This window comes from Mustela nigripes, chromosome 10 (genome assembly GCF_022355385.1).
Source record: "Mustela nigripes isolate SB6536 chromosome 10, MUSNIG.SB6536, whole genome shotgun sequence".
Lineage (NCBI taxonomy): Eukaryota > Metazoa > Chordata > Mammalia > Carnivora > Mustelidae > Mustela > Mustela nigripes.
The window spans coordinates 12,414,203-12,558,381 of NC_081566.1; the positions used below are offsets into that span (position 1 = coordinate 12,414,203).

Here is a 144,179-nt window from a genome sequence, read left to right on the forward strand (position 1 = left end):
GCTGATGCGGGGTTCGATCCCCAGGACCCTGAGATCATGACCTGAGCTGAAGGCAGAGGCTTTAACCCCCTGAGCCACCCAGGCGCCCCTGGATGACTGATATTTATTATTTCTTGTGCCTCTAAGAGTTAAGAACAAGGTTATACAAGTCCTGAGAGGTAAAAATTTATTGATTTATATATCAGCATGTTATGATATGGTCACACCTGCTCATACAGCTGACTTTTTCTTATAGCCAAAAGAGGAATTTTTTTTCCTTTTAAAAATACATATTTTTTTCCAGCAGGAAGAAACATTTTAAAAACAAGCATTTTCATATTAAGTGGAGATTTAAAACAATGGCTTTTTTTCCCCAAACTCATGAGAAAGAGGGCTGGTCAGTGAGAGATCTCTGAGAGCTTCAAATATGCCGTCTTCTGCCCTCGATTTGTTCTTCATCTTGGACAGAAACAACTTCTAGAGGGGAAAAATTAGAACCTCAACTCAAAACAACAGCCTGAATCCAAACAGAAGAAGAGGTAGACTGAACTGTAACATTTTAACTTATTTGGTAGATTTAATACATTTAAATTTTTTTAGTGGGATCAAACATATTCTACAAACAATGATCTAAACAATAAATGTTTTAAATGCTCAAAACAAAATCTCAGAGAGGCTCATATCACAGTCTACTTCGTTTTGAGACCCGAAAGCACAGAATCAGCTTTAGAAATAGGCAAGCTTCCCATGCACTTCAGGAAAAGTTTGCTTTTGTCAAATTCTTCAAATCAAAATCGTGCTGTTTAAGACCAATGTGAATGCTTTCCTACCTTCTGAAGCCCCTGGAAGGGTCTGTGGCAGGAATTTCCTGAGAGCAGTGAGTAGCTTAACTGTGAGAAATTTATTCAGTATTAACAGTGAAACCAACAGAAAAGACAGGACAGTGGTATGCTGGAGATCGCTCTGACTGGCTCCTAACCCTAGAGCCAATGGTTAAATTTTATAATTTTGCCAGCAGTTGTTAAACAGCTGTTACTAAAATTATATAAGCTTGTAATTAGTGCTAAAGCTCAAAGTGGTTCACTTTAATGAGTAAAATTTGTACGAGGGTAAGAAATAGTTTAGCAGTAGATCACATATTGGGTTGAGCAACAATAAATTTGAGAGATAGGTGAATTAGGATGTTATTCCATTTTTCACATCACAGGTTGGTGACAAGAATTTAGCAAACTCAACTAAAGCATCCTGGGAGAATCACTTGGCCATACAGAACTTACAATTAAGTATATTTTATTATTATCTATTAATTGTGTTCTATATTCTTGTATCAGGAAAATTTATAGCCATCTTATGTGCATTTGCACACATCATTTTTTTTTCCCCCAGGAGAACGGCCTGTTCAACATTTACCAGTATACCACCAGGATAGCAGTATCTCCACCATACCAAGGGGGAGAGTAGGGAAGGAGTGGAGGAAAGAGTTTAAAACCAAAGAAGGAAGTACACTGTTTTTTTTTCATTTGGTTTTCAATTTGCCCTCAGCATCCAGCTGCCACGGTGTGCTCCCAAGTACATGTCCACAGATGTTCATGCGGAAATACCTCCAGAAACACACAAATACCCCGTCCCCACCACTAAGAAGTAAAAGCACTTTACTTGAAAAAAATCAACTTTATTTTTTCTAAGTTAAAAAAAAATAGAACCAGCTATTCATTTTTTTGTTGTTGTTGCGAGAAAATGCTTCTTTTGGTGTTCACATCTCAATTTCTGAAAAGGTGATCCGGTTACTAAAATAACCCGTATGCATTCATAAACCAGATCCGCGTGTGACCAGCCCTTTACAAAAATTAAAGACAGTTGCCACAGCCTTTACATTCATTCTGAGCATACATTTCAACATGCAGATAACAAAGAAAGAGAAACAGGTCAACAAGCTGAAGTAAACATATGGCATCAGGAAAACGAAAAACCCATCTGTATAAAATAAATACAACTTTGTAATAACTGTAAGGAAAATGAAAGCACTTAAATGCAACAATGGCAGGTCCGTGTGTAACTGTTTCATTACCCAGTCATGAGATAAGTTACTGTAAAATGCAGACCCCTCATGTGTAAAGAGCTTGTGCACCGGTCCTGTGTTCAACAGTTCTACACAATAAAAATAAAGCCATTCAAAATATGTGTGTCTACTTTGCAACTAGAATACACTTAAAATTTTTTGCTCTTTCAATTGTTTTAAAAAATATTAAATGTAAAAATCCTCCAATGGAAATTTTGCAGAAAAACCCCAATTTTATCTTCCATATGGCTACAGTGCCCCCTCCCCCAGCAGTTCAGCAACCCTCAGCTTATTTCCAGGGTCCAGTTCCTAATTGTTGAGGATCAATGCAAAATGATTGCAATAAAGCACCAACCAGTGATTGCTCCAGAGAGCACCCGGCCCCTCTGTGATCTAGAAATGTCCAATGTTGGTGGTTTTGGTCCCAAACACATTAGTCTCCATCCCCTCATATCATAAACCAGTGTACCTTCTGCTTTGGACTTGGCCTTTCACGTGAACAGACATAAGGTTCCCAGTATTACATGGCAAAAAAGGAAGACTAACCATTTTTAGTCATCCTTGTGGAACAGAGCAGACCCCCTCATGATGGTAACTCTGGAGTGAAATCCTGTGTCATGAAGAAAATAACTCACTCTTCCTATGCGGCAGTGCAAATAACACTTCCTTATATCGAAAGAATCCAGTAAGACTGTCCATGATTAAAGACTGCTATCTCTGATTATGACCAGGTCCCACTAGTTCACAAGAGTCTTCAGGGAAGTGATTGTCAAAATGTCACTAAAGACAAACCCACAAGGGGTAACACGAACAAAGAATGAAGAGGCATTCTTAACATCAGTCCCCACGAGAGTCACATGAGGACGATGCTCTGAGGCCTGTGTTGGGTGACTTCACATCTCATTTCCATTAAAGGCTTGAGCATCACTGCAAAACCGCCAACTCTTGATTATTCAGGGATTCCTTTTCTAGTCCATGGATTATTTAGGCTTTTGTGTTCCCTCTTTCTGAAGCTGTCTTCCCAAATCTTTCACTACTCATTAACACAGTCATAAATACATAAGCAAGAGAAACTAATGAACAATTAAAATCATTGTTTTAAAAATCAGCAAGCATCTCTAGAAGAACAAAAAAGCCTGATTAAAAAAAACCCCTCAAACTCATAAATACACATTACATTTTTGGCGAACTATGATGTATCACTGGATGAATTACCCAGCAATCCCTAGTTCCTTCACTGTGGGGAAGTCATGTTTGATTGTAAGATTAAAATCTACTTAATAATATGACAGAACTGAACTCAGAGCCCTCTTTTTGTAAAAAGCTATTTAGATTCTCAGCTAACTTTGCCCACCTGAAACGTCATTTTCCATTCTGTCATTTTTCTTTATCTTCCACTGGTGTATAGGTTTCTCCATCGTATGTCTGTATGTATCATATCTGTGTATTTCAACAGCAACGACAGTTTCTCACATGAAGAGTGAACCGCCGGTGTGGTCATTTTCGTATGTGCTGCACCTGCCCTCGGCCCATGGCCCACCAGGTAGGTGCTCTATCACTGTGACGTGTTCGGAAGAGGATCCAGAAGGGAGTTCTCACGCCCCTCTGCTGGGACGAAGCCGTGCTGAGACTACAAGCTACTGGTATGACACTAGCACGGTTTCAGTCTCTCCCCCCTTAATAAAATGTGTATTCCCTAAACCTCCTTTCATCTCACAAATTTGGAATTTTTATTCACTTCTACACAGTGGCATATTGCTGCTTCCCTGATTTGCCACAGAACCCTCTCTCCACATTCCCTAGTGCAAGCTGCTGCCCTCCACTTACTGGTAAGGAGAGCGCGATCGATGCTCTCGGATGAACAAAAAAGAGAGAACACGCTTATTAACAATTGGAGGGGGATACATAGATCATGACACATCTATTACAACTCACAAAAAATGAACTCACATATCTATTGGTATCTGTCACTCTACAGACTGTTGACATGACTCTGCGCTTGAAAAGTAAAGCGTTTTAACACCATAGCTGGTTTAATGTGTACAGTATATATTAACAATAGCATGTTCCTTTGGAGGACAGCGCTGGCAAAAGTGGCCCTGACCTGCGTTTACGCATGCGTGTATGCCTCTCTCGCCCTGACAGAACTGGCCACCCCTTGCTGTGGCTTGCTTTAGCGATAAGGAAAAAGGCCTATCTAGCTAGGACTGTGTGTGCCATACTTGACAGTGAGCACATTATTCCCCAGATATCTGACTAACCTCTCAAATGAACAATTTCAATTCAGCCTGGATTCTAGCAGCGTTTGCTGGACCTCAAACAGAAGCATCGTTAAGGCTTCCTATCACCGTCCATGCCTCTGACGCAAGATCAGTTTCACCTACTCACTGTCCCTGTAAAACAGTAAAATGCTTAGGTTTCCAAAAAAAAAAAGAAAAGAAAAATTGCATCTTGTAACAACCCCTACCAAAGCACATACAATAACTGTCTTCTGCATTTTACCAGTAGTAGCATAATATGCAATGAGGTATTTCATTAACACATTATTCTCTTTCATATATGCATGGAATTAACCCAAAGATGAAGCTGCTGTGGGCTTGTATTTGGTGTTGCTTTACCTTTCCCACATAACTGGGAGAAAATTCACATCTTTTCAATCTTTTCAGTTTTTTTTTTTTTTTTTTTTTTGGTTTATTTAAAAATAGAAAACATTAGCCTCTATTTTTCTTTTCTGGCCTACTTCTCCAAATTGCCATTTGTAGGATTAGTGACAACGGGGCATCTATAACGCTCATATCACAGGAAACTGCCACTGACTTCCTAGGATCTTCAAAGCCTACAATCCCAAACCAAACACCAACTCTGTCTCAATGCTGGGAGTGCGGGTGAGGGTCTGAGGCCATCCCAGCACTTTCTGAGAAGAGTCTGGTTCAACTGTGAGGTAAATCATAGTGGAGGGGAAAAAAGTGTTCTCTAGAAATAGAAACTTGACTTTATCCTCTTTAAAGCGATTGTAAAGAGATTGGGAAGCCTTTTGTGCAGGTCTGTCTGATGGTTACACCACCCTGATGTGGGCAGCAACTTGAGGTGATGACAGAACACAGATTTGGGGGTACCATGTGAGAACTTATCACCATTTTAAGCCTATGTCTGGCTCTAACTCTTATTTACTCTTATTTTTCTAATAAAACCCCTATCTCACTTTAAACTGATCATTTTAAACTGATCATAATGTTTCACATTAATCTGTTCCAGCCCCCCCAAATACAGTTGGTGCTAACAAGCCGAAGTGGGCAGAACACAGCCTCTAAGCCGACGGAAGGCTCCTGTGGGCGCTCCGTGCGGGGGGCGCCCCGGTACCCACGCAGAGAGAGAGAGCCTCTCAAGAATCCCGTTCACTGATTATGCTGACATTTGTTTTCAGGCTATATTACTAATCCTTTGCTATATATGCATCTGATAAAAGTGCATTTGGTAAAAGACAATTATCAGTCTATGATATGCCTCTATATGAAAAGAGAAATCAAGTGACCCCCCTCATTTAAGGGAAAGTACTAGCGCATGTAAACACGATGTTGGATTGAGCTAGCCTTTTTAGGAACACATTCTAGTACCGGAACGTGTCCAGTGGACACTGCTTCTCCCCCACGGGCGTGCTGTGCCGGACACCGGAGTGTCACTGTGAACCGCAGGGGAACAGTTCTTGAGGGTGCTGCCCAGCTCCCCTCTAGGCTCCTAGACACACAGCCAGAGTTGGTGGAAATGAGGGCGCTCTACAGCTCTGCCCTGATAGAGACGACTAGCTAAGAGGAAAAAATACAACTCTCTTGAGCTGGAACTAGGTCATCAAGGATGTCTGGTGGCAACGGAGTTTCTCTCAGACGGTCTTCTACAATGAGTTTATGATTTCCTCTTCTCCAAATGTGGTGTTTGCTAAAGTGTGTGGTAGAGTGTATCTTTTTAAAACGTGAAAGGTCCTTAAAACATATTAGCAGGTCATTATATTACTGATCCTCATTTTAGTAGAGTTTTAAAATATCCCAAAGGGGGATAAATATTAATCCATCCATTGAATTTCCTTTGCTTATTTTTTTTATATTGTGATTTGCACATGTAAAATAATGCACACTTATGAAAGTCTGAACTCCTATGGTGACCTTGACAAGTCCAAGTCAATTCCTAGAATAGGCAATGGTAAAAATACTGGATGATGTTATACCACATGTAGCCTGACAAAAATGCGAAAGACTGTATGAGAAATATCCACATATTGCTGAGGGTCATCTCCCGGGAAACAGCTTCCTTATGGCCCTTGGGAGGTGGAAAAGCTCCTAAAAGACAAGACAGAAATATTCATTTACTTACTGTGGTAGTAAGATCTCCTGGAACAAAAGTCGAATATTAGTTCACTTAGAATTGTTGTTGTTGGTTTTTTAAATCATCGTCTGTGACTTCTCATTGTTCCTGAAGAGAGATCTCATTTGAAATACAATTTTCGAACTGCTGAGCCCTTTCCTACCTCTGAACATTTGCATTTATTCTTCCTGCCTAAGATGCCTTTCCTCATCTCAGGGAAAGGCAACCACATCTGCATTCTTTCAGTATCAGAAAAAATACCATCGGTGCCATCCCCCCAAGTCAGTCACAGTCTTCTCCACCGTTTATTTCCTTCTTAGCATTTTCCATGATCTGTAATGATCCAGGTCTATCTATTCTTTTTTCTACAGACTTGTTTACTCTCTGTCTCCTTCTGGAATTTAAGCTGCATGAGAGTAGCCACTCTGGCTGCCTTGCTTCCACTGTAACCTTAGAGAGTTCTACAGTGGCTAGGACACAAGATGTGTGAAATTGAATATATATATACATGTATATATACATGTATATATGAATACATGAATATATATATACATATGAATATATATACATGAATATATATATTCATATGTATATATATATAGATAGATAGATTTTATTTATTTGACAGCAGGAGAGAGAGAGCACAAGCAAGGGGACCAGTAGAGGGAAAGAGAGAAGCAGACTGAAGACTGAGCAGGGAGCCCGATGCGGGGCTCAATTCCAGGGTCTAAAGGCAGACACTTAACCAACTGAGCCACTCAAGTGCTCTGAAATTGATTTTAAATAATTTCTGAAATGACATAATTGACACCAATTCCTCCATTTACAAGTTAAATGTTTCTGCCACAAAAAAAAGCCGTGGTAAATCGTTGGTATTCTTTTCGAAAGGGAATATTATTTATGAAATATTATCTTAGTAATTAAAAGGAGAAAGACAAAGTAAACAGATATCTTCAAATTCTTTTCTAGAAGGGAAAGCTAGACCGCTTCAGGGCAATATTACTAAGGTCATCGTGATAACACTTCAGCATTTCAAATGGTCTTTGTCCTTGCTGGTAATCCCTTTGAGTAAGCGGATTCAGGCCGGGATTTGCTTCTCACAAGCAATTTACAGAGAACACTTTCAAGTTTCAAGGTCTATTATACAATAGCTTTCTTAAAAAGAGACTTCCATTATTGTTGCTACAATTTAGGCTAAATATCATAAAGCAAGAGGCAAAGACTGAGAAAGAAGAAAGATCTTGTTGACTCTGAATCACCACATGCCTTCTTACACATCTATCCTATTTTATCTTCAAAGAGATTTTGAGAGTAAGACCAAGGACTGAACATGGCGGAGAGGGGCATCTTGTTGAAGGAGTCTTCCTAAGAATTCTAGAGACAAGCACAGCACCCAGCCCCTGTCATATGAGTATGCACTAGCCCACAGCTCTGGGGTCAAAACCTTGGGATCCAGAAGGAATACTGTTGTGGGTAATGTGAAACAATCCTAAACACAAAAACAGAAGCATTAAAGGTAATTAACAGTATCAGCCTTTGTGCACCATTAGGCCTTCCACAGTTTGATTTAACGTGAACATTAATTCTGAACCAAAAAAATCGAAGTGGGGAGAAAACAGCACTTTCTGTTAATCTAAAATCTCACAGCTATCATCTGACCTAAAACAACTTTCTCTTCCCCTTTTTCTTTTCCTAATGTAGGTTCCAGAGAATAAGCCTACAACATATGTAGTTATTTGTGAAAGTACTTTGGTAATGCCTGGCATTCTGCCAGCGCTGATTTCCTTCTTTCCTAACTTCCTCTCTTCCTCCCTCCCCCTCCCCCCTTCCTATGGCTGTTTCAACGCATCGCAGTTTTCACATAAGGTAGAGAATATTAAGTATAGGTAAGGGAACTTCCAGTAAATTGACTTTTTTCTCTCAAGAAGAAAAGTATAAGGTCATATCCGTGAAAATGTAAAAAGTAAGCCTTATCCCTATATGTAAAGAAAAGAATAAGCATGTAAAAACGCAGTTCAAAATGATCTCAAAGGGTATTTTTTAGATGACGGTCTTATAAACAATCACATACAATGCCAAACCACAAATGTTATTTGCTATTTCATAAAACAGCCCGTGTAATTGTACACGTACGACTGTAGTCTTCTACATACTGTGTACTGTCTTGAATTCGTTCCACTTGTACATTTTACTCATCATGTGATCTTGAACACTGGCTGCTGAAGTAAAGGCCTGAATAAATTTTACATTAACACTGTCCTAATGAATATTCTAAGCTGGAATTCTTAAATATAGAAATAGTTTGATTCCTTTAGGGTATCTGAAGAATGAAAAAATGGTTATCTCCCCTAAAGTATATCTTTGGAATAATCAACTTCAGAAATATACATAATAGGATACTGTGTACCTGTTTCATAAAAATGTGATAAGAGTTCTTCTTTTTCAATAAAACGTTGATAGAGCCAATCAGCAAGGCCATCCGTCTCCAGGGGTACATCTTTAATTGGAAAGATCCTATGAAGATTTAGAAAAGAAGCGAAAACTACTTTTAATTCAGAAATCAAAATCATTCAGAAGCACAACTTACCTTTGGTGACTGAAATGCTGAAGAAAGTTATGGAATCACCTGTGGCTTTGGCAAGGGTTCATTTCTACAGCTTCTCAGGGAATCTCTCTCTTTTTTTAAAGATTTTATTTATTTATTTGACAGAGAGAGAGAGTGCACAAGCAAGGGGAGCAGCAGGCAGAGGCAGAGGGAGAAGCAGGCTCCCCACTGAGCAAAGAGCTTGACGCGGAATTCAATTCCAGAACCCTGGCATCATGACCTGAAACGAAGGCAGCCACCCAACCAACTGAGCCACCCAGGCGTCCCTCAGGGCATCTTGGTTTTTAAAAAATTGTTGACTATACAACAGAGTCCATTCATTCATTCAAACATTTGCCAGCCTATTGTACGTTAGGTCCAGTGCCAGATGATGAGAAAATACTAATAAACTGTCCTATAGCTACAAATAATTACTGAGAAATAACTCTTCCCATGCTTATGGGTTTAAGAAGAAATGGTGTTCAGAATAGATGAGATTTTAAACTGTAGTTACTGGGGTGCATGAGTGGCTCAGTCCACTGGGCGTCTTGGTGTCAGGTGGGGTCAGATCTCCCAGTGCAGAGAGCGAGCCCCGCTGGGGTAGTGCTCTATTCAGCAGGGAGTCTGCTTCCCTACTTGGCGCAGGTACCCACACACTCTCTTTCTCTCAATTAAATAAATAAATCTTTAAAAAATAAAACAAAACAAAATAAAATAATAAAATAAAATAGAATAAAATAAAATGCGGCTACTGTAGGACATTAAGCATAGTCAGAGGCATGGCCGAATAATGCATTTTAGCAATGCTCTTTTGGAGGAAATGTCTGTGAACCAGACAGAATCTGCCTAAATTGGTGTCTGAATTGTATCAGAGGCAGAGGTTTCCTGAGCCGGGCCACCTCTTACGGGAGTACGAATGTGCAGATTCTGTGAATGGGTCCCGAATCACCAGGAAACGGGCCGGGATGATTAGGGATACCCATCTGCGAGACTCAAGGGCAGAAAAGGGCAGCTCGAGTACATACTATGTAGTTGCTGATGCTGAAGTTTCTTGTTTGTTTTCCAGTTTTGTGGGGGAGTTCATTTTAATCAACGGTATAAAGAGGCACAGTTTTAAAAGCCTGCAAAAGGTTTGTTGAAAAAATAGTGGTCCCCATCCCACTGCCGTTGTTTCTCTCTCCCCAGAAGAACTGATTTTTACCTCTTTGAACCAAGGATTTTTATATCTATATGTTTCCTCTTCAGTTTTAGGGCCAGCCTACTGACCTCCCACTATGGTAGAGGAGGAGTAAGCACCTTCTTCCCTCTCCCACCACACATTCATTCACATCCGTCCCATCTCCCCGATGCAGCTGTAGGGTAACTGCAATGAGCAGAGTAGTAGACCTTCACATTACTATAATCACGTACATATATTCAAAGCTAAGCCATGTAGTCAATCAACGCTACTCTTCCTTTCCTGTCTAGTTTTTGTTCTCCCTAACTTTAGCAGTTACATCATTTTCTCTGTATAGAGAACTAATTCAACCATAAGCTCTTGTCCATCTAGAGTCAATTCTCTAGAGCATGTCTGCCAACTTTTTCTTAAAGGGCCAGAGAGAAAGCATTTGGACTCAGCAGACTTTATGGTACCTGTCGCAACTATTCAACTCCGCTTCGGTAGTGTGAACGCAGCCGTAGACCAGGTGCAAGTACATGGGTACAGTTATGTCCAGGTAACACTGTATTTAAAAACCAGGCAGTGAGCCAGACTGACCAGTGCTCTAGATCTTCTCTCAAGGCGTTTGTGTGCATCAGACATTCTTTCATTTTTATCTTCCGGAATACATTTCACCTATGCTATGGGTTTGTTGCCTGTAGTTTTTCATCCTGCCGAGGCCCCTTACTCTGTCTTGGTGATTCTCCTAAAATACATTTAATGTTTCCTACATCCCATGTCTTCCTTTTTCTTCTGATGGAGCATGTCCTCCAGTGGTTTCTGGAGATAAAGGGTTCTCTTGAAATCTTGCATTTCTGCCGATGTCTTTTTTCTGTCCTCACACCTGGCTGACAATTGGACCAGATAGAGGATTCAGGGGTGCAGTTCACTTTCTTCCATCTCTGTCTTTGTGTCTTCCTTTCTAGGGGTTTCTTACTTAATTTCTAATCTTTTCTTTTTTCTACTGAGTTTTTGCTTCTTTTCTCATATTGTTAATTTCTAAGAGCTCTTCGAATGTTCCTTTTTCATAGTTTTACTGTTATTGTTTTTGCTATAATAGTACAATATTGTTGTTTTATTGTTACAGTATCTTATCTCTATGAGAGCTAGAATAGAAACTTTAAAACATGCAGGAAAGTACAGAGAGGAGGGTTAAGGAACTAGCCGGATTTCTGGCAGCTGTGCTTTTCCTATACCATTCCAACAAGTCACTTTCTTCTGTTTGTTTTTGTGTCCATCTTTCACAGCAGAGGCCGATCAGATGACCAAGTTACCCAGTGAGTCTTTTGTCGCTGACGCACATTTACGGACAGGGATTACACAGCAGACTGACGGCTCTCAGCGCTGAGTGTAGTTTGTTGACCGGAGCTGCACAGAGGATTATCCGGTTGGGCCATTTAAGTCAGCCTTTCCTTGTGAACTTGCCGTTGCCACAGAAGAAGATCCTCTAGCATCCTGCCCAGAGAGTGAAGGCCTAGTTGTTGGCTTTCTGGCAGCAGATGGAGAGAGCAGGCCTGGGATCTCAGCACCTGGTGCCATGACATCACTTAACCATGCCATTTTCATTGTGGGACCTTTGCCTCAGCTGTGCAAGGTATCTGTGCGACCACAGAGCCTCTGGTTCCCTCTCCAAGTAAGCCTCCAGTTCCCGCCACAGCAGGGAACGAAGAATCGCCCAGCTGTGGGATGGAGGGTAGGAGTGCTAGGGATCTGAGTTCCTCAATGGATTTCAACCAGACCCAAGTGTAACAACCCTTTCAACCTTATTTCCACGGGCACTGATCCTGCCAGTTTTTCAGTTCTGTGGCGTAAGGTTGGCTCCTGGCCATCCCTGCCCCCCGCCGCCAGCTTAGGGTTCTGACTGCTCATCTGTTTCCCGACTTCCGACTTTTGTTACTATTGCTTTTCCTACTTTCCTCATCCTCGTGGGTTTACACTTTAAAGAAACCTCTTCAGTGTCATTCTACTGGAGTTCTGGAAGGGCATGCAAGTTGACATGACTCTGAGCCACCATGTTCTTTAGGAAGCTGTCCTGTTATTTCTGAAAAGTCCAAGATGATTTTCGATCTTGGGCCAGTGTCTACTACTTGGCATTCTACAAAGGGGCCTATATTACTCTTTCAAGTTTAGGCAAAATGTGTGTCAGTCACTCAGTAAGGATTTGAAGATTATAATGAGGCATACCCATCATAAAAACATTCAACAGCTTCTACAGTTTATCGGAAGAACACAATGTCCAGACGAATCAAGTAGTACAAAGGATTCCAAATGACCAGGATGTCTATGCTCAGACTCCTTCAAAGGCTTCTTAAAAACTACTCATGTAGCATGGTCATTTGCATAAAAATAATCATAAGGAATATTATTTATGAATTGCATTATAATCAGATCCCTTCCTCTTGTTATTTAAACACTTAAATATCACATTTGGGATATTTTAACACCCCAATATAAGTATCCATGGGCAGGAAAAAGAAGAGAAGAAATGAAGGAAAATTATGGTATGGAAAAAAACTATTAAAAGTCAATTTCAGGAAATCACAGTTTTGATTAAAAATTTTGCTTTCAAGGGGCGCCTGGGTGGCTCAGTGGATTAAAGCCTCTGCCTTTGGCTCTGGTCATGATCCCAGGTTCCTGGAATCGAGCCCCACACTGGACTCTCTGCTCAGTGGGAAGCCTGCTTCCTTCTCTCTCTCTGCCTACTTGTGATCTCTGTCTGTCAAATATATAAAATCTTTAAAAAAATTTTTTTTTGCTTTCAAAAATTTGAAAAGGATGAAAGGTAACCAAACTATAGTTTCATTTACACAGAAGTAAGTTTCCCAATCTTAGTCACCTTTCTATTCCCCTAACTATAACACTATATTGCTCTATGGCAGTAATACAGAAATGTTCTGGTTTATTAAATATTTTAATGGGGTAGGAGATCCTAAGGTCCAGAAACTTCATGTTTCAGCTTGCTACTATAAGATCTCCTACCAGAATGAGATTTTCTTTTGCTTTGAAAGAGCTAACCACAGAAAGAGGAATTAAAGAACATCACAACTTTTTTTTTTTTTTAAGATTTTTATTCATCTATTTGGCAGATGGAGATCATAAGTAGTCAGAGAGGCAGGCAGAGAGAGAGAGGAGGAAGCAGGTTCCCTGCTGAGCAGAGAGCCCGATGCAGGGCTGGATCCTAGGACCCTGGGATCATGACCTGTGCTGAAGGCAGAGGCTTTAACCCACTGAGCCACCCAGGCGCCCCCATCACAACTTTTAAAGAGAAAAAATACTCGAAATGCTTACACTACATAAAATCATCCCATAGGCTAGTATTTCTTAGCCCCTTTAATGCCTATACTCCTAGGTAATTGGAAGATCTCTTTCAACTCAAAACGTTTACCTCTGCACTCTCTCCTGTTCTCATGCCTCACTACAGTGAGAGTGGGGCTCCATGGCTGACATTCCCTTCCACAAACAGTAGGGGCTTTGTTTTGGGTTTTGCCTTTTTTTTTTTTTTTTTTTTAAGATTTTATTTATTTGTTTGACAGAGAGGTAGAGAGAGAGAGCACAAGTAAGCAGAGCAGCAGGCAGAGGGAGAGGGAGGAAGCCCGATGCGGGACTGGATCCCAGGATCCTGGAATCATGACTTGAGTCGAAGGCAGCTGCTTAACCAACTGAGCCACCCAGGCACCCCTTGGGTTTGTTTGTTTGTTTGTTTTTAATGTGTGGAGAGTTTTAGGCATAATTAAAATAATCCCAGAATGTAGTGCGGCATAATGACTAAGAGTGCAGACTCTGGGACAGACTGCCCGAGGCTGAATTCTGCCTCTACAGTATTTGCAGACTACGTGACTTGGGGAAAATGGTTTAACCTTTGTACAACTCAGTTCCATCATCTGTAAAATGGGGTTAATAACAGTATTTACCTTACAAAGTTGTTATATGTGTATACTAGTGGGCAGAGGCTGGTGGCGTAACTTGGCATACATTGGCAGGATGGTGGGGGTTAAATGATAAATACTTTGTGCTTTAAAGTCTTCTGGGTTCAGCAACAGCGGTAGTGACTGGACTGGACCTACAGCTGTCATAAGGGTCTGACGATCCATGACTATTTGTGCACAGCATAATACTCTACTCAGACAGTCTGTGTGCTGTGTGTACTTCTGTACCAGTGGGGCTACAATGAAGCCAGCCTCAAGCCAGTCATGTGAAAAGATCAATGTGGTTACCAAGGACTGTAAAGGTGAATTCCTGACAGAGATTCTCAAGAGTCTTAATATTAATACTGATCTAATCAGAAGAGCAGAGACACAGAGACACAATTTCAAATAAGCCAGCCCGAGGCTATTTAAACAAGTTTGTCTTTCCATTCCTTCAAAGGGTACCTTCTACTCTTTGAATTTTAAGGAGCCCTCAAATTAGAAATAATATTCCAAGAATTTTATTTTCTCCTCTTTTTCCTCTCCCCATTTTAACTAAGAATGCAGATCCCTCGGGGGGGGGGGGGGGAGTTACAGAGGCTATGCAAGCTCCTAAGGCTTTTTCCACAGACTACTTCCCCCACAGTGGACTTGGAATCTACAGAATTTAGCCATTAGGCAAACATCTATCTATCTTTCTTTCTTTTTTAAATGTTTTATTTATCCATTTGAGAGAGACTGTCACATTGCCTGATCAGAACAATACTGAAAAGAAGTGGTAGTAAGAACTCCCTTGTCCCTCATTTCTCATCTTTCAGGGGGAAACATTCAATAGTTCACCAATAAGTACGATATTTACTATAGGTTTTTTTGTGCCTGCCATTACTATTAATGTAATTAAAGAACTCCCCTTCTATTCCTAGTTTGCTAAGGATTTTCTTCGTTATCATGAATGGGAGTTAACACTATCAATTTTTTTTTACACCTATTGACATGCTTATGTAATTTCTTTTTTTATTCTGATAATGTGATGAATTAAATTGACTGATTTTTAATGTTAAGTGAAACTTTAATTCGAGGAATATATACTCTCAGTACATAATCTGATGTATTTTTTATATATCACTGGGTTAATCTGGCATTTATGATCATGTAAGATATTTGGTGTAAATTTTCCTTCTTATAATATCCTTGGTTCAGGTTTTGAGATCAAAGTTATGCTGGTCTCATAAAACAGATCAGAAACATCCCTTCTTTTCCATCCTCTGAAAGAATTGTACATAATGTCCTTTATTGTTCTTTTAATGACTATAGAATCTGTAGCAATGTCCCCTTTTTCATTCCTGATATTGGCAGCATTGGCCTTCTTTTATTCTTCATCAGGTTTGCCAGGAGTTGATCGATTTTAATAGTGTTTTTAAAAAAACAATTTCTTGGTGTTATTCTTTCTTCTGTATGTTTTCAATTTTAATAATTTCTCCTTCATGATTCTCTGCTTTTTATTTACTATCTTTGTATTTAATTTGCTTTTTTTTTCTAACTTCTTGAGATAGACATTTTGATCACTCATTTTCAGTTTTTTTCTTTTCTCATAGTAGCTTTTTAAGGCTACAAATTTTCCTCTAAACACAGTTTTTTTATAGATTATATTTTCCTTATCATTCTGTAAAAAAATTTTTTCTAATTTCACTGTAATCTTGTAATACACAGTAAACATGAAATTCCTCTTACTCCCTAATGATGGACAGTTTCTCATCTTTTGTTATTCTAAACAATGTGGCTATGAATAACATTAGGCAAATGTCCACTCATATGGTTACAAGAATATCTACAGGGTAAAATTCCAAATATAAAACTGCTAAATCAATATTAAATACATTAGTAACTTTGAAAAATACTATCAAATTGTCTTAAGGATTATACCAATTTACATTCCCACTAGCAATTTATGAGAATGCCTCTCATGGAAAGATTTTTTAAGATTTATTCATTTTGCACAGGTGAGCACAAGCACCTGATGGAGACAGAGGGAGAGAGAATCTCAAGCAGACTCACCGCTCAGTGCGGAATCCACATGGGGCTCCATCCCATGACCCTGAGATCACAACCTGAACCAAAATCTAAAATCCAAACCCCAACAGAGTGAGCCACCCAGGCCTCCCTCATGGAAAGTCTTTGAACTGGAGAATAATAGAGTCAGATGCTCTGCTTTAGAGGAGAGCTAGCAGTACTTCACAATTGGGATATGCAGATCTGGGGACATATTCTTGGGGATCCATCTATGAGTTCTCTTTAAGTATACAGAGATCTTGTGTTTTCATCTCAATATTAATCTTAATAAAATTATTCTAAATTATACAGATAAACATTTTTAAATAGATAATTTTTAAAAATTTATTTATAAGATTTTATTTATTTGACAGAGAGAGAGGGTACAAGCAGAGGGAGCTGCAGCGAGAGGGAGAAGCAGGCTCCCTGTGCAGGGAGCCCGACATGGGGCTCAAACCCAGCACCCTGGGATCATGACCTGAGCCAAAAGCAGCCGCTCAACTGGGTAAGCCACCCAGATGTCCCAATTTTTAAATTAAAAAAAAAATTTTTAAGTAGGCTCCACACTGGGCATGGAGCCCAATGTGGGGCTTAAGGTTATGACCCTGAGATCAAGACCTGAGCTGAGATCAAGAGCCAGAGGTGTCCCCAGATAAACATCTTTTAACTAAGTACCACCATGTGCCTTCAGTACCTGTGTGTATAGTCACTTTGGCACAATGCAGTACTACTGTAAAAGGCCAAAAAGGCCACACTGGAGGGCAAAAATCTATTCTTTTACCTCTTAAAATCTGAGATTTAGCTGCAGCTCTCCCTCTGACTTATGAGAGCCATTAAAATAAGAGGTGAGTTATGTTTTTTCCTAATTGCAGAGTAGTTCACAAGTAACAATTATAAATTCTGGACAAAACACAAAAAGTAATTAGTGGAAAGCACTGGGGAGTGACTAAAAACAAGGAGATACTGGAGGAGAGTCAACACTGGGAAGACAGGAATGGCACTGGGTGCGTTTTTCCATTTTTTCCAGCTTTTTACCTGAGGATAATTCCCAGTAAGCGCCACACAGGGAGGCCTAAAATTTACATGGGAATATGCAGTCTTACTGGCTGAAGAACGAAAGGGCAGATATCAGGACGACCACAGCAGTTGAAATGACAGGAATCCCAGAGAGAAGCACACACAAAAGGGGAGTCATGACTCATGAACGATGTATGTACGGGGCGGACCCCAAGCAGAAGGCCTCACAATCCATAGCCCGCACAGTTCCAGGCACAAGAGAGCTGTGCCCACACTATGCAGGAAGCTTAACTATTCAGGAAATTTAATCATTTCTTTCTGTTTCCTCCAAATTAGATGTCCTTAAATAGTTGGATTTTTCAGGGAAGTCCATTACACTTCATCTTGATACTAGAGGAATGTTTTAAGATTTAAAACTTAAGTTTAAAAATTGGATTTTACTTTTTAAATGAATGGCATTACAAGTTACTGACTTTTTACTTTTAATTTAATACTATCTTAAAACAGCTTTGCAATATAGGTAGCGCTCTTTGCTCATTTCTACCACACTGAATAGCAGTCAAATGGTTTGGGGGAATTATTGCATTACTTTTTAACTTATATACTCTCCATAAATTTAAAATCAGGCCTACTCAATCTAAGGATATGTTAGCAAGAGCCATAGGGCTGGAGGACATTTGAATTATCTTTATAAGGAGAAAAGGGACTAAAAATATGGCTGAGTTACACAGAAAAGGTTGGGTTTAAGAACCCTGAACTCTTGAAAGGACATGGTGAGGCGTGCGAAATATATATTGCTTTAAGTAGGGGTTGGTGTGGGAACACGGCTGTGCTTTAACAGAAAGCCTCCCCTACCATCTGCCTAGAATAGCTTGGATACTCTCTTGCCTTAGGAAACAGCCAGGAGGGCAGAGCAAATGCTCCCTCAAGACCAATCTACTTTTATTACTCTGTTTGATCACTGTGGGATTAAAATATTAAAACAACTAATCCCCTAATATGGTGAAGTATCAAATGCATTCAATACCAGTCCTCTTGGAAGCAAATAAAAGGAGTTCTTGTGGGATGTAAAAAAACAAACAAACAAACAAATAAATAATGGAAATAAATCTACCCAATACTGGTGGCTATCTGAATGAGAAACTAGCTTCTCATTTTTAAGAAACAAAAATTCGAATTATCAGTAATCCAGAATGTGCTCTTAAAGGCAGAGTATTCTACTCAAATCCACTGAATCAGATTCAAGAGCACTAGATGAATTACACTTGCAAAAAAATGATATAAATAATGCTTAGCAGCTGGCACCTCTACATATTTGAGTTAGAACATTTGAATTTTCATGCTACCAAGGATCCAAGATGGGAGCTGACAAACAACACAGCTAAACACTCAGTTCACTTAGGCCAACAACAACTAAAGGAATTGAGAGCACTAAGGGAAATTTTGAGATGAACAGTTTCTGCTTCTAAAAGTCTAATAATCTAGCAGAGGGAAAAAGAAAAGTAAACAAATACTGTAAAACCAGAATACGATAAATGTTACACCAGGAGTTTAAAGAACTTCCAACTTCCTTGTAAGTTTAAAGGAAGGGGTGTATGTGTCTACTTATATAGCACAGGATACATGGAAATGGCAACATCTGAGCCTAAAAGAATAAGCAGGATTTTAAAAAGTCTTTTTAAATAAAGTAACAAATACATATAGTTTTTAAGATTCAGAGTACTACATGGTTGACAATGAAAAATAAACTTCTTTCCTTCCTCAGACACCTGTTTCCCAGATACGGTTTTCTTCAATTTTCTTTCACTATTTACCTCCATCGTAGTTATAAACATGCTACTACCCCTACTTTTAGATTACCCAGTTTCAAATATATTCATTGACTTGCTGTTATGGAAGATAAGGATTTGGGTCTCTTACTCCTTTGTTCTCTTTTCCTTCAATTTCCTCCTCCTACAGTTAATATTTCCTTCTCAGGGCCAACTCTGTCCTTTGTAACTATGCTTATTAGTTTCATGTTCTATTTATTTTCTTACATGTCTGTTCCTTCTATCAGACTGTGCTGATAGAAGTGTGTAAATCCCTGCCTAATCCTTCATGGGAACTCAAGTTTGTGGAACGGAATTAAATGAAAGTAATCTGCCAGCCTAAAACTTAGGAGGTGCCATCTGTAGACAGCCATCAGTACCCCGGGAACAGTACCCCCGGAACAACCACTAGGGTTGGTGTGATAAGAATAACTCGGAAATGCAGAAGCTACTTGTCACCAAATATAGATTTATGGACAAGAACAGATATTGTCAAATTTAACATATCAGAATATCTCCCGGCATTCAAGTCCCAGAAGTTCTGGTTTGAGCCATTGTCTTGAGGTAAGCTGCTCAAGGCTTCATCCTCAACATACCAAGATGTAGAATTTATAGCTTCCCCCTGGATCCACTAACAAGGCTTAAAAAGAAGCCCACTTGGTTATCTGAAAATAGAATTCACCAACTCAGATACATAAGCTTTTACCCACTTCAGCACAGGGACAAATCAAGGCTCTGAGGCAGCAAACTCAGGGTCACAGAGAATTTCCAGTGCCTTGAACGCTGATGTTCGGGAGAAAGACGGGAGAAGGCCAAGTAGCACGTTGACCACTGCTTCCTCTCACAGTCAGTAAGTTCAGCCTGGGACCTCTTCCCCTTGAGCCCCGCTCCTTGTGATGGTGGAAACTGTAGTAAACCAACATGCCACGTGAGGATAAAAACAGTGAGGGGGCACTGTTCAGACCTCAAATTTATTTACTACATCTATCTTTGTGTTCTGTCTTTTGAGACATAGTAAGGTGCTTAACAGATAAATGCTTGCTCAAGGGACTGAACTGTCAACTAAGCAAAACACGACACTGGTATGTTTGCTTAGAAGAATCACTAATACACCCTCCCTGAGTCTAATGACTTTTAGACATTTTTTGTTAAGACTATTTTGGGGAGGGGGAGTTAGTTTAAGGTTCACAGCAAAACCCAGGAGAAAGCACACAGAATTCTCCCTATCTCCCTAATGACTTTGGAAAACTTTTTGAGATGATTTCATGCTCAAGAAAAGTTGTAAAAATAGAACAAAGAATTCACATATATGCTTCACCCAGGTTCCCAAAATATCACTTTTCCCCATATTTGCTTTATGCTACCATCCTCTTTCTCCACATATGCATATGTATCTTTCTGATATATATACATATGATTTTTCAACTTTTGCGAGGAAGTTACGGAGAATGTCCTATAAGTACTTCCACGTGTATTTTCTAAATACAAGGACAGTCTCTAAGATAACCATAGTCGAATGATCAAAATCAGGAAATTAACAAGGATGCAGTACTATTATCTAACCTGTAATCTATACATTCATTCAAATCTGCCAATTATTCCACTAATGTTTGTTAAAAAAAAAAAAAGAAAAGAAAGAAAGAAGGGGTGCCTGGGGTGGCTCAGTGGGTTAAAGCCTCTGCCTTCAGCTCAGGTCATGATCTCAGGGTCCTGGGATTGAGCCCCGAATCAGGCTCTCTGCTCAGCAGGGAGCCTGCTCCGCCTCCCCGCCCCCACCTGCTCTCTGCCTACTTGTGATCTCTGTCTGTCAAATAAATAAATAAATAAAATCTTAAAAAAAAAAAAGATTTCATGCTTTGGGAAGCAGAATATAGCAGTACAATAAATAATGATTGAAGATGGAACAAATATTAATAAAGGGAATATTTAATAATATACTTCAGGTAAAAGGTAATGAGGTGAGCTTGGCTGTGGCATTTTGATAAAAAAAAAAAAAAAGTAGAGAAAGAAACGTTGCAGAAGTATCCTTCACAGGAATTGGCAGCTGATTTTGAGACAGAGAATTAAATTTAAAAGTCGAAGAGTCAAAGGAACTCCAAAATTTTCATTCTAGGTGAGTGCAGAATGATGTTAACATAAATCCCACTGGACAGGCAGGAGAAACAAGTTGCATGAAGGAAAATGAGTTCAGTTTTAGAAACACTAGGCTTGCAGAAGCAACAGGTTATCCTGGTGGAGGAAAGGAAGTGATGCAAGGGTCTGGAACTTGGGAGAAGGCCAGGGAACTAGAATGGCATCTGTAGAGAAGCTGTTTCTGTTTACTCTCCTACTATGAACTCAACCTCCACAGACAAAAGAGGGCTAAAAACAGTATCCTGGAGAAGTTGTATTTAAGCAATCTGTCATGGGGCAGGAAAGAGAGAGAGAGAGTATATGTGTGTGTGTATAAATCTTGTATTAATGAAAAGTTAGACAAAAAGATGTAGCTAGCCCTGCCACTTCTCAGATTTAATTCAATGACTACAAGTAACTAAAAGATAGTGCTCATCAGAGTTATGCTTAACTATTATTCAATTAACAGTAAAGCGCTAAGAATTTTTTTATTTGGGGGACATACTACTTCTAACAACACTAAATTTAGAAAATAAAGAGTAGTTTTTGCATACCACTGGCAGTCACTGTGATTGACCTTGAAGAGACCCAAAAGTGAAAAGGACATTGGGAACCCCACCGCGCCAGGGAGATTGGGAGAGAGCCCTTCATTTCCATAGCTTATCATAGTTCTCCAAATCCTATTACGTCCAGATTCATGTACTGAAAATAACTTAGTAAATCAGATTTGTAGGTTGTGGTCTTCGTTCTTGACTATGCTAATAGTACAAAATTTCTTCCACATATAACTTTTAATAAAATTTGGAAAGAAATGAGTTATGTCGGGGCACCTGGGTGGCTCAGTTAGTGCGTGTCCGATTGTTGATTTCGGCTCAGGTCATGATCTCAGGGTTCTTGGATCGAGCCCCGTGTCAGGCTCTGCGCTCAATGAGGAGTCTGCCTGTCCCTCTCCCTCTCTCTCTGCTCCTCCCCCCGCTCGTTCTCCTTCCCTCTTTCTGTATATATATAATATTCATATATATTTATATATAAATATATATTTACTATTTATATATATTATATATAAAAATACATATGTATATGTATACATATAGATATATGTATACATATGTATATATGTATATATATGTATAAAAATACATATGTATATATACATATAGATATATGTATACATATACATATGTATTTTTATATATAATATATATAAATAATAAATATATATATAAAATAGATAAATAATCTTTTTTAAAAAAAGAAATGAAGTATGTCTTATAAGCAGAGGATGATTTTATCTCACTAGATATGATGGTTCCCCTCTTTCAAATTTCACCTTCATTACAGAAACACAGAATTCAACCCACAACTCAGTAAAACTGCAATTAAGACCACTTAGTCAATGCCTCCAGCATCCTAACTGGTGCCAAACTAAAACATTTTCTTTTCTTAAAGGGAAATTTAAAAGTTCACTTTTAAATTATGGATAAAATTGCTGGTGCGGAAAAAAAGAACTTGTGGGTGGTGAACATTCATAAAAACAGCCAAGCACCACTAAAAACTTGAAGATTAAATTTAATATGTAACTTCCCATTTTTCAATTAGAAGCTCTCAATGGTGACTGATGACTAAAATGTCCAGGGAAAAGCTAGGATACAGAAGCAAAGCAACAGAGCACAAGAGGTGATGAGAAAAGCAGACAGGAAGAAGATAATTATTAGAAACAGCACAAGGAGGGGTAAAATGAGCAATGATTCTAAGCAAGGACAGAGAAACGACCTAGTGTAAGAGAAAGGAAAGTCAGGACACTGTTTTCTTCTGCTAGGAGAAAAGAAAGCCACTTCTCGCTCAGGAGGGAATCTTAGTACCTCTCAGGTGGTAATTCTGGGCTGGGACAGAGGGTGGTAAGGGTCTGAGCATGTGTCACTACTGCCTAAGCACGTGTCACTCACATGTGAACTACTCCAGTTATTCAGTTACCGGGAAAAGGTGACCTGAAATCTGGTTTCTGTTAAGTTAAATAACTGATTTTCACCATAAATTAATTTTATTCTACTTTATTTCAACTTTTACACCAAAAAAGTACAGAAATTTAAGTCTCTTTAATGTTTGGCCTTAAATCACGGATAAGGCACTAGAATATGAAAATCTAAACTATATGATTTGAGCACTTCAATATGCTGGACTTAAAGGGGTAAAATCTATTTCATGTCTATAAAATGGTATTTATCTTAAATGTGAATTTATTAAATTCTTAAAGCTACCTGATGAAAATGCTTTTGTTGCAATTATGCAAAGGATTATTAGACCAAAATTCTAAATTCTGAAGGCGATTTCTTTCTTCGATTAATTTTTAATTTGAAGAATTAATATAATCATGTTGTTACAAAAAAAGAAAAAGAAAGAGAAAAAGACCTCAAATAGTATAATGAGATCCCTCCTCCGCCAGAGGCATTCACTGTCAACAGCTAAACAGCAACTCCCCGGCAGTCACTGCCCTGTAGAGAACCAATGGTCCCAAACCACTTCATTTATTGAATAGTCTGTGTCCCACTGATACGGGATACTTACTTAATCATACACAAGTCCCCAAAGAAGTTTGGATTTTCGAATCTTTCCTTTGATCTGATCCTGCCCTCATACTACACTGTTTTAATTATAGTAAGCCTTGACATCTGGTAGGAAGAATTCCTCTGTTTCTTTCATCTTCAAACTATCTTCTCTGTATTCAGTTATCTTTACTCTCTCAAAGGAATTTTAAAACCATTTTATCAAGTTTCCAGAAAAACCCTCCTGTATGTAATGTAATTGCAATCGTGTTATATTTATAGATTAATTTGGGAGAACGGACATCTTGCTAATTTTGAGTCCTCCCCTGTATGAGCACAGTCTCTCTTTCACATTTATTCAGGTCTTTCATGTTTGTCAGTGAAGCTTTATATTTTTTTCTTCATACAAGTCTGACACATTTTTTGTTAAATTTTACTGTGAGGTATTTTACAGTCTTCTTGCTTCTGAGAATAGTCTCTTTTTAAAAAAAAAATTATATTTCTATTTATTGCCAGGCTAAGGGATACCACTGATTTTTCTATAGTGATTTTATATCAAGCACTGGATATAATACACAACTGATGAATCATCGAACTCCAAATCTGAAACTCATGATGTACTCTATGTTGGACAATTTAATTTAAATTAAAAAAAAAAAAAGATTGCTGAACTCTGTAAACAGATGGTCAACTAGGTAGACTATTGTGATGGTTATATGCCAACTTGACTGGGCCAAGGAATGCCCAGATAGCTGGGAAACATTATTTCTAGGTATGCCTAGCAGAGATTAACATTGCAATTAGTAGACTGAGAGGACTGCTCCCACCAATGCAGGTGGGTGTCATACAATCTGTTCAGTGCCTGAACAGAACAAAAACTGGAAGAAGGGTGACTCTTCTGTCTCCACTGGAGCTAAGACATCCATCTTCTCCTGACCTAGGGACAATAGTACTCCTGCTTCTTGGGTTTTCAGACTCCGACAGGGACTAGATAGGTATCATCTCCCCCTTCCCTCCCTTTTGCAGACCATGGGACTCGGACTGAGTTGACCATTGGCTTTCCTGGTTCTTCAGCTTGTAGATCACAAACTATGGGAATTCTCGGCCTCCATAATCACAAAAGCCAGTTCCTAAATTGAATTTCCTCTTACAGATCACTCTGTATAACCTATCAGCTCTATTTCTCTGAAGAGAACCCTGACTAAAACAACCAACAGTCATCTCAGTGGATGACCCATAGTTCATTTTCAATTAAGTTTAGAACATCACCAAGCCTTTATAGCGTGGGACACGGGGAAAAGCCCTTTCTAATGGCTCACAAAATAATATAAGACTATGAACCCCCCCAAAAAAACCAAAACAAAAAAATAATGGACCTCCTTATAGGATCATTAGGAGGGTTTTCAGGCAAAACTGATGCTCATTATGTGTTCAGTGCCAGAAGAGGCCCCAATTCAAAATTGAAATTCCTGACATTATTGTTCATGGTTAAAGGGATGAATAAGGAAGTACCATTTTTTTCCCCTCAAAGCATAGGATATATTTATTTTGAAATTTATTTTACTTTATTTATTTATTTTTAAAGTAGGCTCCACGCTGGGTGCAAAGCCTGAGGTGGGGCTTGAACTCGGAACTCTTGAGATCAAGACCTGAGCAGAGATCAAGAGTTATCAGAGGGATGAGGGAAAAACTCAATGCCTAACTGACTGAGCCATCCAGGTGCCCCTGTTTTGAAAATTTTAACTAAAAATCCAGCATTCAAAAGCTACTTCTGACAGACAACCAGACATTATATGCCTCCTGAGAAGTAAGCATCACCATTTATGGTGTTTCTTGTCAAGCAAATTCAAACTTCAATATGATAAAGTTTTAGTATCTACCTACCGATTAACAGGAAATAGAAGGGGCAGAGGAATACACAGGATAAAATTGACAAAATCAAATTGTAGCAAACTCTACATGGCAAATGATCTGGTATCCTTAAAAAACAAACTCCAAAGAAAAGAAAAAGAGGAGGGAATCAGTAAATAAGAAGAAATTTAAGAGATATACTGACTAATTGCAATCTAACTGAATTCAAACTGTTTTTAACAAATCATTTAAGAGATAATTCAGAAAATTTGGTTACTGTTTAGATATTTGATGGCATTAATGAACTATTATTAATATTTTTAGGTATGATAATATGTAATTTTTAGCCAAAGAATTCTTATATTTTAGAGAATATATAATGAATTATTTACAAATGAAATGATATGATATCTGAGACTTCCTTTAAAATAGTCCAGCAGGATCTGGCAAATAGCACAGGGAAAACAACATTGCCCATCAGAGTAAAATAGGTACATGAGGCTGAATTTACAGGTTTGATATTTTCCATAATAAAAGTTTAAGAGGGAAAAACTATTTCTGAAATTATAGTCTAAAATGTATAAAAACTTGTGACTTTTAAATTTTGTTTATTGTGAATTTTAAAATTTTGTTGTTTTAGGAAGTAAGAAAAAAACAAAAAGGAAAACCAAAATGACATAATAATCATAAATACATTAGGTTTATGCATAAAATTACTAAAATATTATATTGGGTTTTTTAAAAGTTTTTATTTATTTATTTGATGGAGAGAGAGATCACAAGTAGTCAGAGAGGCAGGCAGAGAGAGAAAAGAGGGAAGCAGGCTCCCCACTGAGCAGAGAGCCTGATGCAGGGCTCGATCCTGGGACCCTGAGACCATGACCTGAGCCAAAGGCAGAGGCTTAACCCACGGAGCCACCCAGGCACCCCTTAAAATATTATATTGTTTTTAAGTGTTGGTAATTTTTCTCAAAAATAAGTTTGCCCTCATCCCTCTGACAATCACTCTTCCCATTCAGATGTCATTTTAATAATACTCATCAGAAGTATTATGTTAATACTAACATCAGAAGTAACAGGTTAAAAATATCTACTATAAAGGAATCTAAAACACAGGGTGGAGGAAGCTATATGTAAGAACTAATATATTCAGCATGGTGTCATTAAAAGTCAAAAATAAAACCTGACAAGTCTATGGCTAATGAGGAAATGGGTCATTAAATGTATACACTAAGTAGGAATTAGAAAGTCACTAAAAATGTAAAGACTTTGTAATGATATATATATATATTTTTAAAGATTTTATTTATTTATTTGACAGAGAGAGATCACAAGTAGACGGAGAGGCAGGCAGAGAGAGAGAGGGAAGCAGGCTCCCTGCTGAGCAGAGAGCCCGATGCGGGACTCGATCCCAGGACCCTGAGATCATGACCTGAGCCAAAGGCAGCGGCTTAACCCACTGAGCCACCCAGGCGCCCCTGTAATAATATTTTAAAATACTTATAAAATTTGTAATCTTAACACCTAGTACATAAATAGTATGGGGACAATGTTCATTAAAATGCTATATGGGAAGGGCGCCTGGGTGGCTCAGTTGGTTAAGCATCTGCCTTTGGCTCAGGTCATGATCCCAGGGTCCTGGGATTCAGGCCCTTGGGCTCCCTGCTCAGTGGGGAGCTTGCTTCTCCTCTCCCTCTGCTGGTCCCCCTCCTTGTGCTCTCTCGCTTTTTCTGTCAAATAAATAAAATATTTTTTTAAAAAAGTTATATGGGAAAAGTAGAATACAAATGAACTTTTATACATACTGTAGCTACATTAAAAACATATATAAGAACAAATATTAAAAGGAAATATTAAGGAATTTAAAGTGAGCATGCTCTATGAAATATTTTCCATGGTCGCATACTTCTATTTTTGAAAATAAACTTAGTACTTTACAAAGTATGTAACAGAGGAGATCTAATAATGTTAAAGTAATGTAACCTTTTAACCCCTCAAATCTAAAATATTATCACTTCAACATGTCATCAAGAATTATTGATGGGCGCCTGGGTGGCTCAGTGGGTTAAGCCGCTGCCTTTGGCTCAGGTCATGATCTCAGAGTCCTGGGATCGAGTCCCACATCGGGCTCTCTGCTCAGCAGGGTGCCTGCTTCCTCCTCTCTCTCTGCCTGCCTCTCTGCCTACTTGTGATCTCTCTCTGTCAAATAAATAAATAAAATCTTAAAAAAAAAAAAAGAATTATTGAGATATTTTACAGTCCTTTTTCCTACTAGTTGTTGAATCCAGTGTGTGTTTTACATTTACAAAACATCTGGAAGCAGACTAGACACATCTCAGGAGCTCAATGGCTACATGGCCAGAGGCTGCTCTCACTGGAAAGTGCATGTTTAGACTGCATAAACTCTAGCCTTCACACATTCGTTAAGTACTGAATTTCTGCTATATGCCAGCATTGCTTTGGGAGTTGTCAACAAGACGAAGTATCTTCTCCCAAGGAGGTTATGTTCTAGAGGGGGACGACAGACATCAGTGAGTGAACCAGTAAGATTTCTAACAGTGACTGAATACCTAGATAAAGACGCTAGCTTCGCCTTAATGTTATGTTTTACAGGAATGTATCTTACTATCAGGTTACAGGATTATCACTCATTTCATAAATATGAAACCCGAGGACTAAATAATGATACAACAGGGTGCCTGGGTGGCTCAGTGGGTTAAGTCTCTGCCTTCGGCTCAGGTCGTGATCTCGGGGTCCTGGGATCGAGACCCGCATCGGGCTCTCTGCTTGGCAGGGAGCCAGCTTCCTCCTCCTCTCTCTCTGTCTGCCTCTCTGCCTACTTGTGATCTCTGTCAAATAAATAAAATCTTTTAAAAAATAATAATAAATAAATAAATAATGATATAACATTTCAAATGTATCACATTTGCAAAAGTTAAAGGTGATGACTTTGACATATTGGAAGAGATGATCTCTTATATACTGCTAATGAGATTGTAATCTGATGTAACCACTGGGAGAACCAGGAAAGGTGAAAATGCACGCACCCTAAGATCTAGCACTTTCACACTGGGCACACACATTCCCTACTTTAACGCTCACTTTACTAGCATATGCTTAGTGAAAGAGGTATAAAAATATTCACTGTGACACTGTTTATTATAAAAGCAAAAATACTGCGAAAACAGGTATCCAACAATAGGAGAAAGGATTGATGATGTGTGACAATCATCAGAACAGTTAAATAGTGATAGTAGTTCAAATGAATGAAAGGGAAACATAAAGATAAAAAAACTAGAAAATAATGCAGAGAGGAAAAGTACATGTTGTAAAATGGTAAATCACCTATGATTACCTACATTAAAAAAAACACATATAGAATATTATATATTATAAGTGTATCTGTGTAATAAAAATATTAGGACAGGAAGGCTACACACCAAGTTATGATACTTCAATGGTTGGGAAAGAAGGGGATGGAATTGGGAGGGGACATAATGGCAACTTAACTTCACAAGAAATGTTTTCTTTCATTAATAAAAAATCCTAAAGCAAATATTTTAAAATGTCAACATTTGTCCATTCTTGCTAGTGAGCACTTTTTTTTTTTTTTAAGATTTTATTTTTAAGTTATCTCTACACCCAATGTGGGGCGGGAACTCACGACCCTAAAAATCAAGAGTCGCATGCTCTACTGACTGAGCCAGCCAGGCACCTCTAGTGAGCCTATTTTCTTTAAAATTATTAGTTAAAAAAATCCTTTGCTGAATGAGTTCCCTCCCTCCAAAACTGAAAGTAAGTTCTTGCTCAAAGTCCCTAGTGGAATGCCTTCTCCAAAATCACCAAAATTCCAATCAAATAAGACATGAAAGCAACACGTCTGACCTTAGTAATCTATCTATGCTACTACCTACACTCAAGGTTAGATCGTTCTTTAAGATTTTATTTTATTTTTTTTATTTTTAATATTTTATTTATTTATTTGACAGACAGAGATCACAAGTCAAGTAGGCAGAGAGGCAGGCAGAGGGAGAAGGAGAAGCAGGTTCCCTGATAAGCAGAGAGCCCCATGTGGGGCTTGATCCCCGAACCCTGAGATCATGACCTGAGCTGAAGGCAGAGGCTTACCCCACTGAGCCACCCAGGTGCCCCATTTAAGATTTTAAAAATAAAAATATAAGCTACTTCTGCCCAAGAAGACCATTTTTTTCGAACTCACTGTCCTACTCTGGAGTAAAGCAGACATTTATATTAAGGGCACTGATTACTTTTGCTTTTATCCTCATAAACATTCCATCCCTGTAGTTAAAATCTAATCATGTTTAATTTTCCTATTAAGTCCTTAACAGCAGCACGTCATGCCCATTACTTCTTTAATAGGAAGAAGCTATCTTCCAGTGTGACAGTAATAATATAAAAGGGAAAGTGGGAGGAAAGAGTTGTCCCCTCAAATGTTTCTTATAATTAAGACTTAGTTCCTCTTTACAAACAAGCATTGCTTTTGAAAAAAATCAATAGTGTGGTTGTATGCCTACTAATAAAACATATTCCCCTAGTTAAACAATACATAATATCGGGAAATAAGGAATAAGAAAGGCCATCTTTTAAACTAATTAAGTGGCCCAAGATTAATCTGCAGGGAATGGTAAATTACTAACATTGGATTTATCAATAATCCATACACACTTTATATATCTTCCTAATGGTATTTTGTATTAGTAAGGTGCTTTGTGGTTTTTAAAAACATTTTATCAACGTATCATCTGATGCTCAAACAATGCATTCACTGAAGCAGGCGCAACCTCTAGCCAGGAAGATCCTCAGATGGGCTGCCTATGCGGCTCCATATGTGCTGGGTTTAATTAGCAAAATGGTCTAGGTACTGAATCACCACTTACTCCAAGTTTTCTAAGGAATAAGCTCCAAACACCTGCCTCAAAAGTTTGACTTTTGACAGATAACAATGCTATCTATCTGTAAGGTACAATCTAGTATACACCACATCACAAATGTTTACTTTCTCCTTTATGTGGTATTTTAGAAAAGTACTTTACAGCATATGGTAACATTTATATTTGCAGTTTTAGGGTTTGTCTCTTCCAGAAATCCTATACAACATATAACATCCTAAAATGAACATACAAACCCAAGAAGTAAGAAGTGAATGGACAATTTCCCAATGCTATTGGGGGAAAAAAAAGAGTTTGTTTTAGAACACTTCAAGTAAGCTTTTGGATTCTTGTGCTTTTTTCCTAAGCATCAGTATAGAAACTTAAAATCTGGATGAATATTCTGCTATACCTTCTGGTAATCTAGTCTTTTCTTACTTAAATAAAGACAAAATGTTTTCTAAGCATTTAGTTTTACTAACATATCATAAGTGGATTCACTCTACAGGGAAAAAAATTTTTTTTATTTATTTAAGTAATCTGCACCCAATGTGGGGCTTTAACTCATCACCCAAGATAAAAAATCACATGTATCTCAGATGCCAGTCAGGGCACCAGCCAGGTGCCCCCCAAAATGCCTTTTTTTGCTCAGAAATCTCCATACACCTGTCACAGTATGTTCCGATGAGGTACAGAACAGGGAGTGGAGATTACCTGACAGCCTTGACAATAATTTCCAAGAAGAGAAATGTATTAAAGAAATAAAAAATGGCCCAACTACAGATTAATGTTAAGTAATGTTGAATGATCACAACTGTATTGTTTTCCAAGTACATTCTGATGGTCAAGAATGTAACGGTGTTCTGAGAGTACCCGAGCCACCCAGAGGCACAGATGTGTCCCACGGGAAAGGACAGTTACTGCCCTCCGTGAAATTTACCTAGAATATGGTAGAAGTACTTCACATATACAGAAACATATTACAGATTTAGTACTTATGAATTGCTAAATTTTTCCTTAACCTGTTTCTATTTCCAATGTGCAGCTTCCCTTAGAATTATGTTTCATTTAATTATTACCACCACCAAATTTGCTTTGGTTTGATCTAAAATGGTCATTCAAGTGGTACTCGTGTTCCAGGATTTATATATATTTGGTATTTTCATAACCTTCTACTAACTGCATTATTTCTTTTAAAATACATATAGTGCTCTAAGTGGGATCTGATAAATGCTGAGCAGAAGAGTAATTAATTTTTGACTTTCACATGTACACTCCTCTAGCTTATGCTGAAAAAAACTAGCAACAGTACCAACTTGCCCAGCTACACCATAATCACCAGATAATCATTTCAATTAAATTTTCTAAGACTGAGAGAGCGCTTTATTAAAAAAAAAGTCAGCTGGGGCTAAGAAGAAACAAATACTTTCTGCATAATATGAAACAAAATTGCATCATATGGCTTAATAGAAAGGTTCTGGGTAAATTATGCTTAATTGCAGGAAAAAAAATTAATTAATAATCATTAAAATCTGCCTATGGATGAAGATAAGGCAACATTAAGCAAAACTACTATTTTTCAGTGAACTTGACAGTCTCCTGAGCACTTTTCCTTTCTCTCTGGGCACCCATTCCCCACTTGAACCAGTCAGTGCTGTTCAGTTTTTCTTACCAGCCTCCCCACATTGAAAGAAAAAGAGGGGCGCCTCCTGGGTGGCTCAGTGAATTAAAGCCTCTGCCTTTGGCTCAGGTCATGATCCCAGGGTTCTGGGATCATGCCCTATGTCGGGCTCTCTGCTCAGCGGGGAGGCCTGCTTCCTCTCTCTCTCTGCCTGCCTCTCTGCCTACTTGTGATCTCTGCCTGTCAAATAAATAAAAATAAAAATAAAATAAATAAAAATAAAAGAGAAAGAGATTTGACCTCATTTATATTATTCATATTCATGTATATATGATTTCCAATGTTGCATTTTAAATCTCTTATTCTAATCAGAAACATCTCATCCTTGTTTAAAGTTTTAAAAATATAACCAAACAACTGGAGAGTTTGAACAAAAAAAGCAATCTCTCTGAGAACGGGAAATAAAAAAAAAAATGGGTGAGGAGTACCATGTTTGTTTAAATTTATTTTAATTTCAATGGTGCTATTCCTACCAGGAAAAATCTAAGATAAGCAATAAACAGTTTATTTTGGGATTGAAAACTGGAGGTAGGGGGAAGCACGCCCCAAAGCCCAACTAAACCAAACAACAATCCTTTCTTTCCTATCTTCCAGGGTGTCCAGATGGCCTAGAACAGTACAGGAGGGGACGGAGTCAAAGTGTGGGTAGTAGAAATTTATCCCTGCGAGCTGCCACGGTCACGGCCCACATCCCTTCTCACAAACTTCTTGCAAACCCTCAAAACGATCCTGATACCAAGACCCCTCTTTCTCTCCAGCCCCTTTCATTTCCCCTCCCTTTTCCATCTGAACACAAGTCCTTTCCTTTTCCAAAAAAACTCTTCTTATTAAATTTCCGTGAAGAAGAGTTTATCTCTTTACCTGTCCCAAGTCTCCTAGGAAGTGTGTGTGTATGTGAGTATGTATATATAAATAAATAAGTGGGCATAATGTGTACTATCATTAAAATTTTAGGATGTGATTCTACATCATGATTTAATCTTTGCTAATCTAATATTTTAGAATTTTCTTCATTATTTCTATGTCTAATAATAAAGTTTCTATAATCAAACATATTTCTCAAATGCTTCAATTTGATCAGTAGAAGTATTTTTCTGTATCAAACTAACCATTCCACATCTTTTATCTACTATTTGGTTTTGATCTCTAAATCAGGAGTCCTTATTCTTTTTTTAAATCCTTAATCTATTTTGAGACTAGATCAAAAGCTGTGAAACTTCTCTGCAGAGAACTGCAGACGTATACAAAATTTTGCACAGAGACTGGGTTAAAAAATTCTCTGAGTTCAGATGGCAGTTGCACTCATGGTGAGCATAACAGAAGCTGAATCACTGTGCTGTACACCTGAAGCTAATGGGACACTGTGTGTCCACTATACTCAAATTAAAACAAAATTTAAATTAAAGTAACACCTAATTTTGAAGGCAAAAAAATATTCTTAGGTCCATCCAGGTTAAGAACCCCTGCTTCAAGTGAATTTAAAGACCTTGAACTTACTCCTGTTAAAATAATTTTGTGAAAAGTGGACATTTCTTCAATTTCTTAGATCCCTTATGATTCCATGCATTTTTTTCATCTATAAACTAAAATTGTTTTCTTTTTATTGGTTAAATAAGAAAGCAGGGTCAACTATAATAAAATGCCTATCTTGTTAATGTTCCTTTTGGGTGTGCTGTGCTAGGTAAAGTTATGTATACCCCATGCAAATACAATCTACACGTGTCTTAAACATATACCCCAGAGTTGTATGTTTTGGGCCTGGGCCCCAGAATTGAGTTTCATTTATAGATTGCAATTTAAAACTTTACTGAAGGCTAGATAATTTTCATGGATATGAAAATGAAACTCTTCGTGGAAAAATTCTTGCAGGGCCTAGCATACTGCTTTTTCCACAGGAAGTGCTACGTAAGTAAAATGGACAACATACATGGAATGGAGTCCGGGCGGTCACCAAGAATTACTTTCTTACCTTACATATGACCTTCACAATCTGGCAATGTAAGTCACACAGCGGAATCAACTGTAATTTGATAGTTATCTCTTTCATATCAAAACCCCAAATTTTAACATTTAAGTCTTAAAACTTTAGTTTCAGATTTTTCCAACTCTGTACTTCTATTTGTAAAATTATGATCGTTTACACATATGAAAACATGCACCTATTTACTTTTAATGAGTACGTAATTTGAGTAGTTTTCCTCTTGAGTTGAGGGCTTTTGTGGCAATTGTGATCCTGTAAGGGACCAACTGCTCACTTTGTTTTGTTTTTTTAAGTTAACATAAAATGTAATATTTGTTTCAAGGTACAGGTCTGGGATTCCTCAGTCTTCCACAACACCCACTTTGTAACTAGTTGCCAAGGGTTGAGATCTTTGACCAGGAAATTAAGATAAATGCCTCATAGAGCGACCAAGTCTATTCAGGCTTCATCAGTATGGCACTTTGTTATAAACATCTTTTTAAAAAGCAACCTACATTAAAAAAGTCTCAAGAAGCTGGTACAGAATATTCAGTAAATATGTTTGCTGTTGTTTATGCAAATGCCATATTAAAATGTTAAATATTAAAACATTAAAATTTTAAAGTGTAAGCATAACTAAATTCTCAATTTAATCATTTAGAAAATCTTAGGAAACTGCATGATTTAAATACAAATTCCATTTCTATTAATAAAAATCTACTTAGCCCAAATGAGTATATATGTATGTATATATTATATATATGTGTAAAATACATATACATATATGCCTGATGTTTGCCTTTAGTACTTCTGTTCAGAGTGTCAAGCAATCAAGTAATGACAGTGCCTCCAGAATGCCGTTTTTATTTAGAGACTTTTATCACTCAGTGAAAATAACTACTTCAAATGATATTTTCATATTAAGAAGTCAGCATAAGAATGGTTTTGAGCCAACTATTTTCACGATTGATTAAAAATTTAATATTAAACCACTGTCCTGAGGTAGTACTTTATGTTGGGTATATACTGAGTTACTAACACAGAATTCTTACCTGTAATGTACATGTGTGATGGTTGGTTTCCTGTACCCGAGGATCCAGGTCTGAATATCTATAGGTTCAGCTTTGGGATAAGCTATAGTTGTATCTATTATCCATTGGAGGCCTTTCGATTTGCTACCTGAGGACACAGCAAAAAACAAGTTAAAATTGGATCAATTTTTTTTTTTAAAGATTTTATTTCTTTATTTCATAGGCAGAGATCACAAGGAGGCAGAGAGGCCAGCAGAGAGAGAGGAAGGGAAGCAGGCTCCCTGCTCAGCAGAGAGCCCGATGCTGGGCTTGATCCCAGGACCCTGGGATTATGACCTGAGCTGAAGGCAGAGGCTTAACACACTGAGCCACCCAGGCACCCCAAAATTGGATCAATTTTTATACCATTTATAAAATATAGTATAAACAAAGCATACTGATGTATCTTCTGCTTTATGAAAACAGGATGAACTCTGGTGTTACTGTTTCATTGATACATTTAGGATGGTATCAAGTATTTCCTTATATGAAATGGCTGAATCTCAAACAAATAAGCAAATAACAAAGCACTATTATTTATTGGACATGCACCATTCAAGCATTCAATACAACAGTGCACTGTCAAGGTCTAAGTTATATTTTATCGCTCATAAAACCTAGCCTATGAAAAAGTCAGAAGCTAAAGTATCACATTACAAAAGTAAAAAAAAAAAAAACAACAAAAACAGTTCTCAAAATAAATCCATTCGCCAAATACAATACAATATAATATAAACACCAAGATTTGTGATACCTGGAAGACATTAATAAATGCTGGAATAAGGCCCCAAATTAAGCATTTTATTGACATAGGATTGTCAGTTGCTATTCTTATTTAACACAGACAAACAAAAAAACCCCTCCCACTTTAGCAAGAGTTCTATGCAAATAAAGCAGTAAAACCATCCACTCTTTGGTAGGTAAGGCAGGTAACTGCAATTATCAAGAGGCTGTGGGGAAGTTCTGTTTACTTTGGTTATTGGCCTCCTGCTTCTATTCCCAGCATGGAGTACAAAGTTGAACAAGAATTGAGAGGGAATCCTCACAGAGAATGCTGAGAGCCCGACTTGGGTGATAGTCTGTCCTTTGTCTGAAGTATTTAAGAGATCTCTAAAAAAATAAAACCTGTTCTAAAATGTAAGTCTAAATGTGCATTAAGAATCAATGATATTTTACTTTACTTCACTAAAAAGTGACCTTAAGCTTTAAAAAACTTTAGAAATATTCTAAAGGGGAAAGATACCACAGAAATAGGTTTAAAAAAATGTTTAAATAACCTACTGCTAAAGGAACAAAGTAAAGTAAATGTGTAAAGAAACACATTTAACGGTACGCCTGGGTGGCTCAGTTGGTTAAGTGGCTGCCTTCGGCTCAGGTCATGATCCCAGCGTCCTGGGATCTTGTCCCACATCGGGCTCCTTGCTTGGCAGGGAGCCTGCTTCTCCCTCTGCCTCTGCCTGCCACTCTGTCTGCCTGTGCTCACTCTCGCTTCTCTCTCTATGACAAATAAATAAATAAAATATTTTTTTTAAAAAAAAGAAACATTTAACAAGCTATCAGTGATATACATATGCTGAAACGTTTAGGAGTAAAGTATACTGATGTCTGCAACTTATTTGATTACACTAAAAAACAAACAAGATGGACTAATGGATTGATAGAAGGGCAGAAAAAGACAGAATAAAGCAAATATAGTAAAATTTTAATTATAGAATCTAGTTGGTCAGCTAGTGGATATTAACTATAAAATTCTTTCAATTTTTTACATATGCTTGAAAATTTTTATAATAAAATTATTGGGAAAAATCACCAGAGTTAAGTTGAGTATCTATTAAATCATATAATAAACAAAAAAATACTATCCCTTTTAATCAGACACAACTTTGATACATATATGAATCCTATACATATATGTGTGTGTGTGTGCGCGTGTATATTTATTTATTTTTTTTTAAAGTAGGTTCCCCTCCCAGCGTGGAGCCCAATGTGGGGCCCAGCGTGGGCCCCAAACTCATGACCCTGAAATCAAGACCAGAGCCAAGATCAAGTCAAATGCTCAACCTACTGAGCCCCCTGGGCGCCCCAGTATATGGGTCATATATTAAAAGAGACAAGGCACGTTCTGTACTTATATGGAACAGAACACTAAATAGTAAATATCAACACTAGAGAAAATAAAATACAAAATACCAAAACACCGAGAAGAAAATGATAAAAGACAAGTGAAACTACTTTTGGGATATATAACTTTCTAGAACTTCTTATAATTTTTCCTAAGCAGCTACAGTAAAAATTCTAACCAAGTTAAGATAAACAAGAAGCTACTCTGCTTTCATTATAAAAAGAAATTATTTCTCTCTAAGAGAAAAAACACGTCTTCATGATTGTGTGATCAATATGACAATAGCCCCTACCCTTGAGATCTAGAACACCACAGGGTATTACTCACTGGGCAGAACTATTTAAAAAGCAGCAGTCTTTATTAGTGTGACTAATCCTATTTGGAAGACCTTTGCCTTCAAGCTTTGGCTTGGCTGACATTGCCACCATGTCTGTCTGAAGCTATTCTGAACTTTCCTTTTCTATTAAAAGACTCTTTCAATTTGTCTTTTTAATAGATGATGAAAGATTAAGAGAGCTGACTGCCAAGCAGCTGCTTAAAAAAAAAAAAAAAATGAAAGGAAAACTCAGTGGAGTCTTAGGACAGGCATTCTCTCTCTGTCTGGTCCTAACCATCATTAAAAACATATATTTCTGAGGGCCAATCCTTTTCATTTTTACTTTAGCTAAAGAATATATATATATTTTTTTTAATAGCAAAATACTACTAAAGGAAACAGGCTTAGTGAGTTTCTTTCAGTTTTTCAATTTATCATTTATTACCCAATTTTATAGTCTCTCTGATAAACTTGTTCAAAACAGTCTTTGTGCTGTTGGTGCAAATTCTGCAAACCTTCCCAGTTCACCAGGCTATCTCCAAAACAGTTGCATCTTTGACTATGGTTTGCTTTTTCTCGCCATAAAAGTAATACATACTCATTGTTAAAAAAAACAGAAGTATTCAGAAATGGGGGGAGATCATCCATAATGTTACAACTCAGAGAAGCAACCACTGCTGACATTTGGGATCTTTCCTTTCACTCATTTCCCACTGCTTATTGCTGACATATTTGAACTCACAATGGTTTCACAAGAGTTGTGTGTTCCAGGGGCGCCTGGGTGGCTCAGTGGGTTAAAGCCTCTGCCTTTGGCTCAGGTCTTGATCCCAGAGTTCTGGGATCAAGCCCCCGAGTCGGGCTGGGATCAAGCTCAGCGGGGAGCCTGCTTCCTCCTCTTTCTCTCTCTGCCTGCCTCTCTGTCTACTTGTGATCTCTCTGTCAAATAAATAAATAAAATCTTAAAAAAAAAAAAAAAAAAGAAAGAAAAAGAGTTGTGTGTTCCTTCCACTCCATTAACATGATAGAGAATAAGCACTCTCCAAGCCATAAAAACTCTCTACAAACATCATTTGTAATGGCTGTATTGTAGTGTGTTGGATGGATATTTGATAACATGCCCGCCTGTTCTTCCTTCTGGCTATTCCAAATTTTTGCTGTTAAAAATAATGCTGTGGGGGCACATGGGTGGCTCAGTGGGTTAAGCCTCTGCCTCGGCTCAGGTCATGATCTCAGGGTCCTGGGATCGAGCCCCACATTGGGCTCTCTGCTTGGCAGCGAGCCTGCTTCCTCCTCTCTCTCTGCCTGCCTCTCTGCCTACTTGTGATCTCTGTCTGTCAAATAAATAAATAAAATCTTACAAAAAAAATGCGGGGCGCCTGGGTGGCTCAGTGGGTTAAACCTCCTCCTTTGGCTCAGGTCATGATCTCAGGGTCCTGGGATGGAGCCCCGCATTGGGCTCTCTGCTCAGCGGGGAGTCTGCTTCCCCCCACCCCCTGTCTGCCTCTCTATCTGTGATCTGTCAAATAAATAAATAAAATCTTTAAAAAAAAAACTTTCTAAATTCGATAAATGAAAAAAAAATACATTATTACAATTTGCATTTGCAAATCTATGATTAGCTTTTCAAATTAGGGATTTCTATTCCTGTACCATTAACCTAGCAATTCCACTTCTAGGAATCTATACTCCCAACTACACTTTCACAAATATAGGAAGATATTTACAGCTTACTGCAGCAGTGGGAATGGCCAGCAGTAAGGGTGGGTGGGGGTAAAGAAAGACACCTTTGTCTTTGTGCATTTTGCATTACTTCAATAAATTATTGTAAGCATGAACTAACTTCTGTAAATAGAAACACTAAAAAATTAAATTTGCACCTTCTCCCTGGGTATTATTTGTTTGACAAAAATTACAATTATAAAAAGAACAATTATGTTATCTCCTGGAACTCCAGATAATTCCTGAATCCCAACAAAAGAGTGCTAAAAGCCATCATACCTAATTCTTTAGCATCTCCTCCTGCTGGACTTCCATTTTCCTGTCGTGCTACAAGCGCACTCAAGATAATGTTTGTTGCCCCAATCCTTGGCAGAGTGACATGTGTAAGAAATGGCAAGTTATTTTTTTTGGCAAACGCTTGACTTGTTTCTCGCCTCTTCCTGAGGAAGCCCCCTTCTGGAAACAAAACAATCCATTTTCGGTCTCTGCTCCTGTAATTCTTTTCTAGGTGCTTTTTGAGAAGCAGCAGCTGCTGGTCACGATGAGATTTTCCCTAAGAAGGCAGACACACATACAATAAGTATAGGCACATTTGAAATTAAAATGCCACAAAATTAAATAGAAATAACAGCTTTTAAAGTAAAATCCCATTCACAGATCAGAAGAACGATTTCCCCCCACTCACTTCCCCCTTTGACTGCAGCGGTAAAAAGAAGTGATTAGCGCTTACAGACAAGAGCAAGACAATTGCTCTAATTACCTCTGAGAGTTCACTCATTCATCAGCTCAGTGACTGTTTACTGAGAGCGTGTAACTTGGCAGGCACCGTCCTACACTGGAGACAGAGAAGTAAGAGACCCTCGTGGAGGTTACTCGAGTAGAAAAGATAGAAAACTAAAAAGTGAAAATTTGGATGGTGATGTGTTAGTAAGAACACGAGTAAGAGGATAGAGAAGGTCAGAGAGAACAGCCCCAAGGAGGTGAACTGGGAGCAATGAGCTGGTAATGCGAAGGAACCAGTCAAGTGGAGAAGAGAGGCAGAGTTCTCCAAGGGACAAGAACAAAAAGAAGAAAGGCCCGGAGATGGGAACAAGCGCTACGTATTCAAAGAGCAGTACCAAGGCCAGTGTGGCTGATTTGTGATGAGTGAGGGAGACAGTGGTAGAAGAGGAAATTGCAGAGAGACGTGGGGGACAGAGAGGAAGGACCTTGACCTTGGTAAGTAGTCTGGGATGAGAAGTCAGTGGGTGGTTCTGAACAAGGGAGGGTCATGATCTTATTTACATTTAAAAAAATCTGATGGCTCCAGTGACAGAAAGACTCCAGCAGATAAGCCGGCAGACTATTGCAGCAGTCCAGGCAAGGGGGTGTGATGAGATCTGACTATGGTGTATTGATGAGAAGTGGATACATTCAGGAAAGTCTGAAAGTAGAGCAAACAGGGCATTCTAATGGACAGGACCTTAGTGTGAAGGAGAGAGAAGAAAGAAGATGACTTGGAGACTGAAACAGGAATCCAGAAAAATTTGTAGGAAAGCCCCAAACCCACAAATATTACAAAGGTTCTTCCTTTCAGTAGAGTTGATTCATTAATAATTTTCCAGCCAACACAAATATAGAAGGCCCCGAAATAATCTGTATGCATTTAGTCTTTAAATTACTCCAGTGCAAAGCAAGTAAGACATTTATTTTACTGAATTGAACTGATCATGATTAAGCTTTATTTATTAAGTTCCCAAGACTGCATGTAAAACATTTTTATATTCTTGGAAATATCTAGTAGTAAAGTCCAAGAGACTTTCTTTAAAAATGGTAGTTTCTCTCTCTCCCCCAACAATGTTACAGATTTTTATTACTATCTTATTGGGCTCGGAAGGGGAGGAAGGGTTGCTCTTTAGAAACAAACTTGCAATATTTCTGGTAATTTTGAAATACAGTCTTTAAGTATGTAAAACTTTACATTGCAATAAAAAGGAAAATGTTTTGGAGTACATTATTTTCTACGCTTAGGAGTACTTTATTTTCTACGCTTATCTCCTCAAAGTACACCGATCACTTAGTACAACTTAGTGATGCCTCAGGGTCATCAAAGAGGGTCAACTGTTAAAACTGTGATAATTTTCTCATACTCTCCTGATGAAAACGGCTCTGCTTTTCCTTAGAAGGCTAAGCTTCAATGGCTGCTTCTACTTATTCCCCTCCTGTGATGCTCTAATGTATTATGCTAATTTCTTTGTTATGTTGTTCTAATCACTGTTCGTTCATTTTTGTCTCAAACTTGTAGCCAATCCCCATTCCCACTTCCTCCTGAGGTCCCCATGCAATGTCTTCCTGCTCAGAAGAATCAAGAGTGTTTCCTAGAAACTAGATCATGGGCACAGCATGTGGAAAAGAAAATGTTCTGTACGTAAGTATCTGGAGTAAAGTATATATGTTTTGTGACACCTACAGTCATCTCAGAAGTTTCTCTACACACTTCCAGCTTATTTCTGAACTTGTGGTCTCCGATGAGACTTAACCAAATTCAACAGTTATTCAGTAAGTACTTAAATGGGCAAGGCTGAAGCTGCTACATATATAAATACCAGATAAATGTGGCACTGCCATACGTAAAAACTCTTGCATATCATATTTCAGTTTTTGAGAAAATCAAGCCTGTGATATCAGTGGCATACCAGGGAAATACCGTAATGTAGTGCTGACTTGATAAGAGTGTGTGATTCTTTCTCTTACAGTAACTAAACTTGTCCCCAATGCCTGGGACCCATTCTCAATCTACATTCCTCTATCAAACTCATAATTATTTTTTCTCTAAAGGTTTTCTGAGTTCATAAAAATCTGATGGATTCACTTTTCCTACTATGAATCCCCCAAATATGTTCTTCTATCTGCCCACCTATCCACCTACCTGCCAGCAATTTAGGTACCTTCTCTATCATGCGATAGTGGCTTGTTAGCAAAAATAATGGTGAAAATATAGATGACGAGGGGGGCACCTGAGTGGCTCAGTGAGTTAAAGCCTCTGCCTTCAGCTCAGGTCATGATCTCAGGGTCCTGGGATCGAGCCCCACATCGGGCTCTCTGCTCAGCAGGGAGCCTGCTTCCCTCCCTCTCTCTGCCTGCTTCTCTGCCTACTTGTGATCTCTCTCTGTCAAATAAATAAATAAAATCTTAAAAAAAAAAAAAGAAAATATAGATGAATAATACACTCCAAGTGTATTACTTCATTTAAACCCCACCCTATGACAGCAGTGCCTCTTGTTGTGTTAGGGTATGGTGTTCTCTGTCTAATTGAGAGGTGGTTGACTCGGTACCCTAACAGTTGTCATCTGAAAAATGAGGAAACTTTGAAAGTTTAAACAAGTTGCCTTGTTCATATGGCTAAGAAGCAGAAGAGTTGAGAATGGGGCAACGGTTTGATAAACATTACTAAACATTGTACTGTTGAGATGTGAGAAGGAGGGTAGAGGTCAGAACATCTGCAATGTCACCATTTTACTGCTTGAGCATACTCAAATTCACATCAAAAGAAATGTTAAAGGGAACAAAGATTCAGGGGAAGAGCTCCCTGAGATACTAGAGCTTGCTCTATGTATTGTAACTGGTTTTGGCCTATGTTTACAATAAAGGATCAGCGTGATCGGGCTATCACTGTGAAAAAGGAAAACTCATTACTCACCTGTCTTATAAAGAAGTCTCCGTGAATTAGAGAAACAATTCCAAAGTTTGTGTACTTAAAAATATGATCCATCAACCACATCATTTGAGCAACAACCTAAAATATTTAAAAGCAAGAAATAATTACATGGTAAGTATTAGAAACCTGCTGTAGTCTAGCCAGGGCTTTAAGTTTTAAATATAGTCATCTAAGCGTCCTCTTAATTAACCTATATATTTTAAATCCAGTGTTTATTTCTATAATTAAAGCACAAAGTCTCCCTGAAAAATTACTGATCTTGAGTCCAAGTTTGAAATCTCAGGTCTCAGGTAATACATATTACTGTGTAACAAATAAAGCTGAATTGACTTCTTAAATCTGGACTTAATGATTACAGATTTGTTCTACCCTAAACAAAATCTCTGGTGATTCTTATATAACTTGTAAAATTATTTTGAAACAATAAAATGAAGTTATTGAATGAGGGCTCTAAATTTAATTAATAAAGCTTTATAAAATGTGACTTTACCTTAATGGCTAAAATATTAAAAATTATAAATTATAATCATATAAATGTAAAATTTTAAATTTTATAAAAGTTCAAAAATGTCCAAAATAAAAGAACATTCAAGTTTGCTTCATAGAATGATTTATATATACGATTATGTTAAGAAGATTTGTTAGTTTATGCAAGGCCGTATTCTTTACCAGCATAATAATATTCACAGTGCCTCGGTTCTTAAACACAGAAATAGTATCCCTTTTTGATAAGAGTCAGTACTCGTATTAAGAGCAAAAGACTTGGGACGCCTGGATGGCTCAGTCAGTTAGGCCGCTGCCTTCAGCTCAGGTCATGATCCCAGAGTCCTTGGATGGAGTCCCGCATTGGGCTCCTTGCTCTGCAGGGAGCCTCCTTCTCTCTCCGCCTCTGCCTGCTTGCGTGATCTCTCTCTCTCTCTCTCTGACAAATAAATAAATAAAATCTTTTTAAAAAAAAGAGCAAAAGACTTTATTTCAAACAAATTTCAAAATTAAATGTAAAGTGTAAACTGGGATCTAATTAATAAAGTGGGTAATTGTTCCTCCCTGCTGAGGAAATGGCATTCCTTGTTATAATCCTTAAATAAATGCATTAATAGCTACGGCCTCAATCAAAAGAATGCAACAGAGCTCCTTTGGTTTCTATGGGAATAACGTATGTAAACTTCATCTCGAAGCACCAAATTATATGAATTTACATATGAGGAAAAAAATGAGCACTGACATCGCTGGTGCTTTTGCAAAAACATGATAAAAGCTGACAAATAATATAACATTAATGCTTCTGCCTTAATTTTTCAGCATCACTAAATAGTTCAACTACACAACTCCTTCCCCCTGAGCTCTACTATGTTAAATCACTTTTTAAAAAATAAAGATATGTGCCCAGTGAAGAAGTGATTCCCCAAGGCAATTAATACAGAATAAAATGATTGCCATCATCTCGTTTTTTTCAGTCTTGTTTTGCTTTGTAATGATGACTACTCTGTTTAAGTAAATTGATATTTGAATTAAATGGAATTTGCTGAAAAGTGTCCCAAAGAACAAAATAAAAAGCAAGCTGTTTTAACCTATAAAATACTTGAGCTTTATACACAGTAGGAAGTTTAGCGACTATTTATTGATTTCTGGGTTTAAAATACCAACACTAAAGCCACGAGCTTTTATGTTTCACCTTACATTTACAGTGGATTTAACTCTTCAGTTAGAAGGGCCACCTAAAACAATTCATTTCAATAAGACAGCCAAGCTACCTTCTGAGATTTGTATGGGTAATTCTATCTTAGCTTATTTTAGGGGAAATGTTACAAGTCAAAAAATGTTTATTATATGTCTAATAAAGTTCTTTTGACAGAAATAAAAATTCTTAGTTTTATCATAATTTGTCATAAAAGGACATGACTGAATTCAGAGGTACTTATTTTTAAAAGGTACCAGCACATTTGGAAAATACAATTAATCCTTTGTTTCATATTCCTCAAAAGAGGGTCAGTAAACACCAGCTGTCTGAAGCAACCCTGAGCATTTCATAGATCTGTCACTCGGAGCTCTGTTAGGTAATTCCAAGAAACAGAATTGGCCCACATCAATTATTCTTTATCTGGAAGCATGGATTTTCTACATATCAAAACATCTAGAGACGATTACATGAAGGATTATGTTCTTTATATCCTTCGGAAAGTATAGTTAAGTCAATGGTTCTCCTGTTCAGAAATCTGTAAGGACAATTTGGGTTGTCATGACGACTAGGGAGGGCTACCAGCATTTAGTGGATAGCAGACAGGTATGGAAAACAGCCAGCAATGCCCCGGACAGTTCGGGACAAGAGTGCTGTCCTCCCAACGGGCCAACGGACCCCCACTAACAGGAAAGGCTCCTACAGGAAGTCTCCTGAATTCCAAAAGCTATGTTACACTCACATAGCCATTAAACTGGTATTTTTTTAATTGACCCACAATTTAGCATTAGCCTTCTTTCTTTGAATGTACCCACAGAGTATGTAGTAAGTCAAGTGAACATTTTTACTGGTAAATATAAATTAATATTGCCCTATACATATTAGGCAGGAGGGAGAGATTATGGTGCTTCCAGCTTTATATTTCTCAATTATTCTTTTATGAAAGGAGATTTAAAAAATTCTTCAAGATTCCAAGTTACTCACTAATAACAGATTATAAGAAGTGTTTAGTATAACTTATCTGAAAATAAAAACAAAATTACTCTGAACTGAAAAATTAACCTAAGTCAAACTAACAGAAATCTTTTTACAAAAGCAAACAAACAAGACAAATTTTCTTTTATCCACATAATTGGTGAATTTCAGATTACCTAATATTCTAGTTAATATAGTTATCATCCATGCCAAACTTGGGTGAGAATGATTAAGCTGGACATATTTATACTGACCACTGTAATCATTCTTTGAAATTCAAAAACCAATTAAGGACACTATAAACCTTCAGAAATTTCACTATGAATGTAATACTGTATCATTAAGAATAAAAATGTTAATTGGGGATTCTCTTTGATGAAAACCAAATAAACTAGTCTTTACAAAATTTTAACATCACAAGTAATAAATTTTTTTTAAAGATTTTTATTTATTTATTTGACAGAGATTACAAGTCAGCAGAGAGGCAGGCAGAGAGAGAGAGAGAGGAGGAAGCAGGCTCCCCGCTGAGCAGAGAGCCTGATGCGGGGCTTGATCCTAGGACCCTGGGTCCTAGGCAGTGAGCCGAAGACAGTGGCTTTAACCCACTGAGCCACCCAGGTGCCCTGCACGTAATGAATATTAATATAAGAGCAAATATATTTATACAGTGATATCCTTTTAACAATTCAATATTCTGAATATAAGAAAGGACAGAATTTATTCCACATTCCAGCAAGATTATGACTCTGCTTTTCAGACGGACATGAAAAACAGATTTTACAATAATCAAACATTTTCCTTTACTCTTACCTCATTTTCTGACCCCACACCAGGACCTACTGAATCAAAATCTCTAGGACGTAAATATATCAGTCTTAGTCTTGCCTTGGTGTTCTGGCCGAGACTGTTTCACTAAAGAAGGCCTTCTTGCTTCACAACTCTAACCAGGCCAAGTTTATGTCCTCTCTCCTCTACAAAGTTTTCAATACCTGTCATACATGGGGAGCTCATCCTCCACTAAACACCTTTCACTTTGCAATTAAGTATCGTTCACTATACTTTACCTCCCCCTACACTGGACTATTGGCTCCTTTTAGAGGACAAAGTCTTAAAGGACTGATGTTCAATCCTTATAGTTACTGACCATGAGTATGAAGCACTTAATAAACATCTATTGGTTTCATTGCTATTAGGATAAATATGAATTCCACTAATTTATACACTTTCTACTTATTTAGTTTTCTATGAATACAACCTCTTTATCTTCTAAGCTGATAATTCTTTTAATGCTAAAGACTGAATTTATTTTAAACCCACCCCTTTGATAGATGTATTTAGTGATCAACAAAAGTCATGTGAAACCAACGGTTCATACATAGCCTAACAACACCTAACAAAACTGGCCTGGTATCTTTCCTTTCAATTTGCTTGGTAAAGGAAATCCAAAATGTTTACCTATTTTTCTTCTGGATAAAGATCAGCTAATTCACTGACCAACTAGACTCTTCTATCTTAAACAATACTGCTTTTTGTGCCTGTATTTTTCAAACCAGTGACCCACTATTTCACCTCAAGACAGCTCCCAATCTGAACATCTTAACTCTGTTTTACCTCAGTTACTTTTTCAAAAGCATCTCTCTGGAGATAGCATTCACATTATCTTCCAGTTACTTTTTTGAAAGACCACATTCCTGTCCTGGAGCTGGAATTAGAATTATATACATACATCTTTTTTCTTTTCATTTTTCTCCATTTTTTCTTTAAATTTTCTCAATTTTGGAAAAGCATAGATATTCAAATTTACGTTCCAAACAATAGTAAGATACTCAAACAGATTCTGTATCAACCTCCCCCTCCTGCGTCTATGCCTGCCTTCAGGGTGCTTACCAGGCCTTTGTCCTGGAGGCACATCATCAGAGTGCAAACATCCCCTGTTGCCTGATGATTCACCAACATCACTGCTTCATCTTGTGAAACGGCTTTAATATCGTCCCCCCATTCCATCACTGGAAGAACAACAAAGCTGTCACTTTAAAGATTTTTACATTACTAGAAACCTTATATTAGCCAAACTGGTACATATCAATGATGAGAATCACTTACCTAAAACTTTGAACTAAGTTTACTTCCTGTAAATATGAGGCCGTTGATATAATATTGTATAAGGCCCCCAAACATCCATTAAAATGTAAAAATGCTCATCCTTTGATCTGGAAGTTTTATTTCTTAGAAATTAACCCGCAGAAACATTTGTCCCAATAGGCAAAGACAGATGTATAAAGGATGTTTACTGGAACTTAAATGTTCACCAACAGGAGAGTTAATAAGAAAGTTATGATATCATGGAAGAGTATGAATCCACTGAAAGAATAGAGGGTATCTCTATACACTAACCCAAAAAGGACTTCTTATCAAGAAAATAAAGCAAATCACAAAACAATATATATAGCCTGATTCCACCTTTTTAATGAAGGAATAAACTTTATTATTTAATACAGTAAAAAAAAAGTCTAGGGGAATGAATTCTAAACTACTGATATTGATCACAATTAGAACAAGCTTTCCAGAGCCCCTCAAATTCTACTTTATAATAAAATGGGAAAACATTCCAAATATATGCAAGTATTTTCATTTTCAAATAAGGAAACTAATGAAGATGTTACACTTATTAAGAACCTCCAGACAAAAAGTCATCGTACCAGAACCTATTATGTACACTCTAAGGAAAACACTGGTATCTCCATGTAGTTATATCTCATTTAACAGTAAATGCACTTCACAGAAAAAAGATAACTGAGCAGCAGTTTTGAGCATCAGGATTCTACAAGTCAAAGCATCGAGGGTTCCTCAAACGTCTGACATGAATTATGAGAGGCTGATTGTACGTTAATGTTCACTCCTCTCACACACAGCTAAAGGGAAAAAAGCCATCCCACCTGCCTGTAATAGTTCTGGATGCAAGAGGCATGGGGAGTTTGTGGAGCTCCCCTGCTCTGCCTCCCCCAGCCTCCGTCCTTTTCCAGCCATCCTTCACTGTCACCCCAACACAACAGAGCTCCTCATAAGAGTTCATATGAGAAAAGGGGTCTGCTAATTGCTTCTTTCTGTTAAAACCCATTTAAGCAAGGCATCCATTCATTGATTTTAAAGACTTTAAAATTTGTATTAAGGAAATTTTCAGCAGGGCTAAACACAGTATTAAGTTGTGGGACCTCTTTGGAAAGTGAGGTATTCTAATCATTACCAACACTCAAATGTTATTACCAATGCTCAAATAGCTTACATAGTATAGGAAATTTTTTATTTTAGTTTCTTTTAAATGAATGTAGCATAAAAGTACACTAAAGGGATGTCAAATAATCCTTGAGGAATAGAGGCAGAACCATGGGAGAGAACCCAGCCCGGCCCCTTGAAAAATGCAGCAGCACCAACTTTCCTTCCAGTGGCCTTTCCTTCCCCAAGCTCCAATTCAGCTCAGCTGACAAGTTAACTACTGAAACATATTTAAACAGCTGCTGTATCATACATTGCTGTGGGGAGTATGAATTGGTACAACAGTTTGGGAAGTCAATTTGGCAATATATATCAAAACTGAGAAATGCAGAAATCTTTTTATCCAGAAATTCTACTTCTAGGAATTCAACTTACAGATACACTTATTTATGCGCAGACTGACACATATGCAAAACTGGTTACTGTAGCCTTATTTGTGAGAGCAAAGAGGAAGGGGTGCCTAGGTGGTGCAGCTGGTTAAGCAACTGACTCCTGGTTCTGGCTCAGATCGTGATCTCATGAGCCCCACGTCAGGCTCTACACCCAGCTTGGAGTTTGCTTAAGATTCTCTGTCCGTTGCATTCTGCCCTTCCCTCCCTCTCATGCTCTCTCTCCAAAATAAATAAATAAATAAATATTTTTTTAAAAAGGAAAACAACTCAAAAGGAAGACTAGCTCAAATTCATAGAAACTGAAAACCAATGGTGGTTTCTAGGAGGGGGACTATTCAATTTGTAGAGCGTTTCAGTTTTGCAAGATGAAAAAGTTCTGGAGATTGGTTATATAATAATGAGAATGTACTTAATGCTGAACCATACACTTAAAAATGGTTAAGAGGAGGGACACCTGGGTGGCTTGGTCACTTGACCGATTGACTTTGGTTTCAGCTCACGTCATAATCTCATGGGATGTGGGAACAAGCCCCCCAACCCCTGTGGGTCTCTAGGCTGCTGTGGAGTCTGCTCAAGATTCTCTCTCTCCTTCTTCCTTTGCCCCTGCCCCTGCTCATGTGTGCTCTCTCACTCTCAAATCAATTTTTAAAAAATCTTTAAAAAAATGGTTAAGATGATAAATTTTGTGTTATGTATATTTCACCACAATTAAAATTTAAAAAGAAGACTAATTAAAGTATATCTATGTAAAGGAATACTATGTAATCATATAATTTATATACTAACATGGAACAATATGCTATAAGTAACAAGAGCAAAATTCACAACACTGTACCAATTGGGCTTTTAAAAGGATGGGGTAGGGGCACCTGGGTGACTCAGCAGGTTAAGCATCCAACCCTTGATTTCCGCTCAGATCAATATCTCAGGGTCATGAGAGCTTGATTTTGGCTCAGAGCAAGATCTCAGGGTCATGAAATCAAGACCCACTTCAGGCTTGTGCTGGGCGCTAGGTGTGGAGCCTGCTTAAGATTCTCTCCCTCTGAGGGTGCCTGGGTGGCCAAGTTGATTAAGCAGCTGCCTTTGGTTCAGGTCATGATCCCAGGGTCCTGAGATTGAGCCATGAGTTGAGATTCCCTGCTCAGCATGGAGTCTGCTTCTCCCTACACCCCTTCCCTCATGCATGCTCTCTCTCTCTAATAAATAAAATCTAAAAAAAAAAAATTCTCTCCCTTCCTCTCCCTCTGACACCCTGCTCACACCACCTGCTCACCAACCTGGCCTCAAAAAATGAAATATAATAAAGTAAAAAGAATGGAGGGAGATATATTTCTCAACAGAAGTTCCCCCATCATGCTTCTGTTGATAATCCATACATGCAGACACACACTATTCTTTTATTAATTCATTCCTCATTCAATAAGTCAGCTCCAGGCACTACTAGGTGTTGTGGATATAAAATGAAAAAGTCAGTTGCATTTCTATACAATAAAAATGAGAAAGAAGAAAGAAAAATTAAGGAGTCAATTCCATTTACAACTGCACCAAAAACTATATGATACCTAGGAATAAACCTAACCAAAGAGGCAAAGAATCTGTACTCAGAAAACTATAAAGTACTCATGAAGGAAATTGAGGAAGACAAAGAGAAATGGGAAAATATTCCATGTTCCTGGACTGCAAGAACAAATATTAAAATATCTGTGCTACCGAGAGCAATCTACACATTCAGTGCAATCCCTATCAAAATACCATCAATTTTTTTTTCCCACAGAGCTGGAACAAATAACCCTAAAATTTGTATGGAACCAGAAAAGACCCCAACAGCCAGAGGAATGTTTAAAAAAGAAAACCGAAGCTGGTGGCATCACGATTCCAGAGTTCAAGCTCTATTACAAAGCTGTAATCAACAAGACAGTATGGTACTGGCACAAAAACAGACATGTAGCTCAAATGGAACAGAATAGAGAACCAGAAACAGACCTTCAACTCTATGGTCAACTAATCTTCGACAAAGCAGGAAAGAATGTCCAATGGAAAAAACACAGTCTCTTCAACAAATGGTGTTGGGAAAATTGGACAGCAGAAGAATGAAACTGGACCATTTCCTTATACCACACACAAAAATAGACTCAGAATGGACGAAAGACCTAAATGTGAGATAGGAATCCATCAAAATCCTCAAAGAGAACAGAGGCAGCAACCTCTGTGACTTCAGCCACAGCAACTTCTTCCTAGACCTATCTCCAAAGGCCAGGGAAACAAGGGCAAAAGTGAACTAGTGGGGCTTTATCAAGATAAAAAGCTTTTGCACAGCAAAGGAAACAGTCAATAAAACCAAAAGACAATCCACAGAATGGGAGAAGATATTTGCAAATGTCTTATCAGATAAAGGGCTAGTACCCAAAAATCTACAAAGAACTTAACAAACTCAACACCCAGGAACAAATAATCCAATCAAGAAATGGGCAGAAGATGGGGCGCCTGGGTGGCTCAGTGGGTTAAGAAATGGGCAGAAGACATGGGCAGACATGCCTCCAAAGAAGACATATCAATGGCCAATAGACACATAAAAATATGCTTACCACCACTCCGCATCAGGGAAATACAAATCAAAACTACAATGAGACACTACCTCACACCAGTCAGAAGAGCTAACATTAACAAGTCAGGAAACAACAGATGTTGGCGAGGATGCAGAGAAAGGGGAACCCTCCAACACTGTTGGTGGGAATGCTAGCTGGTGCAGCCACTCTGGAAAATAGCATGGAGGTTCCTCAAGAAGTTAAAAATAGAGCTACCCTACGACCCAGCAACTGCACTACTGGGTATTTACCCCAAAGACGCAGATGTAGAGATCCAAAGGGCACCTGAACCCCAATGTTTATAGCAGCAATGTCCACAATAGCCAAACTACGGAAAGAGCCCAGATGTCCACAGACAAATGAATGGATAAAGAAAATGTGGTATATATATATATAATGGAATATTACTCAGCCACCACAACAAATGAAATCTTGCAATTTGCAACAACATGGATGGAACTAGAGGTATTATGCTAAGCAAAATAAATTAATCAGAGAAAGACAATTATCATAGGATCTCACTCATATGTAGAATTTAAGAAACAAACAAAGGAGGATAGGAGAAGAGAGGAAAAAATAAAATAACACGAAATCAGAGAGGGAGACAAACCGTAAGAGACTCTTAATCATAGGAAACTAAGGGTTGTTGGGGGGATAGCATAACTGGGAGATGGACACTAAGGAGGGCACATAATGTAATGACCACAGGGTGTTATACAAGACTGATGAATCACTGATCTCTACTTCTGAAACTAATACTATATGTTAATTAACTTAATTTTAATTTTAAAAAAGGGAAATAAAGGCAAACAATAAAATATAATAAAAAGAACAAAAATATTATTCTAATAGTAGTTAAAACATTTGAGAGAAGTCTAGCTTGGTTCTATAAACACTGAGCTACTAAGAGTAATGTGGAAAGTCTCTGGCTCCATATCTATATAAACAGAGGTTTCATAACCAAATATTCCTTTAATGTAAAGTCTGCCACATGAATGGAAAATGCTAGATACCTAGGCCTATGCAGTGGGAAAGCATGTAAGTGTATTTAACTGCAAATAAGTTGTTGTTGTTGTTTTACATAAAACATATCCTACCTGTTTGCTTTACATAAAGTAGATAAATCTAGTGTGTTAGCTTCAGTCTCTTAAATTGAATTTAGAACCCTTTGATGTGGCTTAAATAGCTTCCTCCCCGCCTCCCCAAATTTACATCCATCTAAAATCTGTAAATGGGACCTTATTTGAAAACAGGGTCTCTGCAGAGATAATCAATATAAGATGAGCTCTTACTGGATTAGGGTGAGCCCTACATCTAAGTCCAATATCACAGGTGTCCTTTAGGAAGAGGGAAATGTGAACTTTTGAGATACACAGGGAGAATGCCATGGGAGAACAGAACAGGGGGCTGGAGTGACAGATCTACAAGCCAAGGCCCGAGGACAACCACCAGAAACAGCCAGAGGCAAGGAAGGATCCTCCCCTAGAGCTTTCAGAGAGAGCATGGATGGCCACCACCACACCTTGATTTTAGATTTCAAACCTCCAGAACTATGAGAGAACAAACTTCTCTTATTTAAAGGCACCCTGTTTGTGGTACTCTGTTATATCAGAGCAGCCCCCTGAAACACATATACTGTACCCACCCCAACTTTCCCCATCCCTTTTCTCTCTTTCCTGTTCTATTCCCCCCCAAATTATAGGTTTTTTTTCTGATAGAATATAGTAAAAGAATGGTACTGTACTTTAAACATCTAGAATATTTTAATAGACATCCAATATTATATATTATAAATGGCCCTTAATGTTCATTTCTCTAATCCTTTCAGGGTACAATCATTAAGAGTTATCCAATACTCTTATCTCTCAGCCATAACTTCACCAAAATTTATTTTCAAACTAAGTGTCAATTTACTAAGACTCACATAGCATACTGAATCAAACAAGTGAAGGTAGCTCAATCAAATTTTTATTAAAAAATTATCCTGATGTTGTAATAAAGTCATGCTGAATTTTGTAAAATCTCAATTTTATTCAATAAATTTAGTTTCCAATATTTGTGCTATTCTTTTATCATATATATGATATATATCTCATATATATATATATATCTTATCATTACATTCTTCAAAGATCACTGTTAGAAAGTCACATGACCAACAAAACCAAGATAAAAATGCTTATAGAGAAAAAGCATTTATCTTATGTATGAAGTAGCTATGTTCCTCAGTTTATACCTTGCTTTTCCAGAACCTCTATGTATAATAATGGAGCCAGTATCTTAACCAAGGAATAGAATTATTTGCATGTTAAAGAACAGAAGCTCTGGATGCCTGCCAGTTCTTACACTGTACTGGATTGGAAGAACAAAAATATTTTAACACGCTGTTCTATGAAATGAGTTTTCAAAAAAGAACTAGGTCAGGTCCACTATTTCCAAAGAGAATGAAGGACAGCTGAATAAAATCTGGAAGAAAACCTCTAGTTGTAACTGAATTTTTAAAATTCTTTTTAAAAACTAAAGCCAAAGAGTCTCTCTCTCTCTCTCTCTCTCTCACACACACACACACACACACACACATTCTCTCTCTTTCTTTCTAACATATCGTCAATATCATCAATAAATCTCCCCCAAATGTTATATACTAGTATTGATCAAGATAGTTCACAGCTCAAAGAGAAAATAAAAACAATATGAATCCATCTGAAATTCCTTAAAAACAGTGATGCTAAGGCCATTATACTGATTTACAAAACAGAATTAATGTGAGGAAGGAAGGCTGCTTAATATATAACCATAAGAGCTCACCTTACTAAGTTTAAAAAAAAATTATGCCTGAAAATTCATGCCACAAACTGTTTTACCATTCAGTGCTTCATTTTTCTTATTTATGAAATATTGATATTATTAATGCTACTCAAATATAAAGTGAAAATGAATGTTATATAATTGATAGAATCACAGAAGTTCTGGGTAACTGGATTACATGACAGCTGAAGTCACTTTTGGAATCACTATTAGGCAAAAGAGTCATTATTTCTACTGTGTCATGTAAGGCAGGTATTCTAAGATGAATAATCAGGATTAAAGAGTAACCCCTCCCACCAGAAAGAGGTGAAAGAATTTCACATACCTCAAGAACTATGGCTATTCATAGCCTACACTGGAGGCAGACTGGGTTCATCCAAAGTTAGGGGACAACAGAGCAAATGAGGCAAGTCAGAAAGGAACTGAGGGTATGTACTAAAGATGGCTGTGAGAAAGCAGGTACTGATTAATGGAGGGGACACTGGCTGGTGAGGAAGAACCCGCAACATGGAGATTAACTAAAAGAAATGAGAGAGAGGGCTCCTCTAGTAGAGATACTCAATCCATAACCGACTTCCACTCTTACCCATCCTATTCAAGCTCCCAGAAGCAGGGACCAGATATTTAGGAAAAGCTTCCTATACCACTTCCAGGCATTTATCTGAAGAAAAGAAAAATACTAACTGGAAAAGATATGTGCACCTCCATGTTCACTGCAGCAGTACTGACATCAGCCAAGATAGGGAAACAACCTGTGGTCATCAATGAATGAATGGATAAAGAAAACATACACACACACATACACATACACATAGAGGAATATTATTCAGCCATAAAAAAGAGGGAAGTCTTGCCATTTGTAACAACATAGACAGACCTTGAGGTGTTTATGCTAAGTAAAAATATGTCAGAGAAAGACAAATACTGTATGATCTTTTTTTAAAAAAGGGTTTATTTACTTATTTCAGAGAGAGAGAGAGAGTATGAGAGGGGAGAGGGTCAGAGGTAGAAGCAGACTCCCTACTGAGTAGGTAGCCCAATGCAGGACTCAATCCTGGGACTCCAGGATCATGACCTGAGCTGAAGTTAGTTGCTTAACCAACTGAGCCACCCAGACGCCCTGTATGATCTTTTTTTTTTTTTTTAAAGATTTTATTTATTTATTTGACAGACAGAGGTCATAAGTAGGCAGAGAGGCAGACAGAGAGAGAGGGGGAAGCAGGCTTCCTGCTGAGCAGAGAGAGCAGAGAGCAGAGAGATCGAGGGGGCTCGATCCCAGGACCCTGAGACCATGAGCCGAGCCGAAGGCAGAGGCTTAACCCACTGAGCCGCCCAGGTGCCCCTGATCTTTTTTTAATGTGGTATCTTTTTTAAAAGCAAGTAAACACCCAGGTCACAGACACAGAAAGCAGACTGGTGGTTGCCAAAGGGTTGTGGGAGTGGGGAGAGGGAATGGGTGAACTGTTTTTGTTTTTTAGTTTAAATAAACTGTTAATTTTTTTTTTTTTAAGCACAGACATGTGTTATTACCAAATACCCCAAAAAAGCCCTTAATGTGAAAGACAGAAACAGGAAAATAAAGGACCTGGAGGGAACAAACACATGAAAAAGAAAACTTCGAAAGAGATCAGCATTAATACACTGATGTAAGAGATGATGATGATGATGGTGATATAACCCTGGGATAATAACAAGATGCTTTAAAAAAAAAAAAAAAGGAACATTTAGGGAAGAAAAAGGACTGTTGCAAATCATTATGTTAGCAAAAATAAAAATCTTAATAGAAAGATTGAGAGATAAAGTTGGGGAAATCTGGAAAGTACATAAAAAGATAAAGGAGAGAAAAGATTTGAATGTGAGGGGGCCATTCCACAAAGTCTAACATTCAAATAATAGAAATTCCGGGAAAAAAGAACAAAGGAAAAGAAATCAAATAATTAACATCTAAAGATATCAAATTTCCAGACTGACAGGAAACATCCAGCAACCAGTGGAGAGTGGATGAAAATACCCACACCAAGGCATACATACTCAAAGTTTCAGAACAATGCAGCCAAAGGGAAGATGCTACAAATGTTCAGGAAGAAAAAAATGGGAAACAAAGGTGAGGAATCAGATTGGCTTGGGAAACAGCTACAGAAGGTTAAAGGATAGCACAGTTAAACAGTTTCAAAATCCTGAAGAGGAACTATTTCCAACCTGGAATTCTCTAACCACACTATCCATCATATATTTTCAGGTGTGCAACATCTCAAAAAACAAACCTCTTGTTTGCAGGAAGCTGGGCATGTACTTGCCAAATAAGGGGATAAACCAAGAAAGAGAAAACTATGATGTAAGAAACTGGGAATGCAAATCCGGAGACAGGCAAAAGGCATTCTCAGATGACTGGAAAGGGAGGTCCCAGGATGTTAGTTGCATTCTAGACTTACTGGGTAGTCAGTCCAAATTGGAGTAAGTTAGGGGTTTCCCAGAGAGACTGCCCAAAAAGATGAAACTGACAGCATCTGAATGACTTGAGAACTCTAAAACTGACAAGAAGTTTGGAGTTGAATTAGTGATCATTTCATAGAAAAGTAAGTAAAGAAGGGGCGCCTGAGTGGCTCAGTCTTCAAGCATCTGTCTTCTGTTCAGGTCATGATCCCAGGGTCCTGGAATCGAGCCCTACTTTGGGCTCCCTGCTTGGTGGGAAGCCTGCTTCTCCCTCTCCCACTTCCCCTGCTTGTGTTCCCTCTCTCACTGTCTCTCTCTCTCTCTCTCTGTCAAATAAATAAATAAAATATTTTTTAAAAAAAGAAAAGTAAGCAAAGGAAAAATAGAACAAAGAACAAAAATTACTAATTCTAAGGGAAACATCGTGTAGGAAAGTGAAAGTATACACAGTTTTAGTATACGGCTCAGTAGTAAACAGATTACATATTCATAATTAAAGAACATCTCTGAATATTAATATCATAAAAATTAAAATAAAATTCAAATACAACCTAGAAAAATTACCTTTTAAGGTATTACTTAAAAACATGATGAAGAAGTAATTCTAGTGAATTAAAATAATACTAAACAACACATAGAAGAAAGTCACCCAAAATTCCACTGTCCAGAGATAAGAAGACACTATTAAAAATTTTGTAGTATATTTTCCAATGATTTTTCTATGTGTATAAATGTATATAAATTTAATATAAATATGAATATAAATATAAAAGCAAAAAAGGAATGATACTTAACATTATGTTATACCATTTGAAATTTAATATATCATATAAAATTGCTATCATCAAATATGCTTCCACCTTATTTTTAATGCTATATAATAATTTATTACATGTAAGTCCTATAGCTTAGTTAAATCCCTGATGCTGGGTACTGCTATTTATTATAGAAAGTGCTAGATAAATAAGCATACAGAGCAAAGAGCTATGGGGTTTCTGATCTAAAAACTATGGTAACTTTTTTAAAACAAAGAGTAAAAATGCTTCTATTTACAAATGTTAAGTTACCAAAACAAGTAAGTTAAAGCACAAAAATGTATTTTAGCAAGTAATAGAACTGCTGTATATCTTGATTGTGATGCTGGTTATATAACTGCATATGTCAAAAACTCACAGGCTATAAACTATTAGAGGTAAATTTTACTGTTGCAAATTACACCATGATAAAACTGACTGAAAAACACATGCAGAGATTTTGAAGACATGACTTTTTAATATGTTCTTTGAATCAGTGAATAAACTCACTGAAATCTAAAACCTTTGATGGATGTAAGTAAGTTCCAAATGGGTAACAGAGTTCCAAAGAATCAAAACAGCAGAAACCAATGAAATCGATAAAATAGAAAACAGAGAAAGATAATCAATGAAACCAAAAGAAGCTCTTTAAGAAAGTCAATATAGGGGCGCCTGGGTGGCTCAGTGGGTTAAAGCCTCTGTCTTCCGGCTCAGGTCATGATCCCAGGGTCCTGGGATCGAGCCCCACATCAGGCTCTCTGCTCAGTGGAGAGCCTGCTTCCTCCCTCCCCTGCCTGTCTCTCTGCCTACTTGTGATCTCTGCCTGTCAAATAAATAAATAAAAATCTTAAAAAAAAAAAGTCAATATAATTTATAAACCTCTAGCAAAACTAACCAAAAAAAAAACAAACAAAAAACCCACCCAAAATTATCAATGTCACGAATGAAAGAAAGGACATCACTATGCATACCACAAAGATTTAAAAAATTAAAGGTATATTATGAGCAACTTTACAAACATAAATTTGACAATTTGAGTGAAAGGACCAATTCCTTGAAAACCACAAACTAACAGACTCATCAAAGATTAAATAAATAACCTGAAATAGTATATCTCAAGAAATTGATTATAGTAAAAAATTTCCAAAAGTAATTCCTCCAGCCCAGATGGTATTATTGGCATATTCTACTAAACATTTAGAAAAAGAACATCAATTTTAAACAATCTCTTCTAGAAGATAGAAGAGAATACTTCTTTTATTTTATGAGACCAGCATTACTCTGATATCAAAGCCAGAAAAAAACAAATGAGAATTACAGATTAAAATCCTCAACAAATATTAGCAAGTGGAATCCAATAGTATACACCACAACCAAGTAAGATTTATCACAGGAATGCAAGGTTGGTTCAAAATTAGATCAATGTAATCCACCATGTTAACAGTCTAAATAAGAAAAACCGTGCGATCAGATTGCTATGGTCTGAACAGCTATGTCCCCCTAAAATCTGTATGTTAAAATCCTAACCCTCAAAGGTGATGCTAATAGTCAGTGGGGCCTTTGGGAAGTAATTAGGTCATGAGGGTGTGGCTGTCATGAGTGGGATTAGTGTTCTCATAAGAGATCCCCTAGAGTTCCCCAGCCCATTCCACCATGTGAGGGCACAGTGAGAAGGCCACGAAAGATGGAGAGAGCCTTCACTAGAAGTTGACCACGCTGTCCCCTTGATTTTAGACCTCCCATTCTTTGGAACTGTAAGCAAGAAATTTCTGCTGTTCATAAGCCACCCAACCTATATTTTATTATAGCAGCCTGAATGGACCAAGACATATGAATTGGTGCACAAAAACATTAACAAATGTCAATATCCATTCATAATAAAAACTCCTAGTAAACTAAGAATAGAAAGGAATTTCTTCAATATAACAAAGTGTTTCTACACAAAACCCATAGCTCACATATTATTTAGTAGTAATTATATATTAATGCTTCCTCCATAAGATTCAGAACTGGTCAAGAATATCAAATTTCCTCTCTCTTATTTCACAATATTCCAGACGTCCTAGCCAGTTCAATAATGCAAGGGAAAAGAAGTCATACAGGTTGGAAAGGGAGATAAAACTGTTCATATTCCAATGGCATGACTGTCTATGTAGAATATCCCAACTAATCTACAAAAAGATCTCATTGAAGGGTACATGCACCCTGATTTTTATAGCAGCATTAGCAACAATAGCCAAACTATGGAAAGAGCCCAAATGTCCATCAACTGGTGAATGGATAAAGGAGATGTGGTATATATATATACACAACGGAATGTTACTCAGCCATCAAAGAGAATGAAATTTTGCCATCCAATGATGTGGATGGAACTACAGTGTATTATGCTAAGTGAAATAAGTCGGAGAAAGACAAATACCATATGATTTCACTCATATGTGGAATTCAAGAAACAAAACAGATGAACATATGAGAAGGGGGGGAAAAAAAGAAAGAGGGAAGCAAAGCCTAAGAGACTCTTAACTATTGAGAACAGACTGAAGGTTGATGGAAGGAGGTAGGTGGCCAATGGGCTAAATGGGTGATGAGTATTAAGGAGGGTACTTGCTATGATGAGTACTAGGTATTATATCTAAGTGATGAACCACTAAATTCTACTCCTAAAACTAATAGTACACTATATGTTAACTAACTAAGATTTAAATAAAAATTTGAAACAAAACAAAAAAACCTCTCATTATTAATATGAGTTTAATAAAGTTGCAGGATATAGAGTCAACACACAAAATGTCAATCTTTTTTTATACTAGCAATGAACAAGAGGAAATAAAAAAATTTTAAATCCCATTTACAATAGTTAAAAAAATATACTCAGGTATCAATGTAAAATAAAACACATAGATATGATCTATGCTAAAAACTATGAAACAGTAGGGGAGCCTGGACGGCTCAGTGGGTTAAGCCTCTGCCTTCAGCTTTGGTCATGATCTCAGGGTCCTGGGATCAAGCCCTGCATTGGGCTCTCTGTTCAGTAGGGAACCTGCTTCCCCATCTCGCTCTGTCTGCCTCTCTGCCTACCTGTGATCTCTCTCTCTCTCTGTCAAATAAGTAAATAAAATAAAAAATAAATACAAACTATAAAATAGTGATGAAAGAGATCACAGAAGGCCAAAATGAAATGAATATCATGTTTGTGGATTCAAAGATTCAACATAGTAAAGAGCTAATCCTCCCACAAAATAATCTACGAATATAATGTAATTCCAATCAAAATTCCAGTAGGAATTTCTCAGATACAGATAATAGGATTCTAAAATTTATAAAGGACCAACAAATTAGAATAGCCAAAATAACTTTGAAAAAGAATAAAGTTGGAGGAATCACACTACCCGATTTTAAACCCACTATAAAGCTACAGTAATCAAGGGGCACCTGGGTGGCTCAGTGGGTTAAGCCTCTCTGCCTTCAGCTCAGGTCATGATCCCAGGGTTCTGGGATCCAGCCCCAAATCGGGCTCACTGCTCAGCAGGGAGCCTGCTTCCTCCTCTCTCTCTCTCTGCCTGCCTCTCTGCCTACTTGTGATCTTTGTCAAATAAATAAAATCTTAAAAGAAAAAAAAGCTACAGTGATCAAAATGGTGTCTGAAGGACAGACATAAAGATCAACAGAGGAGAAAAGAGAGGCTAGAAATAGACCAAACAAATATGGCTATGTGATTTTTGAAAAAGGTGCTAAGTCAATCTCATGAAGGAAAAAAAAACAGTCTTTTCAACAAACAAAATTACAAAAATATGAAATCTCAACCCATACCTTATACAACTAATTCAAAATGGATCAGACAGCTAAATGTAAAACTTAGAACTACAAAACTTCTAAGAAGAAAACTTAGGAGAACACCTGTGACCGGAGGCTAAGCAAAGTGTTCTAGACATGATATAATATAAAAAGCACAATCCATAAAAGAAAAAAAAATCAGTAAACTGGATTTCATCAAAACTTAACCTTTTTGTCCAGCAAGAGATACTGTTAAGGGGATAAAAAAGACTGGGAGAAAATATATACAATCACATAGCCAACAAAGAATTTGTATCTTTGTATCCAGAATATATAAAAAACTTTGAAAACTTAGCAGTAAAACAATAAGCCACCCAATTAAAAACTAGGCAAAAAAAATTGGATTCTTCACCAAAGAGCATATAAGGATGGCAAACGACTATGAAAAGATGTTCAACCATCATTAGTGATTAGGGAAATACAAGTTAAAACCAGGATGAGCAACCAGTAAACACTTATTAGAATGACTAAAATTAAAAATACTGATAATACTGAGTTTTAGCAAGAAAAAAAAAAAAAACTGGAACTTGGAGATACTGCTGATGGGAATGTAGAAAGGTACAGCCATTCTGGAAACAGTCTGGCAGTTTCCCATAAAGTTAAAAATACACTTACCATATGACACAGGAAAATGGGTATTTACCTGGAGCAAGGATCAGCAAACTTACAGTAAATACTTGAAGCTTTGTAGGCCACATATGTCTCTATTACATATTCTTCTTTTGTTATTGGTTTTTACAAAGGTTTACAAATGTAAAAGCCACCCTTGGCTCACAGAGCCTTACAGAAACAAAAGTAAAATGTGGCCCATGGGGCATAGTTCGTTTACTCCTATTCTAGACAAAGGGGAACTTATATAACACAGAAACCTGTACATGAATATTAATACTGGATTTATTCATAATTGATAAAAACTGGAAACAACCCAAATGTCCTTTAATAGCTGAATGGATATAGACTGTGGTATGTCCATTCAATGGAATACTACTCAGTAACAAAGAAGAATATTCTAATGATGTATGCAACAACTTGGGTGACTTTCATAAGCATGCTGAAAGAAAGAGGTCCATCTCAAAAGATTCCATTTATATGACATTCTCAGAAAGACAAAGTTATAGTGAAAGAGAGCAGATCAGGGGTTGCCTGGGGGCTAGAGGCAGAGGGTGAAATGTGATAACCAAGAAGAGTGATTACTGCAGCACAGCAGAACTACAAATGATTTTTGCTCTGGTTTTTCTCCTTTCTTTTTCTTTTTTTTTTGTTTTTGTTTTTGTTTTTTTTTTGTTTTTTGTTTGTTTGTTTTTCCACTTTCTTTTTATTGTTCTGTTTCTCCAAGTTTTCGGCATTGACTTCCTACTTTTGTAATTCAGTGAGTTCCCCCCACCAACCCCACAACAAAGTAATAATGAAAGGTTTTACTAAGGTACTACATTCTTATTTGTTTCTTAAATGTCCATTTTCTCACATTTAACAACAACCTCTCCCCCAAAGTAGCCTGGTCCAAATTTATTTTGTTAAACCACTGAGAACTGAAGTAGCTAAGACTTACCTCCTAAGCTTCTTTTGCTAGTATGTTCCAATAAAAGTACTTCACTCTTTGCAAAGTCCTCGATTTGCTCAGTTTTGTTTTTTTCAACCTTTTAAATAACTTCTTTCAGTTACCTACAGAACACTATACTAAATTCAGAGATCAGAATTTTAATCAAAGCTACTTTAATTTGATTCCATTGGGACAGTTTAAGCTATAGAATTCAGTACTACGTGCCTCAGGTTCCTGAAATGAGTAATTGGAAGAAGGGAAATTCTAACTTCTAAAGATTCCACCAAATTGCCAGGAAATCAGTGTGCAATGTAGGTACTTCTTTGCTTTGCTACTAGAGCTCTAAATAGCTTTAGAATCTGACCATTAAAAATGGTAGGGGTTTTGATTTTAATGAAGTTTAGAATTAGAAAGGAATTTAGAGATATCTGAACCCAAATCCCTCCCTTCACAGATATTTCAAATCAAATGCAAGAAACAGAACTCTTAGGCTGCTTCTTGCCTGACCAAAGTAGTTATAAAGAAAAACACACAGATGGTAAGTATAATTAATGTGCATCACCTCCTGCTCACTATCCCCCAAAGCACTGACTGCTGTATTCATTCACTCAACTAGTTTTATTCTCTTCAGAGAGAAACAGGCTCTAACACTGTGGGGAAGTATCCTGGGATTCCACCACAAAGAAATTAACTCATAAAAGTCAACTACAGGACCTTGGCAGAAAGCAAAAAAAAAAGGAGAGAGAGAAAAAGTACAAGGTAAGGGAAATGAGAAATGAAAAAAAAAAACTGAAACAGAGACCATTTTAAATAGCACAGGCAATTCTGCCCACCTTTCCAGCCCACAGATGTATGCCCTGGAGTGAGCCTGAGACCAGAATCATGGATCCGCTATTCCTTGTCATTTGCACCTGTCATGTACCCAGCCTCATGCCAGCATCTCATTCCCTAGCATCTCAATGAGCTGTAATTTAGTTATTTAAAAGATACATTTTCTCCCATATGACACTTAAGCAAACTTTCCAATGGCTGTAACATGATCTCTGCCCGCAAGAAGTTTGTTCACTTATTGAGAATAAAAGACACACTGGGGAATAATGCATTATCGATGAAAATATGCATCTCTGGTGGTAGGAGATGAAGAAATCATTGTGAGCTAACACATGAAGGGAGGAGATACCAAAGACATGGGGGAACAAGGGCCTGCCTGGATAGACACCTTCTGGAACAGGCAGCTGGTACTGAGGATGAAAAATAAGGCTATATCTGTAAACACGAGGTCAGATGACAGAGATACTTTTGAAAGTCAGATACTAGAATTTAGGCCAGGAGATAGAAAATTCCTTTTTTGTCACCAAGCAGGTGACAAAAGTGAGAGAAGTGGCATCCTGAGAGGAGGAAGCAGCGGGACTGTGTGAAAACAGTGCGTGCCCCACTGAAAAGAGGGCGGCTGTGGTCCAGCTCCAGTGTCTTGCTGGTATCTGGGAGCCTGGACCCAGATTACCACATCCTCCAACTTCGGGAGTGTAACTGGAAACGTGAGAGTTTTTATGACAGTTAAAGAAAGAGGACGTTAACACTGGAGGGAGGTTCCTCCGGAGCGAGCAGGAAGGAACGGAACCCAAACAAAGGGACGTTTTGCACGGTAACGGGAAGAAGGAAAGGAAAGGAATACCAGAAGACAAGACTGAGCAGCAGGCTTGGCCAGGGTGCTAGAGCACCAGAATTTTGAATATTATCTTATAAACCACAGAAAGCCAGCAGGGAAAAGGAACAGGCAGTGTGTGGGATGGAGGGAAAGAATGAGGGGCCGTGGGGATGGAGGAGAGCAGTTGTTAAATGAGGGGCATTGTTTCAGGATGAGAATGTGTGTAGTGTCTTTATATCCTGGAAGACAAGGGCAAAGACAGAAGGAGACAGTGATCAGTGAGATGAAGCAAGAGAGATGGGTTATTAGCTTTGGATAAGAGACTATCTCTAAATGAGATATGAAGCGTGAATGAGAGCGGGAAGAAATGGGGACAGGGGATAGAGGAAAGGGAGTGTCTCCAGAGCCACCGACCAAGCCCATGGCAAAGACACAATGAGTTAAAAACTGACTTAGGAGAGAGAACTGGTCAGAAAGCGATCACATATGTAGATATCTTAAGCGGGGCTGAGCTAGACTAAATTGGGGATGCCCCTGAAAATGAAAGAGAGGAAAGCAGATACAAGCACTCACACCAGCCAAGCACCCAAGAGGTCTTAAGTAAAGAAATTCAGAGTTGGAACTAATACAGCCTCTGGTGTGAGGCTTGACCATATTCCTAAACTTTGAAATCTAGGATAGCTAAAGAAGAAAGTATTAAAAATATAATCAAATGAGAAACTAATTAATTATATGACATATTCGTAAAATTTGCCAATTTTGAAGAGCTTTCATTCCTATCCTCTCAGTTGCTACGGCAGCTCCGTGAGGCACACAAACTGGGTGTCACTCTTACTTAAAGCTAAGGATCTGAGAAGATATTGAACAAGGTAATGCCATAAGTAAGCACTATAAATCCCACTGAAATCCAGGTCTGCTGGCCCCTGAAAACCGAAGCATAGACAGCCCCTGTCTACTGAGATTACTAAGCATTCAACTAAAAGAGAGGTGTGCTACGTTTTCACGGGAGAATCAAAACAGCATTGTCCCTGGCAAGTTCTGTCACCCACACTGGACAAGGTACTTAGCTCCCACCAGTCTTCATGTTCTCAAGTACTTAATGGGGCTGATAGGACCCTCCTCTGAGGGCTGGTTTCAGATTTAATAAGAAGGCACGTAAAAGCACTTGCTAGAAGGCCTGGCACATCAGGTACTCCGGGTAAGCTTCTCTTCTCACTGGAGGCATTACTAGTTACACATGCTTTGCCAGAAGTTAGTTTCCTTGCTGCAGAATTCAGTAAAAAAGCTTGTGGAAAGCTTTTCTTTTAACAGTTAAATCTTATCAGAAGATAAAGGGTTCCTAAAGGCAGCAGAGAAATTAACTCAAAAAGTGAACTCTAAATTGAAGAATCTAAGGTCACGAGAAGAAGACAACATCATTTCAAGATCAGGATGATGAACGTTAGAGCATGACAGAAAGGAGAGAATAGGGACTAATAACTAGAATACACTGTAGGCAGAGGTGCTTCTCACTGAGCAAATTCAAACCTGGAGTCTATGGAGTCCATATATGGACTTCAGAGAGTTGTGAAGCCCTTGAAACTGTAAAACTGAGCATGTGCAAAGGTGCTGTGGTAAGCCCCAAAATGTCCACCCCCAAGGTATCCATGTCAAATCTCTGGAACCTGTTAATGTTACTCTGTAGGGTAAAAGATGTGATTAAACTAAGGATCTTGAGAGAAGCTTACCCTGGATTATCAGATGGCCCTAAATCAATGACAAACGTCCTTATAAAAGACACAGAGAGAAAAGACGTAGAGGAGGCAGCAATGTGCCCCAGAGGCAGGGACTGGAGTGATACAGCCACAAGCCCAGGAATGCCTACAGCTACCAGAAGCTGGAAGAGGCAAGGAATGCCCCTAGTGCCTCTGCAGGGAGGGGCCCTGCTGACACCTTGATTTCAGCTTGTGGCCTCCAGAAATGTGAACAAGTAAATTTCTGTTATTTTACATGCTTCTGAAGTAAACTGTTACAGCAGTCATCGAAAATTAATATAGGGAGCACTTCAGAGAGGGGGATGTAACTTCCATTAGATTCTAAAAGCAGTTATCATGAATCCCAAAAGGTAAAGGAATTACAGCTGTAGGGGATAGAGCAAAACTATAAACAAATGAACTAGAAATTGTGTAAAAACCTGCAGAACAAGTCATTACTTGGAAAAGGCCCCACAGTTCATAAATGTTGAAATAAGAAAATAATCGGCTGTCTCTGGCATCTAATCCAATATCCATTTCATTAGCTCTTGGGAGTTTAACCCTACAAATGCACCAGAAGTCAGTGATTCCTAAACAACCATATAGCTTATTAAAAATATAGGTTCCCAAGTTCCATGCCAATGTACCGACTCAATCTCCAGGACAGAGGAAAATATACATACATAAAGTCCCTCCAATAATTCAGATGTGCAGACAAATTTGGGAACAACTACTCTAAGGCAGGGGTCAGTAAACTCTCTGCAAAGGGTGAGACAGTAATTTTGGGCTATATAGGCCAAGAGGCAAAATTGAGTATATTACACAGCAATTTACATGACAAATTTATTTTCCAACATATTTCTATACATTTTTTAATGGGCAAAATTTAAAATACAAAGCTGAATACAACTTTTTGCAATACAGGCCTACAAATAAGAAAAATGGAATTTTTTCTTGGGAAGGGTCATGTTTCATTTAATTGGAGTTCACAGTGTTTCCTATCATCAGACTGACTGCAAATGGTCATCTGTAAAAACTAGGAGCTGGAGATTTAAAAAACAAAAAAAACACAACAAAAAACTCCAAAAAAACAAAAACAGGTTATGGGCTGGATTTGGCCCAGGGGCTATGGCTTGGCCAACCACTACAGAAAGATGAAAGGAAGAACTATAACCCTTGCCCTTAAGCAATTGACAAATTAAAGAGACAGGAAGAACAAAAGCAAAGCAACAGTGAAAAATGTGAAGTGGAATTTGGAATGCTTTATGTCGGAGGGCAGTGCGTCCTAACTACTTCAAGCATGAACAGTCTTTTTTAATGTCAAAAAAATACGGCAGGTATCTATACAGTAGTTCTTTTACCACTGAGTGAAAATATCCATCACAAAAAGCAGCAGCAAAACATCTATAATGCTTTTAAGGGATTTATTAATTAAAACAGCAGCTACATATATTTGAAAAAGATTAACACACATTTACGAGACATATTATTTATTTACCCACAGGCGGTACTTAATGTGCATGGATTCCCACCCCTAGAGAAGTCTGGGGCACTGCAGCCCAAAGGTTGGGAACCACAATTACAGAGCGGATGCCGGAGAGGCTCAGAGAGAAAGGAACAGCGGAAGCTAGACCAGTGGGAGTACAGGGATCGTGGAGGCCAGCAGGGGGGCGAGGGGTCCAAGGCGAACAAGAGCGCCTGGCTCGAGGGGTCCCAAACAGACCAGCTTCCACCACCTGCCGCTGACAAAACACAAAGGCAGAGAAATGAGTGGTGGTGAGACACGAAAGAAATGGATTTCAGGGAGGCCAACACTGAGAAGAAAGGGGACTCGTGTCTCCAAAAGGCTGGAAATACTCCAGGCTTCTATATGGAAAATATGGGACAAAGGTGGGCAGATAACGTGCAGGCCGACAGTGAAGGTTAAATTGATCATCCTCTTGGGGTCAATCACGGATGGGGTCTTGGTGGCTCAGGGCTGTCCTTGTTGCTTGAGGGGGTGGTTCTGGTCCCCATCATGGGAACGCTTTGCCCTTAGGATCTTCCACCTGAGCCAAGAGACAAGCTGGAAAGAAGAAACCAACTGAAAAGTTTGAGGTCAAAAACAGGGGCAGCCCAAGTCCTCTTTCAGGATGTCATGGGTTTAGATAAGGAGGTAGAAATTTTCAAGGAAACTGAAGAACAGATTTGACGGTGTTAAAAACAAAAACAAAAACAAAAAACCGCACACACACAAAACCACAGACCCAAAGTGGTTGTCACTTAGATAGAGTTCCCAAACCGGTACTTAATATGCAATCTAACTGTAGTTCCAGCTTCCCCCAGAACTGTAGTCTTAACCTGTGCCACTTGGGCCCTCACCATCCCCCAAAGAAAGATGAGGTAATCTGCATAAGACATTTTGCCTTAAAAAAAAAAAAAGACACCTTGCCTTTCCGCAAGAAAGTGGCTTTGCCTGGAACAATCCTTTTCTTTTGCCAATAGCTTTCTTGCCCTCCACCTTCTATAAAATCCTTCAGTTTTTGTACAAATCATGGGAGCACCTCTCTACTTGCTAGACGGGGTGCTGCCCGATTCACGAATTGCTTAGTAATTAGATCTTCAAATTTAGTTGAATTTTGTTATATAATAGGAAACAGGAAGCACATCAACAAGAGAGGGCAGGAGGCTAAGGAGACGCCTTGGTAAATAAGAGTTCAAAACAGGATCAAACTAGGCAGGCGCTGCGTCACGGCCTGCCTCTGCCACCAGAGCCAACATTTAAGTGCTTTCCACGAAATGTATCGAACTGATAAGTGGTGCCTCATTCAATCTCCTCTAAGAATAGTTTCCTCAATATGTGAGTCGTGTAAGTAAATGACCAGGATTTCATCATGTCCTACTCTAAGTGGTTCAACATCTAGATTCTTCCATCTCAAAAAGTTTAAACAAACAAACAAAAAACCAAACTGAAAAGCTTTCTTTTGACCCAATTTCTCTCTTGTAACTATTGCCCCTCGTCTCTCAGAGCCACACTTCCGGGGAGTCACACGTTCACGTTTCCATCTGACCTCATCCCATTCATCATTCACCTCCGGTGCACTCCAATCCAGTTTCCACTTCTACCACCTCCAAGAAGCTGCTCTAGCCAAATGCAGCTGCAGGCTAATAAATCAGCTCTCATCTTACAAAACATAAACTGTCAGCAGCAATCCTTCGGCCCCTCCCTTGGAACACCGTTGACTTCTGCCACCACGCTCCTAGGGGAGGCACTGCTTCCACCCCTCTAATGTTCTCAGAAGCTCCAGCATCCCACTCTCCCCCCCCATCAAATGTGGGCATTTCCTCAGTCTGATCCTGGGCCTCTGATCCCTCAGAACTCACAGGCACCTACAATCTCCCGGGGGGATGTCCTCCAGCTCCGGCTTTAAATACCTACTGGAGGCAATTTCCCCATTCATCTTCCAAGTGCAGGTTTCTCCTCTGGGTTCTGGACAGCGTGTCTGTGGTTATTGCCAGGCTCCACTGAGATGCTTCTCATCCGTCCTATGCTGAAGTTTTCTCTTTCCTCTTAATGTTGCTCTTCTCTGAGCTTCTCCGTCTACCTAGCAGCTCACACCAGAAACCTCATGGTCATCCCTGTCCCCTGCCATTCTACCACATCCTCTATGGGCCATGACTCAGAAAGTCCTGCCCACCTTCCTCCTAGAAAACTCTCCAATTGGTTCACTTCCTTCCACCTCTACCGCCATCAGCTAGAAAGGCAACTGTCACCTCACTGAGATAAAGCGAGAAACTTCCCGAAGGCAGCCTCTGCACACCCTCCTTTTTTTTTCCTCTCATCCATTTCCACAAAGTGGGCAGAGCTTGGAATTATAGGTATGAGTTTGAGCCCATCATTCCCGGACGTAAAATCCTTCAATGGCTTCCTCTTAGGATAAACTTCAGAATCCCTACGGGGCACTACAAGACCTCACTAGATTTGGTTTCTTTCTCTCTTCTTCATCCCCCACCCCTGCTCCTCTCATTCACTCCCTGTTGCAGCCAACCTGGCCCTCCCTTTGTTGCCACCAACCTTCTTCAACCTCTGAACATGCTGCCCCCCTCCAGCATCACCAGGCCAACTCCTACCTACTCCTCAGCTCTCAGTCTCGGTTTCTCAAGGAAGCCATTCCTCCCTGAAACTACCTGAAACTACCAGATTCAGCCCCCTGTTACTTGCTCTCAGAGCCCCTTTTCCCAATTGTGATCACACGGTGGTCATGTGACTCCTGTTGTTTCCGACAAGAAATGTCAACCGCAGAAGAACGGATGTGCTGTTCATTCTGCCGCTGTCCCCCACCACCAGCACAGTGCCTGGCAGAGCTGGCACTCAAATATTTAGTATCAGAATAGGTGGCTGAATTAATTAGAAGACAGTTAAACATAAGTTGCTTGGAGATTTCATAATTTATAAACATAGATGTTAATATTTTAGTTGGACTATGGCTTAAATGACTAATGACGAATTACTTATTGATTAAAGCAGAACTGTACTGAGTTACATACCATAAGCTAAGCTTAAGTGTCCTCAAATGTATTTGTCAGACTATAAAAGCTAACCAGGCTAGCTTTTATTCATTTAGACATACCTTTCCCCAGAGGTTAACATAGTTGTTTTCCTAGGCATTAATATAATTATAACCATAATAACGATGATATTATTCTTTATAGAATACAAAACACCATGCTATCCACTAAATATTAAGGCTTCACGAAAGATAAACAGGACCTCTACTTTTACCGATGATGAAATGGAGGCTCAGATAGGTAACTAGCTCAAAGTTATAAAATTACCAAGTGATGGCGGCAGGAACCAAACTCATACTACTCAAAAGTCAATATTTTTTTCTAACATCATGCTATCTCTAACCTCACACTTACTTAGCAATATCTATTTCTTGTTCAAAATACATCTGTATATACCTATCTGAGGTTTAAAATGGCTTTAAATGATTATTTCAGTTTTGTAATGATTCCTGGTGTTGGGGGAAAAGGGTAAAATAGGGGCGCCTGGGTGGCTCAGTGGATTAAGCCACTGCCTTCGGTTCAGGTCATGATCTCAGGGTCCTGGGATCAAGTCCAGCATCGGGCTCTCTGCTCAGCAGGGAGCATGCTTCCCTCTCTCTCTCTCTCTCTGCCTGCCTCTCTGTCTACTTGTGATCCCTCTCTGTCAAATAAATAAATAAAATCTTTAAAAAAAAAAAAAGAAAGAAAAGGGTAAAATAGGTGAAGGATATTAAATTACCCTTATTGTGAGTCACTGAGAAATGTATAGAATTTGTTGAATCATATTATATACATGAAACTAATATAATACTTTGTACTAATTATACCTCAATAAAAATTAAAATAAGTAAAAATAAAATGCCCAATTCAGTCTCTCACATACAAAAAGCAATTTCAGTCTACCCATAAAAAAATAGCCCCAAATTCTTATTCAAATGATACCCTGTTCTTTATCGATGTAATCTATATTTTATTCTACAAAATAAATTTGGTTTCCAGTTAATATTCTTCTCTGATTTAAATTAACTTTAAAAATGGAACCCTCACATTAAGGGAAAATGTGCATACTGATCTCTGTTTTTCAGAAAACTTTTCACAGGTGCACTTTGGACACACAGTTGATAGCAAACTCAACTATTCCCATCCACCAAAAATAAAAACTATGCCAAAAATCCTTTTGGTTGGAATAACCTAGATCATATTCCCTGGCACAGTATCTTGCAAATTAGTAACTATTAACTGGCAGTAAGTAGTTGATAAAGATTTGATTGGTCTATCACACAAGATACTTCTACAATTAATGTCCTGTTTTCTTGAGATAGCTGACTGGAAACAGTTATTCCTTATAACCATATTTCTAAGACAGCTACTAGCAAAACACCTAACTACAAAGCATCTTCTCAGTAAAGAGGTAAGGGGTCACTTAACCCAAATATGAATATTAATTCATACTGACTCCAATTAATCCCAGTTGATTCTCAACAAGGATGCCAAAACCATTCAACGTGGAAAGAACAGTCTTTTCTTTTTGTTGTTGTTAATATTGGTTTTTTTTATCCCCAGGGGTACAGGTCTGTGAATCTCCAGGTTTACACGTTTCACAGCACTCATCATAGCACGTATGCTCCCCAATGTCCATACCCCACCACCCTCGTGTGTCCCCCTCCCCCCAGCAACCCTCAGTCTGTTTTTTGAGATTGAGTCTTTTATGGTTTGAAGAACAGTCTTTTCAACAAAAAATGCTACGACAATTGGATGTCCACATGTCAAAGAATGAGGTTGGACCCTTATCTTACAGCATATAGAAAAATTAACTCAAAATGGATCAAAGACCTAAATATAAAAGCTAAACTCAAAAGAAAACAAAGGTGACAATCTTCATGATACTGAATTGGGCAGTAACTTCTTAGATCTGACACCAAAAGTGTCATCCAGTGAAATCAACCCATGAAAAAAAAGATAGGGGTAGTATACAGAATATAGAAAGAAACTTACAACTCAACAATAAGATGACACACAACCTCATTTTAAAAATGGGAAAAGGATCTGAATAGACATTTCTCCTAAGATTTACAAATGGCTAATGAACAAATAAAAAAATGCTCAATATCATTAGTCATTAGAGAAATGCACATCTAAACTACTATGAGCTGCCACTTCACATCCACTAGGATGGCCAAATTAAGAGAACAACAAAAGGCTAGAAAATAGTAAGTTTTAGTGAGAGAGCAAAGATCCTGGAACTCTCCTACATTGTTGGTGGGAATGTACCATGGGGCGGCTGCTAAGGAAAACAATTTGGCAGTTCCTCAAAAAGTTAACACAGAACTATAATATGGCCCAGCAATTGGACTCTTAGGTCCTGGAGAATTGAAAACATATGTTCACACAAAAACTTGCACATGAATGTTCACAGCATTGTTTGCAATAGCTAAGATGTGGAAACAACCCAAATGTGTATCACCGGACGAATGTATAAACACAATGTGATCTACCCACACAATGGAGTATTACTGAGCCGTACACCGGAATGAAGTACTGAAACATGAACCCTGAAAACATGCTCAGTGAAAGAAGCCAGACACAAAAGACCACATTTTATACAATTCCATTTATATGGAACGTCCAGAATAGGCAAATCCGAAGAGACAGAACATAGATTCATGGTTGCCAAGGTCAGTTGAAGGGTGGAGAAAATGGGGAGTGACTGCTAATGCGTTTGGGTTTCTCCCGAGGGGGTGATGAAATATCCTGGAATTAGTCAGTGATGATGGTTGTATGATCTTGTGACTACACTAAAAACCACTAAATTTTACATTTTAATACAGTGAATTTTGTGGTATGTGAATTATACTTCGATTTAAATATGTATTATAGATCCTTAACACCAAATCTATACTGATCATAGTCTTCTGATGATTCAGAAACATCTTGGTGTATTTAAATTTACAGATGTTTTTCCCCTTAAAGTGTCAAATAATGCAAGCTTCAAATTAATAGCATATGCAAAAATATCTTATGTACATGATTCATAATGTTTCCTAAAGTTTAATGAGTAGAAAAAAAATCTGGGAAAGGTGTTATACTAATAAACTTCATCAGAGCTATTAAACCATAAGAAAAAGTATAACCTTACAATTAAAATTTATGCATGCTTTTTACAATAGTTTTTACTATAATTTAAAGATATAGAAATCAATTAGGCTTGCTTTGTTTTTTATATTTTAAAACATGAAAAGCAAAGAGTAGTAACTAATTTTAATAATGTAGACTTTATGGGGCAGTTGAGTGGCTCGATCAATTGAGCGGCTGACTCTTGGTTTCCACTCATGTCATCATATCACGGGTGGTGAGATCAAGCCAAGCATGGGGCTCCGTGCTCAGCAGGGAGTCTGCTTGAAGAGTCTCTCCCCCACTTGCTCTCTCTAAAATAAATAAATCTTTAAAAAAATTTAGATTTTATATGATTATATTCAGAAGAAGAAATGAAGCTTCTACTAATTAAGGAGTGTACAATAGTAGCAAATACTTCACCAAGTTAGTAATATAGTACATGAAATTTGAAAAACCTTGTGACCATGTTCTACTAATGGCACTTCATTTTTCAGTTTCCATCACACGCCTTTGCTACACGAAACCCACAGCTGAGATCCCTAACAAACTTTCAGTTTTTAATGGTAAAGCTTATGAGCTTATAGGCACTGGTAAGGCCTTATAAGTGCAAAATTATCATATGTCTAACAGAAACAGACTAGTAACTGTCATTTGAGTTTTTTAAAATAAATATTACCTATGCCTCTGGGGTCTAGGTAAGTAATGCACATGAGCAAAGCAGGCCCAGAGTGAAGACAAGGAAGCAGTGGGATATCTTGGGTGCACTAGAGATCACAGGCTCCATCCGAAGGAAGTGGCTGTTACTTAGCTCGGGAAAACTTCTGCCAGACAAGAATGAGGACCCAGCACAGCCAGAATTTCTCAAGGAGGTTTTGGTTTTATTTTTTATGTTCTGCGAAATCTCCCTAATTTTGAAATGTTGGCAACTAATGAGAAAAAGCTGAAATAGTGCAAAGGCCAAATCAAGCTGGTCAGCTGCTGAATACAGCCACTAGTTTGCAAGCTCTGCAAGGAAACTCTTGAAACTAGTTTATAACAAATAAACTACAAATATAGTATAATATATTTAGTATGTAATATATTATACATATGTCGAGTATATTTAATATATGTAATATACTATACATGTATTTATCAAAGTTTGGGGGGGCACTGGTCACCCTTAAAGTTCTCAAAGTGATCCACAGACCAGATCTAGTATTAAGATTACATTTCAGGGGCACCTGGGTGATTCAGTGGGTTAAAGCCTTTTCAGTTCGGGTCATGGTCCCAGGGTACTGGGATCGAGTCCCGCATTGGGCTCTCTGCTCAATGGGCTCTCTCCCCTCTCTCTCTCTGATTGCCTCTCTGCCTACTTGTGATCTCTGTCAAATAAATAAATAAAATCTTAAAAAAAAAAAAAGGATTACATTTCATATACTCCTTACTGAAATACCAAAGGCCACTCACTTCTGCTCACTTTGGTGACACTTTTTTCCTGTAGCCAAGGGGAAATAGAGGGGATGCCTTAACTATACTCTGCTGACAAGTAGTCCAAGAATCAAAACAGTTTGGGAAACACTATGAGGAAAAAAAATTGATAAGGCTATTTCTTGCTTTTGGACAGACCTTAAAGAAAATTAATTAGGGGAGTGCCTAGTGGGTTCAGTCAGAGAGGCATGGGGCTCTTGATCTTGGGGTTGTGATTTGAGCTCCATGGTGGGTATTGAGATTACTAAAAAAAGAAAAAGAAAAAAAAGAAAATGAATGAGGTGGTAAAACTGGTCTCCAGTTTATAATAATCAACTAGTAGTATGGTAGAATAGTGACAGAACTATCTGAATTATAAACACATAGTTGAAGAAAAATCCTGTGTTGTTGTGTTGTACTTTCTGATATGAACATGGTGGAGTTAACAGATATGAATCTTCCTAAAAAATACACATAATAACAAGGAGGAAGGGAAAAAAAAACTTTACAAAACTCCCCCTTTTTTTTTTAAGCAAACCTAGGAGAAAAAAATATAAAAACTCCAAAATACATAAAATCAGGGCTAAGATCAAATAAGGCCACTACCAGAAACAATCTACGATGGGAATGAAGAGCCGAGACAGAATGCGGCATGTGATGAGGATTACCCAGGAGTGGCAGACCTCCAAAAACAACAGTAAAAATGCACTTCTTTAAGGAGAGAGGTTTACACTGGCATGGGTCTCTCCAGTCACAGCTACAAAAGAAGGAGTAGGAAGTCCAGAAGGGGTAGCAAAAAGCCACCGAGGCTCAGTCTGGTTTGGAGAAGCAGAGGACCTGTAGCAACACAGAGAAGCACACCCAGGTGCCATATGTAAAAAGATTTCCTCTGAGACAGAAATCTGGAATCTACCCTGGCCCTCTTACAAAGAGCTGACTGAGAAAAATCCAAATCATTAAAGTACAAGGAATAAAAGGGTAACTGGCACAGCATTCACTTACCATAAGAAAAATGGCAAAAATGAGCAGCACAATGTACTAACTGTAGAAGAATGTTCACTAGAAAAATATTATAATGTATAAGATAAAAACTATAAATATTCTTGAATGAATGTAAGAAAATCAGTAAAGTTACTACCACTATGAAGACAACCACACGCATAAATATAAGAACTCAAGGAAGAAATATCTAGACAAGAGGAACAGTGAAAGCACGAACTGGAAGAACTCAAGAAAGAAACAGAAGAATACACAAACCCACCACAGAAATGAAGAAGAAACTGAAATGAGAACAAAGAAAAGAGATATTGCATAAGACACCATAGAAGATATTAAAGACAAATATACACATGAAAAAGTTTTAAAATGATTGAAGAGAAAACGACAGATTTAAAAAAGATACACAAAGGGAGATCCAACAAACATAAAATCAGGGTCGCCAAAAGAGAAAACCAAAACAAGCAAATGACATAAATATTCAAAGATATAATTAAAGAAAACCTCCCTGAAATAAAAACAGATTTAAAGTACATAATAAAAGGCACACATGTGCCAGCTTATCCTATACCAGCATATCCCAGTAAAATTACTAAATATTAGAGAGAAAGAATCCTTTGGGCAGATAGGCAAAAAAGATCCAATCATTAATATGGGGAAAAAATCCAAGATGGGTTCAGACATCTTCACAGCAACACTTAAGGTCAGAAGACATTTGTATACACCTATATTACTTAAGGCAAAGGTGAGCCAAGGATTTCTTTTTTTAAGATTTTATTTATTTTGACATAGAAAGACACAGCAAGAGAGGGAACAGAAGCAAGGGGAGTGGTAGAGGGAGAAACAGGCTTCCCACCAAGCAGGGAACCCAATGGGGGCCTCGATCCCAGGACTCTGGGATCATGAGTCAAGCCAAAGGTAGGCGCTTAATGACTGAGCCACCCAACTGCCCCTGAGCCAAGGATTTTATTGCTTGCTAAGCTGTCCTTCGAATGTAAGGTTAAAAAAGAAAGTAAGTTCTAAACATGTTTGTAAGAATAATATTCTCATATCATTGCCATGATTCTTTATGGAGAAATTACTAGAGAATGAACTTCAGCCAACCAAAGAATGACTGGGAAAAACTGCAAAAGTGCTTGGGTGAGCATTATATATATATTTAACTGAAGAATAAGGACTAAAACAGAAGGAGGTAGGGTGATAAACAGAACATAAATATTATAGGCCTTGAAAATGCATAAATGCAAATAACAAAAAAATTGGGAGAAAGCAAACAGGAAGTGTCATAAGCTTACTGATTACCTGGACATGATAGTAAGGAGTCAGTGGATAGTCTTAAAGCTCATAAATCAAGTACTAAAGTACAAGCATATATAATATTACAAATGCAAATACTATCATGAATAATTACTATTGCTATTGACTAAGATTTGGTGATGGAGAAGAAAAAGGGGAAGAGAGAAGATTTAAACAGAATATTACCTTTGTTCCTTGAAAAGAACCAAGAGTTACTATCAGAGAACCAAGAACATCATTTAAAGCAACAAGACTAAAATACAAACCTACCTAAATATCACAACAAAACTGCAAAGAAAAGCAGACAACACAGTGAAAGAACTAAAATGTGTGTGTATGTATATATATAGGGAGAGAGAGCAGAAAACATAAAATAAAATGCCAGAGCCCAGATAAAGCAAATCTGACATATGAATAAATGTAAATAGATTCAACTCATATGAAAACAAAGAGATTTACAAATTTACTCATAAAGCACCTGGGTGGCCCAGTTGGTTAAGCATCGGTCTTTGGCTTGGCTCATGATTCCAGGATTCAAGTCCCACATTAGACTCCCTGCTCAGCAGGGAGTCTGCTTGCCCTTCTCCTTCTGCCCTTCCTCCCCATTGTGCCTTCTCTTTCTCTCTCTCTCAAATAAATAAATAATGAAAATTAAAATTAAACAGATGTTCTTAAAAAAACCAAATTTACTCATAAAGCAAAACCTAACTCCATGTTGATTACTAGACATACATCTAAATCAAAGTAATTTTAAAAGTTTAAAAACAAAAGGACAGGCAAAGAAATATCAGGCGAACATAAAAAGAAAGTAGGAAGTGTTTTCCCCAGCTCTTTCGGACTCCAGCGTCTGTGGTGGTAACCACTACAAACACTGCAAATACTGCTTCAGGTCTTCCGTAACAGTGCATACGGGTATGTGTGCTTGAATGAGTATCCTCTGTACTAAAAAAACTGATCTAAATTAACTACTCAATTATATATGATCTTTGAAATAAGACCAGATATCAAATTTAGAGTACTACCAGATTGCTGAGTTTAAAGCATTAAATGATATTTACATTGAATGGTGTTTTTCCATATAAAAATCAAAGCGCTGTCCTGAACACTCCTTTCCTGGATTCACGTCCATGATGCCACAGACAAAACATCATGAGGTAAGTCCTCACTTGGATGGCAATCTAGTATAAGCACTCAAGAATGAAAATCCCAGTTGAAATGTTGTCCTCTGTAAGAGTAGAGATTCAAGGAAGTGATATTTTGTCAATTTCATCAAAAAATATACTACCAATAGAAGCAAAACTTTTTCTTAACCTCCTGCAGAAATCCCTAGCTATGACATTGTTTTCAGGTGTTGTAGTTTTGGAAAGAGATTTCATGTCTCCGAAACAAAAGGGCAATATGGGTAGGGAAGATGAAGAGACTCTAGGAATATTCTATAAAGGTCAATAATGACTCTGCCTATGGCAACATCAACTCAGCGCTCAAGAAGTTAACTGTGATGCTGGGTGTTTGAATTTCAAAACCAATAACAAAAGGAAGGTATTGTTATTACACCAACCTGGTGAGCCTATTGTGAGCATTTAGTGCCTGAAATCTTCAGGACCCTGCCTGGCTTATACTTAGCTCATATTACCATCATGAAGATCCAGAGTTTAAACTGACATATTATGCAAAAGTCTTTTTAAATCTATTATAATTACCGATTATCCAGTTAGCCCAACAGAGAAGTATCTCCCTAATGGGGAAAAAAAAGGCATTTAAAGTCATTCAGTCCCTAAATTCCCTATTCCCTGTCGGCTACCACCTACCACTGATGCGAGATCAGGAGCCCTTCTTCTTTAATCCCATGCTACATGTCTACGCGAACATTCTACCAGGATGTTTGTGCTGTTGGTGTACCGACTTCCCCACCGAGGCATCTGCGAACTCCTTAGAGATTGCCTCTATCTATGTCTTGTGCACCTCAGGACCTCCACGACACCTGTTCCCACACATAACAGAAGCTCAATAATGGAGTGTTAAATTAACAAATGTGATACTGTAGGAAATGGATATATATGCATATATTTGTATGCGTGAAAAACACCATCCAGTTCAGGGTCTGTGTTCTGCGGACGGCAGTGCCCTTGCTCTCTGATGTTTCAGGAAGGTAGGCAGCCAAGGCACCTAAGCTAGGACCAAGAAAGAAAAAAGCAATCATTCAAGAAACACGGAAGGGGCCCTCTGTGAGCTTCAGGCAACAGACTAGGCTCTAGGGTTAGAAAGACCACATTACCATCTGTAAAGAGCTCCCAGCCTCTTGGGCAGCTAGCAGCTGAGGATCTCACCCCCCACCAGGGAGCAGAGATGTTAAAGTTAAAACCAGATTAAACCATGCAACTCCCAGTTCTATACTGCAGTGCTCTTTCCACTAGAACAAGGTCTTTCAAATGTTGAGAGGACTCACAGTAAAAAACCCATTCTGTAGCACTCCCTAATAGATACACACATGAATGATCTTTTCATCTTCACTCTATTCTATTTCATTTTTCTTTTAAATGTTCAGCCCGATACTAAATGGCTTATGACTCAAAAGTGGAAAAATACTGCTCTAGGAGATATATTTTTAAAACTTTCTCTAGTATTTCAACATCAGATATAATTCCTAATAGTTTTTCTCATGCAATGAATTTGTACCACAACAAAAATAAATAAATAAGACGCTATCAGAGACTCAAATAACCGACAAAGACTAACAGTCATGACGGCTGCCACTTGGGGAATGGGAGGAAGCTAAACCTATCTCCGTCAGCTTTCCCTAAAGCCATCAATTCAAGGGAGAGAGCATTTGCTAGGCAAAAACAACCTAGTGGCATCCTCCTGACATCCCAGCTCCTTTCCAGCCAGACTATGGCCCAAAAGACTCTTATCCTATATAGAAATTCCAGAGCTTCCACTTACAATGAATTTTTTTTTTTTAATGATTCTGTGTAAGAGACTTTAACGAAATGTGTTTGGATGAGGAACAATGAATTTATTAAGATAAGTGAATGAAGGTCAAAATAAACTATTTTAAACATATTTTACTTAAAAAAAAAATCTCTCTCTGAAATTTGCCAGTCCTCACTTCAGTTGAGGGGAGAAAAGTATAATGATTTATCCCAGATCTGAATAAAACATGCAGAAATGGATCATTAGTTACGTTAGTATGTCTTTTGGTTCGCTCTCTGAAATATTAGGGCAAAGGCAGTACACAAATTTTCCTCAACATGAGATGTTTGTACAACACTTGCCATGAAAGGAAATGTGGCAGCAGCAATCACCATTACCTAGTAGCAAGCTAGAGATGAAAACCCTAATGTCACCAGAATTCCTTCAAAAATTGTGTTCCCCTGGAAAGTCACAAACAGGCAGCAAGACCAGAAAAGCCCTTTCTCCATGTTCTAGGTCCACAGGCAGTACTCCAGCTCTGAAAACACCAAGTATAAGAATAGTCGTTCAAGGTCTTGGGCTGACTAGCCTCACCATTCTCCATCCAAGAAGCAAGTCTGAGTTTATAGGACTCGTTTTTGTGACATTTTATAAAAGACAATTTTTTAAAAAAAGCTTTAATAAGCCTTCCTGTCTTCTCAAGAGAAACGTGTTTAGAAAAATATCCTTTTTATAAAGATAAAGTCTGAAGAAAAAAGGAGAAAGGCATACTATTTGTTAGACTTGCCCAATAGAACTTTCTGTGGCAATGGAAGCGTTCTGTCTGTGCTCTCCAGCACAATAGCCACTAGCCACCCAGGACCGAGCACTTGAAGGTGACTGGTGCGACTGAGAAAGTGTATTTTAAATTTTATTTCATTTTAATTAATTAAAATTTAAACAGCAGCATTTGGCTAAGTACCTACCATATAGGGTAGCGTAGATTAGGGAATCAATGTAAGCAGCAGAGCTAGCTAGCTGACTTGCCTCAGACTGAATATCACAATTTGAAAAAATGATATTCAATATCAATATTCAATTTTCAGCTTCCCAATTAACATTTAATTAATTAAGTTTTCCTCAGAAGTGGTTTTCCACAGTTTGGCTGTTGAAATGTTCAAAACATGAACATCCCAGATCTGCTGAGCACAATTCCTCTGGCCATTTTCCATCTGTGAAACTTAAGCAGAGGGGAAGGGAAAAAACTGAAACCCATCTTCCTCTTGATACAAAGGGAATAAATGGAACACATAATCCAGACCAAACGCTAATTTAACCTTCTAGGCTCTCTCATGGATGCATCTGCTCATCAGCCCCTGCTTGTGTTGCTTCTTTAACCCAGCTGTGGCTTTCCACAAAAGTCTTTCCTACATTTGTTTGACCTCATGATTGCGTTCCCTTGTGATCAGGCCATGACCATGACCACCACCTATAGGAAAACCAATTAAAATATAAACACTAAAATATTCTCTATTTAAGTGGTCAGAATGCAGTAGCCTGAAGAGAACAGATGCTTCAGAAAGACCAAAATATGCAGATCATGCCAAGACCACTTTCCAAGCAGGTGGCAAGAGAAAACTGTGCAGTTCCATAGTCAGCGAGGGAAAGACAACGCAAGAAAATATGCTCAGAAATGCATTGCGGCCATGCTGTGGCCAAAGAATAACTAACTTCAAGCAGCATCACTGCATTCAGTATAGTCTCAAGGTCAATGCTGAATGTTGTTCAGCTTTTCATCATGCTATAGTCTATACACAAATAAACCACACGCACGAGCACAAGCATTTCACTATTTCATTGTGTTTAAGTAGAATGAACTTCCAGAACTTTACCTAAAAATACTGTGAGTTGATTTAAAACCAGCAAAGGAGTACGTTACATGCAGAGCAAAGTCACTAGTACCACATACTGTATTTGGGGATACTTAAACTATACAGAGCAAAGCAATTCTAAGATAGCAGTGTAACTCCGGTAAGAATTCAGCTACATAGCTAAGACTTCATTTTTTTTCCTCTACCACTACCACTACCACCACAAGGTCTTAAAAAAGGACTTAGAAGCTCACCTACTCTATCCAAAGAGTATCAGGGTCTCAATGAGACCCAGAGCAATGCATACAGTAGCCTGGGAGCTTTGGGTCTTGCAGAATAACAAACAGCTTTGCCAAAAGAAAAAAATGCTCCATCTAGGGCAAATAAGAGCACTCTGACCTAGCAAGAGTCTGTTAGACTCCATAAAACCCAAGCATTGTCAGTCCTTTTCTTCTGTGCATAGATAAAATCTACAGATGCAGCCTAGGCAGGAAAGAAGGAGACAGAATTTAAAATGGGAACTGCCACGCTATTTGACCCTGAGGAGTAGCCTCGTACCCTCCTCACTCTTCCAAGCTATGTTCTACAGACTCCACTGACCGCAGCATCTGCGGCATGGAAGCTATCAATTATAAAATTCTATGATAAAAGCCTCAATGTCTAAGACAAGTGCTAGAAACCTCAATGCTTTTTTTTTTCTCATCATCTTAATTCTTAGGGGAAAAAAGTCAAATAAATGTAATGAACAACACAGAATTTTCACAGCAGAGGCCCAAGTTCTCAAAGCATGGAAGGCTTCTAAACAGAAAATAAAAATAAACACTACTTCTCATTTAGTTCTTTAAAAGTCCACTTCAGAAGAGCATTACTCCTGTTCCCCAAAATGCAATTTAAAGGCAGAAATATAAATCTACTTAAAGACACTCAGAATATAAATTAACATAGATAAAACTTAATTCTTATATTTAAGTCTCATACAGATTTATGAGATTAAAATATAGATTCCAGTAAACAAAAGAAACATACGTAAGAGAAAAGAAAGCCATGTTTTGCTTGACTTAAGGTGTTAACACAGTACAATATGACATTAAATGAAAAAACTTACTAAACTATCTCAGTACAAATATGGCTCAGTCCTTCTTCTAAATTCCTACTATATTTATGGGCTAAATATGTTATTTCATTTTACAAGCCCTCAAGTCCTATATAACCCACTCCTATTTCTCTAGGTGAGTTTTGGCAAACGGGTTTTGATAAATGTCAAGCACATTAAAAACATATTATTTAACAGATTTATCAGTATATAACTATGAAATTACGCATCTGAAAATATCATCCTTCCTAAATTGGGATTCTGAAAAAAAACTCAACAGAATTGTTTTCTATTTTTTTTTTTTACAAGCCAAAGCAGCAAAGCATCTTTCAACCCAAAGTGTAATATATATTTAATCATGGCTCCTGACTTAAGCATAACATTACAAATTGTTTCATACGCATTAAACAAAAGTGCTCACGCTCTTACCTGTATATCCAGCATACCATCCCCAAGAAGCCACCATTCCTAAAAGCCATTTATACATGATTCCTTCAATATACCAGAACCGCTTACTGTCCAGCAGTCGAAGGGGCTGAAGTATAATTACATAGCAGATGTAGGATGAAATAGCAACCAGGTTGTTGGCGACCATGAAGGCAAACCTCATCAGGGCTTTCACCAAGATCCAGCCCAGCCACGGAGCGTCTTCCAAAGTCACAGCCATGCTCACATTGGCGTCTGTCCTGTCTTTCTGAGGTGAAAGAAACATTCATTTAAAAAGGAAAATGGATTATCCACATCCACATAGTCACCAACACAGAAATCCGCCTCCAGCACAAAACCACCAGGAAAACCGAGGATCTAAGCCTTCCCGGTGTAGTACCTCGGTGATCTCTCCGGGAAATTCCAGAGGGGGACAGAGAGCGAGGGAGGAGGAGCCGCACAAGGTCAAGGGAGCTGTTCGCAGAGGCACAGGGTATGTCATAATATATTTAGCAAATGATAATACTATTCCCATTAACTAATCAGCGGCCGTGCCCGCACCGCGCCTCACCGCAGTCTGCTGTGGGCACTTTCAGGAAGACAAACAGACCCACTTGCTTCAGACAGCCTCAGCCTCCCCAAACTGACGACACGAGTGACAGAAGGCTGTTGCAGGGGACCGAGCCCCTTTCCCAGCTATGAGAACCTGGGTACCCGCACCACCCCCATTCCCGGACATCGGTCGTGCCTTAGAAAGCTCTCTCGCATTAGCAGAGAGTTGTGCCAACAGTGTTCGTTTGCGGCAAAGGGGTTTTTGCCCACCCACCCCCCTTTTTTTAGGGGAAAAAGGGAGAGGGGCCTAGAAGAGAGGGCAGAGAGGCGAGAGGAAGAAAGTAGGGGCTCACCCGGCGAAAGGAGGAAGGACGGGAGTAGGGGGAGGGGAGCAAAAGCCAGAGGAGGTGAAGGCACCGGGGCCACGGATGAGGAGAATGAAGTCCCGAGCAGAGGGCAGACGAGCGAGGGGTGATGGAAGAGGCGCGGAGGAAGAGGCGACGGCAGTGCTGGGGGGGGGGGGGGCGGGGGGCCGCCGGCAGCGGTTCCCGCCGCCCCGGGAAGGGGTCGCGGCGGCGGGGGCGGCCCGCGCGCCGGGCTCACCTCGGCGGGTGCGGACGGCGGGCTGTGGAGCGCGGGGGCGAGCGGGGCCGGGGGCTGGCGGCCCGGGGCGCGGTGCTGCGCGGCGGCGGCGGCGGCGGCGGCGGCGGCGGCGGGTGTCCCCGGCCGAGGGGTCGCGGTCATGGACGCGGTGGCGGCCGAGGCGCGGCGCGAGCGGGCGCGCGGGCGCCCTACTCCCCTCGCGGCTGCCTGCGGACAGAGGGACGGCGGGGACTCAGAGGCCGGACCTGTCACCGGGGCGGGTCCGGGGAGGCGGGCGGATGCCCCCACGCCCCCGCCTCCTCCTCGGGGCCTACCGCGCCCTCGTCCCTCATGCCGCCGCCGCCGCCGCCGCCTCCTCCCCGGGCCGCACGGCGACGACACCCCTTCCCCGCCCCCTCCGCACCTCTCCGGGCCCGGCGCCGCCGCCGCAGCCCCGGGGCCTGCGCCCGCCGAGCCGGAGGTTACCTCGGGCTGGCCGGGCCCCGGCGCGGGCTGCGGGAGCCAGAGGAGCCGGAAGAATGCATGGCCGGCGGCGGGGCCGGCGGAAGGAGGCGGCGGCGGGGCCCGACTCCGCTCCGGCTGCGGCGCGGCCCGCGCCCGGTCCCCGGCGGCGCCGAGACTCGTCCCCCCGGGCCCGGCCGCGTTCGCTGGGGTGGCGCGGAGGGGCAGCGGGAGGAAGCGGCGGGAGCCGACCCTGCGGCGGAGCTGCCCCCAGAGCGCCCTCTAATGAAGGCGCCGCGGCCGCCGCCCGCGTCCCGGATCCCGCTCGTCCGCGGGTCAGGCCCTTGGGGTCGCCTGGTCCCTAGGCCGGCGGGACCTCGCCGAACCCAGTTCCCAGGAAGAGGGCAGCTCAGAAGGGCCCGGCAATGAGCGGCGAGCCTTACAGCGCACGAGGAGCGCCGCGGTCCAAACCGAGAGCCCCCTTCAGCCAACACAGCCGGTTCTCATTGTTAGGGCTCTGCCTCCTCTGACAAACCGATCGGTGCCCAGACTGGGAAGCCGGCTCCTTGAAGGCTGGGTGTCCTCTTTTCTTTCCTAACGAAGCCCAGTTGCTCTCACGGCATCTCTTCTGAACCTCCCCAGAGGATTAAGGTCTAGAGTTTAAAATCAATTCATTTTCAGTGCCAGAATTCTTCTTTCTGGAGAGCACCCAGAACATGAATGAAAATTCCAATTCCCCATCTATGTCCCCATCCCCATCCCCCTAAAGAAAAAAAAAAAAAAAAGGACTCCAGTGGGAATGGGTGGTCTACACAGAGACACTGACAGTTAATTGAGCAGGGAAAAGCACTGAGGCAGCGCCTGCCATTAAGTGCCGTTAAGTAACAAAAATAGTGGCCATAGGTATCCCTGGACGGACCTGGTCACTCCCGGACCCTGGAGCTGCATTCTGTTTCAAACGCTGACCCCCCGTAAGGATAACAGACAAATAACTCAATGACCTGCTCACCTGAACGTTCTCAAATGGCCTACCTACATTTCAGTTTTTTAAAAACCGCATAAAATCTTATATCCCTTCATCAAATTTGTAAATGGGGTCAGGGGCCGTTTTTACATGTCCCTAGTGAACTAACGTGTTTAATAAATCAGAATGGCACCTATTCTGTCTATTTTGAAGATATTTGTTACTGTATTTGCTTTGGACTCTCAACTATTTAACTATCTCTCTCTCTCTCTTTAATTAGCTTGTTGGTCTGCAGGTGAAAGAGAGAGAATTCACTTTTATGCCATATGAAAGAATGCTTTCTATTCCCATTCGCCCTGGCGATGAGGAGATGCATGAAAGCACAGAGCCTGGCTGAACCAATTGATTAGATTCCTTTCCATTTATTATTAATTTGTTTTTATTTATAGATGTTATTTACCTCCTTCACTAATATTATATTTTAACCGCGTGGGGCATAAAAAGGTGCAGGCCCTATCAGAGAACTTTCCATATAATTTTAACTAACGTGTACCAATAGAAAAGTTAGATATGCTCTTTCCAGTTTTTTGTATTTTCTTTGAGAATTTAGGTATCAAGGTAATAGCGTCCGTAAATAAATCTCATGAGAGAAATAATATAGGTACGGCAGGTTGTTGTTTAAAAGATGCCATCATATTCTTTTTTAAAATTTAAGTATAGTTAACATAAAGTGTTATATTAATTATAGGTGCGCAATATAATGATTGATCAATTCTGTATATTCTTAGTCCCTTTCACTTATTTTACCCATCCTCCTACCCACCTCCTATCAGGAACCCCCCAGTTTGTTCTCGATAGTTAAGAAGCTCTTCCTTGGTTTATATATTTTTTTCTTTGTTCCTTTGCTTTGTTTCTTAAATTCCACGTATAAGTGAAATTGTATGGTGTTTATCTTTCTCTGGAGGATTTATTTCACTTAGCACTATTCCCTCTAGATCCATCCATGCTGTTGAAAATGGTAAGATTTCATTCTTTTTATGGCTGAGTAATATTCCTCTGTGTGTATGTGTGTGTGTGTGTGTGTACGCACATGCGCTTGCCCCACATCTTTATCCATTCATCTGTGGATGGACACTTGGGTTGCTTCCATATCTGGCTATTATGAACAATGCTGTAATAAACATGGGGTGGGTATATCTTTTTGAATTAGCTTCTTTGTTTTCTTTGGGTAAATACCTAGTAGTGGAATTGCTGAATCGTTGTTTTGATTTGCATTTCCCTGATGATTCGTGATGTTGAGCATCTTTTCAGTGTCCCTGGAAGTCTGGATGTCTTCTTTGGAAAAATGTCTATTTATGTCCCCTGCTCATTTTTTAATTGGATTGTTTGTTTTCTTGGTGTCGAGTTGTATAGGTTCTTCTTTATATATCATTATATTTTTAAGTGAGTAAGACGGGTATGGCACATGGATTCTATTTGCTCTGTCCCCTTCAGGATTCCCCCAAATGCTGGTAAACACTGGCTGATATATAGAAAGACTGTACAGTGGGGTTTGTACCTGGCTCCTGGACCAGTGTGCCGCTGCCACAGCACCAGACCGACCAGCGCTCTCCTGAGCTGTATTTAGTACTAACCAGCCAGGCCCAGAGAAGGGCCAGAGGTTGAACAGCACCTTCCACAGTGGGTCTCAAATGTTAGCGTACAAAACACCACTCGGGATGTCTACTGAAAAGATAGATTGTCTCCTACCAGAACGTTTTAGTACTCCCAGAGGAGCCGGGGAGCCTGCTTTTTAAAAAATATCATCGGTAATTCTGATATGGGTAGTATATAGAACTTGCTTTAAGAAAACCTGACATAGAGGTATCCTAAGATAATCACATTTTTCCCCTAGACCTTTCCTAATTTTAAATTATTTGATCATATCTGTTATCATCTATGTTAGTCAGCTTTGGCTGCTGTAACCATGTACCACAGACTGAGTGGCTTAAACATCAGAAATTTATTTTCTCGCAGTTCTGGAGGCTGGACGGTTATGATCAAGGTGTCGGCAGCGTCGCCCTCTCTCTGGAGCCTCTAAGGAAGTTCCTTCCCAACAGGATTGTTTTCTCCTGAGGCCTCTTTCCCTAGCTTGTAGATGGCTGCCCACTCGCTATGTCTTAACATGGTTGATGGTGTGTGTGCATGTGTCTAACGTCTGTCTCTTCCTGTGTATCTTCATCTCTACTTATAAGGACACTAATCACATTGGGTGAGGGCCCACCCTCAGGACTCCTATTTTAACTTAATTACCTCCTCAGAGACCCTGTCTCCAAATGCAGTCTCATTCTGAGGTACTGAGGGTTGGGGCTTCAATATATGAGCTTTAGGGAGACACAGTTCAGCCATAACATCATCCTTTACTGCTTACACTGCTTTACACTATTTAAGTACCTCCTTGTGAAAGGGATATGGAAGCCCCAATTTTGATTATTTCACCTGTTCTCCTCTTGACTGGCTCCTATCTCATTAGACTTTTCTTGAAGTTAAGCAAACAAAGCAAGATACCATAGTCCAAGTGTAGATATGACCTGGTCTTTTGTTTTGTTTTGATTGGTTGCCCAGGGCCAATGAAGGAGCTTATCTTTTTAACTTTCTTGATGACTGCGGCACATTCAGTTTCAAGACAATTCAGTACTGGGGAGCCTGGGAGGTTCAGTCAGGTGAGCATTCAACTCTCGGGTCATGATCTCCAGTTGTGGGATTGAGCCCTTTGATGGGCTCCACACTCAGCAGGGTAGCTGCTGAAGAGTCTCTCTCTCTGCCTCTCCCTCTGCCCATGCTCTTTCTCTCCCTCTCAATTAATAAATAAATAAATCTTAAAAAAAAAAAAAAAAAAGACAACTCAGTACCTACAATGGGTAAAACTCTGCATTTAAGCTGACTTCAAGGAGCAATTTCAATGATGCTTAATTTGTAGTATCTCATCTTAGATATACAATGTGTATCTATATAATGTTTTGGCCCTACCATCTTTCAACCCACTTAGGTACCCTCCTGAGATTTTTTGTTGTTGTTGGAGCTCATTTCCAAAACAGTCCAGGCAGACTCATGTATAAATGATTTCAATGACACTAACAAGCTTGAGAAGGCCAGGTCTTTCAAAGAGAACTGAAGAAATCAAGGACCGTCTTTAATAGGTTCCTGCTACCTTAGAGCTCTGTTTATCAAAACGCAAACATTAATCAAGTCAAGCATTTGACAGCCTTCATGTGCACCCCAACGCTGGGGGGTGGGGGGAGGGAAAACAGACTCCACCCTACAGCCACAGGCGTGTTGGAGTTTCAGTTTCAAAAGCCCACATGTGAACCACAAGAAGATGGTCCTTTGAAAAAGAAAGACGACTTCTCACATTTCCAGGAGTTTCCAGACATTTTAAAACATTCTAACCACAATACCTTAGAAGGTTTGATTTCACCCATCTGGTGGAATACACATTAACTAATCAGATTATAACCAGGATGGAGCTCCCTTGGGCAGAAGAATCCCCTGGGCCCTCTCTTTTTCCTCATGGCAATTACAAAAACATTTCACCTACCTGGGCCGATCTCTGTGCTAGAGCTTCAGAGATCTAGTTCCTGTCTAGGGGAAAACCCCCTCAGCAGGGCTATAAGTGTGCAGTGAGCTGGCCCAACTACCCCCCCATCACTAAAAATAGTTGCAAACCAGAAATTAGCACCAAAAGTCAAATTCTGACTGCTAGTCGGCTTTAACTTCAAACAAAAAGGGAAATATATATATTATAAATATATATGTATATAAATAAATATATAATAAATATGTAAAATATATAAGGGAAATGTGTATATTATAAATGTATGTAAATATATAAAAAGTATATAATACATAATAAATATATATTATATAGTAAATATGTAAACATATAAACATATATTTAACATAATTTTTTTATTTTATATTAGTGTCAGTAATCATTTTATATAAAATGTATGAAGGCTTATAGCCTCAATACTTTTTAGAAAAGTTGGGTCAAATCATCGAGACTTGACTGTAGCTTCATTTAAGTCATTTCAGCTACATTTTATTAACAAGGTTGGCCCTAAACAATACTGTGAAGTAAATAATTCTCTCTTCTCTCCACCCCTCTCCTTTTCAACTGATTTCCCTTTTCCCCCCTTAATACTAAAATGATCCCTAGTTTCCAAAGGGCACTAAAGACCTGACCTAAGACCCCCACTCTCCCACTAGATTCTCTAAGCTAGAACCTTCTTTCTTAACTGTCCAACATTGCATTTCCTTGAGTTAGCCCTGTCTTTCCTACCTAGTGCAGTAGACTAATCCATGCCAAGCTCTTGCTTCCTACAGGATGAACACTTTATAAGGGACCTCCTCTTCCTACAGGATGAACACTTTATAAAGGATCTCCTAAAATCCCGAGTCTAACATCCCTGCAATGGTGATTATCAGGCACTGTAGTAGATGAGTATTCTTGTAAGATATGTGGAGAAGGCTACTTCAGCAAGTTCCTCCCCTGACAAAACCTATGAAGTCATGTGGTACATCTATGAATAAGACAAGTACAGGGGCGCCTGGGTGACTCAGTCTGTTGGGAGTCTTAGTCTAGACTTTGGCTCAGGCATGATCTCAGGGTCCTGAGATCAACCCCCGCCTTGGGCTCTGCTAAGCCGGGAGTCTGCTTGAGATTCTCTCTCTCCTGCCCCCTCTGCTCCTCGCCCGACCTGTGCACTCGAACTCATGCTCTCTCTCTCTCTCAAATAAATCTTTTTTAAAAAGAGAGACAAATTCAGATTTAAAATTGCATTTTCCTAACAGAACCAAAATAATGACCTTATTGCTGATTATGTTAAAATGGTAATGACGGCTGACCTGTATTGATGACTTTCAACATTCTGGGCCCTGTTCTCAATGGTTTGCCTGCGTTAACTCATTCAGTCTTCACAAAGACATTATGAGGACCATATCGTTAGGCATATCTCACAGATGGAGAGATTAGACAATCTGCCCTAGGTGGCCCAGCCAGCAAGTGGCAGAGCTGAGACCAGAAAGGCTCCAGAGTCCATGCTCCTGTCCACACACTACAGTGTCTCTTTAGGAGAGACCAGTGGAAAAGCTCTTCTCCACCGAGAGAAGTTTCAGAAGATGCTACTCTTTTCCGGTCTCACCTCTTACCCCTCCCTCCTCACCCCTCCCCTGATTCGTGCCCCCGCGCTCGATTCTGCTCCTCACACTAAGGGAGTCACCGTCTTCAAAGGACGCTTGGTGTAACCTCACACATTCAAGTTCATGCGTTCTTTGTTCCGGCTTTTCCCTTCTCTGTGTCTATTTGATTATATTCATCCCTTGGGCTCCAGCTAAGATATCAAAGACTCTCCCACTGCTCCAGAATTCATTACCTCTTCCTCATACATATGCTTTCACCTGCGTGCTCACTGCCTTGCAATGAAGCTGGCTGTTTTATATTTCAGGTTCTCTGCTGAGATTAGGAGTTCCACATCAGCTGTCTCTCTCATTATCATTTCCCTGGTGTCTAGTTTACTGCCTTCTAGATGGTAGGAAACGAATTTTTTTTAAAGATTTTATTTTCAGGTCATTTCTACACCTAAGGTGAGGCTCAAACCCACAACCCTTACATCAAGAGTCACACGCTCCATGGACTGAGCCAGCCAGGCATCCAGGAAATGAATTTTTTAATTCAATATTTGTCTAATTTATTCAGATTAAATTATTTTTTTAAATTGACATGCAGGATACCTTGAATGGTGACATCATCACTATCACCCAAACCAAGGCAGAAGAAATAATATTGCTCATACTTCATTTTAAAAGTATTTCAATCTTTGCAACATGATTGTTTCAATAATATTCGGTGACTAGAAGTACCTCAACTGAATCCCTAATGATACAAAAGAATAATAACTTCTTTTATTCTTAAAATAGCATCCTCTCTCTTTTCGCAAACCATCACCTATTTCCATGCTTCTTGGACAATGTGATCATCATGTTTTTCTGAAAGTGCCATATTTAACATTGCATTTTCCTGTTCCGGCTTTGACATGGTTTCCCCACCTGGGAACAAATCTACTCTGAATATTTCCATCTGGTAAACTTCGGGGCCTGCACTACCCAATTCCTCACTCATTCTAGACTTTATCAGTCAATAGGTTGTGTACACCGTGGGTTTTAGTGAGGTTCACGAGGCAAAGCCCGGTGCTGCTAAGGGCTGCCTCCCTCTACCCTACTCTATTATGACCGTTTTCAATGAATGCCATAAAGTCAAAGGTTGGGAAACATTGTCAAACTCTACTTCAGTTCTCATTTACTTCCCAACCAGCCTCCTCTGTTTTTAAATGGGCGTGTTCCATAGCTTCACTTTGGCCGTGATACCTCACACCAGGAGTGTCATCCTTCTTTCTTTCAGGCCATCTCTTAACCCACAGGAAGCCTGTCTTCTTGTCCAGGATTCCAGAACCCCTTCTCTGAATAACTACTGCGTTTAGACAGAGCACCTCACAGTTCTGACTGAATTCTTTGCTTTTGCACATCCCTTCTGAATGCTCGTTGCTGTGTAAAGACACCATTAAGTGCCCAGTTAGGAACCTCCAGTTCAAGATCTCAGCCTATGAACTGTCCAGAGTCGAGAAGTTCTGGGCGCATAGTTTGATGGAGCTCTAACTCAGACTGCAGACAGATTCCAGCTGCTCTGTCTTACCTCTTTATCTGCTGTTCACTCGGTAGCTACATCCTTTCCATCATTCTCTTCTTCCACGCTCTAACCTCCTGTTAAAAACAAGATCCACTTTCCTCAGCCTCTTTAGATCCTCCAAGAAGCTGAATCTTCTCAGGGTCTGGGTTCCCGTTAGTTCCCACATAAGACTTCTTCCTTCACAGTTACCCGAATTCCAGCTGGGCAATTTCCTGGGACTCTGTCCACAGACTTTCCCAGCACTGCTTCTTTCTGGAAACAGTATCCTGACTAGCTGCTCTGAATTACCTTCTCCATTTCTCTCCCCTCACCTCCATCCTCAGGACACCCCACCGAATCTCATCTTTAGATTCCCTTCACAGCTTCAAGACCTACTATTGACAATAAACTCCTAAGTTGTTCTGGAACCTTTGATCTCATAAGTATCCTGTGTTTCTGGGTGTTCCCACAAATTAAAAAAAAAAAAAAAAACCACTGGCACATCTCCATTCTGGTTTTGGGGTAGCAGAATTTAGTGATGTTTGATAAGGAAGAAGAATTACTCTGTAGAAGAGGAAGGCAGGATAATTGCATTTATGAACAGAAGAGAGGAGGTGTGGAGAAGTGACGTGGACTGTTCTTCATAGAGTGTATCAGAAACAAAGCTGGGGGGTGCGGTGCCTGGGTGGCTCAGTGGGTTAAAGCCTCTGCTTTCGGCTCAGGTCATGATCCCAGGGTCCTGGGATGGAGCCCCGCATCAGGAGGCCTGCTTCTCTTTCTCTGCCTGCCTCTCTGCCTACTTGTGTGATCTCTGTCTGTCAAATGAATAAATAAAATCTTTAAAAAAAAAAAAAAAAAAGGAAAGAAACAGAGCTGGGGTGGCCTTAGGGGGACCAGTTCCTCCTCGTTGACCCAGGGCTTTCATGATTTTAGCACCCAAAGTCTGCATCCCAGAAAGTGACTCGGTCCTGGCAGATGGCTAGTGACCCTATGTGATCTATTGACCCGTGGGTCCTCAAGCAGTCCCTTAGCCAGGTGACAGAGATCCAAATTCCCTACCCACCCCACCTTTCTCTGCTGTACCTGGTCCCTGATGATCTGATACATCAGAGGTTAACAAGCCATTTAGAGCTGATAATGTGTTTAATGTTTCCTTTAAATCTTATTACTTGTCCTTACCAGGGTTAGATTTCCCATTCTTATCCAAGCCTTCTGCGGTATAGCTTGGCTCTTTCTGTGATTCAAATCAGCTTAAATCTTAAAGGGTTTGAGCACACATTTTCACTGTGCTCATATTCAAGCTGTGTGTTTAAAGTTGGTTTATCCTCTTGGGGATTGGGCCTGTTGGCTGAGACCCTGCTGTAATGAAAATCATGGCACCTTGCATTCCTCCACTGCTTTGCAGTCAACAAAGCTGCCCTGCCCCCCCCCCAATCTCTCTCTCTCTCTCTCTCACACACACACACACACACACACACACACATATACTTCTTGTTGGAGGCTAGCAATAACCCCTTGAGATAGGCAGGTACTTATTGGTTGAAAGAAGTAAGAAGGGTAAGCAAAGAATTTCCTTGCAAGTGGTTTCCTCTTGAAATGTCATTAAGAAACATTTTATAAAACACCCTTTTAAATCCTCTGTTTCTTTCAAACTTTATCTCCAAAGTATAAACCAAAGTGGAGTTCTAAATTGTCTGGAACCATTATTTATGACAGCCAAACTATGGAAGCAGCTCAAGTGTTCATCAATAGAGGAATGGACAAAGTGTGCTATACACACACACACAAGCGCGCGCACACACACAGGAATATTACTCAGTCATAAGAAAGAATGAAATCTTGCCATTTGCAACAACATGGATGGATCTAGAGGGCATAGGGTACTATGTTTAGTGAAAGAAGTCAGAGAAAAAATTACCATGTGCTTTCACTCATATGTTAAGAAACAAAACAAATGAGCAGAGGGAAAAACAGAGGCAAACCAAGAAATAGACTCAGCTACAGAGAACTGATGGCTACTAGAGGGGAAGGGGGTAGGGGTATGGGTAGAACAGATGAGGGTGACTTAGGAGTACACTTACGGTGAAAAACAAATTTTACGAGTAGAAAATTTTTTCTGTGCACATGAATTGTTTGATAAATTGCCCTAGAAAAAAAAATAATTTTAAAAATTCTCTGGAATCAGCTGTTGGCCACGCCTTGAGAAAACTTAGAGTCAGGCTGGGGCGGGGGGGTCCTGGACCAGCTTCTCCCTCCTAACACAGCCACCAACAGGCTCTAGAGCTACAGTTCCACTCTCTGTCACCTTGAAGGCTGGCAGGCCCTGCCCCTCTATTCCTTCTCTCCCAGAATATTATTTCTATGGGGAAACACAGACTTATAAACATTCTCTTGAAATATTACCCGATGGTAAATTGGGAACTGTAAATAAAGAATATCTTATCCTTTGGCTTCCTGTCGTATCGTCTCATAGACGCAAGTTCCTGTTTTAAGCACTACAGATTAAACGGAGCTATGGGCAAAGGAACGATGCTATAATGCTACCTCTTCAAGTATGAGATTTTAAAAAATGAAGTGCCATTCAAGTGATATTAATTATATAGTTTAAATTCTTATATGAGGCTTTGGTAAAGTTTCAGTAAATCCATGTTACATTGAATTAAATGACATTCAACTGCCAGTTTGTTCTCCCCAGCAGATTTTATATACACTAAAATCTGGAATTAAAGAGAGCCCCTGGGGGTTAAAATTCTGCCTTCGGTCCAGGCCTTGATTCCAGGGTCCTGGGATCAAGCCCCATATCAGGCTCCCCGCTCAGCGGGAAGCCTGCTTTTCCCTCTCCCACTCCCCCTGCTTGTGTTCCCTCTCTCGCTGTGTCTCTCTCTGTCAAATAAATAAGTAAAATCTTAAACAAAAATAAAAATTATAAAGAGCCCCCAGATGACTCTTTTTCTTAGGCACGTGTGGGAGACATTGAAATAGAGTAGGTATTTTGGAAGAATGTCATCCTGATACTAAAACCCTTTATCATGGCTGATGAGGCCCTATAGGACTGACATCTTGCCTCCCTCTCCAGCTTGTCCAAGGCGTTCCCTTACAAACCCAAGTATTTACAAGAACCCATTGTGTGCCTTTCCACCTCAGGGTTTTGGCCTTTCATTTCCCTGGGGGAAGGTACTTTCTGCTGCCCTTCACTTGGTCAAATTAGGTTCATCTTTCCTATCTCAGCTTAATCCTACCTTATTACATTAGCATCCCCCACAACGCCCCCAGCACAAGGTCTCTGAACATTCTGTTCCTTCCCTTCGTAGCACTTCATCACCATTTGTCATTGAACCGCTCATTAGTAGTTTAATGTCCAAATTCCATACCAGGTTGTAAACTCTGACAGTGTACGGATCATGTGTGTTCTTTATCATTGTGGCTTTAACCCTCGAAATGCACCTGGGACAGAAACGGGCCCAATAAGCAGCTGCTTCAGTTCCACCGAAATTGTCATCAGCTAGATTTGAGGTTTTGGAAGCATGTTCCTGTTTCTAGTCTATTCGCCTTCCAAACCATGAGCTCCACTGCCATATGAATCTTCTAGACACAGATAACTCCGAATGTCCACAGCTCTTACGTGTCCCATACTGGTCCACTGAAATGCCCCCAAATGTAAAAAAAAAAAATAAAAATAAAAAAATAAAAAGGTTAAAAAACAAAACAAACAAAAAAAAGTGAAAAAAAAAAACCATTTATTGAGAGTGTATTGTGCTGGATGGATACTTTATATAGTTGATCTAATTTGCTCCTCAGAACCACCCTTGAGGAATGTTATCTCGATTTCACAGGTGAGAAGTGAAAGGCTTAGGCAGATTAGCTAACTAATCTATTGGGTCTTGTAAGAGATGAAAATCAAGATGGCGCCCAAGGCCTAATTTGCATTCTTGACTTTCAAGCACATGTTTCATTCATTAGAATCAGGTTTGGCTCTGCATGATGGAAAAGTCCAAAGTACGGTAACGGTGACTTCAGCAGGATGTAAAATGACATCTTCCTCACATTAGACACCAAGGAAAGCCATCTGGGGTCATCACCCTAGTAGATACAGGGTCTAATTTTTTCTAAGGCTCATGCACTGAGCTGCTGGGTGGAAAACTAGGCATAGGAAACTAGGACTGGAACTGAAAGACCAGCTAGATTATGGGAGTATCCAGGCAAGAGTGGACAGACAGTAGCTTGGGCTAGGGTGATGGCTGTTGAGAAGATGCATTTGAGAGAAATTTAGGAGGAAAAGTTGGCAGGGCATGGTGAGAGGCTGGAAATGCTATTTCCAAGACCACGTGGATCAACTCAAGTGTAAAAGTGAAACTGGGCTTCAAGTTCCAAATCTGACTAGTCAAACAGTATTGTGCTAATCACTGAAACACTAGGATAGACCCAGAGAATATCAACCCACCCCAAGTATAAACTGTCTGGTCTGGGCCTTTGTTATAAGAATCAAAGTTTCTAAAGAACAAATTACGGCTCCTTAACTTGCTGCCTTAAGCAAAGGCCATTTAAATCACCTCCAATCCACATGTTCCGCAAGGAAAACAATCTTCTTTATAGACTACCAGCCACACCTCACCTCAAATAGACTTGCCATAAATGAAGCCAGGAACTCCTGCAGCTCTAAAATGTTTTCCTCCTACTGAAAAGTCTTCTAATAGTTACCATGAACTACTTATCTAGCTTTTTATCGGTGTGGAACTGTGCCTCTCAAAGTATTTCCAAATGATCATTTGTTTCTGTCTCATTTCTTAATTCATATATTTTTTTAATTCCCCACCTCCCCTTCTCTCTTAACTCATATTTCTAAACTGCAGATAGCAAAGCAAAGTATTATTTACTTAGAGTTGTCATTGTGGTTTTATGATAATTTTAACATTCTTTGCAAGATGTTGCTTCTTTTTAGTAGCAAGAGCAAACAATATGTAAAACTTCTTCATGGCTGTTCTCCTTTCTGTACCATAAAAAGAACTGATGGCTTTAGAAATTAGGATTATGAGCCAAACAAACAATGATGAAGAAAGCTTGATGATACAGAATGAAAATTTATACTTAAACACAGCTCTGCTGTCTTTCTCCCATTTATGTTTAATCTAAAGTCTCTAATAAACCTGCAGGAACTTCTTTTTATATCTGTAAAGTACATAAATGTTTTCTTTGCAAAGTAATAATTAGCATATCCTAATATTACTAAATTATACCCATAGGAGCCCAATTATTTTACTCTGCGATATTTAGCAATTTTAGCTTAAATTCATTTCATTACAAAAGCACTAAAAATGAGGTTAATGAAATAATTCTGAAAATCTTCCAAAGGTGACCAGGATGAGTTTAGGCAATTTGGGGGGCCAACTGCGTGTGTGGCCGAGGCAGGCATGCTTCTCTCTTTTAAAGGTAGCAATAAATTCTGCCCCCATTCCTGAAAATAACTGATTCAGTCAGAAAAGCTAAAACACTGCCCCAACATCTAGCAGCTCCAAGAATGCAAATTTAGGGATTCCGTAGCACCCGCCCACCAGCAACCCACTCTCGGGCTCTCCTTGAGCCTTGTAACCACCCAGAACTGCTTCAGTTATGACAATTAATCTCCAATATTCTGGCCTCTGATCATGACCATCTGTCCTTCCGGCTCTGTCCATTCTTCCCAACTTGGAACGCCCCACCCCACCTTTGACCCCTGTGCACTCTCTCCCTGGGTATCTCTCACCTCATTTATCATTCCCACTGGGACCTTCAACTTGCCTTTCCCATAGTCTTTTTATTACACCATCCCACAAAGCCAGGGATGGCCATGAAAATCCATTTTTTTTTTGTCCAACCCAGACTGACAATATTGGACTCAGTGGAAAAAAGTCACAATGCCCAGTACAGAAGACTGGCACACTTGGAAATCCTTTTGAATATCCCTGATCTGCTTCCAGCCCACCTGTTTCACTTCAAATACAATACCCTCCTCACCTTAAACTTCTGATCTGCGTTCTCTTCCCTTGGGCCCAGCAGAAGGGACTGTCTCCTGCCTGACTCTTTGTCCCCCAGCTGGAAACCTGTCTGCAGCCACCTTCTAGTGCTTTTGATCTGGAGAAGTTTTAATTCACATTTCTTAGGCACATTAAGGGAAAGAGTTACTAGGAATTTCCTCATTTTGTGTGACTATTTTTAAGACATTGAACTTCTAAGTAGTGACGAGCCGTATGAGCAATTCTTCTTACTGAGAGGAAAGGGAAAAAAACCAACAACAATAGACCTGAGGTTCTTTATAAGTAAGTGGCTATAAATACGCAGGTATAAATATATAGATATATATGCACATATAGATGTAAAACAGCTTTATTGATATACAATTCTCATACCACATAATTCACCCATTTAAAGTGTTGAACAGTTTTCAGTATATTCGTGGAACTGTGCCGCTATCACCAAAATCGGTTTTAAAACATTTTCATGAGTCCAACAAGAAACCCTATATCCACTAGCAATCATTCCATCATTTCTCCCCAAACTCCTCAGCCCTAGGAAACTGCTCTTCTTTTTTATGTCTCTATGGATCGACCCATTCTAGACATTTTATATAAATGGAGTCAACACACTATGGCCTTTTGTGTTTGGATTTTATCACTTAGCATAATGTTTTCAAGGTTCCTCCATGTTGTGGAATGGATTGGAACTGCATTTGTTTCTATCGTCCAATACTAGTCTATGGTGTTGGTACAACACATTTTATTTACCGATTCATTAGCTGGCTGATGTTGGGGTTGCTTCCGCTTTGGGGCTATTATGAATTATGCTGCTAGGACCATTCCTGTGCAATATGTTTTCTGTTCTCTTGGTCATAGTCCTAGGAGTGGAATTGCTGGATCATAAGGTAACTCTACATTTAACCTTTTGAGGAACTACCAAGCCATTTCTCAAAATGGCTACACCATTTCCCATCCCAATAAGGGGTCCAATTTCTCTATATTCTCATCAACACTTGCTATTCTCCCTCTTTTTGCTTACAGGCATCCTAATGGGTGTAAAATGATATCTCATTGTGGTTTTGATTTACATTTTCCTGATATTTAATGATCCTGATTATCTTGGGGTGCCCGGGCGGTTCAGTTGGTTAAGCGTCCAACTTTTGATTCAGCTTAGGTCGTGATCTCAGGGTTGTGAGATCAAGCCCTGCTTCAGGTTCCATGCTGGGTATGTATGAGCTGCTTAAGATTCTCTTTCCCTCTCCTCGGCCCCTCCCTCTACTCATGTGCTCGCTCTCTTTCTCTCTCTTTAAAAAAAAAAAAAAGATGATATTGACTATCTTTTCATATGCTTATTGGCCATTTGTATATTTTCTCTGGAAAAGTATCTATTCAGACACTTTAACCTTTTTACTTCGGGTTGTCTTTTTAGAGTTGGGTTATAAAAGTGCTTTACATAGCCTAAATACATTAGGACCTTACCAGATAGATGATTTGTAAGTATTCTCTACCATTCTGTGGGTTTTCTTTTCTCTTCTTGATGGTACAGCAGCAAAAATTTCTAATATTTTTAAAGATTTTGTTTATTTATTTGACAGACAGATCACAAGCAGGCAGAGAGAGAGGGGGAAGCAGGCTCCCTGCTGAGCAGAGAGCCCGATATGGGGCTCGATCCCAGGACCCTGAGATCATGACCAGAGCCGAAGGCAGGGGCTTAACCCACTGAGCCACCCAGGAGTCTCCCAAAATATCTAATATTGATGATATCTAATTTAACTATTTGTTGTTATTGTTGATGCTTGTGCTTTTGGTGTCATATCTAAGAAACCGTGGCTTAATCCAAGATCTCAAAGATTTACACCCATGTTTTCTTCCAAGAATTTAAGTTTTACAGTTTGAGCCGATTTTTGTATGAGGTGTGAGGTGAGGGTCCACCCTCATTCTTTTGCATGTGACTATCCAGTTGCCCCAGACTATTTTTCCTCCATTGGAGGAGGCTGGTGCCCTTTTCAGAATCGACTGACCATAAATGTGAGGGTGTATTTCCGGGCCTTCAATGATATCTATTGATCTATATGTCTTTCTTTCTTTCTTTTTTTTTTTTTTTTGGCTTTGATCATGTCTTTATTCAAAATTAGCTGTCCAAAATTATTTGACTTTTATGAATAAACGTTAAGTTTTTAGGCAGCAGGCTTCTCTGCAGTGGGTTTCTTTTCTACAGGCTTCTTATCAGCCGCTGGTTTCTTGGTAGCTGCAGTCTTTTTCCCCACCACAGGTTTCTTCTGCTTCTTCACACTAACAGCCTTCTTTCTTTTCTTCCCTACCACAGGCTTCTTGCCTGGAACTCCCTTCTCATCTGATTTGGCTTCTAAGGCTGCCGCCGCCTTATCCATCCGGAGTTTGTGATTCTTGGCCTGGCGAAGAATGGTGTTCCGGAGCATGGTCTTTGCATAGGGGCTTAGTTTCAACATGATTCTCAGGTTCTTCAGTGGATTCTTCTTCAGGACCCTGCGATGAATCTTCTTGCGTGGTGCTCGGAGGGCTCTTTGGATCTCTGGACTTTCCAAGATTCTGCTAAGGTCTGTATTAAGCATCTTATGCGTGGGAAGGTTGTAATTACTCTTGAGGGAGGCAGCCTTACGCCAAGTGCCATAAAGATCGTCTAACTTGCGGAACGCACTTTCAGTCCAAATGCAGAAACGTCCCACATGCCCACCAGGAGCAAGTTTCAAAATGTTCAGTTTGCTTACATTAAGTAAAGTAATTCCAGGAATGTTTCTGAAGGCCTTGATGATTCCATTGTCTTCATTGTAGATGATGCAGGGTCCTTGCGCTGGATTCGACGGCGGTTTCTCATTTTGCCCTTGCCAGCTCTCATTGGCTGAGAGGCATAGACCTTTTTGATATCATTCCGGGCTTTAAATTTTTTAAGAAGCAAAACAGCCTCCTTGGTCTTCTTGTAGCCTTCAACTTTATCTTCAACCACCAAAGGAAGTTCAGGAACTTCCTTGATAACGATGACCTTTAGACATGACCAGCGCTGGTAAGGCCAAGGCAGCCAGGGCAGAGCAAATGGCATATCGCTTCTGTGTCATGTTCACTCTGCGATGCCAACGGTGCCAGGTTTTGGTGGGTGCAAACATGCGGCCCCCACGACACATATTTCCAAAGGCACCCTGGCCAGAACGGTGAGTCCCACCACCTCGAACTCTGGGAATTCGAGCCACAGCTCTGCCAGTACCCCAAGACTCAGCACTGGTTTGATGATCTGCTAATTCACTGACAGCATATGGCTGTCTATTGTTTTTGCACAAGTTGGTGTGAACAAAGTTCACATTATCCGGTCGAATGGGAACCTTGAACACAGCAGGCAAAGTAACATTTATGCCAGATGATTCCCCCTTTTCCGAGTACACAGATATCAATGGGCGAGCACACGCCATCTCCGGGAGAGGAGAGGGCCTTGATCTATATGTCTTAACTTACGCTAGTACCATCTTGTTTTGATAACTATGGCTTTGTAGTAAGTTTTGAAATAAGGAAGTGTGACTCTCCCATCTTCACTCTTCTATTTCAAGATTGTTTTAGTTATTTTTGGGTCCCTTGAATAGTTCCATACGAATTTTAGGATCAGCTTGTTGCTTTCTAAAAACAAAACAAAACCAACTGGGATTTAGATAAGGATTGTGTTGCATCCACAGTGTCCTGGGGAGGGTCGGAATTTGAAGTCTTTTTATTTGTTTAGATCTTTAATCACTTTCAACAATATTTTGTAGTTTTCAGAGTATAGGTTTTATGCTTTTTATCAAATGTATTCCTGAGCATTTTATCCTTCTTGATGCTGTTGTAAATAGAATTGATTTCCTAATTTCATTTTCAGATTTTTTTATTGCAAGTGTATGGACAACATTTTTTATATACTAACCTTGTATCCTGTGACCTTGATGAACTCATTTATTAGCTGTAATACTTTCTTTGTGTGGATTCAGGATTCTCAGTGTATAAGATCATGTCACCTGTCACCTGAAGGTTCTTCAGGACTACAACGACTACACAGTGACAGGACTAAGCTGGCGGTGGTTCTTCAATCCCTTCAAATTAGTGATGTGTTTTTTGCTGAGAATGTTTCATTTTTCTAGTTAGAAAAGATAAGTCTCTCAACAACAAAATTCACTACTAATTCTTTACACATTGCATTTCAACTAAGGCAACTGAAAAGCACAGTTTTGGTTTTGTTTTGGTGGTGGTGTTTTTTTTTTAACCACAAGGGTTGCACTTCTCAGCCTATAAAAACACATGAGATCATGATGGCGAAAAACTGTCAGTATTGGGGCGCCTGGGTGGCTCAGTGGGTTAAAGCCTCTGCCTTCAGCTCAGGTCATGATCCCAGGGTCCTGGGATCGAGCCCCACATCGGGCTCTCTGATCAGCAGGGAGCCTGCTTCCCCCTCTCTCTCTGCCTGCCTCTCTGCCTACTTGTGATCTTTGTCTGTCAAATAAATAAATTTAAAAAAAAAAACTGTCAGTATTTATCTTTTTCATTCAGAAGGCAGCATGATTTAGTTGAAAGACCTCCTCGGCCTCTGGAATTAGAAGAACAGTTGTTAGCCCACCTCTTAGCAGTGATATTAAAGAGTTAACTTTCAGGAATCGGGGAGGGTCCAACGACTTCTCCAGGCTTGCTTCTGTAGACTGGCTGTTCCCTCTACAGAGGACGGAGTCTCAGGAGGGTAGCAGTGCCCTGGACCAGAGGAGACAGCACTAGCTAAGCCCTTTCCTTGGGAAATGCCTACTTCTTTTTAGTCTAGGCTTTTCTTTGGTGTCATCTATAATTCTTTTCCTGGTTACACGTTACTATGACATTTCACTTCACTGAGGAAACCCTCTCACCCTTAGAGTGGATCTATCGTTGATGAACGTATATCCAGACCTTATCTGGCCTGGTGCCTGATCTGCAAAATGCATGGGAAAATCAGTAATGATCTAGAAGAGCAAACCGGCTGTGGCCTTATCTCAGTCACAGGGCCCCGGCTTGGTCACGGGGATGGAGAACTGGCAGGGGAAATTCCAGGCCTTATCATAACGCTCATTGCTGTAGCTGCCTCGTTGCTTCCTTCCTAAATATGCAATTAAGGACTGACTTTGTAAGAGACAAACACCATGTCAGTTTTATGATAGTCAAAGCCTATAATCTGAACATGTGTTTTCCCAGCTGGGCTTGAGAGCCTGGTGGCAAGAGTGTGGCCCTCAAGTCAGTTTGTCCTTCGATTCAAATCCTGGCTCCATCTCGTCACAGCACAAGACCTTGGCCATTTACCTACTCTTTCTAACCTTTTACACCCTCTGTAAAATGAGCACATAGTAGTTCATAGAAATGATGGTGAGAATTGAAGAAAATATATATAGTCCTTACCATACGATAAGCACACTCTATGCTTTAGCTGTTAGGAGGAGGGTGAGGAATATTCTTCGTCAGGCATTGGGCTAATTAAGCTAAGAAAATTATTTTAAGCCCACTCCAGTGGTTTTCGGATGTTAATATAGATAGCCATCACCAAGAATAATTTTTTTTAATGAAAATTCCCAGACTCTACCCCCAGACTTTCTGCTTCAGTAGTCAGTGGCAGGGCCCAGGAGTCAGCCTCATTAGCAACAGCTGTACGGCAGCATCCTGACGCAGGTGATCTGCGGGCACTTTTGAAAATTACCTTTCGTTTCGCAGGCACCTGGATGGCTGAGTCGGCTCAGAAGCTGCCTTCAGCTCAGGTCATGATCTCGAGGTCCTGGGATCCAGTCCCAAGTGGGGCTCCCTGCTCGGAGGGGACTCTGCTTCTCCTTTTCCCCCTGCCCCTCCCTCTGCTCATTCTCTCTCTCTCTCTCAAATAAATAAAATCTTAAAATAAATAAAAAAATAAAATTACCTTTCATTTTGATATCATTTCAAATTTAGAGAAAAGCTGCAAAAATAGCAGAAAGAACTCATGCTTTACAAAGATTCGTCAATTTTTATTTTGCTACATTTACTATATCACTCTCTTTTTTCTCTATTTGTCTCTAGAAAATTTTTTTCTAAATCATTTGAGAGTAGGTTGTACATCATACCTCTTTACTCCTTAAAACTTCAGTGTGTATTTCCTAAAAATAAGAATATTCTCTTTACAGGGACACCTGTGTGTCTCGGTGGACTAAGTGTCTGCCTTTGGCTCAGGTCATGATCCCAGGGTCCTGGATCTGGTCCCCAGTCAGGCTCCTTGCTCAGCAGGGAGGCTGCTTCTCCCTCTGCCTGTTCCTCCCGCTGCTTGTGTGCTCTCTCTCTCTCCCTGAAAATAAGCCAATAAAATCCTTAAAAAATAAAAAGAATATTCTCTTTACATAAGCACTGGTCAGTTATCAAATTCAGGAAACTCAACATTGATTGGATACATTTATCTAATAAACAGTCCATATTCCAATTTCATCAGTTTGCCCCAATATGCATTTTCTCATATCTTTTTCTCCCCATACAGGATCCAATCCAGTACATACTGCATTATGAGTGACATGTCTTTTGTCTCCTGCAATCCAGAACAGTGCCTGTGCCTATCTTTACTTTATGACATTGACTTTTTTTTTTTTTTAAAGAACACAAGCCAATTATTTAATAGAACATCCCTTATTGTGGCTTTGGCTAATGTTTTCTAGTGATTAGATTTGGGTTATCTATTTTTGGCTAGAATCCTACATAAGTGAGGTGTCCTTTTCAGAACATCTCCTCCGGAGGTGACACACGATACCCGATTGCTTCTTATTGGCGAGACAGACCTCACTTTGAGAAATACTTGAGCAACCACCGTCCGTTCCAAGAGGCCTCAGAACCTGAAGTGGTCAGACAAGGACTCAGGATGGATACTATTCTGAATTTTCTGATTGTGGATTTGTTATGGGACTTCTCTGTCCATTGCCTTGGTAGCTCAGGAGGTCACATATTCAACACACTACTATTACCTTCAAAACCACAACATATCTTTATGTTGAAGTTACACAATTTCCTACCTCTACTCCCCATTGCTTTGATTTTTTTTTTTTTTTTTAAAGTAAGCTCTATGCCCAACAAGGGGCTTGAACTCGTGAACCTGAGATCAAAAGCCACAGAGCCCTGTACTCTACTAAGTAAGCTAGCCAGGTGCCCCCCAACCCCCACCTATTTTCACTCGTAGTAACTCTGGATCATGACTTCTATTCTGTGGTTAATGCAGATGATCTAAATGATGTATCACGTAACATAACTAGATGCACCCATGCTCTTGGTGGTAGTTTGGGGCTAGTGGAGAAAACTTAATTTCTGGCATCACACATTTTACAATGACATATCAGCTTCCTCTTTGGTGGTGTGCTTGGAAATGCTCACTTATTCTTCCATTACCTCTAAAACATGAGGCATGAACTGTAACTGCTGTTTTATTACTGATGGAAGATGATGTTAGTCTTTAAAAGGCTGGCATACCTTGCGACGCTGGTGACATAGTTGGTTAAGCATTGTAGCCTTGGTTTCAGCTCAGGTCCTGATGTCAGCCCCACATCAGGCTCTGCACTCAGCAAGGAGTCTCCTTGAGTTTCTCTTTCTCTCTCTCTCTCTCTCTGCCCTTCCCCCACATTCTCTCTCTTTCTCTAAAATAAATAAACAAATCTTTAAAAAATAAATAAGTAGGGTGCCTGGGTGGCTCAGTGGGTTAAGCCTCTGCCTTCAGCTCAGGTCATGGTCTCAGGGTCCTGGGATCGAGCCTATCAGGCTTTCTGCTTGGTGGGGAGCCTGCTTCCCTCTCTCCGCCTGCCTGGTGCTCTGCCTACTAGTGATCTCTCTCTCTGTCAAATAAATAAATTAATTAATTAATTAATAAAATCTTTAAAAGAAATAAGGAAATAAAATAAATTTTAAAAATAAAAAATAAAAAGCCGGCATTTCTTGAGATCAGCCGCATGTCAGCCGCCACGTAACATCTCACAACAACCGGAGAGGAATGTTTCTACAGACAAGGAAACAGAATTACATAACTCACTTGGCAGCAAACTACTAACAAGCAATGGAACAAGGATTTAGTCTTGGGTCTAAATGAACTCTTAAATCTACTGTTTACAGGTAATGCCAATAAAATGCAATGGTAAAGATAGAGTGAGCAACCTCAATTCACAAATTTCAGAATGCCAGAATTAGGCCTGTTTCTCAACATTGAAAGGGCAGCTTCAGGTCAAATGAGAGCAGCACCTTCGAAAATGGCCAGGAAACCCGAGGGACTTTTACCCCGCAGGGCCCTTCAGGAGCAAACTGGACGTATCGTAACAGATTCTTCCAAAAATTTTGAAAATACAGTTGAAGTCCCCGTGTTCTTGCCTGCCTCTCACCTCCCCTCCTTCTTCCTCTCCGTAGATTACTATTATTGTGTTTTTATACTTTGCATAAATAATGTCATTACAAATATAAATCATATAATTGAATACAAAAATACTATGTTATATGTAAATATGTACAACTTGGTGCTGCCACCAAACATGTTTTCAAGACCTAGCATTTCTAGCAAAAGTTGGTCTAATACACAATGTCTAAATACACATTTTTTAAAAAGATTTTATTTATTTATTTGACAGAGATCACAAGCAGTCAGAGAGAGGAGAAGGGAAGCAAGCTCCCTGCTGAGCAGAGAGCCCAATGAGGGACTCGATCCCAGGCCGTGGGATCATGACCTGAGCGGAAGGCAGAGGCTTTAACCCACTGTGCCACCCAGGCGCCCTAAATACACATTTTTAAGCATTCATGTTAATGATCATGTGGCATGAATTCCTGCAATTTATTTATGTGTTCTCCTCATGAAAATTATTTGGTTTATAAGGGGTTTTCTGGGATGTTAGGATTGATTGGAAAATGCCTTTAACATTGGAGAGTAACATGAATAAAGCCCCCAAAGAGAAAGAGGAGAAAAGATGGGCGGAGCTGGCATTTAGCATTAGAAAGACTCTTTCCCTTGAGCTTCAAGGTCTGAAAAAGACATTATTCATTTCAATAACTCCGCATTAGGAAAAAAGAGGTAAGTGTCAAAACAGATGCTATACTAAAGACTAATTAACGTTTTATGTATTCTCAGATGTGCAAGTTGTCCTTATTTATTTACTTAATAAACAAGCTTAATTTTTAAAAATATTTGTTTTTTTATTAATTTGACAGAGAGGGAGAGAGAGAGATCACAAGTAGGCAGAGAGGCAGGCAGAGAGGGGGAAGCAGGCTCCATGCTGAGCAGAGAGCCCTATGCGGGGCTTGATCCCAAGAACCTGAGATCATGACCTGAGCTGAAGGCAGAGGCCTAACCCACTGAGCCACCCAGGTGCCCAAACAAGCTCAATTTTTTCGAGCAGGTTTAGGTTTCAGCAAAGTTGAGCAGGAAGTACAGAGAGTTTCTGTATAACCCCTCCGTTCACACATATACCTCCTCCTACCGTATCAATATCATACACCAAGGTGGTACCTTTGTTTTATTATATATAGATGAAATTATGTTGACACACCATTGTCCTCCAAAGTCCATAGTTGACACTGGGATTCACTCTTGGTGTTGTATCTTCAGTGCATTTTGGTAAATGTATAATGGCATGTACCCACCCTTGTAGGATCACACAGAAGAGTTTCACTTGGGCATAAAAATCCCCTGTGCTCTCCCTATGCACTCCTCCCTCTTCCCAACTCCTGGCAACACTCATCTTTTTATTATTGACATAGTTTAACTGGAATTACACAGTATATATGTAGCCTTTTCAGATTGGTTTCTTTCACTTAGTCACACATGTTTAAGTTTCCTCCATGGGGGAAAACTCCATGACTTGATAGTTCATTTCTTTTTAGTGCTAAGTAATATTCCAGAATTGTCTAAATATACCACAGTTTATTGATTCACCTACTGAAGGACATTTCAGTTGCTTCCAAGTTAGGACAATTCTGAATAAAATTTCTATAAATATCCATGTATAGGGTTTCATGCGTCTCCGGGAGTACAACCCTTTTCAGTAAATACCAAGGATCATGATTTCTGGATTGTACAGTGAGAATGTGTTTAGTTTTAAGAAAATGTCAAACTGTCTTTCAAAGCAGCTGTGCCATTTTACATTCTTACCAGCCCTGAATGAGAATTCCCATTTATCCACATCCTCAACAGCATTTGGTGCTGTCAGTGTTTTGGACTGTGGTCCCTCTAATAGTTATTAGTGGCATTTCATTATTGTTTTAATATGCAAATCCCCAATGCACATGAGCGTTATCTTTTCATATGCTTACTTTCCATCTGCATATCTACTTCGTGAGGTAGACCACATCTTTTGCCCAATTTTTCATTGGATTTTTTGCTTTTTTTTTTTTTTTTTGCTGAGTTTTTTGATAGCAATCCTTTATCAGACATGTTGTTTGCAAATATTATCTCCCCCTCTGGCTTGTTCTTCTCTTTCTCTTTACACTGGCATTCATAGAGCAGAAATTTTTTAGTTTTAATGAAGCCCAGCTTATCACGTATTTCTTCCATGCATGGTGCCTTTTGCATTGTGTCTAAGAAGTCATCATCCAACCCAAGGTCATCCAGATTCTCTCCCATATTATCTTCTAGAAATTTTAGAGTTTTGTGTTTTACCTTGAGGTCTTTTATCTATTTTGATTAATTTTTGTGAAAGTTGTAAGGTCTATGTCTAGATTCATTTCTCTCTACATAGATGTCCTATTGTTCTAGCACCATTTATGGAAGAATCTATCTTTGTTCCATTGTACCATCTTTACTCCTTCATCAAAGATCAATTGATGATATTTATGTGAGTCTATGTCTGCACTGTCTATTCTGTTTCATTGATCTAACTTTTTTTTTTAACCTATGCTTCACTGTCTTGATTTCCATAGCTGTAAAATAAGTCTTAAAGTTGTGCAGTGTCAGTACTTTGACTTTATTCTTTTCCTTCAACATTGAGTTGATTATTCTGGGTCTTTTGTCTCTCTATGTAAATATAGACTCAGATTTTTGCTATCTACAAGATAACTTGCTGCGATTTTGACTGGCATTTTTTTTCTTGTCTAATTGCATTATCTTGGACTTCCTCTCTACTAAGTCCCTTAACATCACCTAGTCAGTTTCCATCTTCCAAAATGTTGTTGACATCTCTCATTTGCTCTGGTCTCCATACTTGTTCTCTTTTTCCTTGTGTATTTGTATCTTTTTTAAAAAGATGTTTATTTTATTTATCGTTAAGTAAGCTGTATCCCCACTGTGAGGCCAAAATTCACAACCCCACAATCAAGAATCTCATTGCTCTACTGACTCAGCCAGCCAGATGCTCCAATTTTTTAATTTTTTAATTTTTTTTGGAGGGAGAGCGAGCGAAACATTGTGGGGGGGGTTTGCGGGTGCAGAAGGAGAGATAGAGAGAGGTAGTTTCTACACCCTGCAGGGAGTATGAGGTAGGGCTCGATCTCACGGCTCTGAGATCATGATCAGAGCTGAAATCAAGAGTTGGGCACTTAACCAACTGAGTCACCCAGGCATCCCTGTATCTTTTTAAAATCCCCCCCTTTATCTTTTTAGTGAGATTCTGGAAAGAGAACAGACATAAATGAATATGACTGCTTCATTAGGTTACCCAGAAGTGTATTTATTTTTCACACATTATCACTTTAAAAATTATGGCTAAGGGACCAAAAAAGCTGCAAGTTGCAGGGCTTCTTTGAACTTTTAAGTAGGTCTGATACCTATGATCTTTATAAACTCTTCCTAGAGATAGAATCCCAAATGAATAATAGGTCTGACACTATATCGACCTTCTCACATTTTTTATGTACAAAAACATAAATTAATGGGTAATTACGTGCTTTACAAATGGATTTACAATGGGAAATAGTTAACCCTCCAGGGATATCTAAAGTAAAATTTTACGGGCAAAAACTCAATTCATAGCTAATGGGAACATAATCATTATATATAATATAGTGTACTTACACCTTTTTGCTAGCCGAGTCACTAAGCATATTCTTTAATTTGGAAGCTGGAGTTTAGTGAGTGGCACCAACATTTTAATCAGTGGAAAATGCAAAGAGGAGGACACACAGAAAGAAAATAGGCCATGAGAAGGACTGGACAACAAAGTAGAATGCAGCCACAGGTGAGAGAAGGCCATTGAGTACCTGGTGAAAGGTACCACTAAGATAATGTGAAAAGAATGTTGGGTTCTCACTCACTGTAATGGACATAGTGATGGAGGGATTAAGGAAAGGGAAGGGGGAGGGTGGACCAAACAACTGCTGTGGACATGAGTCTAGTGTCCTGTTATGGTCAAGGGCATGACTGTGATGGAACAAAGAGTTTCCAAGTCATAAGACATGCTGGATTTGAATAATGGGTTGTAGATCAAGAATGTCCTACATTAAAATAAGAATGGCAAAGACAGCCAACCTAGAGAATTTAAGGGGGAAAAAAATAATGAAAGTAGATTTGATGAGGATCAGAAGAAAGGAATTCTTCCAAGTAGATTTCAGAATTTCAAAAGCACTGATATTCCAGAAAGGGGTTGCAGGTTGGCAGAGGGGGATGAAATGTGTCATCCTGAGCAAGGAAACAGCATAAATGATGCCATCAAGGACAAACCGAGCGAAAACGTAATGATAAGGGCCTTATAAAACAATATAATAACTAATGTTTACTCAGCATTTACTATATGACAAGCACAATGCTAAATATCATACCATTAACACATTTCCTCTTCAGAGCTCCCTGTGAAGTAGAAACTATTTCCTGATTGATAGACGAGGAAACCGAGGTTCCGTGACTTTAAATGATTTGCTCAAGCACACATGAACTCGAGTCTGTTTGATTCCAGAGTTGGAGCATGGATTTGTAATTCCTAGTCTCAGTAATAATCACTATTTCCTAAATATCATTTATATGTCAGGCATGTTTTATACTTATCTTTATTTCTCGCTACAGCTCTGAAGTAGATTTAAATACTACCTAGGTATTAAAAAGGTATCATGCCTTCTTAAATATTAATAGTAGCCTTGAAACAATCCTGTGAGGTAGTTATACAGATATTTATAGGATATTACTTTATCAATTATTAATAGTATTTTGATGGAGATTAACATTCAAAAGTATGAACAGTTGATACTGAATTCCCTCAAAAGCAAACCACCTTTAGCATCTGTTTCATCTCCCCTTCCTCCTCCTACTCCTCTTCTCCTCCTCTCCTTCTTCCCCACCTCTCCGGGTCCTAGGAAATCACAGTGCACTCCTACACCCAGTTCTAGCTGCTGCTTCTCATACTCAGATCTGGAGCCCATCCTAACCGAGGCAGGGAGTTTGTCTTAGTTTATCTCAGCTGCTATAACAGAGTACCAAAGACAAGATGGCTTATAAACAGCGGGAACTTGTTTCTCACAATTCTAGAGGCTGGGAAGTCCAAGATCAAGGTGCCGGCAGCGTCAGTGTCTGGGGAGAGCCTGCTTCCTGGTTCATAGACAAGCCGTCTTCTCACTGTGTTCTCACCGTGATGATGGAAGGGCTAGGTTGCTCTCTGAGATCTCCTTTGTAAGAGCACTAATCCCATTCTTGAGGACTCCACTAACCTCCCAAAGGTTCCTCTCCCCAATATCATCACATTAGGGACTAGGATGAATTTGTGGGGCGGTGGGTAGGGGAACACACAAACATTCAGTCTATAGTAGATTTCAGTATTTGCAGGCTGAGTCTGCCCCCATAACCTCATCTCATGGAGCTGAGAAGCAAATCCGCCCTCTAAGACCTAGAGTCTGGCTCCCTAGTCATGGCTTCTGGGTGCCTGTGTGACCTGCCCATCACCCTATTCCTTTGGTTTCTGGGAAGACCCCAGACTCAGTGTACCCGAGGAATGCATGGAGGGTGATTGGGCTGATCTGTGAGGCATACCTCTCTTAGTGCTTGACCCACACCACCCTTAGTCCTGAATCTTGACACAGATCCTGCCCCTGACCTCAGTGCTGAGTCTGCAAATCAAAGGTCAGCCCAGTTGGAACTACACATTTCATGGTTAGGGTCATGGTTCTCCAGACTTTGAGCTTTTGCTGCAATCACAATCTCCTCTCACTGTGCTCCCTGCCCACCCCCAACCTACCTCCAAGTGCCAAGTTTTCTGAAATTGTGATTAAAGTACCAGGCTTTGTGGGCCTTGTGCCTACTGTGCCCAGTTGGCCTCCATCCAAAGCAGTATGCTGCAGCAAGGGAAGACCTGGAGGTAGATTTCCCATAAAGCTTGTTCAAGTGCTTACACTTTAGGATGTCTGTTAGCACTAGGTGGTACAGAGCATCCTAGGTGACGAGAGAAAGCCAGGTTGTTGTCAAAAAGAATTTTATGCTGGTAAATTGCCTACAGTGATCTCAAAAGAAAGGAATATGAATCTCTAAGACACAAGTATTTTGTTGTAATTTCTTTTCCTCATTCTAAATAATATTCGGTTCTGTATCTTATTTTTACATTTGTATTATTTTTCTAGAAGAGTGACCACCAAATTTTATAAGTCTCAGGCCCAACAAAACCTGGATCTGCCCTTGGGAAGACCCATATCCAAACCTCATCTCCAGAGACTGTGATTTCATTGATCTGGGGCAGTAGATCTCAGCTGAGGTAAAATTTTTCGGCCCAGTGGATATCTAGCAATATCTAGAGACAATTTTAGTCATCACAACTGAGAATGGGGAGAGGTTTGCTCTTGGCATCAATGGGTAAATGCCAGATTGCTGTAAAACAGCCTGCAAAACACAGGACAGCCCCACAACAAAGAATTATCTGACCAAAAATGTCGATGGTGTTGCAAGGGAGAAGCCCTGATCTAGGATGAGTCTTTGAGCATCAGCATTTTTCAAAATCTTCTCAATTAATATGAGTATACAAAAGGGGTTGCCAACAACACTTCCAGAGAAAATAATAGCTAACCTTTACTACCGAGTACTTGCCGTGTGCCAGTCATTGTTCTAAATGAATGAATTCCTTCAGTTTCTGAGTAAGCCCTATTAGTATTGCAATTGTTCCCATTTTACAGATGAGGAAACTGAGGAACAAATATTAAGAAACATATCCTGAGTCTCAACCCCACACAGTTGGGCTCCAAAGGCTGGGCAGTTAACTACCATTGCATACCTGAACCTCCTGGACTGACTGGCTTCATCCAGCTAGAGCTCTCTATGAGAGAAAGGAGTGAGGGTCCCTGTAGCTCCCTGCCTACCCCCAACACTTAGAAATGAAAATGAGAAAACGTCTCAAAGTAGATACAGCTGAGGGCGGTGGGGGAGAGGTACTACAGAACCATTTTGGAGTATGTGTCAAAGGACAGTAGTTGGGTATTTGTTCCACTTTCTCAGATATGTATGTATCTAGTTCAATTTGATGAATTTTCCTAAAATGAAAGTTTAATCTAGATAGGGTAGACCCCTGTTCAGGTAAGAAAAAAAAACCGTGCCCATCAGACTGTATGTAAGTAATAGTAATTGTTGCTCCCTTCACCGTCTCTCTTGCACGGTAAGAGTAATGGGCTATGTGGCAACGTGGCTTTCACAGATGGCCATATTTAATTGAAAGCCATGCCCAGCAGCTGCTGGAAATGCTGACTATCAGACTGGGAAAAGTACTGCCAAATGGGAGGAATGCAGACAAGGTCTGTGGCAAAATGATAGAAATACATAAAGTGAAATGACTCTCTCTTTATTCTCTGTTACAAAATGCTCAAGCAGAAAAGGAAAGTACCAGCAGACTTCGTTTTGTATTTCAATTCCATTACACCGAGATGATGAAGATAGTTGCTGCCTTCAGGGCAGGGGATGTGGTGGGATAAGGCCAAGATGCAAATATTTCTAAAATAAAACAGACCACAGAAAGAGGTCTATCCCGTGCTTGGAAAAGAACCCCAAGCCCCACATGAGAACCATGCCATGGCCAACTCCTTGGCCTCAGCCCAACAAGACCCTGAGCAGAGAATTGAGTTCTGCCATACTTGGATTTCTGATTTTTGGAAACTGTGAGATAATAAATTTGCATCATTTTCAACTGCTAAGTTTGGGATGATTTTTTACACAACACCAGGAAACAAATACACGGGATTACAATGGTTGATTTTTTTTTTTCTTTTTTGACAGAGGGAGAGAGATCACAAGTAGGCAGAGCAGCAGGCAGAGAGAGAGGGGGAAGCAGGCTCCCTGCTGAGCAGAGAGCCCAATATGGGGCTCGATCTCAGGACCCTGAGATCATGACCCGGGCTGAAGGCAGAGGCTTAACCCACAGAGCCACCCAGACACCCCCAATGGTTGATTTTTGAATGCCAAACCAACCTTACATTCCTGGGATAAACCCTATTTGGTCATGATGTATTATTATACTTTTATAGTGTTAGATTTGATTTGCTAAAATTTTGGTCAGAATTGCTTATATATGTTCATAAGGGGCATGGCTTAAAGTAAAAGAAGAAATCTGAAGGAGAAAGAAATGGAAGATGAGAAAGGAAGACATGATAGATGAAAGAACAATTTAAGTAGAGGTAGGGAAATAATCAGAATAAGTTTGGAAAACAATCCAATGGGTTTTTTGGTTTGGGTTTGGGTTTTTTTTTTTTTTAAGATTTGATTTATTTATTTGATAGAGATCACAAGTAGGCAGAGAGGCAGGTGGGGTTTGGGGGGGGAGATGTAGGCTCCCTGCTGAGCAAAGAGCCCGATGTGGAGCTCGATCTCAGGACCCTGGGATCATGACCTGAGCCAAAGGCAGAGGCTTCAACCCACTGAGCCACCCAGGTGCCCCTGGGTTTTGTTTTGTTTTGTTTTGCTTTTTTAGAAGATTTTGTTTATTTATTTAAAAGAGAGAGGGGGGGTGCCTGGGTGGCTCAGTGAGTTAAGGCCTCTGCCTTCGGCTCAGGTCATGATCCCAGGGTCCTGGGATCAAGCCCCATATCGGGCTCTCTGCTCAGCAGCGAGCTTGCTTCCCTTCCTCTCTCTCTCTCTGCCTGCCTCTCTGCCTACTAGTGATCTCTGTCTGTCAAATAAATAATAAATGGAATCTTTTTTAAAAAGAGAGAGAGAGAGAATGTGTGTGCAGGTGCATCTGTGAGCAGGGAAAGAAGAACAGGGGGAGGGAGATGGAGGGGAAAGAGTCTTGAGCAGACTCCTCACTGCGCACGAAGCATTACTTGGGGCTTGATCTCACGACCCTGAGATCAGGACTGAGCGGAAACCGAGAGTGGGCACTTAACCAACTGAGCCACCCAGGCGCCCCAACAATCCAGCATTTAATTTGGCTGGATAATTAGAGATAGGAAATCAAGTGGTGGAGAACACAGCTGCAAAACTCGGGAGCAGAATGCATGCTTGATTTGGGAGAGGAAGTCAAGAGTCACTGAAAGTCACTGAGGGCCATAACGGCATGAGTGAGGCATAGCAGTGTGCAGTTTGTAGCGCACCACGCAAAACCCGAAGGACCGTAGGGAAGCCCTTGCAATTGTCTGGTTAGAGGTCACCAGAGCCTTTTATACCTGGGCATGGTGGCAGGGAGGAGGGAACGCAAGAGACAGAGGAAGAGATCAAGCCTATAGCATCAGCCTAGATGTTAGATTGGCTCCACTCCCTCTTTGGACACTTGAAGAAAGAACACCAGCAGGCCCAGTCATCTAGTCCAATCATCTAGTGATTGGGACCAAGCACTGAAGGCAAACCTGAACATTCCTGATCACCTGCAGGCTGGGATCCCTATGTTCCCACTGGACCCAGGCCTGGCTGGTTGACCCCAGACCGGACAGTTATTAACCGTGGCCCAGGAGGCCCAACCCAGAAGAACGCCAAGAAACTGGTTTGAGCCTGCTGTCTATTCTGGCATGGTAAGTGATTCAACTTAATAAATGAAAATGAGAGAGGGGACAGGGGGCTCAGGGAGCCGAACTGTCTTCACTCAGTAGGGGCTTGAAGCATCTGTCTTGGGTTGGTAGTCTCCACACAAGGTCAGAAGCAGAAGCCGACAGAAAGGACTTTCTTGAATCTTGGCCAGCTGTTTCAGGTCATTATAATTCAGTGGCTCTTAGAATGGCGGGGTCCTAACAAATAAGAATTATTGAGTAAGACCAATCTCTATATTTTATCGCTTAGGAAAATGAGGTCCTACCCGCAGAAGGGTTAGAGTGCTTTGCTTTATTTAATTTTGCCTACTTGAAGTAATGTTTTTAAACCTCGACACAGAATGTTGTGTGTTGGAGTATACAGATTCATGCAAAGCCCTGGGACCGAATCCATTTTTCAGCTTCTAAGCAGGTTTTTGCCTTCCCTGTGATAGAGAATTTAAAGGGTGTAACGGCAGAATTATAGAGTGGACAAGGGGACATGTTGCTGATTGGAGGGTAAATCCAGGGAAAAGCTGTTTCCTTCAGCCTGGAGGCATCTTAAACAGGAGGATAAATCTCAAAACTAATAGTGATATCCATTGATTTGCCGGAGAGTGGACCCACATACACTTTCTCCATCTGCTCTGATCCCAGGAAGGCAGCTAAGTTCACTAGCCCTGACACAACCTGGCTTCATAGGAACCCAAACAATTGAAAATGGAAGGTGCTGTCTCAGCAAAGTGTCATGTAGACTCAGAATTTTCAGGTGACCTGGACCAAACTGGGATTGTCGGGACCTGACCAGGGATGGCTGGGGCAGATAAACCAGTCCCTGGGGCAGTAAGCCAATGTATCTGCAAGGCCCCTGGGGGCAGTGCTCCCAGGGCTGTCAGGGGCTTCCTAACCTTAGAGCACTATATTGGAGCTGGAAGTGATTGGTCATTGGGACCGCAACTCTGGAAGTGCTGGGGAAGGAGACAATTATGGGTCTCTTATTTTCTCTCATCTGCTCTCCTCTCCTTCGCCAGCAGCTGGCAATGCAATGTGCAAGTCCATCACTTTTGCTCTTCTAAAGCAAGGGTGGGGGACTTGCACAGACTCAGAGACCAACTGCCTTAGGAAGCTTTCCTTTTCCCCCATCAGATGGGATCCCTCCACCTCCTGAGTACTCGTCCCAATGCATCAGTACCTTCATTACAGCAACATGGCGTCACACCGCACTTGGCATGACGGTGTTATTCCCCCTCATCATGGACACTGCGGTGCACCACCCAGATCCCCACCGACAGAGCCAGGGCATAAATCCTTCCAGCTACTGGGGATGTTGCCTGCTGCAAGCTCATTGCTGAGTCCCTCCCCAGGAAATTTCTTCCTGCAAAGGGAATCCTCTCATCCAAACTTACTCTCCCTCCCAGGGAGGAAACCTGCACCCAACGACATCGTACAAAGACGCATCTCCCCTGTCTTAATTCTGGACCTCTCTGAAGGGCCATCTCCGCTTCAGAGCTCCTGTGGGACCATATTCCAGTTCAGCTCCCCCTTTTGCCAAATCCTACACAGGTGTTGTTCTTGAGGACACTCCCTGATAAACTTCCGGCTCCCCAATCTCCATCTCCGACCCAGGAAACCCAACGGACAATACCCCTTTGAGACAGGAAGCTTACTGAGGACGAGTTGTCAAATTCTTTGTATCCCTCTTCCTCTTACATCCTGCTCCATCTCCCTGGTACTCAGCACAGCGCTGAACAGCCTTCGGATGGATGGGACATGGATGATGACTTGCACAAAAATTGGACAAGGACCATCTATTTCCCTCTCCCTTTGGATCCAAAGTAAACACTGAATATCTTCTTGTCTCTAATATGCAAAATATTCATAGAATTGACAAAGAATACAAATTATATGCAATCTAAGAATTCCTTCTGTGGAGTGTTTCCTGAGGAAATTCACATTTTAAAATCCAGAGAATGTTTGTTTATTTTTAAAATGAGAGAAGTGTAGCCCAGGCTCATTTTAATCTTTCTGCTTTAGGTGAGCAGGCCTCAGGGGCAATCAGGAGAGGCACCATATAAGTCTACTTGGTTTCTGGCACCCTGGCGAAATTCTCACTGCTGATGAAAAAAGTCAACAACCTATTCCAGTGATTCTGCAGACATTTTAGAAAGATCTAAAACCCTCCCTTGTTTAGCTCAATGATAATTTTGGCTAAGTGCTTATTAGAGGCAATGCTTATAGCCTAATTGGGGCTGTATTTCTGTTCTAATGGGTCCCAGTCAACGTTCCCAGCAAGAGGTTGTAAGGCAGATCCCCTGGTGGGTTGGCATTTTACTCTTCTAACAGCCTTCTGTTCTGTTTGATTAGCTTTGTGGTCCTTCTTGCTGTGGCTGCCCTTCCTAACCCTTGGGGGGAAGCCAGAGGACACTTGTTTGAACTGGCTTCTCGATTACACAGATCCAGGAGGTTAAAGTTTACAGTTGGACTACATGTTAACATTGACCTTTATATCCCCAACCATCAAGCAGCAAGGCTGACTTGAAAACGTTTGAATGAATGAATGAACAGACCAAATGATGACTATCATTTCCTGGATCTTGAAACCCCAAAGATGAGTTAATCTGGCAAGCATGATGCCTTTTGTCCTTCTTTACAACTTGAGATCCTTAATTCTTCATCCAGAGTACCATGACCTTCATAGATTTTTCTCTGCTGTACTTTTTTCCTTTTCAAAGGCAAACAGCAACACCAGGCTTCCCAGAGACAGAAGACTCTTACCCTCAATCACTCTATTATGTTGGAGCCCCACCTTGGCACTCCCTGAAGCTCACACCCAGCTCTTCCATTCCCAGAAGGGCCCTCCCCCTACCTCTGGGGTCTAGTTCCATCAAAAACATCCCAGGAAAGGCTGATACCTTCATCCCCAGTCCCAGTACTTTAAGCCAGGTTCAGCGGACAAAGGCCCCTCAGTTCTTCCTTTCCTAACTAGACGTTCTAGGTTGGCAACTCCCACCCCTCATTCCAGTCCCAGGGGAATTCATTCTGTTCTGTTATGTTCATATATTCATCAGACAGGACTTCTATTTTGTGTTTCCCGGAGACTTTTATTTTTTGGTCTTTGAAGTGGCTTTGCATAGCTCTATTCTGCTTAACTGATTTTAATATAATTTCTTTTATTTCAAATCCATGAGGCCCTCCTCATGGCCCATGTCACAGTTAACTTGTTGTCTTCTCTGGGGCCCCCAAAACAGCACGTGAGGGTGCATTTTTGGGGGGGCTCACTACTGTTGACTGCTCGTGGGTACAGCCTAGGCTACAAGGTCCACACCCTAGTGAGCTCCTTCTTCTTTTTTCTGATCCCCCCCCCCCCCGCCAGCTTTATTAAGATGTAATTGGAATACAACATTGTGTTAAGTTTAAGGTGCATCATGCGATGATTTGATCCATATGCATATTACGGGATGATCACCACAAGATTAGTTAGCACATCTATTGCCTCACATCATTACCATTTTGTTGTTGGGACTGTGGTAAGAACATTGCAGATTTCGTCGCCTAGCAACTTTCAAATATAAAATACAGTTTTGTTAACCATAGTCACCACTTCTTCGTTTTAGAGCTGTAAGTTTGTACTCTGGCCAATGTCTACTCACCTTCCCCAGTCCTCAGACCCCATACTCTCTGTCTCTGTGAGTTTGGTTTTTTTAGGTTCTACATACAAGTGAGAACATGCAATATTTGTCTTTCTCTGACCAAATTATTTCATTTAGCATAACACCCTCTAGGTTCAACTGTGTTGTTACAAATGGCAAGATTTCTTTCTTTTTTATGACTGAGTAGTATTTCATTATATACATATATGATATATATACATAAGAATAATTAGACACACACACACACACATACACACACACACAATATCTTCATTATCCATACATCCATAGATGGATACTTAAAATGTTGTTTTCATATCCTAGTTATTGTAAATGAAGCTACAACGAACAGGAGAAAATAGATGTCTCTCCAAGATAGTGATATCATCTCCATTGGATATATATCCAGGAATGGGCTTACTGGATGATACGGTAGTTCTATTTGTAATTTCTTGAGGATCCTTCATAATGTTTTCCATAGTGGCTGCACCAAATTACGTTCTCACCAGCAGTGCTCGAAGGTTCCCTTTTCTCCACAACCTCACCAGTATGTGCTATCCTAGTGAGCCAATTTGGAACCTTCTCTGCCCTTCCCTCTCTCCCCAGTTACCTGCTCATTCAACAATCAGGTATGGAGAGCCCACTAAGGTTCAGGTTCAGAGCTATCTTCTTGGGATACAGGATACATACATTTTAGTGGATCCTACCTTCAAGAACACACAGTGAGGGAGTGTGGAAGTATGATGTGGTCAGGGTGATGGAATTACCCATTTAAGAGGATGGACAAGGAGTCCCAGACTAAGGACGAGGAGAATGACCTTGGGAGATTTCCTAAGGGAGGAGACGCCTCTTCCTTCGTCTTAAAGGATTACGCCTCTTCCTTCGTCTTAAAGGATTAGTCAGCAGTAGCTTGATGAAGATGAGTGGATGCGAATATTCATTTATGATTCATCCAACAAGTATGTTTGGAGACCTGCCACATGCCAGGCCAAGTTCTAGGTGCTGGGGAGACAGCAATGAACAAAATAGAAAGTTCATACTTGTGGGAAGAAACAGACTATAATCAAATAAGTAAAATATATACTATGTCATAAGGTGCTAAGAGTTATACAGAGAAAAATAAATTGCATGTAAGGGGTGACTTTTTTTTTTAAGATTTTATTATTTATTTGACAAAGGGGGGGGGAAGAGGTAGAGGGAGAGAGAGAGAAACTCAAGGAGACTCCTCCATGAGTGCAGAGAGCACAAGCAGGGGGAGGGGCAGAAGGAGAGGGAGAAGCAGACTCCCCGCTGAGCAGGGAGCCCCATGTGGGGCTCCATCCCAGGACCCTGGGATCATGACTTGAGCCAAAAGCAGCCACTTAATCGACTGAGCCACTCAGGTACCCTAAACGAGTGACTTTGAAAAATGGTAGTTTTAAATAGGGTAGCTAGGGAGTGCTACTCTGTTTTTACCAAGCCCTTTCATCTTCATTGTGATTTTAACTATTTCAAAGCGCTCTTACATCTATTAGCTGATTCAAATCTTAAAATAATCCCACGAAGAGGTGGGCAAAATTAGTCTTCTGGTCTCTGTTGCTCCCTGTGATAGTTTGCTAGGGCTGCCATAAAAAGCACCACTTAATGGCTTAAACAATAGGAATGTATTGTCTCATAGTTCTGGGGGCTAGATCACGTCGGCTGGGCTGGCTCCTCCCGAGGGCTCTGATGGAAGCTGCTCTTGGCCTCTCTCCTTGGCTTGTAGATGGCTGCCTTCTCACATCTCAGCCTCGCCATCCCTCTGAGTCTGTCTCTGTGTCCAGATTTCTTGTTTTCATGATGACCCCAATCATACTGGCAGGGGGGCACCCTTATATCCTCATTTTTTTTTAAGATTTTAATTTATTTATTTGACAGACAAATCATAAGTAGGCAGAGAGGCAGGCAGAGAGAGAGAGGAGGAAGCAGGCTCCCCACTGAGCAGAGAGCCCGATGAGGGGCTCGATCCCAGGACCCTGGGATGATGACCTGAGCTGAAGGCAGAGGCTTTAACCCACTGAGCCACCCAGGTGCCCCTTATACCCTCATTTTAACTTGATTACCTCTTTAAAGACCCAGTCTCCAAATAAGGCTACATTCTGAAGTACTGGGGATAAAGGTCCAACATATGAATTGTGGTGACAGTGGGAGGGGAAGGACACAGGTCTACACACAACACCCCCCAAATTACTGAACTTCGCATACCACCACCAAGATACATGGAAGCTGGTGCTGACCAGCTCGAAGGCTAAAGGTGCAAGACGACCCACGCCATCCATGATCACTTGCAATTCATAAGCCTAATTATCTAGGATCATCTATCCAGGACTGAAGGCACATTACATGAAAGGTTCTACTTGACTCACTTGAAAAGCCAAAAAGAATTTTTTTTAAAGGACCTGACAAATCTAGGTTGAACTAGATTTTGATTCCAGGATTAGTCACCTCTTTAACTCTGAGAAACCCTGAAAAATCCAGACTAAGCAAGGCCTGGGCAAGCTGCTAAAGCTAAGAAACCAGGCAGAAATAACAAGAGAGTAGGATAGATTAAGAGGTAATGTGAATCCAAGAAGGAATGAGAATAGTGAGAAAAGGGGAAATAAAGAGGTCGGGAGCTGCAAACCCTCCGGTCACCTCAGAAATTACACCTCCTCACTAAAGATTAGGTAACGTGGAAAAGTATTCTGAAAGGTTGAAAGTGCTACAATTATGAAATATTCTTTTCTGAGGTAGAAAAAGAATGCATTGTCTCCTCTGGAGACTGGTCCTGCCAGGTTTTCTGGCAGACTACTTCTAATTTTTCCTTCATTTAATTTTTAGTCACAAATAAAATAGCATAACTCTGTGAGTTGCCAACATCCATTTTCATGGCTTTGAGGAGGTTGCTCTTTTTAATTAACTAGTGTGAAAATTTCCAAATCATATTGACCTCCAAGCTAACTCAACTAGCCGTGTCAGGTTGAAATGCTCTGCTTTCTCCTGAGGTCTTGGCATAACTCTTATTGTAGAAGGCAAGAAGGTTGGAATAAATGACCCTGCCTCTCATATCTCACTCCTGCCTTGGTCTAAGTCTCCTGCAAATAGCAATTCATTTGTGTTCCAGAACCTTCCACCCAGTGGTTCTCAAAGGCTACTCAAGGCACACCTGATAGGCCTCAAACTGACCCAAGAAATTTAGTTTTCTCTTTAGTCCTTTGGGACAAACTATTTACAAATCCATATGCTCACTTTTATGGACCTCTAAGACCTATTTACTAATAGCATGCTAAGGGAATTATAAAAGGTTAATATAATTTGGAATTCATAAACCAGAATCAATGAGTTACAAGATTTTATTGAGGATTCTAATTTAATATTCCTCCAAGAAGTCTGGCTTCCAGGGAAAGTTCTGGTGGAACCTCGCCCACATTCTCTGGATGACATTCTCCGGATGGCGCTTTGTCATTCCTCTGTGTCACCATGTGTGAGTCAATGTCTTCAAGTGTGGCCATTCTGACTTTTAATTATAATTTGCTGTTAACTTAGCTTCATCACTATCAAGTTAGTTGTGATTTGTTTGGTTAAAATAACCAGTGTTGCATATTTGCTCCAACTGTATTTTTTGACTTTTAATTTTCCAGTAATTACACATAAAGACAATTATGCATTGCAATTTAAATATGAATCCTTTATGTCCCAACTGGTAAAGCACATGTACACTTAATCTCCCAAAATATACCTTGCAATGGCCCCTCAATAATATTCTTGAATTATTTTTCCATTAGTACATGGGAAAGGAAAGGGTTATTGGGCTATGGACTATTTTGCCCAGCATAAATTGAAGGAGGAAAAAGAAAAGGTTGAAAACCACCGCTTTAGACTCTTTAGACTCTACATTTACTGCACATTTTGCAAATAGCTTGTAAATGGCATATGCACATTCATTTCCCTCGGTAAATGCCTGAAAAATAAATATCCACGCTTACCTTTCTCCAAACTCTACTCAGCTGCACGCTCACTGTGGTTATAGCAGGAAGTAATGCAGCTGTACTGACCAGGCAGCAGAGTAGTGACTGGGCGTGGGATGGGGCAAACTTCAGAGCAAAGGTTTCAGGGTAACTGTAAATTGTACATATGATTGGCAGAGTCACAGACAATGCTGAGCTCTGCATGTATGGGCCACAGTTCAAAGAAGTTAAGTTTCTGTTCAGGGCAGTGGTAACTGCTGGTTGCACATCAGTAAATGCCCAGTGTCCGTGAAGGTCCAAAGTGACCTGAGGAGGCAGACTTACTTTAGGGTTCCTTTGGGCATCCAAGTATTCAGGAATCCTCCAGAGTTGGCCCTGGGCTGACTTGAGGCACCATCATGGTTTCAAATATTTACCCCCCTGTGGACCCACTGAATTTTATTTATATCTGTTACAGTGTTGTGTTGTGCTTTGTAGTGGTTTAGAAAGATCTAACATCCTCACAGACTTTGTTTCTTTGGGGCAGGACCAGGTTTTACCCATCTTTAGGAGGCAGATTGGCAGAGGGCCAGCCACAGAACCAGAGGACTGGGAAACCTGGAGTGAATCTTGGCTCCACCAGTGATTGACGAAATAAATGATTTTTGGACAAGTAGTGGTACGCAAAGATAGTTTACATTATGATTTAATCCAGAGACTAAAGTAGTTTCTGATGACTTCCCAATATTTACTCATAAACAGATAGATGGATGGGCAAAGGCCAGATAAAGATCCCTATCTCCACATCCGGCTCTCTGCTCAGCGGGGAGCCCGCTTCCTCCTCCCCCTCTGCTTGCCTCTCTGCCTGTTTGTGATCTCTCTCTCTCTCTCTCTCTCTCTCTCTCTCTGTCAAATAAATAAATAAAATCTTAAAAAAAAAAAAAAGATCCCTATCTCAATCATTCTCTTTTCTCTCTCTCTCACTCACACACACACACACACACACACACACACACACACACAATCAACTCTGTTGTTTTCTGTGATTGCCCTCATTTTATCCTACTATAAATGAGCTTCCTCCATACAAGTGGGGGCAATGGTTGTAAATAACTTTGTTTTCATTAATTTCTGTTTAGCAACCCAGAGGGAAAGAGGATAGTTCTTTCTCCATATTAGTATACATAAGCCCAAAGAAGTCTCTGATTAGCCATATCTGGGTTGTATGCCCACCTTTGTGGGAGGGCGGGAGGGGTTTGTATTGGCCCACCAGGAGATTCTGGTGCAGGGGGAGAGGAAATCCCCAAAGGAAAGGGTCTTTCTAAATGCTGTTACCAAAAATAAGAATTGAGGTTGGGGGAGCTGAACTTGGTCAGACAAAATATCAACCATCTATTTCAATCAGCAGGATGCTATATGTAAGGCAACAGGACCAGGTACCAAAATAGATGCTCCAATGAGCCTGGCCGTGTCTTCCTTTTTTTTGGCAACTTCCCATCCCTCTGTTCTTGGTGTCTCCTACCTCCTTTCTTATGTACTTTTGTCCCAGCCACACCCGAAGTTACTTCTGGGACTGTTGGCAAGCTGTAGCAAAACGCAAAGGAGCCTACCTGGCTTAGCTCCCTTGGAAAGCCAGAGAGAAAATATGCTTTTATTTTGGAATAGAAGGAAAATCAGAAAGCTGTAGTAGTTGAGAAAGGAAAAGTGAGCAGAGAGGCTATGATAAGGCCTACCATCTTGGTGCTTAAGGGATCCCATCAGAATTAGAACCCTGCCCCTAATTCTGATGGGTGCCAACACACAGATTGGCTGGGTCTCTTTTTCTTGTTCTCCTCCTTCCCCTCCTCCTGCTTTTTCTCTGCTCTGCTGTTGCCACCGTAGCAGAGGACTTAAGGCGGTGTTCCTTCCCTTGCCAGAGGCTCAGCACAGGGAGTGCTGCCTTCAAGAGCTGAAGTGTCCAAGCCTGAAGCAGAGAGTGGCTTAACTCAGTCTCAGATGAGGCCTGGGGCTGGAGGGCCTATCATGTTTCCCTCCAGTAACCCGCTTCCTGAGGCTTTGCTTTGAGTCTGTCGCAGAGAAGACACCTGTGGAGGAAGGGTTGTTGATGGACCAAGGCTCCTGAGCATGTAGCAAGTTGGCCCTGGGATGATTCAGTGCCAGTGGAAACCATGTCCCCGGGATTGGGAAAAGTCAACATCTGCACCGGGATTTGTCCTGAGTCCTTGCTGATTGTCTTGTGTTTTCCACTGGAAGCATACACCCAGGGGGTTTCAGAGAGAAGGAGGTGATCTATGGTTTCCTGAGTTCTTGGCCATGGCTGGGGGCTGACAGGAGGTTGGGCACAGGAGAAAGTCGATGAAGAGAGTTTCAGGACACCCTCCCAGACAGTTGTGCTGTACAGAAAAGAAGATAGGATGTGGAATTAGGAGATCGGAATATAAAGCCTGACTCAGTTTCTCACTCACTGTATGATCTTGGACAAGTGATTTAGCTCCTCTGTGCCTCAGTTTCCTCATCGGAAAAAATGAAGACAGTAATATTTCACAAGGCTGTTGTCAAGATGAAAAAAGCAAATACAGTTCATGTGTTACTCCATTTCTCTTGGTCTACTCCCTTTCCCAGGAAGCTATAGAGTATAATTGTTAAGAGCTCAAGTTCCAATGCCATTTTGAATTACAAATAGAAATATTTAGGTATGGAATGATCAAATGCCTGGGATTTTCTTCAAAATAAGGCAGGGAGTGCAGTCTTGCAGAAAATGAGGTTGATCACAAGTTCATAACTGTTGACGCTAGATGATGGATATGTGGAGCTTTATTATGTAGTTGCCCTGCCTCGCACGTACAAGCAGTCCTCACTATGCATGGCTCTGATACGCATGGATTGCAGTTGCCAGGGTTTCGTTGGGTAACAACAGCCCCTCCACAACACGGTTCAAATTTCAGTTCCTGCAGTATATTCACCATGAGTAATTACATACAGCACCAGCTCCCTGGCCAGCTCTTCAGTGACCAGATCCCTGCATAAAAACCCAACGCACATCACGCACAGTGATCTGTCACATCCCTGCTCTTCAAGACCATCGGTTGGTTATCGGTCACTGCCTATCTGTTGCTCACAAGCAGACAGGAAGGCAGGTGCTGGGTTGCCTCCTTGTCCCCCAGGAATAAACCCATAGGCCATTTTAGAGAAACGGATAATCAAAAGAGAAACTTGGCCAACAGAAGTGAAAATGCACCAGAGAAATGAAAAGCAGTAACACTGCAAGTGAAAAGTGAAATTCGAGCTGAATGGAAATGGAATTCTAGAGGGACAGCCAACCGTGGAGATGTTGGCAGTGTCACCATTCGGGACTGCAGATAGAACCAGAGGAACTCAGGGAAGGCAAAGGCAGGGACATAAGGGGTTGTGACGAAAAGGATGATGGCATCTGAGAGGAAGGGACAGCAGGAAAAATTTTCGTATTGAAGGCACTCTTGGAGGAGTTTCACAACTTTGAAAGTTCAAATGATAAGACATTGGAAGCTGATCCAAACTTAGAAAGAAATATGACAGCTAGCCCAGGCATTAGAAAAATGCTGTTTTGGGCGTCTGGGTGGCTCAGTGGGTTAAAGCCTCTGCCTTCGGCTCAGGTCATACATAATTCCAGGATCCTGGGATCAAGCCCTGCATCGGGCTCTCTGCTCAGCAGGGAGTCTGCTTCCTCCTCTCTCTCTCCCTGCCTCTCTGCCTGCTTGTGATCTCTGTCTGTCAAATAATAAATAAATAAAATTAAAATTAAAAAAAGGAAAAATGCTGTCTGTATCATATGTGATGTGAGGAGAAGGCAAGCACTGCTCAAACTACTCTTGATTTATTCTTCTACAAAGAAATAAAATACTTTATTGGGGGGCGGGGATGAGGGAGAGGGCGAGAGAGAGAATCTCCAGCAAACTCCCCTTTGAGCGCAGGGCCTGAAAAGGAGTTCCAGCTCATGACCCTGAGATCATGACCTGAGAGGAAGTCAAGAGTCCATGGCTTAACTGACTGAGCCGCCCAGGCGCCTCAGAAATAAAATACTTTTATTTCCAACGTGTCTAATGTCTGAAATTGCGGTGTACTAAATAAACATCAGCTTTACTATTTTTTTCCCCATTTCTCAATACATTTACAACCGACAGAGAATTTTTAAATGTTTTGACACAGAGGTTTAAAGGTCACAAAACAAAGGTAATTTTTCTCATTGTTTCTAAAGCCCGCGTTGCCCCTCTCAAGTTTCAAGTTTCAGCCGGCCGGGCCCGGGGAACAGTCCCGTGCCCTGTGGTTAAGTGCGGACTTTCTATCTGGACATTGTCAAGACTGACTCGTTTTTTGGTTTGTGGGTTTTTGCTCATTCCCATTTAACCATTTCCTCAGGAGAACTCTGCAGCTTTCTGTGCCTCAGTTTCTTCGCGCGTCCCAGGGGAAACTCCCTCTGGGGCGCGGCTGTGAAGCTGGAACCAGCTAATGCCTGTCAGGCACGCGGCGGAGTGACGCCCACAAAGCCCTCAGCGACCTTGGCTGCTGCTCTATTTATAGGTCTGGACCAGAGACAGACAGGACCCTGAGAGGTCACCGAGTACCAGCGCGTCACACGCACCACCCCTGCTGCCCTGCGATGCCTCACAGCAGCGCCTGGTCTCCGGCTTCCTCAGAACGCGGCCCCGAGTACTCCGGAGGAGGATGTCTACACGGCTTTTTCTTGAGGAGCTTCCAACTATATTTTCCCCGTTTTCATTCAGATTTTGACTGTTACTATCAATCGAACCAATTTCCCGCCTCCCTCCTCAGAACATCACTTGCCCTCCTGGGCGCTGGATCCGACCCCCTTGGCGTCTGTCGTGACGCAGCTCCTTGAACCCTCGGGTGCCGTTAGTGGCCTTCTCTAGTCTCCCATAGAACTTTGTGTCTCTCCTGTCACTTTTCATGAAGAGCAGGTGACACCCCTTCTTCTGCCTTAAACTCGCAGATTGAGACTGCAAGATGGCGAAGCATCCTTGGCGCCATTTCTCCGAAGTAACCTGGTTTTTCCTCAGGTATTAACTCTCTGGCCCATTACCTTTGGGGAAGAATAACTCCGCCTCCAGCGCCTCCAGCGCCTCACCTTCACGTCTGCTAAAAAGACGGGGTTTTATTGCCTGGACAGAATCGCAGGTCGCTTGCAAAGACCATTGGTTTAGGCTAGCGTTTGTTTCTGAATGGATCAGTGCAGGACAGTTCTCTCACAGGGGATTGGTTTTGGGAGGAGCATGTGACCCAGTTGGGCCAATGAAAAATGAGATGAACTTTGCTGGGTGCTTTTGGGCGGGGTGATGGGGGGCGGGGGAGCATCTTTGCTTCTCTAAAGGAACCTTGGTAAAAAGCTTTCCTCTCTTTGGGAAGCTCTGGTGTCTAGAAGAGCTGTACTGCAAAGGGGGAAGCTGACCTGAAGATGAGATCAGGACACAGAGGGCAGGTGACCCAGGAGCCACACTGAATTACACTGAACTTCTGAACTTCTATATACATGAGCCAAAGAAAAAAGTTGCTCATTACATTGGAGCCTAGTTCTCTGGGACTTGCAGCGTAACCAGGCCTAAATGGTACAGGATATTGATCTTCTTATCAACTTATCTCTGTATCCTCCACAGTATCTGTCGTCTAGCAGACACTCAATAAATGCTTGCTGGGTTGGCTAAACCCATGCTTCTAGTATGGTTCCCTTCTGACTGTCTAGATCTTGTTTGCAGAGCAGTGTTCCTCCTACGAGTCCCTATCAGCTCCCCTCCTCATCTAAGCTTCTGGTTTGAATAGCTGGTTTTTAAATTTTTATTTCTTAGAGAGGTGGGGGGAAGGGACAAGGAGAGGAAGAGAAAGAATCTCAAGCAGATTCCACACGGAACACGGAGCCACAGGCCTGGCTGATCTCAGAACCCCCTCTGAGATCATGACCTGAGCCAAAACCAAGAGTTGGGTGCTTAATTGACTGAACCACCCAGGTGTCCCAAATAATTATCTTCTAAAACTGAAACAGCTCCTGAAGTGACAAGAATGTTGTGTATCCCGTCCTGCTCTATCTTGGAAATTCCTTGATGAACACTGGCAAATCTGAACTCATTGACTCTCCTTTTCTATAGAGACTCTGGTCTGGCATGTGCTAGATTGCAATTGTCGTTATTTCAACATACTTCCATGAAGTTTTAAGTTTATTACTTCCCAGTGCTAACTTTGTAATCACCATCATCTAATCAATCAGCCATCTTCAAATCACCTTTTAGGGTAAGTTGTCGTTGTTAACTAGCTTTGTCTAATTTCCACTTGTCCCCATCATTTATTGTTTTATTCTTTTAAGTTTATTTAAGTGATCTCTAGACCCAGCCAACGTGGGGCTCAAACTCACAACCTGAGGTAAAGGTCATATGCTCTTCCAACTGAGCCCGCCAGGCACCCCTCATTCGTTGTTTTATATGGCACTCCCTTACCTTAGGGAGAGTAAATAGGGCCAGAGATAGGCACTGATCTAACACAAACATCTATAGGCTGCCTAGAACCTAGGAAATGGAAAGGCATTAGAGTATCACCCAGTCATATTATGGTATACTGTGCTTGGGCAACTAATTAGATCATTTCTCAGAGATTCTGAATATGAACCATAGATAGAGAGATACAGACTGAGGAATTAAAAATTAAGCTTTCATTAAAATTAAGTACTTCTGATCACCAAGAGACCAGAGAGTGAGTATAAAGGTGAGCTCCATAGTGGGAGAAAATATTTGCAACATTATGTAATGATTGTTATCTAAAAGAATTCTTAAAATTAAATGTGAAAGAGATGGACAACCCAATAGCTCTATCCAAAAGTTTTGAATAGGCACAAAAGGGAAAATTCAAATGGCCAATAAATAATATGAAAAGATATCCAGCCTCATTAATAATTAGGAAATGTGAATTAAACCCCAACGACAACATTATACCTCTACCAGTTAGGCAAAATCGGAATATCCAAAAACACAAATTAACACAAAAATAACATGTAGACAAGGGTATCAAACAAAGGGAACACAAATACACTGCAGGAAGGACTATAACTGGCACAATTACTATGAAAGAGTTTGGCCTTATTGAGAACCTAATGACCCACTAATTGCTTTCCTAAGAATATTCCCTAGAGAAATCTGTCCACATGTGTACCAAGAGATACGTAAGAGAAGGTTCATAACATGATAGCAACCAATGGAAACAGCCTAAATATCCAGAAACGAATGACTAAATTATGGTTTATTCTTACAATGAAATACTATTTGGCAATGAAAATGAATGACCAATGGCTACATGCAACACCATGGTTAGTCCCAAGCTGGCAGGAGGTGGTAGAGTGTAAAAGGGGAATGTGCGTTGTCCTTCATGGCTGCTGGCTTTGCCTTCTTGCAACATTTGAAGTGGACTCTGGATTAAGCCCCCTTTGGAGCCATGCAAATTTCACATCTGGCTTCCTGCTGGTGCAGATGTTAGGGCTCAAGGCCAGGGATTCTTTATGTCTTAAAGACTTTTTTTTTTTTTTTTGAATGAGACTTTTAATTTCTTTGGCAATGTAAGTGCCTAAGAACTGAGAAAGCCTCAGTCAGTTTCATGAATCAGTCACCACTCCCAAAGCTCTTTTCTGAACATAGTTTGTAAAGCTGCTTTATTTCTTTACTACCTTGATCAACCAGTAACTCACTCTCTCATTTCAACGGTGTCTGTCTTGAGTCCATCTGAAATGACAGACTTCAGGGCAAATCCTTCAACCCTCATCTTTGCCACAGGCCTGCCTCTTAGTTCAGCTGAGAAGTTTTACTTGACCTTTGGAAACTGCTCTGGACAGCTATAGTCATCTCCTCTGATTTTGGGTAGAGAAGAAATTGACTTTTCTAACTCTGTCAAGATCTGTATTTCTGGATCCATATTTCTGGGTACTTGGCAATCTGACCGATTTTTGCCAGAACTTTGCTGTAATATCTTACTAAAAAGCAGGAAGGAGCAGCCAGCAAACACTAACAACATGGTTTTATGCAACTGCTTCCTCTGGAGTCAGGGGCTTAGGCAATTGGTCTTTCAAATAATCGCATGTAACGGTCTTGTCAAATGTTTTAACCTCATGATAGCAAGGACACTGGCTTTCTAGTAAACCATATTAATTTTCTTACCTCCCAACTGCTAAGCCAATGCCACATATTTGGGGTTTTTTATAACAGCAATGCTATACTTTGGACACAAATTTTTGTTTCAGTTAGGGTCTGGGTAGGTTGCTCTAACAAAGAGACCCCTCAATAATCTTGCACCTTAAAGAAGACAGATTTAAGAACAGTTTAGTTCTTTCTCAGGTAGCAGTCCAGGCTGAGTTTCCAGGCAGTGGGGGGCTCTGCTGCACCTGACATTAGGGATCCAAGTTTCTTCCATCTTGCTTCTCCATCTCCTTGGCCTTGATGTTGTCTGCAGGGTCAAGGTGAAGTCATGACCTTATTGGACCCCAGTGTGTGGGAAGAGGGGAAAGAACAAAGAGGAGGCACACCCTGGTCTTAAGGTACAGGCTGGGCGGTGGCACACTGCGCTTCTGCTCACATTTCTTTGGAAGGCATTTAGCCACTTGGCCATAACATCAGGAAGGCCAGGAGAAGTGACAAGCATAAAGCAAAGAGCAGACTTCGGCAGTCAGTTCTACTATCCCCCAGATTTCCATCTCAAGTCTTCAAGTTACTTTTCTGCTCTGAGAATAGAATGAAATTACAGATATTGATCGTAAAATCAGAGCCACAGGAAAGATCAGAAATACAGAAGGGAATTCTCCTCTCATGTAGATTATTAGCTGGAAAGCTGAACAGTGTCACAAGCATCTTGCTGAAACAGTGGGGCCTTGAGATTTTAAATAATTTCCAGCAAGCCAGATGTAGCAAAAGGAAATTAACTGTACAGGGCTCATTAGTACTAATTGAAGATGTCTAAAATTTCATAGGTAGGCTCTTAGAAAAGAAAGACAGAGGGAAAGAAAGGGAGAAAGGAAGAAAGAGAAATGAAGAGCCTACAATAGTGCCTGGTATAAAGTGGGCAGTTTCCCTACTTGGCTATCAGTTGTCCTCACTTCTGTCGTGTTAATTTCTCTCCAGGGGCTGTCCTGGCTCCCCCGAAAGAAGGTGGTGTGATCGCTAATGGCAGAGGGGGCCGTGGCCTCCCAGAGAACCCAAAGACTCAGAGGGCAAGGCAGGGGCACCACAGAAGCGTTCAGGATTGCCCACTGAGGCAGTAAACCCTGAACACCATGGTTGTCAGTGTAACCCCCCGACAAGCTTCTTCCTACTCCCTAAGCCCTCTCCTGGCTGCCCAGCTTCTTCTCATCCTGCTCTCCTGTCTAGCCTCAATAACTGTCTGCTCCAGTTCCATCTTCAGAAGTTACTGTCTCTGCCTTGTCCTGGAAGGGGACCACAGCCTGTCGGAGCTGCGGCAGCTGGGGGCGCAGGCAGGTGCACATGGCCCCCCTGAGGGGAGACCACCCACCGCGCTGCATGCAGCCATTTCCCCCCTGGCGGGGACAGATGTGATCTCCCAATGGCCACTCAGGTTCATGTGTGTTCTGTTCAGTCCCGTTGGAAAGTTCAGGAATGTGATGTGATGGATTTTTCCAGGTTCAATGGGGAATTAAACAGATGTCTCTATTTCTGGATGTTTGAGTGAATTCCTGTCTGGGCTGCCAAAGCCAAAGGTCATTTATGTTGAATCCAAAGCCCAGTATTGAACTTTGTCCACTGTCAGGAGAGGGCCTGAGCCCACAGCAGAAGAGGGGAAAAGGACAGGACAGTAAAAACTCGCCATCTGAGAAACTCCCTGTGGATCATTATTTTGAGCTCTGTAACACAAACACAAAACACAACCTCCCACAAATTGAACCCATTGTAAAGCCTTGTGCTGGGGATGAGGAGAGTGGGAGGAAGGCTTTTGCTTCACAGCCCTTCTGGTGGACAAAGATCAACCAGGGAGGGGAAAATTGTCTTAAAAGACACAGTATTCGTGAAGTAAAACACAACATAGTCAGTAGGTCAGCACGAAGAGACCGTGACTGAAATGAGTCTAGGAAAGAAATGAGTTTGTTTAAAGATGAGTTTATTCATTCAGTCATTCTCTTCACAAGTACAGAGCACAAACCATGGGCCATCTGTGGTGACGGGGACTGGGGACACAAAGACAAAGAGGACACAGACCCTGCCCCCACAGCTAGATGCAGGAGACCAGCCACCTGGCCAATGAAGCAGGAAGGTGTCATCAGAGCTATCACAGACAGCAGTACAAGGTTCAGGTGTTTCCAAAGAGGTAGGAAGTCTGTGGTAGAGCCAAGAAGAGGCTTTCCAGAAAGGGTAGGAAGGGTGAAAGCAGCAGCGTGCAGGGAGCAAGCACAGGGTCTGAAGGGCTGGGGTAGCCCCTGGGGCCTCAGAAATCCAAGTTCCCAAAGCATCTGTTTCCCCAAGTATGCCGTTAAAACCCAGAAAGCGACAGCTTTATGAAAGGTGCGCGTTCTGGGGACGATGTGATGACGGGAGCTCCTACCTGTATGAGCCAGTGGGACTGCTGGGGGGCGGCCCCTGGCCCTCATGAGGGGAGCTGGTTATCAGACAGATGACACCCCATTGGTGCAGAAACCACCTGGAACCAGAGAGCAAACTGTCCCACCCAACCTTCTTTGAGGAAGTGTGACTCCAACACCGCCACTCTGGGGCAGAGCGGAAGGAGCTGGGAGATCCCCGTGGATGAACCCAAGTTGGAAGCCTGGCTCCTTCAGTAACTGGACAAAATAGTTGTACCAGTTAACGACTTCTTGGTTGCAAGTAATAGACCTTCAAGCCAGCATAAGTGAAAAGGGCCAATGTGACATAAAGATACAGGGCTGTCCCTTCATCTTAGAGGGCAGGAAGGCATCCAGGTCCCAGGAAGGAAAAGGACCAGGAAAATGGGTGACTATCCCCAGGAATTGTGTGATGCACTCTCCCTCTTTCTCTTTGGGCACCTGATTTCCCTGTCTGTCTGTCTGTCTATCCTACTCTCTGTCTCACCATAACAGAAGATGACCACCCACGATATCCTTGTTTCTATGTTACAGCTCCCAGTTCTTAGAAAGCCTGCATCTCTTTGCACACAGTTCCAGATGCCTGGGGGAGGGTTCAGACTCGGAGTAGGACAGGAGAGCAGAGTTCATGCTGAACACACAGGTGCTGAGGAAACACAGGGTTCATGGGAGTTAGGCAAGCACCCCAAAGGAGGCTAGCCATGACTCCTCATATCCTTGGGCCCCAATCCCTGAAAATTATAGTCATTGCTTTACCTGGTTATAGAATTGATTTGATGAGTTAATATATGTGAAGCAACTACCATATAGTAGGTCCTTAGTAAATGGAGGTGGTTATAATTACATTAGTTGATAAGGATAGAATGTGACCTATTTTTAGGGAAGCCTAACCCAAGAGTCAGGCATGCAGCCTTCTGTCCTCCACCAGAGCGGATCACATGAATGTAAAGATACGGGGAGAGGCCTCTCTTCCTTGGCCTCCCCCCATACCCAGTCTCTTATTTCTCACCTCTTAGTGACAAATTAAAGTTCCCCCCGCCCCAAGCTGTCTTCGCTGTTACAAATCAATCATTTACATTTGGGGATTTGGGGTCCCTGCCACTCCCCACAGGTACTCATCTGTAACGACTCTATTTAGGAATGTTAAATCTATGTGGTTTTTATGTCTTTCCTCTTTATTAAACTTCAAGCCTGTGGTCCAAGAGACCACGTCTTCATGCCCTGGACATTGCTATGCATCCAGGGCTCGCTTGGTGCTTTGTTGACTTATCAAGTTTTCATAGCAAGTGCAACATCAATATTATAGACTCGTTAGAGGAATGTCAAGAACTCCTTCATTTGGGGCCATTGCCTTCAGCCAGGATAAGGCTGAAGTTTCCTAAATAAATAAATGGTCATGTGTTTTATTTCCTCTCCCATGTGAGCCGACTTGTCATACAGCCTGGAATTTGGAAGGGAATTGGTAGGGATTCTAGGTCAGACAGCTCCTCAAGGCAGGAGGAGCTCTGAGACATGGCCTCTGGTCTGTGCTTGAACAGGGAACTTATTGCCTTCCTAGGAAGCTCATTCCAGCTTTATTCTTTTACAACTTAGAAAGTTCTTTGCACGAAGAATCTCACATCTGCCTTTGTGTCACTTCCATTAAATGTTCCTGCTTCTGTAGGACCAGAACTAATGCTTCTTCCCATGGCGACTCTCCTGCATCTGGAGTGAGGGCCCAGTTCACTGTATCATCACCCCACTAAGCCTCTTCTTTTCAACCCAAGTATCCTTAAATCCTTCTCCAAAAGAAACAGTTTATAGACCTTTGGCTTCCCTTTCACATCTTGATGTATTGTTTCCCTTTGTGAATCTTTCTTAGAATTCAGAATCCAGCACTGCATGTAACACTCCAGTGTGGTTTGATTGCTGAGGAGAGCGGGATTAGGACCTTTGTTCTAGAATCTAGCTGCTATGGTTTTACTAAGGCTGTGTATATTTAAGCTAGTGCCTTCCTTTCTTTTTCTTTCTCTCTCTTTCTTTCTTTCCTTCCTTCCTTCCTTCCTTTCCTCTTTTCTCCTTCTCCTCCTCCTCCTTCTTCTCTTGACTGAACTACCACAATTTTGGCTTATATTAGTTGTTTTTTTTTTAAAGATTTTATTTATTTATTTGACTGAGAGAGATCACAAGTAGGCAGAGAGGCAGGCAGAGAGAGAGAGAGAGGGAAGCAGGCTCCCCGCCGAGCAGAAAGCCCGACTTGGGACTCGATCCCAGGACCCTGAGATCACCACCCAAGCCAAAGGCAGTGGCTTAACCCACTGAGCCACCCAGGCGCCCGGCTCATATTAGTTTTTAAATCTCCATCTATTTTTTCAATTTATGGAAATTACTCTTTTTAATAAATGTAGCATACATTATTATGGAAAATCCAGGGAGAAAAAAGCAAAACATAGAAAGGATAAATAAGAAAAAAATCGTCATATGTTAACCCTTCCTCTTAAAGATAATAAGTGTTGTTTACATTTTGGTATGTACTCTTCCAGCCATCATTTTCTGTGCATAAACACCCAAGTGTATGCATACTTTGACAAACATGGGGTTAAACCTCTATGGTAGGGTAAAGATGGCTGCTAATTCCCGTGGCTCCTCCCATTGATGGGTGGTATCTTGGGGTCTGGGCTGGGCCTGAGTCTGGTTTTAACCCATAGAATGTAGATGGGGTAGTGGCTGGGTAACCACCAAGGCGGGCCTTAGGAGATCTCAGCTTCTGCCTTTATCTCTTGGAAGATTCTCCTTGGAGCCCAACCACCACGTGCAGAAGCCTAACCAGCCACACGGAGAGGATCCACTGTGGCCTGTGACTGAAAACACCACAGAGCTCCCAGATGGTAGCCAGTATCAGCTATCAACTATGTGAATGCAATGAGCCTAGAGCCTCAGCCAGTACCAAGTAATGCACAACGATCCACCAAGCAAGGCGTAATAAATTCTCATTTGAAACCGCTAAGTTTGGGGGTAGTTTTTTACAGCAACAATAGATAAACAATTACACATGATGACAACAGATGTTTCTACAGCATTTTCTAGACAAGGTTATTAATCCTTTATACATGTTTACCCACATAATCCTCACAATAATCCTATGAGGCAAGTACTGAATTATATACTACCGTTCCCATTTTACAGATGAGGAAACTGAGACACAGGGAAGTAAGAAACTTGCTCTGGGCCGCAGGGTGAGTAAGCGATAGGCTGAAATTTGAGCCCATGAAGTCCGTTAGGTTCCAGAGTCTGTGCTCTAATCCATCATACCCCACTGCCTCTCTGCTGTTTTCTCTCATTTTAGATATTATAAGCAACTTTCAATGTCAATAATTATCAGTCTACAAAATCATACTTAAGGGCCACATGTTGGAATCTGTTGAAATCTCAATGCGATCACCCATCAAAGTATTAACAATCTCTTGCAGTTGCGGGACTCTCTTAATTGGATATATATCCTCCTAAAGTCTTCAAGTCGATAGAATTTGTTGAATAGATCAGAGTTCGGCAGTGAGCCGCCTTGGACCCAGCTGAGATCTCCTTCCAGAAACATCATTTAACCATATCCTTTAAGTATAGATTATCCACCAATGTTTCATTGTCTCAGCTGCTCGTTCCCAAGCGCAGGCTGGGAGATGTGCCACATAAAATCACGTGGGCACTTGTTAAAATGCAGATTCTTAGGCCTTGACCCAGACCCTCCAGTAAGAGACTCTATGCAGATGGGGCCCAGGAATCTGCATTCTAATAGCAGCACATGATTTTGAGGGCAGCTAGATTTGGGAGCCATTGAGCCTAACCTCCCTTCCTTCTTATCAATATGAAATCCCTTCCCAAATCTCATGTACATTGTAGGAAGACTGTTTATCACTGTGATGCATGTCCTGGCTCTGTTCTTAGCCAGTTACATGATTTCATCTCTAGACTTTTTTCACCTGTAGAATGAGGAGGTTAGGTTATTTAGAGGGTGCTGTGTGGGCCCACACATCCCTTCTTCAAGACTGAGTCACTCATTCCCTCAGCTCTTGGGAGTGCTGGCTGCTGACAGTTCACAGCTAATCCAAGGTCACATCTCCAGTAGTGTACCTGCATCCGATGACTGGCTGATGAGGAAATACGAAGACCACGCCCTCTCGTCTCTAGCCTCCAGGGTGAGCCGGCCTTGGGATGGACTGGAGATTTGTGTTGTGTCTGCCTCTTAGTTCAGTTCCTCCCTCTGCCTGTTTCAGCTCATCACTTGCCCAATCTCCATCTCACTCTATTTCTTAAGGAGCTGATTACTACAGTGACCTTTTGCTCTTGATTTGGATTGATTTGATAGCACAGATTCTTCCCTCATTATCTTTCCAAACATCCTGGGGTCTCTGTTCAAGAGCGCTCTCCCCTTCATCCTCCTCCCATTTATTCTCCATTCGTTGAACAGACTTTTATTGTGCTCCTACTGTGTGCCAGACCCTGAGCTCTGCCTGGATATTCAGAGACTTGGCCATGTCTCCAATGGTACCAGGAGAGCAAGCACTTAGGAACTGAATGGCTCTTCTGTCTCTTTCTCATTTGTGAACACTGCCGTGGCAATCTCCCCCCAACCTTTGTAGGGGCTTTGACCTTTCTGACACCATTCTTACGGGTTGGTGTCTCTCTTTGTATTCCCTTCTTAGCCTTTGGGGTCCTCCTTGAGCTCTGGCGAGGGCCAATATAAATGTTTTATTCATTTAACACACGCATGTCTATTTCATGGTTGTTGGGTTTGCGGTAGTGGATAAATCTGAGGGGGAAGAAGCTTGAGGTCTTTCAGGAGGGTGAGGGCAAAAGTAAGGGGTCAGAGTTTAAACTGCCATCCAATAATCCATCTAGGACCTACCTATGTCAGGAAATAAACAGGAATAAATCAGCCACATTTGCTGTTGCCACCCGTCTCTTTTATCACTTCCAGCCCTAACACCCCACTCCTCTTCATGGATTTATAGCTTCCCTGCTTTCTGTTCTGCACCCTTCCCCCTCTCTATCCTGTCAATCATCTTCATTTTTTTCACTTGAATGAGACTGAGTCATAACGCATCTTTTCCAGCGTTCACCAGATTTTTTTTAAAAAGATTTTAAAAGTTATTTATTTATTTGACAACAGAGATCACAAGTAGGCAGAGAGAGAGAGAGAGAGAGAGAGGAGAAGCAGGCTCCCTGCTGAGCAGAAAGCCCTATGCGGGGGTCCCATCCTGGGACCCTGGGACCAGAGATGAAGGCAGAGGCTTTAACCCACTGAGCCACCCAGGTGCCCGTGTTCATCAGATTTTAAGCTTGTTCTTATACTGTATTACAACATAAAAGGCTTTGTCCAATGGACAAGGACAAGATATCAATAGACATTAAGAAAATAGCTCTTCTTAGCCTTTTACAATCACATCATGTCCAAAGGCTCTTCACTGAAAACCTGTAACAATCTAGGGCACCTGGTTGGCTCCGCTGGTTAAGCATCTGCCTTCAGCCAGGTCATGATCCCAGGCTCCCTGCTAGGTGGGGAGTCTGCTTCTCCCTCTCCCTCTCCCCCTCTTCCCTGCTTGTGCTTTCTCTCCTGCTCTCTCTCTCTCAAATAAGTAAAATCTTAAAAAAAAAAAAAAAAGATATAACAATCTAGGATAAGAGCAGAAGGAACCCAAATCCAACATTCTCATTGTATAGATGAGAAAACCAAGAAACAGTGAGGCCAAGCAGCTTTCCAAAGGTGGCACATCAGTATTTGCCAGAGCAGGAAAAGAAAAAAGGACTCCACAGATGGTACATTTGGGAAGGCTTTGCCTGTGGGAGGTGCTTGTTTCTGGATACTACCTAAGAGTATTACTTTGATTGAATACATACAGAAATGGACCTATCCTTATTAGTCTCTTACCTGCTGCTCCTCCATAGTTAGGGGGTCAAGACCAAGCCCTAGGTACCCTTTTTGATGGGCCCCAGAAACAAAAGAATCTAGGTTCCAGCCCACCTGGTTCCAGCCCTTACAATGACCTTAAAAATGCCATTTAACTACTATATTCTGACCTTTAAAAAGCCATTTAACTACCATATTCTCTCCCAGCCTTGCCTTGCCTGGGGTTTCAAAATCTTTGTGAAAGATGGAGAGCATTCTGCAGCATGGGGAGCTGTTTTACATCCTGCCTGTGCCCTGGAATCCTCCATGGAATTTGAGATGGGGAGTAGGGGGGCCTTGGGGCTGGGACCCAGTGCCTGGGAACTTTTTGAAAAGCTTCAAGAATGATTTTGATGCATCTCTAAGTGCGGAAACCACGGACAAAGTATAAAAGACAAATAGGAGAGTAAAAATAAATGACATTATTAGCCAAAAAGTAGTCTTAGATTATCTGATTCAGGTGGCTAGCTAAAGGACAACCTAAGGAACAATGAAATTGCCTACCTTTGGGCACCTGGGTGGCTCAGTCAGTTAAGCATCTGCCTTCAGCTCAGATCATGATCCCAAAGTGCTGGGATTGAGTTCTGCATCTGGCTCCCTCCTCACCCGGGGGTCTGCTTCTCCCTCTGCTCCTCCCCCACCTCTTGTGCTCACGATTTCTCTCTCTCTCAAAAATAAATAAAAACGTAAAAAGAAATTCTTTTTCAGAGCACCCCAAACCCTAATCTCAGATCCGTTTCCTCCTCCCAGAAAAGATATCTATTGCTACAATGACACTTCTTTTACCTTGAAGTACACATGCGCCCCCCCCCCCCCACTATGAATCATCTCAACCCGCCTCCATGCTGAAGTCAGATTCCAAGTAATGCCTCTGAGTAAGCACCCTGGCCCTGGTCTGTTCTTTCAGGTCCAGGAAAACCATCTGATTAAGACCTGGAAAATGGATTCATGGTAGCCCAAATCTCCACAGGGCGATCTATAAACCAGACTGCTAATGCATTCCCTGGGGATATACTGTCAGCGTCCTAGTTCCCCTTTGTAAGTAATTGAATGGCTCTGAGCGAACTGTTCAATCACTAGGTCTCTGAGATGGTTGTTATCACCTGATAATCACCCTCACAAAGTATGTCCTTCCTTGTAGCGTGGAATACCAGTGGAGTGTGGTCAGAACCTTGCTGCAGTGGCTATCATATTAAAGAACATGATCCTGTGAAGAATGAATCTGGGGGAACATTTCATTCAGTCCCTGAGACACAAAGATAGACACTTGTTACTTTTGTCTGCCTGACACCTCTTTTCCCTCTTCTGGGGAGGGAGCTTCCTTCCTTGGGAGAACTCCTTTCTTTCTCCATGTGGTTCTGGGCTGCTCATCAGAGTACACTGGCCTGTTTCTCTGGGGCCACAGGTGTAGACCTGTGACCTGGCTTACCCAAAATAACATTGTACTCACCTGTCCGTGGCAATTGGATAATTGGGGATTATCCAAGGACTGATTTTAAAAAAATAATCAAGGATTTTAAAAAATGAAGCTGGTGAGGAAACTATCTTTCCTTTCTGGTAAAGTTGCTATGTGACTGTGACACCAGAGCTGCCTCGGGAAAACGGTGGGAAGGATGAGGCCGCCGTGCAGCAATGAGGCTGTGAGAGAGAGAAAACAAAACCAGGAAAGAGAGGATGTTTTTATGGGGTCTGTTTTGTCTGACTGTCCCAGCATTATCTGGCAACTGTTCTTTTGATTCTTTGAGCTGCCCCAAGATTTCCCCCCGCAAAGCCTCTTTTTTTTAATATGTAAGTCTATTTGTTTTAGAATCTCTGTCACTTGCAACCCAGAATCCTGAACAGAAACACTTGGACATTCCTCTCTACCGTGTACTTTTTTGAAAGTTCAAAAATGTGAAGGTCTGAGAGTCTCAGAAAGGAGCGCATTCCTGTGTCTTTGATCAGAGTGTGGAATTGCTGGGTGGTCACCTTGGTTATGCTGGGAATTATGCTTCCCAGCACCCCTTGTCCATGATGACCCTGGTCAGAGTGGTCTGAAAGGAAGCGGCCTGAGATATGGAAGACAGCCACGAAGGAGCCACCATCATGCCCTGACGGCCACTGTTGGCTGGGGCTGGTGAGGTGCCGAGAGATGCAGCCGGTCTCCTGTGTGTCCCCACTCTTCCCCGCTCTCTGGGATTGCCAGCCCGCTCTCAGACACTTTGTGGCGAACTCACAGAGACAGTAGCTGCAAAGAGCCAGCCAACATTCTTCTGAAGATTCTTCACTAGGATCCCTGGGTGACCCCATTTCACAGCGGGACCTGCCTTATTTTCTGTAAATTCCACTTCGTTGGGCCCCACTGGTGCTTGTTGTGACTTCTGTGATCTTTCAACAACTCCTTCCAGATACTTGCTTCCCCAGCATCTGCCCCATTTGTGAAAGAGCTAATATATTAAATTCCGTATTCTGTAATACTCACAGTAGTTCTGCTTCCAGAGTTTAATTCTGACTCATACAAGTGTTATTGGGTGGACCCAGACACAGAAGCTTCCTGCTTCCTTTCTTTGCTTCATGCCCACACTCAGTCCTTCTACCTCTGTAATTCTCCTCCTGTCTGGTCACTATATCCCCTTCTTCTTTTCACATCTCCTCCATGGCTTTGTGGGCGGATCCGACCCCATTCCTGCTCACCTTACCAT

The 144,179-nt window shown here is 40.5% G+C and overlaps 1 protein-coding gene and 1 pseudogene across 7 annotated transcripts; both read right to left on the reverse strand.

Annotated features, from left to right (window-relative positions):
• Window positions 1–1,630: 1,630 nt before the first annotated feature.
• LPGAT1 (lysophosphatidylglycerol acyltransferase 1) lies at window positions 1,631–86,457 on the reverse strand. 7 transcript variants are annotated; one of them, XM_059412615.1, is made up of 8 exons: window positions 86,309–86,457; window positions 84,273–84,537; window positions 47,456–47,574; window positions 42,898–42,993; window positions 39,498–39,771; window positions 35,044–35,170; window positions 8,802–8,908; window positions 1,631–6,369 (listed from the first exon to the last, which is right to left on the reverse strand). In XM_059412615.1, exons 2-8 carry the CDS (start codon window positions 84,508–84,510, stop codon window positions 6,218–6,220), a joined length of 1,113 nt encoding a protein of 370 aa, XP_059268598.1. In that variant the 5' UTR covers window positions 84,511–84,537; window positions 86,309–86,457; the 3' UTR covers window positions 1,631–6,217. The 7 variants fall into 7 exon arrangements, with proteins under 7 accessions (XP_059268598.1, XP_059268600.1, XP_059268597.1 ...); XM_059412617.1 differs by lacking the exon at window positions 86,309–86,457 and adding an exon at window positions 85,890–86,021; XM_059412614.1 differs by lacking the exon at window positions 86,309–86,457 and adding an exon at window positions 85,425–85,504.
• Window positions 86,458–101,618: 15,161 nt separating this feature from the next.
• Window positions 101,619–103,010, reverse strand: LOC132026071 (large ribosomal subunit protein uL4-like; annotated as a pseudogene).
• Window positions 103,011–144,179: the final 41,169 nt, after the last annotated feature.

What these genes read in the sequence shown, in the direction of transcription:
- LPGAT1 (XM_059412611.1), bottom strand. Translation starts at nt 84,804, where the DNA reads ATGGGAATAGTATTATCATTTGCTAAATATATTATGACATACCCTGTG. An exon ending in GCCTCCAGGACAAAGGCCTG is followed by an intron (nt 42,994 to 47,455) that starts GTAAGCACCCTG and finishes TAAATATTTTAG; the next exon opens with GTTGTTGCTCAAATGATGTG. An exon ending in ATCACACATGTACATTACAG is followed by an intron (nt 8,909 to 35,043) that starts GTAAGAATTCTG and finishes AAATCTTCATAG; the next exon opens with GATCTTTCCAATTAAAGATG.